This window comes from Agelaius phoeniceus, chromosome 2 (genome assembly GCF_051311805.1).
Source record: "Agelaius phoeniceus isolate bAgePho1 chromosome 2, bAgePho1.hap1, whole genome shotgun sequence".
Lineage (NCBI taxonomy): Eukaryota > Metazoa > Chordata > Aves > Passeriformes > Icteridae > Agelaius > Agelaius phoeniceus.
This window is the reverse complement of record NC_135266.1, coordinates 31,760,602-31,878,538: the sequence shown is the minus strand read 5'-3', so window position 1 is coordinate 31,878,538 and position 117,937 is coordinate 31,760,602. Positions and strand designations below refer to the sequence as shown.

Sequence of the window (117,937 nt, the reverse complement as noted above, 5' to 3'; positions counted from 1 at the left end):
ACACATGGAAGTGAGCACCATGCACACACACAGTAGAAGACACCCACTGCAAAAGGAGCATGTATTCTGAAAATACATATAGGCAAAAAGTTGGAAAGATAAATATTTTTTGCATTATCTTACCAACACAGCTAACTGACTTGACATATGTCCACAGAAAAGAAAAATGCAGAAACTAGATCTCAGTGTCTTGCTCATTAGACTATCAGACTTCCCTTTCGGTGCATCTCACTTGCAGGTTTCTTTCTTCCATCTAATTACCTTTCATGGGTATTTTGATATGCCATGACAAAAGCACTGTTTGCTTCTCAGGAAAATTAAGACTCCTGCTGGGAAAAGTGTCAGAACCAGAATCTTTACCCTGCACAGACAATGAACAGAGGAAGTCATACATGAAAGCAGATCTTTAGTGATTGGGTATGGGGGCAGGGAAGAGGATGATGCACTTAGCAGAGTTATCTCAAGGTTTCTGAAGATTAATAACAGGACACACTGCAGCAGTTGAACTTTTTACCTTCACTACATCATCCAGCACTCAGTAGCATCTTGCAATCCTCTCTAAAAAGCAGTTAGCAAAGCAACCCACAAGAGGCTGTGGGAAACCATTTCCTCCACATAAGTACATCTCTTCACTGAGACCACCTCCTCAAGCTACTGCTATAGCTGTGACCCACGTAAAATGTATATTTTATTACTCCCTAACAATCCAAAGCTACATAGACTGCAATGGGAAGAGACAACAAAGTTACAAGCTGTCAGTAACACACTGCATGCAGATCTCAGAGGGAAGTACTTCTGCAAATCCAGTGAAAATGCAAAAGACAACCTAAATGCCCATTTCCCCTTAATTGTCTTTTCTCACCAGATGAAACAACAAACTGCAGAGACTAAGATCAGAGAAATCAGCCAAAACAAGACAAGGACAACACATCTCATAGCAACAAAGATGTACTGACCAGATGAGAGACTGGCTTACAGACACTGCTGTGGCTCCTGCATCTACAGACAACCATACATTGCAAAGGCTTGCTTGGGTAAGGAGGACTCTCCAGATTGCTCTTGATGTCAGCACAGAGTCAGCTGATCTTTTGGCAATCAGCCTGCTCACATCTATCCACTTCTGCTCTCTTTTTCTCTCTAATGCTAACATCTGCCCATGTTTTGCATCCACAGAAAAGGTCAGCAAGTTCCTAATGACACATTAAATCTGATAATCAAGCAAGACACCATTTGCAATTACTGTGTGCCCACTCTCATTCCCCTGATATTCAGAACTCAGTTTTTTCCTAAAAAAATCCCAACATAGGGCAAGTGCAGAAGAATCCGTAATCTCAAATCTTACATACATGCCATAAATTCAGTTTGGATAACAGAGAAAGTATGTCAGAACACACCCAGCCTCCCCAGGCTTCCAAGAACATTAAAATTTTTTCTATCAATACAGCCACAAATTCCTTGTTCCAAATAATCTTTATTTTTCTATACAATGCACAACTACCCCTCTGTCGCAAACCAGCCTGCTGATTTTCTGCACTCATACAATCACTTCAATTGAATATTGACCTGCGAATCCTAAGAAAAGAGACACCCAAACAACCCAGGCATAAACTCATTTTTAGGCAAGCCTGACTTAAACATCACAGTTCTTCACATTGTCTAACAAAATTCTATACTCTGATGGATATTCTCTAAATCCACTCATTTTTCTCATTCAATATACTCTAAACATTTTCAAACTGAAGTTCTTCCTGTTGTCTCCACAATGCAGGACTTGTAGATCTCATGCTGGTGACCTGTGACTGGTAGATTCTTCAAATGACTCAGAAAGAACAATTGTCAGTGCTGGAGAAAGTGGATGCAAAGACTTACTGTTTTCCCAGCACCATCTGCTGCACTGGGGAAAACAAATCAAAACCCTGCAAGACTGAATGCAAAGCTGGACATTTTTGATGATTATTCCTGCAGTATTTGTTATAAAACTTACTCCTCATTTCCACAAAGAAAGAGCAGCTGTAATGAGATTTCTGTGGTTCTACAACAGATTTCTAATGCTTTGTGCTGTCTTCCCAACTTATCTGTATTCTTTTGCAAGTTAACCAATCCCTATTTTCAGCAGAGAAATCATCTTTTGATAGGTTCCTAATTAGTAAGGCCATGAAAAGTAACTGCCTATCTAGATATGTTTATGGGCCTCATTCTCTTATTCCTATTTTTGTCATTCTTTGCCTCCATTGCAAAAAAAAAAAAAAAACAAAGTCCTGCTCTTACTACAGTGTAATACAGCACTTCACAAAATGCTAAGAGGGTTCCCAAATGTAAGTTGATCAGAAAAAAAAAATTAAAAGCCATGGAGTTAAACCATTTTTCTTCCTTCTCAAAATTCTTTATTCCTTCTTTCAAAAGAAGAAATGATTAAAAATATTAGAACACAATCCAATCATAAATAGTCATCTGCAAGCTCACAACTTTGAAGTCATTATGTATTTGTGGTACACAGGAAATTATTCTCCAGATTAATGCCACCAAATAATCAATGAGACCACTGAAAGACTAAGGTAATGTGCACATTGAGTTGTGCATCCAGCAGGGAGCCCAAGGTGGAAAATCTTATTAAAAGTGTTGATAATGGAAGTGTTTCATGACTAATTTAAATTTTGACATTCAGAACTTAATTGATTTGAGATCATTTGGGATTTTTCCTAAAATTAGGTCACAGAAAAAGCTCACTAAAAGTAGCACTGTGGTGTTCCTAATGGGATTTCTAAAAATCTTTATGTCAAAGGCTACATGTCTTATTCTAAGAACAGTCAATTCCAAATCAGCAAACCTACAGAGACAGTAAAAGTAGGCAAGTAATAATCATTTTAAAAAATAATTGATTCAGAACCTTCCTATTAAATGAACCATTTTCTTTTCTGGCAGAAAAGAACATAAAAATACAGATCCCAAAGAGACCCACCAGTTATGACATCTTTTTCCATGTATCTGTTGGAAGAGCAGGTGATATATCAGTGCTGTGATGGGTTTCTGCTTTTCTTTTTAATGAGCTTCATTTGTTTATGTATAATCCATAAGCATGCATTAATATATTGCTGTATGTTTAGAATATTTTCACTTTCTATTAGAGTTGAAGGTCTCTGGCATGGGATGGCTTGGTGACTAAGGAGAGACCAGAGATTACAGGTGTTTGCATCAGAGTGTTTTGGGAAAAGACCAAGTCCTTGAATTTTATTTTAACATACAACTTCTTGTTTATAGTTAAACTGCACCAATCTAAACTAGTAAGATTACTGGCATCATCTTTTTATATTACAAAGACAATAAAACAAGTATTTTCTATCAACCTGCTCTCTCCCATTTCCACCTTCTTCTAATTCTGTACTTCAGCTCTTTGGAATTGATGGCTGCTCCTGCACTTGCCTGATGATGGTCACAGCCCACAGGTCCTGCCACTCTGAACCCCTGGGAGCTGCAGCTGTCCTTTCCAGCCTGGCTGGGCCACAGAACCAAGGCTTCCTTCGCACAGAGATTAGTTTGGTGAAAAGGACAGCTCTGTTGGCATGATTTTGCATCTGAGACAACTGAGGATACAGAAAAAAGCGTGCACCTGGAGATGAGGTCACATTATGCTCATTACTTGTTCTCTAGATTACCTCAAAGCTTTTAACCCAAACCAGAGGAAGGCTGGTTTTCCTCCCCCCAGCTCATTTTAGGTGTTTCTAGGGGGCAAGGTGTGGGACTGGATGGCTGTGTCTTGTTTTGGTTTTTTTCAAATGGAAGAATGAAGCAGATTGAGTCTGAGGCTCAGAGGTACAAGTTTCTAGGGCCCACCTCACTGAGCTGGTAATGATTTTATTCATTACTTGCCTGACATTTTGTAAAAAGTCTTGGGAACTGAATCTTAAGCTCTAATTAGTGCATTTAATATTGGACGAGTTTTCTTGAGGGTATTATTAAGTAATTCTGGAAAAATGCTTAGTTTTGGAAGGAAAATATCCATTTATCTCCCATCCACATCTTGTGAAGTTGACTCTAGTCAATGCAGAACACTTCAAAGAACTATTTAATAAATGACAGTCACATTCCTAGAAAGGTGCACTCCAAACTACATTCACTTTTGCAAGTTGAGGATTTCAAAAACTCATTAAATCATTTTAGAGACAAAGAAGACAAACAGAAAAAAAACCTGGCTATAAACACAAAACCACCAGTACATGTCAGCAAGAGCCAAAAAGACAGGCAGCATGAAAATACTTCATCAATTGCTATATTCCAAAATAGCATTAATTCTCTGTTAATTTCTCTTGGGAAAAACAATTCTAATAACCCTCTATGCAAGGCCTTCTGAAACAGACTACAGTAAATTAACATTTGCTGATTATATGAAAGGTGAACAGAGACAGCAAGCTGAGCAAAGAGGAAGAACTACATGATCCACACCCATAACGGTGGAAGGACTCTTAAAATACACAGGCAGTGATTCAATGTTACACCCTTAGTTAAGGTGGAAAAGGAAACAGAAGCATTAAAATGAAAGACAAGTAAAAGCTATCCTCACATTAAACCAGTTTCAAAAGTATGGGTGTATTTTTTTTTTTTTTTACAGTGGGTCTAAAATAGGGTAAGATTTAAGCAGCACCTGTTTTGGCCAGAGTTTCTATATAATCTGCCTATTTTAGGAATTCATATAATAGACTGAAACCACACAAATACTGGCTAAACACTGTTTTAAAAGAACTTGACACTTTGTCAAGTTTATATAAATAAGCTAAAAATTTATTTTTATAGACTATAATAGGTAGCCAACATAAGTCTTTTTCTTCTACAAAAATAGAGTATATTTCTTCAACCTGCTCTCTCCCCCCAAGAGAGAAACTGAAGCAATCAGCATGAAACTGGCAGCAATCAGCACCTATATAAGAAAGTGAAAAGGAAATAATAATTTTTACTTGCATAGAAAAGAAATCCACAGAAGAAAGCAAGATATTTTTGGTATCTTACTTCTGATTTTTTAGTTTGTTTGCTTTTAAGAGAAGTCTTTACAGGTCTATTACTACAATGTACAAACTCCTGTAATTTAGGTACTAAAAAGATGAAATAATTAGAGTCAAGTTTTTCATTGAAAAATGTCCCATTAAGGGGAAAAAAAAAAGGAAAAGAAAAAGTGGGAACTTAAAACACCTCATTAAAGAAACAAAGTTATTTATTCCTCCTACAGATGCAGCTTGCTAAACATATAAAGTATGTAAAGGTATAAAGGAATATTTAAGTACAGAAGCTGAAAAGTCATGCCTTAAAATTCTGCAATGCCTCTAGTCACTTCAATAGGTTGAAAATAACTACAATTCATGCTACCCCTTATAGGCTATGGGAGGATGAATAGACTGTGTTAACAAGAATGCCCAGGAGAGTCAGAAAATACACTGTATTCTCTACTTTCTCAGCAAGAAGACAGGCAGAGTATAATTCAGAGCACCTAAGGTAGGCAGGAGCTATGTTGCTAACTTAGATTCTGTCAGGAATTGTCTCCATCAAGGCAATTGCTTCCCTCTAAAACCACAGAGGGAACGAAGTCTGGTGGTGTTAATATGCCCCAATCAGGCCTACAATCAAATAAAAAATTCTGCAGAAGATCTACAGAAATGCTGCAGTGGATTAAGTCAAATAGCTATCCAGTAGAAGCAGAGCTCAAAATAGAACATAGATGGGAAGAATCTCTGATGTGATTTTGTACAAGATAATATAAGAAACCGAGGAAGTGTCAGAGCAGGGGAATGAAGACTCAGCAAGGCAAAGATCAATGTTACCATCAACAGGATACACACCAACCTGAGAGCAGTTCTTAGCATATGGTGTTGAAAGGAGAGAAGTCAATAGCACTGTGGTGGCTCACTAATCAGCCAAACTGGTTTAGAGAGCAGGAAATGGAAAAGTGATGGCAATAGTGCACAGCAAGTCATCTTAGGGAAAAGTGTGGCAGGGCAGGAAAAACAGCACAGTTAACTCTGATGGAGAAAGATGCAAAGAGGTGGATTCAGGACAGGAGGAACTCAGGCAGAGATGGGCACACATTTCCCCAGGCAAGAGTGACCTGACTGATTGACAGGCTGCTCAGAATAGAGAGAGATGCTTGGGGAAGCTGTGACAGTAAAGGAGAGAGAGGAGACAAAAGGACCTGGGAAGAGATCATCAGGAAAGCTTCACAGAAGCATTATTTGGCAACAAAAACAATGTTTGCTAATTCTCTGTGGAAAAAGACCCAAACTTTTTCAGGTCTGTCTCTTGTTTTGAATTTAGGCAGAAGTTAACTATTTCAATTTAAGCTGTAGTTAACTATGCTCCTTGACAGCATCAAGGCCTCTTCCACTGACACAGCTGTATAGAAGCTGTAGAGAGCTTTTCACCATGAAGAGCTCTATAGGCTACAGTCTGGAAAAAGGTCCAATTACAATTTCTGATGAACATACCACTCCCTGAAAGTTTGGGCCTGACTGTCAGGAAACCAAGTGAGACACTAAACCAATAAAGCTTTATTTAGGCAGAGGCTTCAAAAGTAACTCCCTTCCTTGTTCAAGGGGACTAACCATTTACCATGTGAGGCAAGAACTTCTTACACCAAAGTAGTGCTACTTCACATGAAGTATTTAAGGTCTGCTTAGCCTCTTTAATGCAATAAAGGCAAAAATACTGAATAAAGGGAAAGAAATACCATGCAAGCTTGCAGTGCTTCAATGAGAAACTCCTGGCTGGGCGCTAAGCAATCCTCAAAGGTTTGGCTCCTGAAGCTGTAATATGGAGTTATGCAAGTCCCCCAGGGTTTCTGAGCATGCTGGAGCACAGTTACATAACCCACATGACAGGCTGAGCTTGGATGCTGTTTTGGACCACCCATCACTGAAACTCCTGGCCTTTTGGCTCATGACAGAAATACTCTTTAATGTCAGCACAGCTTTCTCCAAGTGCTGCTTTGCAGATTGGCACTAGTGCTATTTTTCAGACTTGTGTGGTACCAACAAAAAAGCCAACAAGAAGAAAAATATCAGTAACTCTAGAAGAACTGCTGTGCAGAGCCTCCACATGACATTCTACTGCGTGGGCTTCAGGCCTGGAAAGGTACTGTGGCAGGTGTGGCCTCTAATACTGCAGAAGCCACATAGAAAAGGAAAAAATTGTACTGCAAGTTCAACATTTCTATGATACTCCGTTATCAACACCCTGAAACCTATAACAAAGCCACCTGTAGCAGTTACCTTTTATTGTCCTCCTTAAGTCCACACACTAGTTTTTATACTTTGAGCAGCTAGTTAGTACAGGGTCTTCTTGAGGAGCTGCATGTCAAATACAGGTGGAAAGGATAACTAAGAGGATTGCTTTTTTACCTTTTGGAAGATGTGGTGGCTGCTTATCCTTTTTCCTCCAAAAACTGCTCTCATCAGTTCTCATCACTACCTCTGCTACTCATCAGTTTTCTCTAAGTACAAATACCACTGAAGGAAGGTGTTTAAAAGGTAGATACATAGCAATACAGGCAGCACTATGGTACTCCAGTCTTAGCCTAGTTTCTAGAAACTAAAGATATTAACAGCTGAACTACAGGACAAACTTGGCTTAAATGCAGCATGGTGGGGAATAACAGCACCAGCAGAATGAAATACTGTCTTTAGCTCACATAACACTCGGCATACCTCAATTTGTGTACCAAAGCAGACCAACCCTAATTTTTCAAAACAGCATAAAATTAATCCCAGCAAGACATGGGGGATAGCATCCGTAGTATTCAATTTGGGAGAGCAACTAAGAGTGGCTGGTGCAGAGCAGCATGTCTTCAAGCTAATCTCTAAACTGTTATCAAGTCCCAGAGTGCTCCTACTATCATCTGCAAGCATAAAAATGAGACAATTCAGGAAATCACCGTTAGTCCTTTTTCTCTTTCCTCAGTCTTTCAAGCCTGAGAGCTAACAACTCTAATAAGAAAGAAAAAGAAAAAAAAACCACAACAAAATAATTTTTCATGTAAGTAATTAGGCTGGTAGGTCTTATTTTAGACAGAGATTACCCAGTTAAACATCCAAAAAAATTTTCTATCTCCTAGGTATTTTTTATCCCATGGCCTGTTTGAACAAACACAATACAATCTATTTTTGCACTATACAATTGCCATGGGTGCTAAAGGATGAGACTTATACACTTGGGGCTAATTAAAGGTAATGTCAACACTTATGCACACATGCACCATAATCAAGCACTTACCTTTCTTTGCAGGTGAAAACACAAAATTAGTCAGCTAGTTTTTGTAGTAATTTTTCTCTATTTCCTCAAGTCTATCTGCTTTGTCACCCTTCAAATTCTTAAAACAGTGCTGCCACAAAATCACTCAGAGTGAATTATCTGCTTGAAAAATATCCCTATAGAAAGGTGTAATTTTTAAAGTAGGGACAGTTTTCTCCTGGCATTCTTCTAAGCGACATAAAATTTGTAACTCTTGCAACTATTGTATCTAAACAACATAAAAGAAGTAACTCTTGTATTTATGAGAAATCCTTTAATATACTTCTAAAAAATGTCACTTAGAACATGAAGCTACAAAGATAATAAAACTTGAATCTCTTTAGGATAAGTTCAGCAAATACTTTAAGAGGACAGTACAGAGATACAGGCCTACCCATCTTACTGCACATACTCATCCACATCTGGCTCAATGCTGCATGGAAAGACTGAAAATCAAACCAAGGAAAGGCATGTTTTGCAAAGAAAATTAGGGCAAAAAACCACCTTAGGATGAAAATACTTCAAGAAGCATAAGGTAGACAAGATACACCCTCTGTTATTCTGCTGTCCCAAGGCTGGGGCCAAGTCAGAAATTTTAAAGCACCTATGGATGTACATAGTGTATCAGGAATTACAAACTCTGTGATATTTAATGTTTTCCTCAAATTCCCAATTGCTAACACTGCAAGACCAGGCTAAAGTCTCAGATCTGACTCTTAAAATTAAGTAACCATCACTGCAAATCTCTACTCTTTTGTTTTTTAGCAGAGGGAACTTTGAAGACCTGAACCACCAAAGTTCAAGTGCAAGAACACTATTACGATGACTTCCACCTCAGGGTTATTTGAAACCTCATCAATGTTTACAGCTAGCTTGAATAATGAGTTTTGATCACTGGCAAGGTAGCTGCACCCAATTACAGTCTGGAACACTGCAGGAATATTAAACCAGGTTCAAGTAGCAAAAAGAAGGATGCATGTTGGCACAAAAGACAAAAAAAAGTAAGCTGCTTCCCTCCAGATGGACTTTTCTCTCAAAAGAAAAGTCTCTCCAGTACTTTTCTCTCAAAAGAACAGTACCAATGTGAGACTTTCCTCTGAAAAGACAAAGGCATCTTCTGTCCATTGCTACATTACAGAGTACTCTCTACTCAATTATGCCTGCCCTATGCCTCTGTAGCCATACATCCACAAGCAAAGCAGCAAAGCCACTTCCCCTTCTCCCTCTAGTAACTCCTTTCAATTTGTATTTTAAAAATGCTCAAGGACAAAGTAGTTTTGCCTATGGTTATAGGTAATTTCTTTAACAGAAGTTATTTAAAACCCTGACTCCAGTCAGATAACTAACTTCCTGTTCTGCAAGTAACTTCACCAATGCCAGTGCAACTTACTCAGCACAAGAAAGACACCAAGGCTCCACTTCAAGCTGTTTTCAATATGTAGGACTGGGTGACAAACAGGAAGAAGTCAGTTTCCCAAGGCATGAGTTTTGTGCCTCTGAGCACAGGAAGAGCAGAAAGCCAGCACGTTATCCGTCATGAGTGTCTCAGATGTCTTGTGCAAACCTGTCCCCTTTAGAATTAAAACTGCTGGGAAGCACTGATCAATAAGTAAATGTAACTCTGAAATGCCTCACTTTGTGTAAGGCTGAAGTAATCCATCTGGCAGTGAATAAAAAAAAATCAGGGAATCTGTGGGGACATAACCACACGCAAAGGAGAGATCAGCAAAACCTAACACATCTGTGATCTACATTTCTGGGGGTTCTTCATAGGTATAAGCAGAAATGACAGCAAAACATCTCCTCTAAAATGTAAAGTACTTGAAAAACCCTTCTTAGCAACTACTTCCTTGTTTCATGCTTAATACAGAAAACCACTTTAAGTATTCTAGTGATACAATTAAAAGCACTAAGAAAACTGAAGTATTAAACTTTGCAGACACCTCAGGTTCCTCTGACTAAATCTGTTGCCTTCAAATTGCAATCCCCAAGTCCCAAATGAAATCTGTTGGTGCTTTAGACCTCACCTTGCCTCTAGCTCACAACTATTATCCCCATAACCCTACAGCAGAATGAACTAATAGATCATATAATCACCTCTTTGCTACAAGACATTCTAACATGCCTACTTGTAGAGGCCCCAGTAAGTCAGTTCAACCTAGACTGGTGTTAGTTACACCAGTAAAAACCCAGAAAAAACAATCTGAGCCAGCCATTCACTCCCATCCTACTTCCAACAGCAGGCTCATGTCTCTCAGCGTGCAGACAACTGGGCTGAAGCCCAGACAAATATAAGTGCACTTACAAAAGCCTTGACAAAAACACTAGTGCCGATGCAAACAAGCACATCCTGTTTCAGCTCATTTCCAACAGTTACTTAGAAAACTCTTAACTTTGCTTAAAGTATGTTTAATTACATTAATTAGTCATTTTTCAGTTCCAAAGGTTTGCAAAGTAGAAAGGAGACAGCAGTTAAAGCTGTGCTTTTCTATTCCTCAAAGAAGCAACAGGCAGACACCTGAACTCACACCTGTAAGAGCTAAAGCTTTCATGATTTGTTGATGAACCAGAACATGATATCATTCATTTAAAAGGAATTACTTCTTTCATCTAAAACTATTGGATACTATTAGAGCTAAGTAGTATTTCTGTTTTCTGTATATTGCTTACTACCTTTCCTCATGTCAGCTTGTCCTATTTCTCCTGCTACAAAAATGTACAGATGTTTTTTCTTTCTATGATTCTATGATCTATCTCCAGTCTGTATGACTTCCACAGAAATAAAGGTTTGGTCCAACACCCACTGATGTCAGAGGAAGAGACAAGTCAGACCATAAAGAGAGGAAAATAGCCAGAATGTAAAAGGTCTGTTCTGACAAATTTAGTCTCTGGCTTTCATGGTTTTTAATGACACCAAGTGCCAAGAACAAAGACTTCCTCAGCTGGAGTCCTGGCAGGTATCATAAGCAAAGATGATGGGTTTGTGTATTCTTCATTCTCAGTGTACTTACCATCATGAACTCTATTTGCACATTAAAATCTATTTATTCTCCTGCAACAGAACAGAACCTGAAATTAATTTTTTAAAGGGAAAAAAAACCCCAAACCTCAGAAAAATATTACATCTTTTCATCCTATTCTTCCATTACCTATAAAAGTTTCTGTTGACCATAGTTACCTGAATACACACCCTGTACAGACAAATTTAAGAGTTCCTGTGTATATGGAACTGAACTGCATATGTAAGTTTGCGTATTTGCAGATATTTCTCACTACAGATATGTAGACAAACACCTTTTTCTAAGCAGAAAACCATCTACACGTCTCACTAATCTCTCTGTGCCCATAGTCAAAAAAAAACAACTGTTCAAATAATTTTGTCTTTAAAATCTGTCATTAGGTCAAATTGAAAGAGGAAAGTGGCCAATATGTCAAAAAGAAAAAAACTCATATAATATTTTCATTGGCCTTTTCATTGTTTTTGGAGAGCTCCTGAATAACACACTATGTAAGAGACAGCTACCAATGGTATTCTATTTCTCTGAAATTAAAAACCAATTTCAAGGGTAGCAACAACTCTGTCCAGCAAAATAATTTACCATCATGAGTTGTTTCTCTTTTTAGACTTTGTTTTCCTTGAGCAATGAGTAAGCACTGATTTTAATTTCTCAAGCATTAAGAAAATTCTTCATCTCAAAGCCTACATTCACCCTGCCTGGGAAAGAACACATACTTTTTTCCAAAGCAACATCATTATTGATTGCACTGTAACAACCAACAACTGCATTACACCTCACATCTCTCTGGGTTCTGGCCACTCACCCCTTCTACCACTGATTCCTTGGAAAAAACCAATGAAAACAAAGGAAAGCAAAGCCTGCAGATTCTAAACCAAGAGGTGACTTGTACCAAAACATAAACGAAACCACCCCAAAACCCAAAGAGCTATTTGTGAAGTTTCTGCTTTTACTGTTTCTTGGGATATTCTAAAAGGACTGGAACCCTCAGCAGTCAACAGCCACATTTAGCTTTCTATGTCACCCTCCTGTGAGTCGTGTTGCATTTTTCCCCCACGATGCAAGTAGCCATAAATAGATGTGGGAATCCAAAAATATGAAATTAGTTTTGTGGGATTTGTTTTCTTTACTTAAAAAGGGATTATGGTTGAAAGAAAGAAAGAAAAAGTCACATCATACAGTACAATATATTTAATTACATTTAGAATTCTCTAGGGAAAAGAAAGATCTGAGCAAATTCACCATCTGAAACAAAACCCAGAGTTTTACAGCACACCAAAATAAAAACACACAGAAATACAGAACTTTCCCAAAGTCAAAGCACAGGATGTATGTTTCCTTTATGCAGCAGCAATCATTGTACACAACAGACATTACTGCCATGTCTGATTAGTAGATATCACAGCAGTCCAGATCCCAGCTACAAAGTACTATGGGGAACAAAAATACATGAGAAGTTTCTTCTCCTACATGTCTATAAACATAAAAATGGCTCTACCTAAGCTACACCACAGCAGGTCCCTTGTTGCCCTGCCCTGGCCCATTTGTGATGGTAAAAACTATCTTTTGCAATCACATCTAGATAACCACTGCTAATGACTCACAGAAGCACATTAGTAAAGTGGGATTTATGCCATCTTTTTTTTCAGTCAAGACTAATTTAAATGATTTGGCAGTACTGCAAACACAATTCAGCATCTCTGGCACTGTTTAGAAAACTGTGATCACAGCTTCACATGTATTAAGACAGGTGGTCATCTGCAAAATTTCATGCTGATGCATCCAAAGAACAAATATCCAGCCAGCCATTTGAACTATGGGTAAAAAGGATGGGTGGGAAAAGAAGATAAGATCCAACAGGGTATGATTAAGCAACTACCCTGTTTCTGAGAGGATAAAATTCCAGCATTAAAAATAGACACAGTGTAATGCCATCTCGAGTGTTGCCTTTTACATTAACAACAAATTAAAAACTAAGACTTCAACAAAATATAGAAGACAACTGGTTTTGATACAAAAATACCTTCTTACAATTATAATTATTATATAAAAATAATCATTTAATTATGTTATCAAACTGCAACAGTGTTTCTCCCCCACCCTCCTCTCTCCTTTTAACTTTGCCTGAAATCAGTTCTCCAATGACAGCAGCAAATCCACTTTGCTTCAGGCATTCTTCTGGCACCAAGAAATGGAAGCAGGGTATCAAGTTAATTAGGAGCATGATATTAAAAGCTGTGTTATCAGCAAATGGAAGGTGCAGACAGCAGCAGATTTTCTGTGACTCTTTATGGGAGAACTTGTCTCCACTTCCATCTGAAAGTCAACATCCAGTGCTCTGAATATGGAAATTCAGTTAAAGCCTGCAGGTCAAACAGCAAGAGATTTCAGATTCAAGCATTTATAAGAGAGAAGGTCCATCTCCAACAGGTAGACTACTGCTGCTACATGGGGCTATACCTTAATTTGTAAGATTTTCACATAGTTGTTAGCAAATCCTTTCCAGAGGAACAATAGGCCAGTCAGCCTGACAGTGCAAACAAATGACAGCATCTTATTTCCAAAGCCTTCCAATGTGTTCCATGTCCATCTCATCACCCACCATCATGCTTTCTAGTACAAATCATCTTCATGGGGACATCACAGATCTCCCACTCCAGTTTAATGCCCCTCCTGTACAGAAAGGAGACTGCTTCACTACTACTCATCTTACCACATTTACTCATTATGTCTGTCATTTCAAGGATTTCCACACTGATCATTACTGCCAGGAACACCCCTCTTGAGCCTAAACTCTGCCTTCATTTCCACCCCTGCTAGCACCCAATGCTGAGTGTTGCAGAGGAATTCAGTATCTGATAAATGCAAAGTCATACACACTCATCAGTACCAAAATATCACTTGCAAGCATGAATACCACAGGAGGTCTCTGGGAAGGGGCTTTTTTTAGCAATTCAACCACACAGACACAGAGTAACAGGTCTAAACAGCATATGGTAGAGTTTCTTTGTGTAAAAATCAGATGGAAAAGAGCAGGATGTGCCTGAAAGGTAACATGGAAAATGGCTTTAGCTGGGCTGCCAGAAAAAGACAAGAGTTATCAACTGTGCTGGTATTTTGGTAAATATAAGCACATTCTATATACACATAGAGGTGCCGTTCCTTTTTCTCCCAGAAAACTTCACTAAATCTTATTGAAGAATATTCAAATGAATTCCCAAAAACATGTAAAACAACCCAACAAAACTATGCAATGTAGGAAGGAAACATGTAGCTTTATCTTCATTTTCAACCTATCCACCCATTACCTTATTCACAGTGCCTGCTCTCAGCTGTGTTCAATACATCTTTTAGGAGAAACCAGGTCTACACCCTGGTTTTCCATCCACAGATTATTTCCAGCCACACCCAACACAACAGGAGAGCACAAATACATCCTGCACCATTCTATCATTCCTCCACTCTTGTCAGCAAGCAATAATTTCAGATAAATGCAAGACTCTATTAGAAAGTACCTCCACTAAACAAAGCAAACTAAAAAAAAAAAAAGAAAAAAATAAAGCTGTTCTCTAAGTTACCCACCTGCCCACTTTATTTAAACACTGTTAATCAAACCCTTCCTACACCACCTTGTAAAAGGGTACAACAGCTGTTCAAAGGCAAACAGGGAGGCAGGTGATGGGATGGGAAAGGGGACTGACTTCCATTTGCCACCATGGGAAGGCTTAGCATTTGGGAAGGTCAGCAAGCAGCTCTTCAGAGACAGAGGCTGACTAGAACCACCTCTGATGCTGCCCAGCCCCCAGGAGGATTGAATGTTTATTTCCTGTGGGATGTTACTCAACTTTGGTTCAGTAGGAAACAAAAAACTCTTTATATCCCATGTACCATGGTACTCAGAGCTACCTGACAGGAAGGACTACATGCCAACATTTTAGTAATGCATCAAACTCCCAGCTTCAAGACAAACTTCAGCCAAAAGTGTTTCACCTTGACAAACAGCCTAACAAAGCACCCTGTCAGAAGCAAAAAGCTGCTCATTTAGACCAAAAGAGTAGACAGTGGTATGTATCTTGCAGCTGATGGAAGCAGCAAAGATGAGATCCAGAATTTGATGTCAGTGTCTCATTGAAGACATAGTCAACTATCAACCATAGCTTTATTTTTTAGTCATCTTTCTTCCTCTCTGGAAATTAATTACATTTGCATACTTCCTTCTACCCACAGGATAGACTTAAAGAAGTTTTCATATTAGTAATCACTGTCACTAAAACCAAAGTAGCTGAGAATATTTTTGGATAACCATGTAAACTGAAATATTATTTTTATATGCATCAGCTAAAATTAATGGTTTTCTTTGATTTAGGTATCTATAGTAGTCAGCATGGGAACCTCATGCTTCACTTCTAAGTTTTCTTTCTTCCTTTCATGCTTTAGTGTGCTGGTTTTGAAAGTAGAACAAATTCTTATAATTTAAAAATTCTACACAGCCTCTGTACTGGACCTTCTAATTTGCACAGTACCTTGAAGTACTGAAATAAAGCATTATTTCAGTATTTTTAAAATTTATTGTGCAGAGAGCTGCTTCTCCTTTCATTTTCCTTCTGAGAAATGCAATTCTCCCAACTTCTAAACTTTTGTGTACTTTCACTTTCTGACTCCTAATTCTGTAAATTCCTAGTACCAAAATTCTCTCATAGTTCCCCTTCCTTATTTTTCTTTTTTTAATCTATTTTAGAGGGTTGTTTTGGTGATTTTTTTTTTTGCTTTTTCAAGTCTTCCTTCTTGCAGCTCTTTATGTTCTCCTGATCTTCAATCACAATACTAGAGTGTCTTCCATTATCTTCTTCCTAGCAATATCATCAAAATGACAAATTATATTTTCCCTATATTATCCATAAACTAACATTAAGGTCTTTTAAAGTCTGTGAGCCTAGAACTCATATATAATCCTGCCAAACTGTCACAGGCAGACCATGCCTCTCAACTTGTGCTCTCCAAGTACCCTTTCTGTTCAGGCATATATCTCTTGCCACCTTCACAGCTTCCCTGTTTCAACTGATCCAAATTCTTGTCTAATCCCAATGTGGAATCATAACTGTAGCAATGACAAAAAAGGGGTCACTGAAAAAAAAAAATCCCATTTTCCTTCTACTTATAGAAGTGACACTTTTCCCTTCTACTTACAGAAGTAACACTTTTATTTTCTTTTTTTTTTTCCAAGCTCTTGCAACATTTTAGGTAAACTGAAGCTCTCCTCCTTCCAGAACCACATAACATTACCCTTCCTAGATGAATGTGTCAAGGACTCTCTAACCAAAATGCTAAACAATAAACAAACAAACAAACAAACAAAAAAGGGAAAGAAAATAGATGGATTTTTAGCACTTCTTAGTTCCTCCAATCCTCAGATCTCACAGTTTAAATTATACCAGCTGTTCACAAGCTCTAATTTATAAATCTCAGCAGCAGGTCTCAGATGGAAAGTATCAGACCAAGGGGAGCACGGGACTGCCACAACATTGCTCCCTCCACGTAATTTTCCTTGGCACCACCCATGTGCTGGGAACCTTAGCCTCAGCAAAAGGTTGCATTTACTGCTCCACTTGGGGTTAGGGTTACCCTTAGGGTTATGGCTGAGATACAAAGCCTGCAGCTCCAGGAACAGTGGAATTACAAAAGGCATGCTAAGTGGAGCTCTCAATTAAAAATAGTAAAATAGCATGCTGTGTGTCACCTGAAATTCTGCTGTTCCTGAAACTCCTCTTGGCTGACTGTATTTTGCTGTGTTTTCTTTTTATAGAATATACAGTCTTCTGGTCATAAAGGATTGCTTGCTTCCAGCTTGAAAGCCTCTTGGCAACACAGAACTCTAACCTGCCATTCACATATTAAGAACAGAATATTTCAAAACACCATGACACAGCTATAACAAATTGAGAACTTGAGACAGAATCAACAAGGCTTTTTTCCATATCTATCTCTAGATCAAGTGAAGCTCTAAGTCCATAGCTCCTGCTGGATGTCTGTGTCTCTATCACTGCTACCACAGCCACTAGTATTTCTAGCAGAAATACAGTTCTTACTGATACTTCTTGGAAAGGGTAATTTCACTAAAATATACACTAGGTCAAACTAACAGGAACGTGTATGCTTGGGTAATCTGTTCTTGCCAAAAGAAACATATTGTAGAAAAGATTCAATCAGAGCATATGTAGTTTCCTCAAGTCTTACAAACTTTGTAAGATGAAGTGTGTCTATTACTAGAAATGAAACACTCTAAGTAATGCTGACAACTTAGATAGCAGTAGCCATACATTTTGGGTTAATGCTCAACAAATGTTTCCTCACGGTTGTTTGAGAAAAGGTACATTACTTGGAAAGAGAAAGGGTTTTGCTAGACATCAAAGCAAAGGTGCACTTCAACATTTCCACTATTCTTACCTAAAGGGGAAGAGAAGGAAAATGTCTGTTTACAGTGAAAGCAGTTCCTCCTTAACACAAGATTTCCCCTATTTTTCTAATGGCCAAGTCACTTAAATGGCATCACTAGTCCCACACTATTTTAAAAACCTCTTATATGCAATTGCATGTCAAACATTATACTGCCATGCCACTGAACAACAGCTGGGATACACAGGCTCCCATGAAGTGAATGAACAGTTTGTAAAGCACTTTCTAATTGTTCAGCACAAGAGGAGCAATCAGAAGGTGGGACCAGTAGCATCTGAGCCTGTAACTACGCCTGCTCAACACCACTTCTTAAATGACTATTCTTTTCACTTGCTTACATTTTTCCAAAGTGTGTGCCCAGAAATTTTTCATGCTGAGTGTTTGTCTCAGACTGGTTTTTAAAGAACAATCATCAGTTTCAGCTCAAACAGTTCAGTTGGTACCAAGAGTAAGGTCTAAAGAAAAAATATTTTGCATAATATGAAAAGAAACCAAAAACAACCAACTGTAAGTATTTCCTTTCTATTGTAATCCTTTAAAAAGTCACAGTAAACACAGATCCAGTAGAGGTTAATTCACAACTAAAATCTCCAAAGATGCCAAAATAATGAGCACTCTTGATTTCCACAGGTATCATAGCTGCACATGCACTGTCTTACAGGCACCCCAAGAGGTTCAGAAGACAGTGCCTCATAATAATCATTGAACATTTGGCTAAATATTGAACTTGGCCAACAGAACCTGTATTTCTACAACAAGCCTTCAGGGATAAGAAAGAAATATCAAATTCAAAAACACAGGTAAAAATGGCCAAACCAAAGGAGCAGAAAAAGTAACTGAAGAGCAATACTGGCAAGTTGTCAGAAGACCAGGACTGATGTTTGGAGCCAGAAATAAAATCAGAAACATTTTGGCTGAGAGGAATCTTTGCAGTAAAGAGCTGGGAAATTGCCAAAAATGAGCAGACCAAAGAGATGGGATAAGTAGCATAAGGAGAATAACCAAAGGGAGTAGTCTAAACTAGTGCAAGGAGGCTGGGAACCATCTCAGAATGGGAGAGATAATGGACACAGATTTCCAGGGAGAACCAGCAGAAAGAATAAAGTACCAACTAGCTTGGGTGTCCAACTCAAGACTCCCATGATTCAACATTGCAACTATGCAGCCTTTTACATAATATATGCAGTAATATATGGGAGGGGTTAGATGAAACTGAAACCAGATCTTACATCAGGCACACAAAATCTGAGAAATATTGTACTAACCAATGGCAAAAGGAAAATTTTCAGACTTGCCTTGCACCACACAGAAACTCTGAGGAGTGGTAGGGTTGTGTCACAGGCCTCTGGAAGGATGCAGCTCTCAATTAAAAAAACAATTTTGTCCTCCTCTTCCTTTAATCTCTTGCTTTGAAGGCTGTACAACTTCCAATTTCTGCAACAAATAAAGCTGTTACACTCACTGATAGTCACAGTGAGTTCATCCCCATCAGAACAGTTCATCCCCAGATTAGACCCCTCCCGTGCACTAAACACAGCAAGAGAAAAGTAGATCATCTAACTAAAGATTTAGCATCATTGGAATCTACAAGGCTAAACTGTGGCTACATAGATTGCTCTTTTAAGACAGCTCTTTTGACAGCAGTGTGGGTCATTTGCAGTATAAAATGCTCTATTCATGCCTCTGAACTGTCACGTTTATATGGAACAGCATTGCTTTCCATTATGGCAGGGAACCAGTTCCAAACACCTCTCCCAGTCTCAGGAATAATGATGGGTGGTCCACCCACACTTTGGGAGTAGAAGTTATGATCACTGCAAAACCTTGAGGACTGTGTTCATCCATGTTCATAGAAATATGTGACTGGACAACAAAGCAAGTTTGTGAGCCCACAGGGAGTTAAGTGTCACAGGCCAAAGGCTTCTAGCTGTGACACCATCTTTTAAACATACATATATAAAAAATATTTATAAGGCTTTTCTACTGAAATTAGTATCTACTGGTATCATATTAATTGTTGCTGTAACTGTCTGTGTGATACTGTACATTTCTGAACTTTAAAAAGTGACCCATAAAAGCTGTAAGCCAAGAGATAATTCTCTTGTGCAGATAATGTCTATTCTCAAAAACGGAAATGCTGAGAAATGTTCTACAGACTTCTGGACTTGGACAGGAAGACTTATGCCAGATTTTACATTTTACGTGTAGCATCTTCTACAAAACAACATGTGGGACCTTTTTAAAAAAAAATATGCAATGTACAGTAAGTTTTGATATTTACACAACTGTTATCAGAATTAACAGTGTACTAGCACTGAGCACTTTCTGGTAAAAAATATAACAGAAAAATGTCACTAAGAGCTCGGCAAGTAGCTCTGGTGACTGAACATATTACCACACTGCTGTTCAAGTTTACAGCCTCCCAAGCAAAGTCAATGGACCAGATCCAGTGAACACTCTTCAGAAATGTCAAGCCAACATTTTAAATCAAGCCACTGAACTTTGCACTGAAGTTGCTGAAGCGTAGGGACACATTTCGTTCCACCTGCCCTGCTGTGGGAGGCAGTAGTTTCCAGCCTAATGAAGGTAAAAAGTAGCTACATGATTGAAAGAATTGTTACTTGCAAGAGAAAATGTAGGTGGGTAAGGGGGAAAATTAAAAAAATTTAAATCTTTAGACATTTTTAGAGATCAATAGTTACTCTATTTATCACAACACAAACACCATCCCCACTCCCAGGTTGGTTTTTGAAAGAGCACTGTGAAAAATTAGAGGCTTAGCAAACTATGAAAAATTATTCTCTTAACACTGGTCATCACAGAGAAAATGTAGAGAAAGAGCTGGAAAAAGAACAGAAGAGACTCCAAGCAGGCCAAGTATTTTTAAAATACCTGATACAAAGTCATTTCATTCTGAAGTGTTATTGTAACTCTTAAAGACTGGACAATCATTTAAAAATTCTTCTTAAGTTTGAATCCAAGCTTCAGACTGCCAAGGGTTAGGACTTGAACCAAACACAAACAGGAATTATAGAAAGATCCAATGGCTAACCTTAGCAGTAAACCCAGCACTGCATTGCAATACAAATAGACTTAACAACAGAGAATGAGTGGAAGAACAAATTCTCATCAAATCTCTGTGTGTCCACTCCTAGCTGTAATTCCCACATTAGAGACTTGTTTTACTCATGGCAAGGAGAAAATCCAGGTATCAAATTCCTTCTAATCACATTTCATTTTGCTGGAAGGAACTTAGAGAAAACTCAGTGATACAACAGAGTAGAGCCAGGTAAAACAGTTTTTCAAGCACAGAGTTTAATCTGGGCTTCTTAGGCCTTGCATAGAAGGTGGGAACTGAGCATGTGCAGAGGCATTCACAGGAACTGGTTATAGTTGCAGGATTCTGCATGGTTTGCAACACTGCAGTAAGGGTACCTTAACAATAAACTGTCCCAAGGAATTGAAGTGTGCTGTTTCCAAAGATTTGCAACATCTGTACATACATGCTTCCTATAATTAGTCATACAGTAGGAAGAATAATTATTCTTCTAAAAGTTTAGATGCATGGTAACACATATTATTTTGTTAAGGAAGATTAAAATACCCGTGCCTGTGAGAGCTGATGGCCCCAACAGCTCTAAAACATCTTACCTAGCAATGGGAGTTAGCAGCACACAAACCTTGTAGCAGGCCTCTGTCTGCAGGTTCTCACTCAGAGTGACATAGCCCCACTTGCTTCCCATATGCTCAGATTCAGGATGCATTTGCCAGGGAAGCCCAGCCATAAAGCCCAGCCCCTGCTGTTGCATCCCCCCCAAGCACACCCCAGCTAGATACAGGTTTGGGATACGTCCAGATTTTTTTCAGAAATTACAGCTCCAAAGTGCTCCACTGGAAAATGCTACAAAACCTTGATGAGAAACATACTGGATGAATTTTTCCTATCTCTATCTGTCCTCCTTCCTGTACTGTCTTATCCTCTACACTCATTTCCCTTCACATCCCTCCTCTATATCCCCACTCCTTTTCTCCTATGCTATCCCTTTCACCTCACTTGGTTACCTCCTTCACAAGGAGGTAATCTGCTCTGTCTGCAGCAAACTGGAAGAACACAGCTGTATTTAGAGAGAAGCAACTCACACACAACAGGCTTCTCTGTCAGCACACCACAGCAGCAGATGCACAAACAAGATGCAGGCATTTGTGAGATATACAAGAACATTGAAGGGCACAAGTGGGCCAGGTCTAAATGTAACAGCTCAAGAATGTCAATGCTTTTTTGAAAATATCCTGCTGGTTTCATACAAGGTCTTAGCAGTATCTCACTGCTGTACATAATGAGTATTTTCAGTGAATACTGACACACATTTACAAACCTCTGTTGCAGAGAAATCTTTGGTCACATTCTACAAGCTGGACAGAAAGTCTTCCTCACCTAAGGTCAAGATCCCAACTTGCCTGGAAATTTGGGGGAAAACTACGTTACTCTCTCATATATCATCAAGATGGTTTTAGCTAAGTTAGGATGTACCTTGGTACTTCAATTTTCCAGTTCACTATTTATTGCATATTTGGTTAAATCATCATAAATTCAAGAATTTCACACTCAGTGGAAGTCCAGAAACAGCCCTCTTGGTGAGTGAATATACTTCACTGCAAGCTTCAAATACTGTTTTCAGGAAACGCTAATATATTTCTATAGTACTGGCACCTGCCTTTCCTCTGTGAGAGACCAAAGTGGCTGGATTGATGTGCTGACAGAAGCACAATGTCCACCTGTGTTGGCTCAGGCAATGTCATTAACTTCATGGAACAGGGAAAAGAGAGCAGTAATTGCCGGGAAAGCCTGGAGTGTTTGCCTTATCTCCTGGATACCTCCCTTACCGTGTACAACACAAACCACAAAGACTATGACCCTACCACTCCCCTGTGCAGTCAAGACATGCCCTCCTCTCAGTCATGCCCTGAATTGACAATGTTCCTGTCATTTTCTGTACTTCAATTGATTTGCTCCTCATTGTCGACCTGCTTTGTCTTGATTGTGACATGGTTTTGCCTCACGTGCCTCCAGCCTGTGGTGACACTTCCCACAGCAAGCAAAGCACTGCGGAGAACAGAACACAGGAAGCAAAGGAAGGAAGGCAGCGGTAGCAGGAGGTGCCTGTGAAGCAGAAAAGGGAAATGCCACCTTCTATCTGAGAGCCAGAAGAATCAACTTCATCTGTAGAAAAGAGCTTGCTGTATTAGATAAAGCAACAATAGGTGTGATTTAAATACTTTTGAGTCTATGCCTATCTGCCTGACAGATGTGCATGAAGTAGATACACCCTAAAGCTTTCTTCTTCCAAGGTCAACAACATTTTTCAGCAATGTTTCTGCAAAGGATGTCTGTTTGAGATTTAGGTAGATAATCCAACAATGGAGAGGAAATTCAGTTTATCAGACAAGAAACGGGAAGGGAAGTAGCAAGCAGAAGCAAAGAACGTGTAAGACAGAGCTCTGAGCTGTGCTGCCTGTACTATTTGATCTCCCATCTCTCTTCAAATACAACAGGTAGAGGTTTCAAATATTATGTCCGAGCCAGGCAAATGCTCTTCATATCCAGTCAAGAAATGGGTTTTTTTCCAACAGAGATATCTACAAAGGGGGTCCTAAACATATCATATTCTAACAGTGCATCTTACACACTAGCAATTGGGCAATTAAAATTTGCTGTAGCAGAGCACAGCCCAAAAGCCTGAATTAAATCTTAACAAGGAAACAAGAACCGAAAGGGGATCCTTGGCCTTCTCATTTTCTTTCCTAATTCTAATAAAATAATACATAGACTAAGGAACCAGAACATACAGGAAACAAAGCAGTTATTTCTCCTAGCAGTCAGGTCACAGAGAGAACCTCTATTTAATACAGCATCGGTACAATCAAACTGGACTTGAACAGATCTAAGAGATGATTAATGACATCCAACCCTCAATATATCTGAGACCTTAAGACTGAAAATTCTGCTACCTGAGAAGGGGTACAGCCTTTAGTCTCAACTGACAGCAAATTAGACAGATGTAAAATAAGCAAGTTTCTGCAGAGGTGTTATCATTGTCTTCAGTAAGGGAGCCCAACACCCTCTGAAGATCACATGGTTCTTTTGCCACACTTTGGCAGGGTTCTTTGTTTCTCCATGGCTCCCTGCAAGCTACCACCCACTACAGATTAAGTTAAAATTAGCTCATTAAAAATAAATTAAATCAGAAGCAAATGTATCTAGCAAAATATATACAGCCTGGATACAGATACTTAGATACTTGAAAACAGCACTGAAATCATGATTTGCTATCAACTTAGTACTGCAGCAGGGAACAGTGAGTAAAAGAGGTCACATCCACCTCAAAGTTTGAAAGTGCCAGAACTTCTAAATTTAAGAACACTGAATGTCAAGTTCCTGCCAAAAATACATATGCACCCCCCGCCATTTGCTCCCACCTAACATTTGCATAAGAGAGTCAGAGATACTTGTGAAAAAATTGGCAAGATACTGCATTCTCTGAGTTCCTAGAAGCAAGGCGGTCCACTGAATTAAGATCTTCAGAAGCAGGAAGAAAAACTTAATAAGCTTTTAATTAAGAGCTCTTGTGAAAAGCATTAGCAAACAGTAGTTCTGCAGTGAGAAACTGCAAAGTAATCTTATTTTCATCACAACAGGGTTTTCTAGAATTTGAGGGCAGAGACAAAGATGAGTCTCTGCCTCTTGTTGCTTAAGAAGTAACCCAGCAAGACCCTCCCAGCTGGGTCTCTACTGCCAGCCTGGACAAGCTCAACAGCAGAGGCTTCTGCAGAAGGATGATACTGGCCTGTGGAGGGAGGGCTTCTGTCAACACCGTGCTGGACCACGCAGGCAAAATCCCCTCTAGTGTCTCTGCAGTCCAAACTGGGCTCTGATCAGCATATATTGACTTTACTCATGGTATGGGGGGAATGTATGCCACTGGGCTAAAGCTTCAAGTTCATTCTTAGCGCTGCTCCGCGAAACCCACATAAGACGGATGATGGTGCATCAGTACTGCAAAGGCATTTCTACCATATTTCACAACCATATTCCAGCTCAATAAATAGGCAAAAATCTGAAATATGCACCAAACTAAACACACAATCTGCTTCCTTTTAAGGCTTCTCAACATGGAAAAGGAATCGTGAAGCCCGGCCTGTAATAAATTAGGGGAGGTTAAACATCATCCCTGTGTTCGCTGTCTCGCTCCCGCGTCCCCCCGGAGGCGGCGGCTGTTTACGCGCTGTCCCTTCCACACACGCTGTTTCCGCGCACCGCCGCAGCCCGGCACGGCTCGGGACGAGCCACAGCGAGGGCCGAGCGCGCACAGACAGAGTCGGCAGCGCTGCCCGTGACAGCGCCGGCGACCGAACCGGGCGGGCAGGGCCTCCCCAAGATGGGGGCTCGGCCATGCCTGCCCGGCGCGGGGCCGCCTTCCGCCGCAGCTGCACGACCCCGCCGCGCTCGGCGCTCGCCCCGCGCCTTCTCCCGCTGCCCCCCGCTCCGCGGCCGGCGCCCATCGCTCACCTCCGCACCGCGGCTCGCCGGGCACCGCCCCGCGGCAGCCACCAGCCCCGCGCCCCCAGCGGCTCCGGCGCCCGCCCGCTCTGACGGCGCCGGGAGAGGCGGCCCCGCCCCGGCCCTGGCCCGGCCCCCTGCGGCCTCAGCCGGGCCGGCATCGCCCGCCCGTCCCTCCTGGAACGGCAGCGCTTCGGGCTGCCCGCGCCGACTCCGGAGGATCCAAAAATATAGAAACTAGAATTGTCTTGTATCTTCATCTGCAGTTAAGCACCAGAGACAGAAGAAATTCTTCCTAATGTCCAAACTAAATTTCCCCATGCCCAGCTTATCACTACGTCCTTTTGTCTTGTCGCTGGTTGCCTGAGGGTAGAGGCGAACTCCCACCCAGCTACAGCCTCTTTTCAGGTGGCTGTAGAGAGCACTGAGGTCACCCCCGAGTTCCCTTTTCTGCAGGCTAAACAGCCCCAGCTCCCTCAGTTGCTCCTCACAGGACTTGTGCTCCACACCCTTCACCAGCTCCATTGCCCTTCTCTGGACGTGCTCCAGCACCTCACTGCTTTTCTTGAATTGAGGGGCCCAAAACTGGACATAGTACTCAAGGTGTGACCTCACCTGTGTAGAGTACAAGGGAAGAATTACTTCCATAATCTTGCTGCTCACACTGGTACATTTTAGCATGTTTCCACCATCCATCCATCCATCCATCCATCCATCCATCCATCCATCCATCCATCCATCCATCCATCCATCCATCCATCCATCCATCCATCCATCCATCCATCCCTCCCTCCCTCCCTCATTCTCCACAACTGAAGTTGTTTGATAGCTGTCTCACTCACATGCATGTGATGAAATTGCTGTGTAGCCTGAGACTGGGTTCCATTTCTTAACCAATTTCTGTATCCCACTATTATCAATGAGGGATTTATAGTGCTCAGGCAACATTAAGAGTCATTTGAAAGAATGTAGGAAGTGGTCAAAGTCCAGCTCTGGCTCATTCTGTTATTTTTACATGGTGCACAAAAGCCATGTGCTTTTGTGTAACACAGGTTACTAACAAGTTACCTTGTGGGAACTCCCAGGAGGGAGGTTAGGGGGAAAGACTCTGAAGTGGGGAATCAGTGAGCCATAGACACACTTGTCTGGATGCCTCCAGCCAGCTGGGCATGGCCTGCAGAGGACTGCTGCCAAGAACCAGCTGAGTCAGTCCCAATGCTGCTCCAGAGTAAGAATTTTAATTTGCCTGTTGCAGTTCCCTCATGCTGGAAGCTGCCAGCTGAAGTCCCCAGTATAATCTAAGCTGGGATAGAGAAGCTAGGAGAGGCAGATTGAATTTTTCATTTTTCTTTCTGCATGTCATTGGTGAAATGCCATGAAGGACTCCCTGCTTCAAAATCACATAGAATTTATAGAGAGGAGGTGTTTTTAATGCATAGTCAAACATGCATAATTTTTCACATTTACCCTTGCCCATCATTTAGCACAAAGCTAATGAACCCTGCCACATTTTTTAGCAAAGAGACAGAAAATAAGAGTTCTTCTGCATACCATGCAAACTTAAAGCCATCCTTGCATAAAAATATTAAATATACTTGGTGAAAACAAGCTGGAAAGCAAGTAGATCTTGTCACTAGCACCTTTCAAATTAAATACAGATCCTGACAAAAAAAAATAAATCAAGAGTTTATTTACAGCTGATGACATTATTAATCATCATCAACCAAAGTACTACCTTTGTAAACAGCAGACTTGGACAGCTCCCCACCAAGGACTCTGGAAGAACAAGGTTTACTATTGATATTCATTTAGTATTTGATTTTGTTCATTTGATACTATTGATATTCATTTAGTATTAGGGAATCAAAACAGCACTAAAACCCAAGGGACCAGAAGGGCCTCACATTGCACCAGTGTTGGAGGATGTGGAAAATCACCATGTTATTTGTGGGCAGAGCAGTCTGAATTACCCAGGGCAAAATACAAGAAAATCCAGCAAGCTAGGAATGGATATGCTTGAGAGGTTTTTCATTTATTTAATTTTTTGTTAGATTATGTTTTCCTAATCTATATGTAACAAAACCTCACAAATAGAGGGGAGTTGTATTTCAGCAGAGTACTTAGAGAGCTGCTCGGGGACCATTACCAGCTTTAAAATTATTTCACATTTTCTTCAAAGGTGTGTACATACATATAAACTCAATGCCAATTGTATTTGTGGACAACCCAACACCTGACAGTAGTGAACAAAAGAACTGGGCCATCACATACAAGTTCTGGAACAGATGACAAAGCATGCTGTTCAAAACTTCTATTATTCTTCAATGGCCACATGTCAGGTTATAAATCCAGGAAAAGAACAAAAAGCTACACCCTGGAAAAACAAGCCATACACTGGGAAAACATCAGAGTGAAAAACTACTGACTCTGAAAAAGGCATCAGGGTCAAAAGGGACAGGGAATTGAACACAAGATCTCAACACAGTGTGTTAAGTGACAAAATGTGACACTCATCTTGGAAGCACAATCAATAGTGTAAAAAGAAAGCAGGGGTTTTACCTGTACAGAGATCAATGAAAAAATCAGTAATAGAGGTTTATCTCCTTCCTAAAAGAAGATTGCAAATTTCCCCCCTGTGATGGGACTAAGGAAGACAGGTATAACACAAGTCACAAGTTTGGGAAGTCAATCCACGCATTTCATTGCATCTTTTTCTTTTTGATTTTTTAACTTTCAAATGCTTTACAGCAGGAAAGCATAAGATACTACTAAACTCTTTGAAGAGCCATCCTTTCTTCTTCTCCCAGAAGTAAAAACTGAAGTCAAATTCTAATCATAAGACAGACATGCTCTTTCTACAGAGGGATTACTGGCTATTGAAATATTCTATCAAGAGAAAACATAATCAGATTTTATGCCATTTTCAAGAGCTGATGCCTTTCTCTGGCATAAAAAGCTTCACAGAAAGTCAGACTAGATGAAAGGTGCCTTTCCTTAACTACTAATATAAAGCAGGAAGGGACCTGAATGTCCAGTCTCAGCTGATAAAGGGTTATATGGAGTTTTTGCCCACAAATTGAGCAACACAAATTTTTACATATCCAATAATCAATCCCCTCAATGCACTATTTACTCTCATCTTCCTCAGCATGCCAACAATCCAACAACTTGTAACAGATTTCTTCCCATTCGGAGCTCCAGAAATCATCCTGCTATGAACCTTAGTGAGGTACAGCTGCTACAGAACCAAAAGCTTGAGAAAACAGCTAATAAATACTAGACCTTTGTGACCTCAGAAAGACTTCAAAACTTTCCCCACTAAAAAAACCTCAAAAGTTCCTGTCACATCACAAATTGACTACGAAATGTTCATATTCCTCTTCCTTGCAGTGGTAATGAAAGATAACACAATACAATTTTACAGTAGCACAATTTATCATTAGAACTTATGAATTATGAGCAAATTTCTGCTTTGCTATTTTTCCATGGCTCCTTTTAAAGCAATAGTAGCAATATTGTAGATTTTTAAAATCCTGTTCTAGGTCACAGAGATTTATTTGTATCATTTCCTCTGTTACTAAAAAATTTTTAGGGAAATGATTCCATTCTATTTCACTGCAGCCCATTAGTACCTATAGGCTAGCCAAAAAAGAATATTGCATATGAAAGCTTCCATAAGGACATACCAATCTCAGCTTGATACAAAAATATATTTCCAATGTTCAGCTACTAAAATCCATCATTACTTGAAATATATCACCTTCTACTGACCTAATTAAGCAACTGTTAAAATGCTAACCTTTTTGCTTCTTCCATTTTCAGTGTTCAAGAACATTATAAATGAACCTTCAGGAAGTCCTGAAAATAAAGCATAGTCCACTTCAAGAAGCTGCTCTCTATGTTTACAGAATTTTCTCCGTACAGACTGTCAACCAAGTAATTGTGAAGTGTGCAACTTACAGAAATAGCCAGTCAATGATTTTCTGAAGATATCTGCAATAAAATCATGCCAGAGACAGAAAATTCAGCAGGCAGATTTGGAAAAAGAAAAATGAGAAAGGATCTTGAGGTTTCTGGCTATTATTCTGTCAACTACAACTTATGACTGGAATTAAGCTGTTGTGCTCTTCAGCTTTAGACAAGAAACATATTTACAATAAATACATATATTCTAAATGACCACATATCAAGGCAGCATAAAATTCATCATGTTAACAAAGCTGCTACAGTTCTGTATTTGTAAATTTTCTAACCACAGGCTTGAACAACAGATATTGCTTACCACCTACATTCTGTGGCTGCATTTTTAGATAATGACTTCATTTAATGCTGCTCTTATGAGTAGAAGGTGTCAATCTAGTTTGTTCCAGGCTTTCACTGAAAACATATAATTTTAAATGTTTTCTTTGAAAAAAAGCATCTCATCCAACCTGCTACTCCAGAAACTTGAAGAAGTGAAGAGAGACTAGACAACCAATTCTTTATGCCACCCAGTGAATAGTGAAGCCCTTTATAATATAAATGCACCCAGTCTGCGTGCAGAAAATATTTCAAAAGTGAGGGCTTCATAAAGATACTTTGTCTTTGCTTCTGAGAGGCACATCTTATATTCTAGACATGTGATACTCTTTAAACACCAACCCCTTTCTCTCACTTTTCAAGGTACATACACATGGGCCTTCGTTGAACAGACTCATATGCTTATCACTCTGTAGTGACTTGAAACAACAATTAACAGCCTAAAGAATTTTTAGAGTAAATGACCACAGCCTATTTTTTATCATCATAAACATGTGAGCAGTTCTGCAATGTGTGCTTACAGCTCTGTAAATAGAACCATGTTTGCAGGATTGGACCGCAGAGAGAACATTTAAGTTGCTGAAGCAGCATCTTGTAACACACACACGCCCTAACACTGACAGAGCCACAGCCAGGGACATCAGTCTCGGCAGCATTTAGCACCCTCTGACTCTCCATCATGGAAAATGAATGAGAGGAATGAGAGCAGCAGGGAGGTCCTTGCAAACTCTGTTCTTTACTTATTCAACACAAATTATTAGCACTGCTTATATTTGGGATTCTGAAGCTAGTATTAGCCTTTTGGCACCATGCCAACCATTGGGCCTCAACAACTCAATTTCAGAAATCCCCTCTTGCAAAATCTACCAAAGACTAGAAACATGCATTTGTTTTAGTAAAAGTCAGTAATGTAGCACAAGGCATGAAACAAAAACATCAATATATTTAAATAAAAACATTTTGTGCATTAGGGAAAAAGCTGTAATCAAATGCATAGGACTTAGGGCATTAATGAAATGAATTATTTTTCTCAAAGGAGCATTAATATCTCTCGAGTAGGTCAGTGCTCAAAGTCCCAAGACAATTATATAATTACTTATCTTTAGATAGAGTATTATGTTACACAATATTGGAATTGAATAAGTCTCTTGAGCAAATCAGTATTTTGATTCCTGTTACAGTATTTTCATACTGTCCTAGGTAGTTTAGTGAACCATTAGGAAGTTTTGACACTAACATTCTATTGGATCAAATAATACATGTGTTCTGTTAATTATTAAATCCATGAATATCCAATAGATTTCATTTTAACACTTGATCTCCACTGGATCAAGCTGATTACTAGAAACAACTATGTGTCTGTCTATGATGTAGCAATGTTATTGCTCCCTTCCAAAAGGAGTTGCTGCAGCACCAACAGGAGAGGCTTAGTGATTATGGCTGAGAAAGGAACAAAGATCACTTGAACAATCAACCTACAAACCCATGCATTAGGACATACCATGAAAGAGTCCTTGACTACCAAACTCACATACCATTCCCACTCCTCTCTCCAACTGACATTTAAATACCTGCCATCTGGCTTTATATTTATTTTTAGTACCTTTTTTGTTTTTCCCCATGGAAAAGGCTTGTGAGCAATACTTTGGAATTAGAGTGTTAAGATAAAAATACTCTTACAGACATAAATCATCATTTTAGTGCATGTAAAAAGATAATATGGTAAGTAGGCTGTGGAAAACAAAGGATGCTTACAGCACTTGAACAAATGAACTAGCTTCCACATGATCAACAGAACACAAAAATGTGAAATCAGAGTTAATTTAGGTAAAATAAAGTCCTACACACACAAGGAATACAAACATTCTCTGACTCACTACAGAACAGTTGCTTAAGACAGACAAAATGAAATAGTCAACATGTGCTCAATCACTGAAGTCATCAGTTTTAGAAACAAAAAGCATTGCATACATCTGTTCAGACTGAATGTGTATCAGACACTTGGCTATAAATTCAGCCAAGAAAAGAATTTACTATGGCTCTCTCCCCTCTCACTATTTCCTCATCTTGCTTCTAATCGGCTAGTCTGATTTGAGTTTCCACATGTAAGAGTTACAACACCATTTATTTCTTAAAGGTTTGACACTTAAAGAGGTGGGGACACACTGAAGGAAGAAAAAGGAAATGTTCCTCTGGAAAAGCAAGTCTTATACAGAACCAGTTAACATTTACCATAGTCATGGTTTAAGCACTATTTAATGCTTCTTACTCCCATAAATCCCACTTCCTTAGCAGTGTGGGACTGAAAAACAGCACCAATCCCATCTATTAGAGGTTTATTGGGTAGCAAATTTACTGGACAGGAAGCAGCTTGCACACACATTTTATAACCTTGGTCAACTCCTTGTCTCTGAAAATAGTTTTATTTTGAAAAACCCTCTGAGATACTCATCTACTAAGGAAACTCCTCCTCAACACATCAAGCGAACTCCCAGTTCCATACCTTGTATTATTTATAATAGTAAAAGATTATCAGAATTTACAGTAGAGTCACAAATGACAACTTTACTTCAAAACAGAATTACAACTTCTGCAGCTTTTTCTGGATTTCACATTTTTATTGCAAGTACATGACAGGTACTCATTTTGGCCAGAACTTGTAGCTTTATGCTTGCCTTCTTTTTAACATTTAAATGCACATCCAGGTCAATCTGTTGGGATACTCAGGAGTAGATACCTTCCATGAGAACACTGCAGAAAATGATGCAGCAGGTACCATCTTCTTATTTTAGTCTCTGTTTTGCGTAGAGAGCTGATGAACCCTGAATTTCCATGGCGAGGTCTCTTGATGAGGACTTCAGTATCCCTTCCTTCCTCTGAATCTTGCCCTGGTATCCAACTGAAAATTGAAGACAATATATTAAGAGCAGGTATTTTCCAAAAGAGATATTGTAGAGTGTCGGCACTTCGCAACATCAGAACAAAGGCCAGAATAAAGCAGAAGAAAACCAGTGATGTAGCCAACAAGCCACAGGGGATTCCAATGAAAGAGGCATTATATGATCTTAAACCTCACACAAAACTAAAATTATGTGTTAAGTGCCCTACGTGTTCTGAAATAAACAACAGAAATGATAGAACAGCACAGTAGGATGGCAAGGAACACATAAAAAACAAGGTAGAGTAATTCTGCTTAGATCAGTTTTGCAAATGTACTGATAAACTGGAGGAGGAAAATTCAGATCTGGTTGAAGTAAGAGTGACTACAAATGTCTGTGAGGAGAGGGGATAACTTAAATACACTAAGTTTCTGGAAAAAAACTAGAAATAAATCAGTAAAAACAGAAACAATATTCAGTTTGTAAATCTGCAAGTTTGTTCTTGGCAATTACAAAAAAAACATTTAATGACAGGCTAAAGAAGATGGTAAAGCTAAAATAAAAGCCACAGTGCATCACTTACAGAAGCTAAACTGCAAGTTTTTTTCCAATGCAGCAGAAAAACATACTTTGATCTAGGGAGAATTATTCTCAACTTAGTCAGTCTTGAATATGGCAGTGACAGATTGCAACTCAGCCATATTCTATTAGACTGAGGAGGTTTCTTTCACTACCATTAACTAACCTTCTCCCAGAATTCAGGACAGCAGCAAAATTTGTAAAGAGCTAGAGTCATGATGACACAGCTTGTCCAGTAACCAAGCAGCTTTCACTTTAAACCTTGGCCCTACTTCAACATCTCTGATAAGATTTTCTGTTTCTTTGAAAAGAAAACAGCATTGAGGCAAAACTCCTGATGATTTTAGCATACTGCAAATTATATCTGTATTTAGTATCTACCTAGGTTTTGGACAATCTTTAAATTTCATTATTATAACAAATAACAAGTTTGACTGAGCATGATTATTGAAATTTAAAGAATTAACAGGACAAGAAAAATGTCACTCATCAGCCTTAAAATTTGGGAGAGTTAAATAAAATCATTTAAGAGCCAAGCCTCTTCCTGCATGACTGGAGGCTTTTAGCTAGAAACTTAGTTTCATCAGGCTCCCTTAACAATCCACAGACAGAAAAATATAGACACATCACCTGGAGACACATATGTCACTACTGCAGTTTTATATAGACATTTCAGACTTCCAATATACAGCATCTTCCCACACACAGAAATAATAATTTGTAACTTCATGGATTAATACGGTTCATATAGAAGAGGTACAAAAGGTTGCTACAATGAATACAAAATGGAAGAGAAATTTAGAGTACCATTTCAGTTGTACACTCTTCATCAGATAAAAATAAAAATGAGCCCTGCACTTCTCATGTTTGGAAAGTTTTAATACCATCTTTACCACATCTTTAATATGTTTTAAATGTTATGGAAACACAAGCAAAAAAATCCTGGACAAGGAGCTCCTATCAAAATACAGAAAACTTTATCTAATTACATTTGGACTATACCATATGGAAATGACTTGTCATTTCCATATGAGATAGTTCATTATATTAAAAAATAAACTGTCATTTATCATGAATTCTAGTATTCCAAGAAAACTAATGACTCGACATGAATTCAATGCAAGATCCTACTTTAACAGTGAAAGTTTTACTTCACTTCATTTAAATGTTCACTATATAGATGTTTTTCAAAGATCTTACAGGTAAATGGTATCTTGCTGATATTTAAGCTTACAATTACCTGATCTACTAATATTTTTTAACCCAAAACTTTACTAAAAACAATAGTGAAAATACCTACATCACTACCTGTGACATTCTAAGCCTAACCCAATTTAAACACGTTTTTCCACTTTTTCCTACTCTACAGCTTCTTCTTCATGAGAACTGAGTACAACACCCATAGTTTAATCAGAATTCAAATGCAAGAGCCTGCTTAATGAAATTAATTACTGAAATAACAGTGTTTTTCTTAAAAAGAGAGGGAAAAGGACGGGAAACACCCAGGCCTGTAGCAGAAGACACACCGCACTTACCATTGATCTTTTGCACGCAAAGAATGTCACTTGCAAACTCCTACAGTGTCCTTCCCTCAAGCATTGTTTAGGGCTTTTGTTTTCCTAGTAGATGAAAAATGAAAGATTAAAAATCTGATTTCTACAGCTCATCAAAGAGACATCAAAACACTTGACAGAATTATAGAACAGAATCACCGAATATTCTGAGTTGGAAAGCACCCACAAGGATCATCCAGCCCAACTCTTAAGGGAAGGCCAATACAGGGATCGGACCCATGACCACGTTATTAGCACCACGCGCTGGCCGACTGAGTAATATGGGTTGGAAGGGGCCTTTGAGGATCATTTACTGTCAACTTCAGACTGGGGATTTCTCTTCGGTACGGTGACCTGTGCTCTCCTCTGGAGCTGTAATTCCCTAAACTGCTGGAAACAAGAGGTAAGAGGCCCAAGAAGGGCGACCTGCGGGTCTCTGGGCCGGAAGGGCAGCGGCGCTCACCTGCAAGACGCAGGGGCTCTCCAGCAGGCACTGCCGCAGGTCCTCCCTCACGCCGCTGCAGGCGCGCCCGTCCTCCTCCTTATCCTCGTAGTACTTGGGCATGGCGGCGAGCCCGGCGTTACGCCCCGCTACCACCCGCCCCACGGCCACCGCCGACCGCCGCCGCCATCCCGGGCGCTGCGGCCGCTTCCGGCGGGGGCAGGAAGGGACGGGGCGGCTCCGGGAAGGATCCCGAGCGCCTGCGCCGCGGACGGTGCCGGAAGGCTGCGGGAGGCGGCCGCGGTGGCGGTGCCGGGCGGGGCGGGGGTCGCGCCACGGGCCGGGGCAGCAGGTGAGACCCTCGGCGCGGGGCGGGGCTCGGGGGGCGCGGCGCTACCCGGCCCGAAGCTGAGCGCGGGCCCCGCTGAGGGGGGGCGGGTGTTCGTCAGCAGCGGCGGCCGGGCCGCTCCTATGCCATGGAATCGTACACTGTAAGGGCTGGAATAGACCGTAACGATTATATGGTTCCAACACCCCGCCGTGGGTTGGGATATCTCCCACTAGACCAGGTTGTTCTAAGCCCCATCCAACCTGGCTTTGAACGCTGGCAGGGTTGGGGCGTCCACAACCTCCATGGGCAGCCTGCGCCAGTGCCTCATCCCCTCCACAGTAAAGAATTTCTTCCTTGTACGTCACCTAAACTTCCCCAATTTCAGTTTGTGCTCGTTACTCCTTGTCCTGTCACTGCAGTTCCTGGTGAAGTGTCCCAGCTTCCCTGTTTTCCCCCTTCAGATATTGGGAGGTGCTAGGAGGTCTCCACACAACCTTCTTTTCTTCAGCTGAACTGCCCCAACTTTCTCGGCCTGTCTTCATAAGGGAGGTTCTCCAGCCCTCTTACCAACTCCACGGCCTCCTCTGGACTTGCTCCAACCAATGTCATTGTTCATGCCTGTGCTCAGTTTTAGTCACTTCAGCATTGCAGCCATGGCCTGTATCACGTTATTTTATTTGTACCCTATATTGCGTGCAAAATCAAGTACATCTTTTGAAATTCTTTCTTTAGCAAGATGCTGCCAACCACGCTGGTTAATTCTGGGAGCCAGGGCAATGGTGTGCTGAGCCGCAGAGATGCTGCGAGGCACACGGCCGGAGCAAAACGCTACAAGTACCTCCGGAGGCTCTTCCACTTCCGACAGATGGACTTCGAGTTTGCGCTTTGGCAGATGCTTTACCTGTTCACTTCACCACAGAGGGTTTACAGGAACTTTCACTACAGAAAACAGACAAAGGACCAATGGGCAAGAGATGATCCTGCTTTCCTTGTGCTGCTCAGTATCTGGCTCTGCGGTGAGTGCGGGAGAACAGACAGCATAAGGAAGAGGGAGGGAAAGTTTAGGGATGAATGTTTATTTTCCTTCTAATAACACACACACACAAAAGGACCAATCTGTATTGGATGATCTTTTAATCAAAGTAGAACAGAAGAAAAAGGACTAGCCTTTTTGAACTTAAGGTGGGAAGTAGAAATTGGAGTAGGCTTAAGTAGTACTCTGTAGTCTTGTACTACAATGTACAAGAGAGAGAGAGAGTACTCTAGTACTCTCCATTGCAACTCATTTTCTGTTACAATTTGAACTGCATAGTTCACTGTAACTTCACAGACACTAAGAAAACTCTATGCCACATGGCAGTGGTTTTGTTTAAAAATACTGAATATTTGGTTTACCAGAATATTATGGATAAAACATTGTTTTTACCATAAAGGCCCTGGTGAGATTCTGTATACTGCAGAATTAAGCTGTAACAAAGTGGCTAATATAAATGACTGAACTGCAAATTCAGTATTGTCTCAGTTGCCTTCTATTAAATAGTGTATTCCTGTTCATAATAGAAAAACTCTTTACTGAGATAGAATTACACATGTTGTTTGGGATAACAAGGAGCTTTTATAAAACAAAGAATGTCCTATTGTAGCATTGTCTGAATTTTTAAAAAATAGTTTGGATGGAACATTACAATTAGACCCAAGTACAGATGAGTGTTCATATTATGAATAAACTGCATTATATCTGTTTTTTCATGGAAAAAAACCTTACCTGTTGGACTGAAAATCTCGGGGGAAAAATAAAAAGGAAACTGGAGATTTCATAACAGAATACATTAAAAAAATCCATCCATTTAAGATCTCATGCTTTCATTTCCACAGCTGACTTTAATGATCTTTCTCTGCTTTCAGTGTCTACTGTAGGATTTGGATTTGTGTTGGACATGGGTTTTTTTGAAACAATAAAACTGCTACTTTGGGTTGTATTCATAGACTGCGTAGGCGTGGGGCTCCTGATTGCAACTCTGATGTGGTAAGTAGTGATTTCTGAAGCCAAGTTCAGTATTGCTGTTCAGACACAGAGAGTCCTCTACAGTTTGTGAGACACTTGGTTCTTTGTTTGGAGTAAACTTACACTCAAGTATTAACTATAGGTTTTATGCTGTTGTAGTAATTGTTTCAAAATGATACCTTAAAAAATAATATATATCTTTCTTTACTATTTCCTACAAGGTTAAATCGTCAGAAGGTCTGTATTTTGATGAACACTCCAGCTTTTTTTTCTTTCTTCTTGAGCTGGTTAATGTTCAGCAGTAATGCCAAATTAAAAAAAAAGGTGATTAAAAAAAGAAAAAGCTGTTAAATCAAAATAATGAATGAAGTCAAGTAGTGTGAGCCTGAGGATGATTCTGTTTAAGCAGGGCCATATACACTTGGCCCGTGCTTCTTGCTGAAGGTTGTAGCTACAGCCCCATCTGCTCAGTCTTGTGCTTGGCACCTTTTTGCTTTGTTGGTAGGTGCTGCCAGTTTTATCCTCTCCTGTCCAGAGACTTGCAGAAGTAGAGAGGCAGGAGCAGGTCATTTTACAATCCAGGCCTAATCAGCACCATAGATGGGTCCTACAGCAGTGAGGGAACCATGAAATGACATGAAGCCACTGTTTCTGTGCTGCAGCAAGGGCAGGACACCAAAAAAAAGAATATTTATTTTACAAGGAACTTAAGAAAGCAAGGGCATTCAAGAGTTTTTAGGGATGGAGTTGACTTCTTAAAGTGATGGTGTTTGGAAAAGGGATAAATCCTGACAGTGGCCTCAGGACTCCTGCTTGTTATTGCAAAATTGAGAATGAGGTACATAAAAGAAACATAGCTGATAGATGAAAGGTCCACTTGACCTATGCTCTGTCTGGGACAGCAACCCATAAATTGCTTGGGGAAGAGCTTATAGTAATGCTCCCTGCCCCCATCCTCCAGCAATTTGTGCTTCAGGATGCAGTCTCCTAAGCCAGGAAGACTTCAGCATCTGCTGATTTTGCTCTGTCTTTTAGTCAGCTTCCTGCAGGCCTCAATACCAGTCACCTGGCTCAGGTTTAGTTCAAGTCCCTTCTTCCAGTGCAAGCTCACCTTTTTTCCCCAAAAGCTCCTCCCATTCCTAATCAGTCTAAACTCCTTGCCTCACCTCTCCTCACTTGCATCCAGGCTGTGCCTCTTTGCAACCCTACCCTTGGCACAAAGAGTAGGTCAGAGAAAGCTTCCATGAAGTCTGGTCTCTTATTTCTGAGCATCTATTGACTTCTTGTTCCTCCTCTATATGGGGTAAATATTTTGATGTCAGCAGAACTTAAACTGAAGGAAAGAGCCTTGAGGCTCATTCAGTATCCTGTAATACTGGGCAGTGCACATTCCATTTGCACATCCTTTCAGTAATAATAGGCACATGTTATGAGCACTCTCCTGCCCTCCTCCTGTCTTTGCAGTGCATCAGTTCTGTAGAGATCAAATAAACCATCTCTGTGTGAGGTGTGCTGATCCTGTACAAGGACTTCACTGAAGTCATCTCCCAGTGTGTACAGAGAGAAGTGGCAGCTTGTGACTGATAAATTGTAGGACTGATCTCTTCTTTATAAAGAGATTTTGTTTCTGTATTACCCGCAGGGTATTTCAGCTGCCTGTAGCATGTAAAGGATATGATGATAGTTTTAACAAAATAATTTTAACAATAGTCTGGTCTGCATGATTCTTGCACGTTTTTATTCCCAGATAGCAGTAACTTTGTGGTGGAGAGTTGGGATCACGTATGACTTACTGCATCAAACCTATGTTTTGTCAGTCAGCTTTATAGATTCATATTAACAACAGTCTCAAATATCTTTTCATGTAGGTTCATTTCAAATAAGTACTTAGTGAAGCAGCAGAACAGAGATTATGATGTGGAGTGGGGATATGCCTTTGATGTACATCTGAATGCTTTCTACCCTCTTCTGGTCATTCTGCATTTTATCCAGCTGTTCTTCATCAACTGTAAGTTAAATACTTTGAGCTCTCTACTTCAAAATGGTGCACTATCAAAACAGCTGAGAGCAGTTATCTCTTCCAGATGTCATCATATCTGATTCTGTCATTGGGTATTTTGTTGGGAATACATTATGGCTGATTGCAATTGGCTATTACATCTACGTGACATTCCTAGGATACAGTGGTGAGTAACATCAACTTCTTTTCTATTTGTTTGACTAAAAAGAAGAGCATGCTTTCAGGCTATTAATTTGATCTTAGCATATTATTTGTAAAGCAGAGGCTTAGCTGCATTTTGAAGTAACTCTTTCTTTGTGTTAAATGAAGTATGATAGAAATGTACCGATCCATGTTTTCAGCTGGATGGACATCTTAACCAAAGAGTTTATATTCTCCACCTCACCAAATTCCCTTCTTGTATTAGACCTGTAGCACCACAACTTAGTTTTCTTGTTCCTCTGTAAATCCACTTGAAGATGTTTGCATTACATAAAAATTCTGTAATGAGTTTAAGACCATAGTTTTAGGTAAAACAGTTCCCCAAGGCATTTTGAGATAACTGTAGGGCTAGTAGGGCAGAGATGTCTGAGAAGGACAGCAGAGTAGAACTATTTTTTATTGCTACCTTGCCCCAAGGCTACTCTACAAGAAACACTTATTTTAAAGAGCACTACTTTATACTTGCTTCAATATTGCTTCTGTTTCAGCATTGCCCTTTTTGAAGAACACAGCTATTCTTTTGTATCCATTTGCACTTCTCATCATGCTCTATTTGATCTCATTAGCATGTGGATGGAACTTCACCAAGATGCTTTGTTCCTTTTATAAATACAGAGTGAAATAAAACCAGGACTTCATGTATCTAATGTTTATTTTGTTTCTACCTTAGCCATTTTGACAGTAAAGAAAAAATTAAGAACATTTTGTATGTAAATGGTTGTAAATTTCTCTTTATTGTAGATAATTGTGTAAAAAAGTTTGAAGTGTCCTTTTTTATTAAAATATTTACAACAGTAAACATGTTAGCAATTTTGTTCAAATACTTTCGCAGTACATTCCTAAAAACAAGTTACTTGTACATTTCTGTAGCTTAAATTTAACTGCAACAAGTCTATGTAGCGTAACTCTTACTGCAGATACTATGCACATACTGGCATAAGCTCTACATTATGAGGGGTTTAAGTGACACCAAAAAGCAGTTTTATTGAAGAGTAATATTGGAATACCTTGCCTTGGGACTGTGTGAAAGTACAGATCAATAGTGTTGCGATGGTAAAGCAACAACTGTGTCTAGATACAGATCTGTCCTCTCCTTGTATGAGAGATTGTGAGAACAGATTTACTTCAGTGACTACTTCAAATATACATGGACAATTCTGGCACACAGAAGAAACAGTGATGAAAGGCACAATTAACATGACCCATATCAGGTTTCCAAAGATAGCAGCAAGTTTTAAACCCAATCTCTAGCAGTCCAGTGGGTATTACTACGTCCACCATTCTGAGTGGCAGGTCAATCAATGAACATGGAAGGAAAGTACAAGTTGGTTTGGCTACAGGGGTGGGCTCATGGCAATGCCTGCAACTGTGAAGTCCACAAGGCAGAAGTAGAAACTGACCATCACAAACAATACCTTATGGAAAGTGAAAATGACAGCTTTCCAATGCAGTGTTCAGCATGAAACATGAGCACTGGGATTCAGGTTCCAAAACAACACAAGAGTAAACTGGTTACAGTAAGACAATTTCAATACTAGAATTTGATTTCTAAGGAAAAACTATAATTTATCTTAAAATACCAAATATGCTGGCAGTGCATCTTACAGTACTGTGTGTTTCAGCCACTGTTAAGGCTTGAAGAGATTCATGTTTCCCTCTCAGCAGATGCTGAGCAACGTTCTCCTTTAAACAAGGAAAGCAGTGAACTGCTGATCCATGGAAGGTGAAGGATTCCAGTCAGGATCTGCTCCCTTCCTGGCTAACAGCACAAGCTCCTGTCCTGCAGGCAGCTGCAGCCTATCTGTACACCTTTTCCCTAACAGGAATCCTACATCACTGATCATCCACTTCAGTTCAACAGTAAAATCACTTCATATTTAGTGCCCCGGGGTGCGATACCATTGAAGGACTCAGGGCCTGTATACCTTCCCTTTAGAGACATTAATGGTTTTCCCCTTGAAACAAGGCTTCCTCATTCTCAAAATAAAGCTACTTCAAATTCCAGCAGTTCACTGTTTACAGCAGAATTTAGTACAACCCTTTAGAGACCACTATGGTCAGAAAGGTGACACTCAGGAATAATTCACCAGGTCTCCATGGGCTGTGTGTTGTACATCAGCAATCAATGCTAGCCTGAAAACACCAGTTGTTTAATAGCTTTTCAGCCTTATGCTGGTGATTGTAAAGATGATTTAAAAACACGAGGACTTTGTTTTTTGCCCCCTTTCTAGCTAGAGTTACTTGTTCTAGCTTTTTCAGAATACATCCTTCCTAGTAACAAAAGTAGAACCTTGGGTTCATATATTTTAGGGGAGCAAGGCTTGAGAGGATTTCATTTTTCTTTTCCCCTATGAGACTGAAATAATACTTTCCAAGTTGGAGGAAAACTACAAACTACTATGATACTTCATCTGGAGCAAGTACTTCCAACAAAATACAGAGATTACTGAAATTATAATATATCTGGGAAAAAAAAACAAAAAACAAAACTGGTACACAGTTTCCAAATTTTTCCAAAGACTAATCACACTTCAGCTCATTCAAGGAACTGTGTTTCACACAGGCAAAGTATAAATTGCTTTGCTCTAAACTGACTCAAGGTATTTTAAAACTGCTTCAAAACAGTTAGACAAGCAGTGATAGCAGACAACAGGAGACTCCAGTCTTTTCTTGGTCCATGAATCACATCTATCTGAATTTTTCTAATCCATCTTTTAAGTACAAAAAAAAAAAAACCCATAGGAATTTTTTCCATCAATGAAAACACACGATTGAGATGCCTGCAAAAGCTCAAAGCCTTATACAGTGCTTTAGAAACACTCTAATTATCACATCCTGTTCACATTATTTACAAAGTGTTCAGTAGCATAACCCACTGAATGAGCAAAGCAAGATTATACTGGCAGTCTTGTGTTTTCTTGGTCCCAAGCAATCCTGATCAGCTCAAAAAAGCAAATGTTCACATCAGCCAGTCTGTTTGGTGTCCAGTATAAGAAGTTCATTTGCCCAGGTAACGAAGGTTTCTGGCTATGCCTTTGGTTTCACAATGCTTTTCTGGAGCTTTAACAGCATCAGAAGGAGCTAACAGGAGTATAGGATAGTGCAGGTTTTTTTCAAACACTTTCCATTATTGGATAACTCTAAGATTCAGCGGCCTCAAGGAGATTTTTAAGGTGACAACAAAAGTAACTTGAAATTGAATACATGTAGGGAAAAACTCCCTCAAAACACATGATAAATTTAAGATGCTGTTTAAGATCTCCTGTGATATTATTGTCCCTTACAATGGAAATGTGCAGGAAACACCTGCCCACTGGTGCAGACCCAGTCACAAACAGTACCCAAGCTAAAGGCTGATGAGCCAAACAGCCCAGGTGTTCTTACTTCACCATACTTCCAGGAAGGAGTCTTGCACCACTTTAGCCTGATTTGAAATTTAAAAGTACAAAGACAAAAATGGCTGTCTGCAGAAATAATCTACCTGATTACACCAGCTCTGAATTTACATGGATCTATGAGATATAATTTGTATTGATAATGTGGCACATTTTGTATTTGATAACGTGGCACATTTATCTAGAGAGCCTGTAAGCTCAGGAACATTGCAAGTATTGAAGCAGCCCAGAGTATTTTCTACTCCTGCTACAACAATGTAATAAAAATGCATCAATCTTTAGAAAGCAACCCACATTTTACCACACACTAGTTTAATTTGTTGTCTTGGATAAATTTCTTCTCAACATTTTTGAAAACTAAATCTACTACTAACCAGTCTTGCAATCAATGTGGTACGGGTTCTGTATATTTAAATATATTAGCAGTGATTCATCTTAACTGCTGTGAAATGTCAGGAACAGTGATGCTTTTAGAATAAGCACACAGGTTTCTTACATAAATAGTACCAGTAAACTTCCAGACTCATGGAAAAATGGAAAAGGTCACTGTCAACAAAAATAATTATATAAAGAAACTGCAATATCTAATGTATTTCTGCAGTCTGGATTGTAATAAATAACCCTAGTTTCAATAACTTGCATCATTCATTCACAGACACCGCTAAGAAGAAAACCTAAACACTTTCTCAGACATTTGCTAGCTGATGTGTGATTTAAAAAAAAGCTGTTGCATGTTGGTAATTTGATGGCAGGGCATTATACAGGTAACAAACAGGGCTGTAGCACCACAATAGGCTACAGTCACACGGGATTCAGAACCCAGTCACCCACATTCCCAAATCCAAGAATAAACTCCATTTATGTGACCAGACTATGCCCACAGCATCTCTGGGCAACACAAGCTTTCCAAGTAACATTTTATTTACACCACTTGATGCAATCAGGAAAAGTAAACAAGGTCCCCTTGGTGTCTAATTTTTCTTGAACTTACACCAGTCAGTCTAAACAGAAGGTCTTGCTCTGCGTACAAATCTTGTCTTCCCTGTGTTCCCAAACAACGTAGCTAAACCAAAATGACAACAGTCTGTAGAAATAGTTAAGTTCTTCAACTTGAATATTGCTGTATTGTCAAAGCTATGGCACAATTCTCCAACAAGGCAGAAGAGAAGACAGGTTGACATAATAATCCAGTGGTGCTTGCAGTGCTAGCAAGGCAGCTTTAGGCTCCTGCTCCTTACAAGCCTATAGCGAAAGAGAGCCCAAATCTATCAGCTGAACTTTAATAGGGAAGTACAAATTCAAGACCCCTGCTCTAGATCAGGGAACTGTGATCAGGGCACAGATGCACAAAACCTGTTGCAAAAGACAATAAATCCAACTTAAGTGATTCTATGATTCTGTGTTGGGGGTAGCAGAGTGTGGTTTTTTCCACAGAGAAAGCTGGCCAGCTTTTGAGATGTCAGTTCCAGGAGGCTGGTTCACAGCACAACTGACAACACCCAAGCCAGCGTGGATGCCTCCCTCCAATGTCAATCAGGCACTTTATTCCTATTAAAAGGGAGGAATTCCTGCCTCTCTTTTTCATGGCCGTTTCTGACTAACTGAAATCTTCCCATGCCTGAGTCCTTTCACAAAAGCACCTAAGCAGAAGGACTCTTAAGAAAAGCAGCAGCATTAGTACTGCAACAGTTCCACTCAGATTGTAACCCAGACCACGTTCTGTTCCTGACCGAATTTCTGATTCATTTAAGATCACTGTTGTTTCACTTGACACAAACAGGCAGGCTAGTAACTTGAGGCCAAATTCAGTTCCTACTATAAAGTTAGTGTGAGTTACCATACTGATCCATAAGGGAGTCAAACTAAGACCTTGTTCTTAAACAAAGGAAGAAAATAAACTGTAACTACTTGCTAATGTATCCAAAATAAACGCTGCAAAACAAAACTTTTTAAAAGGAGACCTCTGTAAATCAAATGTATCTACTGTTCATTCTTTTGATAAAAGGTAACCTCTTGTCACTCCAAAGCAAAGCTGGAGGATGATTTTCTTCAGTACAGAAAATGAATTTGTTCAGCCTAGGAAATGTTTACAAATATTTTTAGAAAGAACTGGTTTGGAGTAAAAAAATTCTTCTAAAATGCAATGGATTAAATCTAAAATTACTGCAGATTTAGTACATAATATGAAACAAGACATTTCAACATGCTTTTTATGTGGCTACAAACTGTACATAATGGAATTTCATAGCCCCAAAGAATAATGCTCTTCAGAACTCTGTTTATGCTTCTGAACATCATTCGGATTCTGTGTATAAAACTACATAATTTAGAAACTTAATCTTGGTTTTTTTTTTTTAACATGGCAGTATATTTGAAATATGATATTAATTTATGTTTGCATCTCCAAAGAAAAATGTAGAAAGATAACTTAAACTAGAGAATTCATAAAAAAACTATATCAATTTAAAATTTTACTGCATAAAAATATGTACTTTTCAAATTATTTTAATAAATTAAATATCCCTAGCATTTTTAATATATATCCCTGACAAGTCTATAAAAGAGGGTTCTTGTTATAGAAAATAAATGGAATTCCGAAAGTACCCCCTTCATAAAACTTATTTAACAATAATTATATTTTTTTTTCTTCAAGGAATGTAACAATATGTACAACTCTATATTACTATACTATCAAAATAGTACAGGTTAAGCGTAGCAGGGTTCTGCAACCATAAGGTGGTAAAGTCACATTACAGTGGAGGACAACCTGGGCCTCAGACGAACGTTATCAGTGTGGAGCATCAGTTTCTGGATGGATCAGATAAGAAGGGGTAAATACAATCTTCTCATCTACAGTAGATTTCACAAGAGGTAGAGTTCAAGTGAAAAAGAATGACATTTGGAATAAGGTGCATGCTCAGTATTTTCAATTTGTGACTTGCTAAGGATGTCAGATTTTATAGGAAGAATTTTCACGAATTCTTTCTTTTTCCTCTAAAGCAGATTTCCATGATCAGTTTGTAATCTTTTTAATATGAATCTGAAATAGAGAATCGGAAGAAATAAGTAATGGTTTAGTGTATTACATTTCTCAGTAATAAGAGGTAACTATTTTTAGTGTTAGCCAAAAATCTGAGCTTCAAAACAGAATGAAGATATCTCCCATTCACCGGTTATGTTTTTCAATGTTCTACCACCTCTTACCTCATTCAGAATTGCCCAAACGGCTGAATTTTGTATCACTGAAAGCCGGAATGATGAAATAGGATTTAGGCTGGGGTCAACTGTTCCTTCAGCTACACCGTTTTCAAACTTCCCTGCAAAAGTACATCATTAAGTCCTGTTCAATAAACTGAAGTACAAAAGCCAGAAAATGTATCTGCAGTATCACAATTCACAGTATCATTGTGACAGAACCACAGTGGAACCAGTATCATTCCCAAAGTAAAAGGCAGTGAGTGATTTTGACATCAGATCCAGTTTTGCAGCAGCAAAAAATACAGGGCACATCATCAGTGCACACAGGATTACACATAAGAATAAAATCTTTGAAACTGTCTAAAGGCATTAACACCTGAAACTTTGTGAAGATTTTGGCACAGGTACTCATTTAATATCACAGAACTAATATGATGCCTTTGGTATATGTGTTTTCAAATAGGATTAAGGACAAGGGATATCATTCATGCATAACATATTCCTATTCAAAGCATCTTCAATTATATTAGGATGAGTAAGAATTCAATTTAAAAGCCCAGTTAGACTTTACAGTTAAGCCACATAGACAACTGAAATTTATTATGACAAAAAAAGGTATAACAGGATTGCCCAAACTGTGTCCAGCAACTAATTAAAATCCATGTGTAAAATTTCTCTTCCTTGACAACATGTATCCAAGCACCTTCCCCAACAGCCATTTGGCTGTTGAAATGCCAATTTCCTCCTGTGATGAGACAACTGATTGTCTATAGGGTGGGTTCAAATCCAGGTCAAGCACACAACTCAAAAAAGCACTTGTGCAGTCACAGGACAGAGGAGGTGATCTTACAAAACCTGGAAATGCCTCTGTTATAATCCAGGTGATCAGTCCTGGCAGAAAAGTTGGATGTAGCTGCACTACAACTAAGATTCACAAGAGACCTCTGTTCAGTACATAAGTCTTTGAAAAGAATTAGTGGACACAACATTAAGTAAAGCCTATGGGGTCATATACCCAAAAATGAATGATAAAAACTCAGGTTTAGGTTTGTTTTGGTTTTTAATAAAGATGTCTATGAGAGTTGCAATAGTAAGAATACACATTTTTTTCTACTGTTACATACCTATCCTGAAGTAACCATCCTCTAAGCGTTTGTCTTTGGTTTCTTTGCTTAATACCAGTTCTTCACTCTAGAACAACAAAGCAAAAAGGAGATAATTTATTTTGACATATGACTTTGCCGGAGAAAGACAAATGTGTGTGCACTCTTCTTATATATTCAGCATTCATTTTTTCCAAATAATTAAGAACAAGCCTGGAATATAGTTCTTCATAGCCTTATAGATGCCCACATTAAAAAAAAAAAAAAAAAAAAAAAAAGAGCAGCAGTGTTACAGAACTGAACAACTCTTGGCTTCAAAGGAGAAAAATCAAGTACTCTAAGTGCCCCATGAAACTCACATGGTAACTGCCACGTGAACAGAATACTTAGCACATACTGGCATACACAGTAGGAGACAAGCAAAGGCAGGACCTGCCTTCTTTTTCTATGGCTTAACAAGAGCTTTCTTTCTTGGACAAATGAAAACTTACAGTTTATTTTTTGATCTAAGACTTTGGGTGAGATGGAAAGTGCGGGAAGCACCACAATTATCACTGCCTCACTATATGGATGGGGATCAGTAAATTTTATTTAATAAGCACAAAAAAATAATCATAGAACAGATCCTGAAAAACAGCTTGAAAATTACAACCATGATCCAATACTGAAAGACCCACTTTAAGAATTTCCCAGGAATTAGTTTAAAATGCTTGGCAAAACGGAGATTATATTGATCAGCTTATTTTTTTTTTTAATTCCTATTTGGAACTAAAGCTGCTGAAAAAGTGGTGGGAAGGTTTTTGGTTATTTATTTGGGGGGCAGGTGTTTTGGTTTTCTATGTTGTTGTTGGGGTATTTGGGGCAGGTTTTTTTTATATTGTCTTGAGGGGGTTTTTAGTATGCCCAGACAAATCCAGGCTGGGGGTACTCTGGTTTCTAAGGGTTTCTTGTTTTCCTGAATTCTACTAAAGGAAGATCAGGGTTAAAATATTTGAAGGAGTTTCTAGGTTTACTGAAGTCCAGGGTGGAGAAACAGGGCCCTGAGGAGCTGCTCTCCTCAGCTGACATTATTTTACTGACAATATTTTCTTCTGACACCAGTGGCTTAGGAACAGGCCAGATGCAGAATTTCCTGTTTACCTTTTCAACAAATTGCATCAATAGCAATAGAACCTCTGTAGCATTACTTCCATAAAGGATGCTCCAGTGAGGGACATTCCACAGCCAAGTAAACCCAAAAAAGAGATGCCTGATGCACATTTTTGCTTGTTATCTTGTGCATTGTTGTATCTTGGGCTCAGATGAAATGAGGGCTGTTGCTGTTTTTTGTGGCTGAATGTATTTCCACAGGTCTTGAGAAACAAACCCCTCAGATCTTATGATATAATATCCCACATGTCATGTTTTATAATTAGAAGCAAACTAACAATTTTCTTTTTAAGGTTGGGAATAGTAAGAACTTCCTATTTTTGTCTACTCTAAGGAAGGTAGACTAGGAAAATGGAGATGTGAACTCCTCCATGATTACTTACTTAAAAAAATAGATAAAAAGAAAGTTAAAAAAAATTCAACTTACAGCAATTTCAGCCCAGATTTCAAGATTCCTACACCAAGTATATGGGGGAATGCAGAGATACTTTGTCATTTTAATACTAAATAAAATACATTTGTCTGAAGTAACATCTTAATCCTCTCAGTCTTTGTGATATAAATAGTTAGCTGTAGTACCTAGTAGAGGAAAAAGAACCCATACCATCTGACTTCAAACAAGAATATACTTTAGATAATGCAGTACTCTCCTGTGGTAAAACTGGTTCATTTATGGAGAAAAAACATCAGAAATCAGGAGAAAGGTACACATTCTGTTTTAAGAATCTATATATTTCAGTATCTAGTGGGTTTGGATGTGTTTCAATCCCTGAACTAAGACTTTTTTACTAAGTCAAATAGCAGATTGACTTAGGTTTCCCATTTCCCAAAATACACAAGAGAGGGAAGACTGTTTATTTTTTTGTTTTAAATAGTAGCAATGAACTGGAAGAAAATGACCTTGTTCACCTTGAAATTACCAACAGCACTTGTATCAGACTGCACCCTGAATGAACATTTGAATAGTTACAATAGTCTTCTGTGAACATATCCAGTCAAGAGAAGGAAAAGTCTAAGAACATCAGAACATCAAGTTCATACAGTTAAAAGAAGCATTTATGTCTCCTCACTGTTAAAAAAAGTCAATAAAGAGGCTTTGCTTTTATCCTGTAATGGAGAAGATACAAATCAAAATATTTGTACCTGAAAAGGCAAAACTTCTACAGTTGTGTTTAGAAGGATGTCTCCTGGATGCTCTGGATTGCCACTGTGAAACAAGTACCTATAAATGAAAAGGAAAACAAAAGTCGACATACATCAGTCAGAATCAGCTGTGTTACTGTCTTTCATGTTAATTGTCACATACAGATGTTACAAGGATAAACATCATTTTTATACTGAGTCTACATCAGCTGGGGATAAGGTGCTTTCACATATCACTGTAATTGGAAGGGGTCAAGATTTTCAGTTGCTCAAGAGTAGCTGGGCAGTATTTTACACAGGAAGGGAGCTTGCATCATGTGTAATTTGTGCATTACACAAAGCTGTGGTCATTACTGCCTGGCACATACTGGTATCACCTCCTGAAGCACGAGCCCTGCCCTCCTTCTGCCTCTCCCTGTGCCCACAGGATGAACTCTGGAGATCCTTTCTGAAACAGTTCTGGGAACTTAGCCAAGTCAATATTTTGCCCTTTCTCCACCATGGTTCACTGCAAAATCTCATTGATTATTGTGCCAGGAATTCCCAACCCACATCCACACCCTTCATGTTAGCTGAATTCAAACTTCTATTCCAAAGGCAAATTTATTTAAGAAAAAAATATCCCAAACCAAAAAAAGCCTTGTTCTGACATGTATACACACACAAAAAAACCCTGTACCTTTTTAAACCTGTACAAAGTCCCCATTACTCTCACTCAGTTGTGCAATTAACTTTTTTTTTAATTGGACAGAGTAAATATGTTTGAAACATTACCTAAGCCATCCCTATCAGTATCAATCAGTGAAGTGTTCAAATTCTAGCTGCCTGCTGTGAACAGCTTTTGCAGTACTGCACATGTGTAGATTATGTTACAAAAGAGACAGTTAATTCCTCTTTCTTTATATGTGACAGGAACTTCATGTTATTCTGAATATGTATTATGTAAACCAGCAATAATATTTTTTTACCACTAGGTGGAATCAATGCTTGAAAATTGTTCACTACTTGCGATTTTTTCTAGTGGACTGGAGTTAATTCAGATTACTGTCATAAACAATTAGATCCTACACCTACTCAGATGCCACTTTTAGGAAGAATATTTTACTTTTATTAGGTTTAAATGAATATGTAAAAATCTATCAACACATTTCAAATCTTTCTTCAATTGGAACTTAGATCGTACTTACTGTTAATTTCTCTTCAACATTAAATATGTCACCAGCCAGAGACAAAATTAGTTCACAAATTATCACTTGATTAAAATTAAAAACATTATCTCAATTTGCAATTTATTAAGATGCAGTTAGAAATGTAAATTCCAGCTTGTCTTTATCCAATATATCTGAAGCCAGGCTGAATACCTGCCATTAATTCATACTTCATAGCTACAAGACAAGTAGAAAACAGTGCTCTGACCCCAGCCCAGAAATGTCTGTGACCCCAAAATGATAGAAGTATTTTAAGAAAATGCACACATATGTAGAACATCTGTTTTATCATGGCTCAGAAAAGGAGTAAAACCTCAAGTTAAACTTGTGATACAAGAAATCCACACTGATTTCTACTCCATTGGTTTCAGCAGAACTGCACAGTTGGACTGGAAAACAGAACTGGACTAAATAAGCCTCACTTCTGTGTCTCAAGAAAAATAATTTCCACACTGTACTTTATTGTTAGGTTAGTCAATTCCAAAGTATACAAGCTACCTAAAACCCACAGTTCTTCCAAAAGAAATCTTGTGACTTTTTCTAGACCTTAATTACATCCAAAAAAACCCAACAAGTAACAGTAATTATTTTCTAGGAAGATGCCTTCATTGGACATCTCAATAAAAGGAAAACTCTCTGGAAAGCTGACCAGAAAACCAAAAGTACATTCTGCTGTCTTTTGACCTAATAGATCTAACTAGTCATTCCTTAGTCAGTGAGATATCCTGAGCAGTACTGGCCATGTTTTCACTTGAAAACACTGAAAATTCAGAGGAGACTTAATTTAAAATGGAACTTGCTGTCTAAGGTATTGCCATCAAAGGCTCCACCCAAACCACAGACATGCTGCTTTTCCTTAGCACTTAGTTCTGAGAGGACACACCTAAAAATCCCCAAAGAAACTCCCTGTGATCTGGGATCACTGTGCTCTCAATGAACAGTGATTGGCTTCAGAGGTTTGGATGGTTTTTTTGGGGGAAGCAATAGCAGTGAAGGTTTTGTTTGTTTGTGAGGGGTTGTCATTTATTTATTTGGGTTTGTTTGCTTGTTTTTACAAACAACCCTGCAAGCACACAGCCACAGCCAACCATTTCTCCTACTGTGCCATCAGCTTTGAGACTGAGCTGCAGCTTCCCCTCCTCAGCAGTTGTCACTCCATTAGAGCAATGCACTCCTGGCACGGAGCCAGAACAATTTACAGCAGTAATTAATCAAACCTGATTTCCATGTAATCAAACCTGCTATTTCAGTATATTTTCTATAACTATCTGTTAATCCATATGCACACACAAATGTAACACATGCTCATGTCACATTTTAAATTATGTTTAGAAAGGAAGGGGTATTTTTATATCTGAGCCTTGCTTCAACACTTGACAGATAACACCTACTTAGACATTAGAAGTTACACAGATTGAAAACAGAAGCCTAAATACACATACACAGTTAATCCATATCTATAATATTTTGTTTAGAACTAAAATTTACCAATTATAAAATTTTATTTGAAATCAAATGTAATTGATGAACAAACAGATGTTCTACAGTTCCTAAAATAAGTGTCATTAGCTATTCTTTTGTAAAACTTGCTTTTCTGACATGGTAGAGTTTCCAATGGAGATTCTTTGGAAATGGGTTGAGAGAGTAAAACTAATTTCAAAATAAAGGTCAGTTAAACCTCCCTTTCAAAAACCCTTGAAATGGCTTTTAAGTAACCTATCTTTTCCTCCCCAAACCTTTTGGGTTTGCACTCTTTACTCTCCAAGACCTTTTTTACAAAGGTTGTTAATTGCTGTTATGCTAGCTATTCTCCCTCCCAGGTGGAGAGAAGACTCTTATGTCTCCTAACTAATGAACTAATTTATTCATCTGATATTTCTTAAGTAAAACAGACATTTCTAAAAACCACAGAGACATTTGCAGGACATGTAGGGTCCTCATTAAATCACTAATGTAGAGTAATCCAGCTGATACCCAGAGGATTACAAGGTTGTTTCCTTTTATTTAATTCCTACACCAGTAGTAAGATGTCTGGCCCAATCCTTTTTTTCTTTCAAGAGAAACACTGGTTTATAACTGGACTGAATGACCTTAAATGTCTTTTCCAACCTAAATGATTCTATGACTCTATGGTTCTCAGACTATGATAGGTATTTCTCAATACAGATAGTGAAGAACCTGGGAATAGCTTTGCTTTCAATTGCTTAATTATTTTGACACCTGTCCTGGGATTTATATATGACAGGCCATGTAAACAGTAAAAACATGTGCTTTTTTCCCCTAATTACTTAATATTTTTCTTAGGGTAGAATCACTAAGATTTCCTTGTCTACCTGCTGCTTAAACCTAACACCTTGTGAAGTATTCCTTCAAATAAAAATTCTGAAAGCAATGGATCTGTAAATACAGTAATCCCAACCAAACACAAATTCACCTAAAGTTAAAAAAAACAAACCCTACTACTGCCTTATGGAATATTACTTCACTACTTTCTTAATTACAAAATACAAACATGAACACAATTGAACATTTTTGATCAAAGTCATCAGAGAAAAGTAACTCTAACTTACAATTGCTAAGTATAGTACTAATGTATCTGAATCTAAGAGAATCTTTTCTGCTGGCAGTGTCTTTTTAAAGAGTCACAGGTCAAAGATAATAACCAGCTACTCTAGATATTCAAACACAGAGAAAACCTCCTCTCTACCAGAAATAATTAAATCTATGAACTCACATACATTCTGCTCATGACCTCAATGTGGTAGGAGAATAAGAGAAGGCTAAGTATTAATATTTCCTGTAGCATTAAGAAATACACAGAATTTCAAGAGCACTGAAGGTTTAAAGAACAAACGCAAACAGAAAAAAACAACGCCGATCACCAAACTAAATGGAGCAAAGTCAAAGCTGCAAAGAAAAACTTCTGTTTTCATACTCAATGACTTCAGTATTTACCTGGTTTGAGGGGTTGAGTTGTTGCCATGGATCTAGACACACATCTAAAATCAAGCCAAATAGAGGGGAACCCCCCCCAGCCAATAAGCTGAAACAAATATTCATACACACCCTAACACACAAAGGGAGGGGAAGGTAGAAGTGTGATTATCATTTGTACACTGACAAAAGATACCATTAGTCTGCCAATGCAGTTAACTATTTAGGGTACTTTACCAGCCCACACTCAGGTTCAGAACCCCTCCAATAGTGGGGTTCTGAAAGATTCTCACCTTTTGTAACATCCCCCATAAAATGGATTAATCAATATTACTAATCTGAACTGCTGATCTTAATATTCTTTTAATAGCTAAATTTTTTCATCACCTGTGCTTTCAAATAAAGCCCAAAACAACCATGCACACCACTACCCACCCTCTATCTTGCTTATAAAGAGATAAATCTCTCTTCTTTCTCTCACATCCAAGCATATTTATGCCCAAAAAATTATTATTCTATTACCCAATTTGATTTCTTTTAGGTGTTAAAAAAATGTTCTGTATTTTATTTAAATAAAGTGCCCATTATTTTTTCATCTATAGAAAGTGTTCTAATTACATGTTCTAATTAAAATAGAACTGAATACACAACAATTTTATTAGTAAATTATGGCAGTTTTATAAAAGGAAACAGTGTACAAAAATACTTTCAACAGCACAATTCACATCCACTGTCAATATATCTGGGTTTTGTTTTGAAGGAAACAAGAAGTTATTTGACCTGATACTAAGCCTGATTCTAAGAATATAAGAATGCAGGCCTTTGTGCTCTATAAACATCAGGAATCAAATCCTTTCCTTCACATATCCTCCCTGTTTCTTTTTAGCAATCTGATGTATTTTATATCCCATTTTCAGAAAAGGAAAATAGGTAGGAAGGCAGAGAGGAAATGTTTCCTTCCATGTTTGAACGAATTAACCATAGCAACATGCAGCCTTAGAGTTTTTAATTCTGCACAACATGAATTTCTGTAAAAGCAATATTCAGTCAGCAGTTTTTTGGCTTTCTACAGATGCCATCATCCACTGCAAGAGTCATTATTCACCAATTCTATCCAGCATTTTTGATCACTGGATGCAAATGTGGTAAAAGAAAACTAATCTACCTCCTTTGTGTCACTTTCTCAGAATCCTAATTAGGAAGTGTTATTCTACTGTCAATGGAAACCAGTATTAACCATGCACTATTTCCTCATGCAAAACACAAACAGAAGATGAATCATTTTTTTTCCTTCTCTCAAGCTCAATTTATTCTCCTATTCTTCATGCCTCTTACTAAGTCATTTGAAAAAAATTGCTTATACTTCCAAAAAAAAGTGCAGTTCCTCCAGTCTATATATATGCATCTGCAAATTACTCACAATAGGTAAGCAATGCAGTGGAAGCTTTTATATATTTATATATATACATATATATATTTGTTATAATTCCAAATTTGGAAAAAACTCCCCACAAACAAACAAAGAAGAAATGTCCTGGCCTCCCCAAACAACACAAAACAGAAAATACTCCCACCCTATTACCTTCTGTGCAAAATGCCTGGTAAGATTTCCACTTCCTCTGACAAAATGAGCCCATCTAAGTGTCTTTATATAAATTGGGCTGCATGGTTGAGAGCTGCAAGGGTTGAATTCCCCATTTTCACAGAAGTATTGACCCAGTGCACCAAAAGGGCTGAACTTTCTCATGTTTGGCAATGGACCACAAAGCAGCTTGGCTGAAGAGGTGATGGAAGGATTCTGGGGAGTGGTCTGAGTCTGTTTTATCCATCACATGCCTAAGAAACTAATTCTCTCACACCACTTCAAAACTCAATCTGAATCAATGAAACCTGTACCATTTCCTAACCCTCTTCACTTGTGCAGTATGTGTAGAAGGTATTTAGCTGTGTAAGAAAATCTCATTCTCTGATCTACTCTTCTACTGTTTCCCAGACAAGACTGTGACACTTTCTAAGGCTGCACTGTCTCTCTGGAGTGGGCTCACATCAACTGTAATAAAAATATCTGGCATTAAATTATTCTTAAATTTTTCATTTTGGAAGTTGTTAGGGGTTTTTTCTATTTTTTGGATAGGGTTTTTTTGTTTGCATTTTTTGCTGGGGGTGATTGATTGTTCTTTTACAAGGTTATTTCTGCTGAATTTTTAATCCAGTGAGATGTAGAAAGGCTTTGTTGGGGTTTTGAGTTTAGTATGTGCATGTGTATGTGGGTGTATGCACATAAACATTTTTACCCCTCCAGCTTGGCTGGGGAAGCACAGATAACTCCCTTCAGTTTTCCTAAACACAGGCATTTGCCACCATTTGAGATTGCACTTGGGTATGTGACCTCATCAAAGGCTGGAAAGATGCAATTATGACATCTCAGAGACTCCAGTCCTCCTGGAAATCACGTGAAGTATTTTAGAGTATCTCAAGTGGCATTAGACATCTAACATTTTGGCAACAGCAGTAAGCCTCCAAGATTTCTGACTAAGAACTATAAATCCAGGAACACTGCCAAGTACACAAATCTTGGATATTAGTACCATTAAGGAAGAAGCAGCATGTCCTTGGCTTAGGCAGCTCTTCTGTCTCTGATCCATACTTTGAGGTTTTTTTTCCCCTTTTCATATGAAGTCCTGGCCTCATTGTTATGGGCAGAATTCCATGCCCAGAGCAAACAGCATCAGTGCCTGGGAGCCTGCCTGCCAAATCCCTGCTGTCAGTGCATCCATTTGAGGATGTTCTACTCATTAGTACAGAAGCTTATGCAAACAGAAAAACCAAAGTTCTCAAATTCTCTTTTATGTACACTAAAAGTATTATCCCACCTGAAATGTACTGACAAACTCCAAAACATTTAAAATAATACAGAGATTTTCAAATATTTCCTATCAGCTGACATGACCATTACAAGCTTCATAAAATGGTGTTGCACTTTAATAGCATACATCTTTGGAATCAGAATTAAAGATTACTTCTAAATTATACACTCACTGTTTATGCAGTTACATGGTTCTTGAGCTAAAACTGGCCATAAAAGGTTTAATGTATTGGGCTGAAGGGGAGGTTCTACACTGAACAGTGATTATGAACAAAGAACAGCTTATACATCAGGCAAGTCACTACTGTACTCATCTAAAACCAAAACAATTTTGCAGGTCTCTAGGTTTTGAGTGGTTGGTACTGCAAAAGTAAATGATGAGGAAGTTCCATTTCCAGTTTTGGAAAGCTGTTACGAAGGTTTTTTTATGAAGTAATGCATTTGTTCTTGTACCTCTCTAGCCACAGGAGGACTTGCATCCCTGTAGGATGGATAATCTATTATATTTTGGATACATACAAAACTGACTGCTATGATACTTTCTTGGTAACTTTTTTGTACTTAAAAAAAATCATTTTATTTTTCACTGCTAGAGAACTTGTTTTAAAAGCTGCCTTTATTTTCCTTTACAAAATATCATGCACACGTCTGTCAGTTTTTATGTAGGTATTTTTCAGCACTGTCATAATAATTTCAAAGCAGACAAAATAATGTATAACTTTAGTTACCAGGAGTCCAACAAGAGACTATTCATACTCAATACATTGATTTTCTAGCTTAAATAGTCAAATATAGATTTTCTTGCATGACTATTAATTCTGTGTTGTGAGAAGATGCCAGGGAAAATATAAATGAGGTTAACATCATGTGTTCCCTGTGATCCCAGTGCCCAGAATATAGAAAATGAGATGAACAGTCTCAAATACTGCACATCCAGTGTCTATGCCAATATCAGAGTCAAATATCATCTACAAGGTGGTTTGTCAAGGTATAAAGATTCCACTTTAAAACTGAAATCCCAGCAAGTCAGCAAGTTGTACCTCATAAAGTCACTTTATTAATAGTCAGTGTCAAATGAGGATGACTACTCAGTAACTTGGTAAAAGGAGAGGCCAACCAGCTACAGGGCAACTATAGAGCTCAAAGCAGTGATGGGGGAAAAAGGAAGGAAAAAACCCAACACTACAAACAAAACCACATTACCCCTCCCCTAAAAAAAGTAACCAGCTAATCCTTTTAAAAATATTCTAAGTAACACTATGAAGCAGTACTGCAGAAGTGTCTGGAGCACAAGTCCTATGGCTGGAGCCAGGTGGGGGTCAGTCTCTTCTACCATGTCTCAGAGGAAAGGACAAGAGGAAATGGCCTTAAGGTGCATCAGGGGAGGCTCAGATTAGATACTAGAAATATTTTCTGCACTGAAAGAGCAGTCAGGCATTGAAATAATGTCCAGGGAGGTGATGGAGTCATCATCTCAAGAAGTTTCCAAGAGGCAACTGTGTGTGGCACTTAGAGATAGGGGTGCTGGGTTGATGGTTGGACTAAGATGACCTTGAAGGTCTCTTCTAACCTTGATGATTCTGTGAAGCAGTTACATACAAGAAACCTCTTAACCTTTAAAATGTGAGCGTCATATTTTAAAAATATAAAGCAAATGTATATATGTATACTAACTTGTCTTTTCCTGCAGCTTTTTTCTTTTAAAACAAAGGTCAGCATTTAAAATGCATTTATATTGAAGCAAACCTGAAGCCCTTTCTAAAAACATCCATTCTTAATTCCTACTGCAGAACAGCCATAAGTTATGCACTTTCAAGTGTTTTCTCAAAGTAATTAGTGCATATGTTCTTTGAAAACAACATCTGATTTGTGTCAATCACACCTATAGAGAGGACTCTGAAACTTAGTCAAAAAAGAAAAGGTTGTGTTGATGATGGACACCAGCATCACCTAAGTGCTGCAGCAGAATGTCTTTCTCAGATGTGTTTTGACTGGTTCATAAAGAAACTCTTAAATATAATTGTCAGATTTAATAAATAAATCTGTGCTTGGAACAGCAATGTACATGCAAAAACAGTAAAGTGGATTACAATAATTATGCAAAAAACCTGAGGGAACAGACATTCAATATTATTTATCTTTACAATGTAGGCTGTTTTGAGCATTTAGAGAACAGTCCATCCCTTTATTTAAACAACACAAAAGCAACCAACCAAAACCAAACATGTCTTCAACACTGTTATGCAATTCCTTTTTAAAAGGAACCTCCTTCAATCTACCTTCCTTCTCAAGGATTTTCTACTGAAAGAAATAAGTATATTTTCCTATTGCAAAGGATGAGACCCTAGATTACTATTAAGGAACTTCGGTGTTTTGGCTGGAGAACTTTTGCTTTGAAAGAACCTAGAAAGCTTCAGTACAAGAGCTGTCACTAAAGTAAGCATTAGAATGTTTCCATTTACATGTCCCTGATCTCCAGGTGTGGTTTAGAACAAGCACCATTTATTTGACTGCTTAATATTCAGCAGGAATCTGCCAGCCAGGTCTTGCATAAAATAGGAACAAATGCTACTTTCTGCTCAGTGAAGTGAGCTCAGTTCTCACTTTAAGTTAAGAGATCCTTGACAGTGTTATCCCTGACAATATTCTCAGATCTCAAAAATTAAATATTTAAAGACTTAATGAAAGCTAATTACTGAACTGCAGAAAACTCAAATTCAGTTCAGCAAAACATTTGGTGTGGAAAAATAAACTACAGGAACAAGTCAGTGCTCTGTCACTGTGCAATAGATGTGCTATTTATTCAGTCTGAGCTGTGGTCAGTATTTCCATTAAAAAACTTCTTCATCACAAATTTATTATGGCAGTTACTAAGCAGTTACCTCAAACTGACTTGGCAGACGAATTTTCCTTTAAATTCATAGAGCTCTTCTAATACTTAAAAGAGAAAAAGAAAAGAGAAAAAGCCTGTTGCATCTTTTCACAGACAGAAGATTGCTATCAAAAGTGTATTTTCTACTCTTAATTCCCACCATCAGATGCACTTCCCCACCAGGTAAGTCTTCCCAATGCTTGGTCCATTTTCCCTTTTCTGTGTTTCAATCTGCCAGTCACAGTTTTATTTTTGACTGCCTCAGTAAGCATCCTTGAAATATCAGGAAACTCCACCGCTCTATTAGGCCTGCACTTGCCAAATTCTGCAGCTGCTGCTCAAGTTACACAGACAAACAAGTCCCCAGTAATTTGAAATTACAACACCTGTAAATCTAACTAGTCACTGAGTTCAGAAAGGTAAAATACTGTATTTTTGAGGACACTGTGGCAATAGAAGCTAAAAGTTATAGTAAACTTTGAAATGGCTTACAATGATAGCTGAATAGGTAGTATCATTCAAAATTGTGAACTTCCTTTGAGGAAGCAACAGAATGCAAGATGTTTCTTCTAAAACTAAAATGCATTTCTTCAATAAAGAAAAATAACAGGACAAAACAAACAAGGAAAAACCAAAAACAACAACCCCCAAATCATACAACCAAACAAAAACCAAACCAAACCAACACAAAAATCCCCAAACAAACAAATCCTACAACCCAGTAAACCTCTACAAAAAAACACACACAACCACAAAACCCCCCAGAACAACAACAAAGAAAACCAAACAAAAAACTCTCAAAAAACCACCATCCCACCCAAAAAAAAAACCCAAAACGAACTCCCACAAACAAAAGAAACCCCAAACCAAACAAAACAAGACCCTGAAAAACCCCACTTCTTCCCCCAAAACAACAAAACATATAATCCTCTACAGCTAAGACTATTCTTTAATAGAGCAGGTGGACATAACTACCTTAGGCCTGGCTACAATTTTCCAGGGCACAACAATGACCATTATATTCCCTCCTTTTACACAGATAATTAGTACTTTCTCATTCCCCTAGCTCCCTTCAGCATTAAGGCAGCACATATTAAAAAATGTATTTTTTCAACTGTTGGCACAGAAAAAATGTTTTGCCTTTAATCTAAGGAGGTGTGGCAATTTTGCTCCTCCACACATGCACCTTGGACAGCCAACCAGGGGAGTCTTTCAAAGCATAGCAATCTCAAACAACATCTCAAACAACAACCTTGAGTTTCACAGGTCAGACTAGTTTGGAACAACATAGTCACAAGGCAACTACATAGTCACAAGGGAAAAATCTTCACTGTTGTGCTAAGCCAAGGTGAAGACTTAGCCTTTGATTATGTACCAAGGTACACAAGTTGGCTAATTGGATTCAGTTCAGGACAGCAAAAATGTCGCCTTCACAAGGAAAACATTCAGTCAAATTGATTCAAAGAAACTTTGTTCTACTAGGGTATAGGTATTGATCTAAAAAAAACCAACCACATAAGGTGTGTGAAGTAAGGAGAAAAGGAATCCACTAACATAGCAATAGTTAACTGGACATTAAATAAATGAAGTATTTTATAAATCTTGAATTACTATGCTGGCGAGACAGTAGCCAGCAAAGCAGCAAATGAGTCTCAAGAAAATGAAAGGATGACTAATTTCTACAGTGCTAATTACCCTTGATTACCCTTAATTCATCTCACCAGTAGTTGAAAAGAAGTCACCTTTAGTACCCCATCAAATCTCAGATATTTGTATTCTAAAAGCAAACACCTCCCTTTCTTTTTTGTTGCATTTTAATATTTTTTAAACAGGTCAACCTGGAATCTTAGCACAGTGAGTTGTTTCAAGCTCTAAAGCTACATCTTAAAAAATACTACCCTTCAGAGTCCCCAGCTTTCAGGTCTGGGGACATCCTTATATGCTCCAGCAAGATTTCTGATCTGGACAACCAAGGAACCAAGGCCACAGGGCGAAACACACTGTACCACAACCATGCCGTACAATTGCTCTGTAATTAGAAACAGACTAACCAACTACAAATAGGACTAAATTGGCTTCTTTTAAATTCTCTGCATCAGAGAAGCACTGGCTTTGCATTGCATTTTTCATAAAGGCTCTAGATTAAATGAAAAGGAAAATTTAAAAGCAAGACAAGATTTATCATGGTAAGAGAATTAGAGGGAAGACAGTAATGATCACTCTTTCAGCTGAACTCCAAATGTCCTATACCATTTCACTTTAGGTTACAATGACAGCCTCAAATTCTACTTTAAAGCATTCTTGGCACAAGAAACTTCATATATGAGACCAGCAGCAAGTAATCACTAACCTTTCTACATTGACTGGCTTGTCAAATTTAAAGAGTATATAATCTCCAGCAACTGGTGTGACAGCCCAGAAAAAATCTTCCCCTACGTAGGTTTTTTCTAGCGTGTGCCCCTGGTAGACTTTTAAAGATGTCGAAACCTCTGCAGGCGGATTCACGTGGATTTTGTGCAGTAAGGGTTTCAGGAAGTCTTTATCCTAATTGAAAGACAGACAAACATCATGCTGGTCAGACAACCTTGTTTATTATGTTCCTTTCCCAAGTGGTTACACTTAAAACAAACATTGGCATAAAATGGAAAATGAATGCATTACTCATTTTGGGTGCATCAGATCTTGTACTGCTCAGTAATATGGACATTGCATTAAAGTAAAAAAAAATAGAAAAAATATCCCAAAGCAAAAATCCACATAAATAAGCTGGACTGGAATTTCTACTTTATAGTAGTAACCAGTCTGTAACAGATTTAATTCCAGCTGGAGCAATATACATCATGCTTGAAAATGCAAGACAACCAGAAAAGGCTTTTTTTCTCCACAATGTTTTTTCATTTAATCAGCCTGCTCTGTAAAGGAAGGGAAATGTTTTCTACTAACTGTGAGTTTCTGGATCTTCCCTGCTAGAGAAGAGTGGAGGCCAACATGCTGGAAAAGAGAAGGCCTGAAGCGTATCCGTAGGTTAGATTTCTGTCGATCACAATGTTTCTGAAATGGTGGGGGGAAAAGGTAAGGGTGGGATAAAAAACAAAAACAAAACAACACATTAGTAAAAACCAACACAAGGTAAGAACCTAGGCCTAGTTAAGCAGTTTTCTTGTTTTCATTCCAGAAATCTACCAAGATTGCTGTGCAAATGTAATACTGTTCAAGGTCCTTGCACAGAACCTGTTTATTCAGCAAGGGAGTCTCTTGAGAAATGGAGGGCCAAAATATGAAGTTCATTCCCCATTTGTAACTTTCTCCAAGACTGCTAACCAAGCAGTGACATCCTGCAGAGCTTCTCCAGTGGTTACACGTATAAGTTTATTTTAGGTCTGTTACACATAGAATCTTACTAGACTTTTGCTTTTTATCCTACTGCACCCATCTCCAAAATCTGAAGCAATAACAGCTATGATACCCCTGAGAACTTCCCTCTAAAGTTCTTCTTGAGATAAAAATCTTGGCAGGAAGAAAGACTCTTCCAGAGCATGCAGTAACCATAATGTACACTATATGCTGCCTTTCAGCTCACAAAAATTAACTCGTTCATCATCATAAGAGCATTTTAGAAGCTTTATAATAAAAACAAACTTACAGCGTCTTTCTCAGGGTTACACACTTTCACCCAGAGGATATGGTCCAGGAGCCAATCAATAGGTTTCTCCTTATAAAACATAAATATGAACTCTACAATAAGAGTGATATCTGGAGACTGGAACATTTTACCTGTGGGTGACATTAAGAATAACTGGAGTTACTTTAGATTAGAGATAACATTTCCTTTGAAATAAATGAGATGGCAGATAAAATATTTGTGCTGAGACAAGAAATATTAGCGCTGAACAACTTGAAATTTCAATGTTATTCAAAGTTCCATACCTTTCAACTAAATAAAACAGCTATTCAAACAATAACTTGTCATATATCTTGGTGCTATCAAAATATTCAGTGTATATTCAATGTATACACTAAAAGTCTCCTAAAGAATAGAAATTGTCAGTTTTTAAAATTAAGAGAAAGAAGAGTTATGGATTGGCATCTATTGTTGCCCATGTCACGTGTAAGTTCAAGCACCTGAGACAAGGAGTACTGCAAGTGTTATCTGCCAAGTCACACAGTTTCAGCTTCTGCAGGTACAGAAAGCAGAGATGCAACACCTACCACTAACTTCAGAACCTCCCAGGCAGGAAATCAAAGGGAAAGAAGGAAGCTACCAGAACATACCCAGAGACAATGCAACTCAAAAAGAGACATCCCCCAGTAACTGGAGTTTTTTTCTGCAGTGCACAGGCCATCAGCAGGACTTCTGGGTGGCACTGCACAAAAGGATTCTTGGGAATCCTGCAGACTGTGAGGCTTAAAGGAGGCCTTTGCAAAAGAAGGAAACTTACTGCTGATGAAGAAAGTCTATCTAATATCAATATGAGCAATCACCTACATGGTTGTGGAACACACTCCTCTGGCAGTAGAGGTGTCTGAAGAGAAAGGTGGCCAATACACAGGGCTACTGTGTATCAATCTGAATGCAGCACTTGAAAAAGGAGCCTTGCATGAAAACACTGCTAGAGGAGCAACACAACTGGCAGTGGGGCAGTCCAAGGCTGAAGACAGACTTGTGCTTGCAGGGACAAGTGCTTGCAGGGAGGGCACTGAAGCATTGGAACAGGCTGCTGAGGGGAATGCTTAAGGCACCATCCCTGGAGGTATTTAAAAGATGTATAGATGTGGCACTTGGGGACATGATTTAGTGGCAGTGCTGAGTTAGTAGTTTGTCTCAATGATCTTTGAGGTCTTTTCCAACAAAAATGATTCTATGACCATTTGCCAGCTAAAATCCCAAAGGCAGCTCCAGATTTCAAGGAAGATTCAGAAAACATCACCAGGTTTGCAGATGAAGTCTGAAGTCTTTGCTAGGTTACAACAGAGAAGGCAAGGAAGAAAGACATCATGTAACCATGAATCTCTCAGGAAGACATCTGCTGAAGTGATTCAGTTCTGCAGATGTTGCTGAGATGTGGGCAGTGCTGGACTGAACAGGGATGGGCTATTGGGACATGTGTGCACCAATGGATCAGAGTCCAGCAGAAGCTCTTTTCCAAGGCAAGTCTTCTGTCTGTCTATCCACATTTCAGAGTCCTGTACAACACACTGACACACAGCACTCAGGCACGGGAAATGTTTTGTGGGTTTTTTCCACTTGTGAAGAGGCCTCCACAGACTTTCTAAATAACAAATTCCACAAGTGGTAGAGTTCCTAATATTTTCTCTACTCTTAGGAAAACCAGCTGGAGTAGACATTAAGAGGAGATCACTGGAAGAGCCTTGCCTCTTTCAGAAAGCAGGTCTGATGCAATCTCTTTTCTTTATGACTTGTGCAAAATTGGATCAGAACAAAACCAATGCAAGAATATTCAATGGAAACTCTGAGAGCAATCTGGAGGTGTCTGAGTTAGACTACACCATCATGCCATAACAACAAATATGGCAGAAACATCTGACTAAAGTACCAATTATTTCACCTGTTAGAATGATGCTATACTCATTATAGTAGACAATTTACACACTGGGGTGGAAAAGTAAATGTGATAAAACATTAACTGATTTGTCATTGCTATATCAATGTTATCCCTTAGAGAAACTTTTCACCCAGCCCTTTACAAAGCAAAATATTGTCATCACTTCTAAGCTGCTGCTGTAATGAGGTCCTCAAATAGGTATCTCCACATGAAAATACTCTGTAACTAAAATTTGAAACTTCCACTACACAAGGGACAACACTTACTAAGCTAGGGACAATTGCAAAGCTTTATTCTTAAAAGACATCAAAAAGATGTTATTATTTTTATTAGTACATTGTTTAACATTATTTGTGGAAGTAAATATTTAAAAATGGGTAGGAAACAATCATATGATTAGTTAAATGTTGTGTAAAATAGTCATGCAGAATAACAGCTTTCAGCTTGTCACACTTCCAACTAAACGGATCCCAATTTTCCTGGTGATTCATCTCTGCCTACTGCTTCCAATGGCATAGGGCAAGAGAGGAGAAAAATATTGCAAGCCCTGATAAAACACCAGCTAATAAATGGAACTATTGAGATGTTTCTGGGATTTTTATGGGACTGAAACCATCATTTCTAGGTGACAGCTGCTGAGGCAGTCTGTCAGTCACATCTGTTTCCATACAAAGTCCACCTTTCCATGTGTTGTCAGAGAGATGCACAATATGATGAGAGTCAGAAGACAGAAATATCCCCACATATTGCCCTAATCTCAATGCCTCTTCCAGGATCTGTACACAGCCATGATGCTCTAGAATACTTTTATTCTTCTACCCAAGGACAGAGCAGAAGAATCACAGTGACATTTTTTTCCTTTGACTAGCTCATCTTCTGAAGAACATAAGGATTACTGACTGTCTTGTCCTCACCCACAGACCATGTCACTGAGAGCTTGGCATGACAGTACAGGATCCTACAATTCAGTAAACTGAGAACAAGACTGAAGATATGAGTAGGAATTTACTCTTATCCCTAATTTAAGTTATCCTAATTTTACATAAAATAGCAACAGGATATCAATGTATTATTTACCTCCATATGGCAAACTTGTCTAGGCTCAGAGGCAGTTTCCTCTAGGCTGGCACTCTACTGTCCACCATGAGTCAACCACTCCAGACCCCAGAATTAGATTACTGGGGAGTAATCTAATCACCATGGTGATGTCACAGGGCACAGCAGGGAAAAACAAACAAGCAAACAAAACCCAACCAACCAACCACCCACAAAAAACCAAACCAACCAACCAAGCCACTCTGACACATCCAACTGCAGCTAGTCAGAATAAGAGAGGTGAGCCAGCTGTACCTGCACTGGCATCTTTAGACCAAGCAGCCTCTTTGCCTTACACTCACAGCACCATGGAAGTGTTCAACGGTGAACACAAAGTCTTCTCATGTTAATTGCTAATGAACACTGGAGCAAAGATGAACAGGAAACACCCTGATCCCAAGACAAGCCCTTGTCTTCCTTCCTTCAGTAACCAAGGACAGACATGCCCATACCACTATCTGAAATGCTGTCACCACCTTCCACACACAGCTTGGTCCCAGCCCCTCATCCCTCTGCATAAATCACCTCACTTATCTGTCATTTCTGTCTCAGGACACCACCTGCTCAGCAGTTCTGCCATGGATCCATGTCCCCTTTTTTCCATCAAAACAGTCTCCCTACGGCAGCCCAAAACCAGAGCTCTGCAGTGAAGTCTCTGGTTAAACCAGTGGCCTTCAAAGCTCTGGATCCCTGACTGGGCACACCTAGTCCTTGTAATGGAAACCAGCCCAGTACAACTCCTACTGCACAGATCCAACAGTCAGCCCCTCTGAATTCAAATCAACCAAGCCCTTGCCTAGTCTCTCCTAACCAAGAGCAGCAGCAGCACCAGCCTGGCTTCCCTAGGGCACAGCCACAGCCCAAGAACAAGCAGCAACATTTGCTGAGGTCCTTCTGTCCTGCAGCTCCCATGCAGCAGCACATGAGGAAAGTGCTGTGAGCCACAGAACCACTGAGACACCACCTACATCCAGCCTAGGGATTGCTCACTGGCCATCCCCAATATGCAGCCAGAAATCATCCAGCCAAAGAGACCAAAGCAAAGCACTGCAGTGAACACAGACTGCCTCTAACTGCAGACTCTGAGAAAGAACTGAAGCAATGGCTCATCCTGCACCCTGTAAATGCATTTGGTACAGTACATAGGAACAGTCATAAATCCAGGACACTCTGCTGACAAAACTTCAGAGCTTTTGGATTCTGGGCACATGCAACCTATCATTGTGAAGAAACTTCAAAATCTGAAAGAACTAAGAGACAAAGGTAAAAGTTTGCTCCATAAAACCCTAGAGATACAAAATGTAGACTTTGTCCAATTTATTTATCTATATTGATAAAAATGACAATCAGGACTGAAAAAAAAAACCCAAACCTGTGGAACACTTTCTGATGTACTGTGTCCTGACAAGACTTCTATTCATTTTTCAGTCCCTTTAAAGGCCATCCTTAGTGAATTATTCTGGCCATCTCAGTATTTTGCTGGCAAATACAAGGCACATACAAAATAAAACACTTTGTTTTCTAGTTCTCTGAACTGCCAATATCTAAATCATTTTAATTCTTCCACATAAGCATCACAAACATTGAATCTACACCAACAATAATTTTACACCTGCAAGCACATATTCTAGCCATAGCTGATGTTTTCAATGCTTTCCCTGGTAATGATATGCAAATTGCTGGCATTAAAACCAGAATCTCTTTGAAGTTATTTAAAGCTCAAATGTTTGACTTGTTCTACTCTTTCCCAAACTTCAACTATGTGCACAGCTTGAGCCAAACTGCAATCAGAACAACTTAAAATAATCAAAACAACAGGCCTTAAAACATCAGGACACAATAAGACTCAGAGGAAGTGCACAAGACAACCAAAAGGCCATTTCAGACCACTGCATGAAATGTTTGTGACAGCTGGCATTATAGGTACAGTGCAAGGATTGCAGTTCCTCTGGAAAACACTTCAGCTCACAGGCAGTTGGAAGACAAACCATTATTCCTCATAAAAAGCCAGTAGGACTTTCCTACACTATGTCACAGGTCTCACAGTGCAAACAAGAATCCAGAAGAGTAAAAGATACATCTCCTTCCCCAGAGCTTCTCAAGGAAACAGCATACATCTCACCCATTATTTATTAGATACTTGACAGCACTTAAGACTATGCTTTCAGGATTAAAAAAAACCAAAGGAAGCAACGTCTGTTCTGTGGCAGAGGTGACAGAATTCTATAATCCTGCTGTCAGCCTAAATAGCTACATTTGCCACTTCCTCGTGTAGCACATGCATAAATTAGATTTTCAGTTCAGAAATACACTATGACAAAAAATCCCACATTTTTACCTCGCAATCTTGCAAGCTAAACAAGGCTTCCAACAGCTAACAGTGAATCAACCACACCTCTCTTTTTGAGAGATTATTTCTAAATCAGTAGCATCTAGACAACAGTTGCCCAGAGAAGCTGTGGATAATCCATCCCTGGAAGTGTTCAAAGCCAGGCTGGACTAGGGACAGGTGTCCCTGCCCTTGGCAGGGGGGTTGGAACTGGATGACTTCAAGGTCCTTTCCACACCAGGTCATTCTATGATTCTGTGAATTCAGTGCTCTACCTTATTTCTTGGACATCTACACATAAAACTGATCCCCAGTTACAAACTAGTGTTGCTCTTCCCCAAGAAGATAGCTGCATTACCAAATTGCCACAGGATCAGTCTGCATCAAGATCCATAAAGGGACAGCAGAGATGAGAAAAATCTACATTACTTGCATAAAATTTCCAAGCAATATATGGTTATAGCACACCAATGTGTAGCAGAGCCAAAATTTTCAGTTGCTCCTATGAATACTAATTTTCCTCTCAAAGCTTAAAAACATAATAAGTAGCTATATTGGAAGAAGAAAAAAAATCTAATTTAATTTTCTAGGTAGAAAAGCAACGTTAAGATCTGTAACCATAGCTAAACACATCTGAAATTCTACTGATATCATGTAGTTAAAAAGAGGCAAACAAATATGATACAAGGAACAAAGAACAGGAATGCAAGCAGCAGGAGCTAACAACTAAATTTAACTACAGCTACTTTCAGAGCCCACACTGCCCAGTAGTATACAGTGTAGAAAAACAAGATATTTTTAAAGAGTTGTGCTTTTGATTAAGCCAAGTCTCAGTATTAAGAACTATCTACCTACCCCACCAGGCTTGTGCTCTCTACAACAGAGAATAGAAAGGGAGGGGTGGGGGGTGAAATCACAAATACTAAGCAAGTTAAGTGACCTGAAATACAACTGCATGGGGTAGACAGCACACATCCTAAAGTGTAAGTTGGTTTTATGCACATTTTGGTTTTATGCACATTTTGGTTTTTTTTTATGCACATTTGATGTGTCATTCTTGCAGAGTGGCAATTTGTAAGTGAGCACACTCTACTACTAAATCAGGCAAATGTAGAATAGATGTAAATTCTATACCCCAGGAACCCCATAGAGAATTTACACTTAAAGTGCAATTAGACTGGAGCTTAAACTCAAATTGTGGGCTTAGTCTGGGTAACTGCTTTACTGTTCAACAGTAGAAAAAAAATCTTATCAAATGCTGTATTCAAGCAGTCTCTGCTAACACATAACAGAACGTTGCAAGGAGTTCCCCAAGTAAGGAGAAGTTTATTTAGGGCAAGATGTCAGTAAACTACTTAACTTCTTATTTTTCCATGCTAGGCAGCATAATTTCCTATTTCTCCCACCTCTAAGGCCACAGAACTAATTCCATAATTATTTCATCAGCAGTGTACCTCTGATGGTAGCCCAAAGCAGTTCGGTGATGGCCAAGTGTATAAGGAGACTTCACTCTGCCCATTTCCTTTCCTCCTTCTGTTTCTGTAGGTTAAACTGGCAGGCAAGTCTACAAAGTCTACATTCTGTACCCTAACATAGCATGTAGGAGCGATAATTCCTGTTTTCCTTTCTACTCCAGGAACCTCTGAGACCCCCAAAGTCAGGAACTATTGCCCACCTGATGCTGAGCTGGAAACAGGACAGCACATATTCAAGTAGTGCCAACATGCTCAGTTCATGTACAACCATTATGGGTCACTGAGCTAAAAATGAAGCCATTCTCTAGCAAGTAGATCCAAAGGAAAGAGAATAACAAGAATTTCCAAGAGAATGACAGAACTCAGGGCTGCACTTTTGTCTGTTACACATAGGATTTTCTTTCTGAACTCAACTTACAGCCTTCATTTTGGAACCATTTGTGTTGGCCACAGGAATCTCAAAAGTCTGCCCCAGCTTTTGATTTTTCTTTGCATATCTCCACCTTGCTGCTTTTAAAAAGATCATGACACATCAGTAATGGAATAACCTTTTGATTTCTAAAAACTCTTCCAAACTTCTCTATCATAGCTTTTCTGTTTAGTATCTCTCCATGAAAAGATGTTACTGTAAGAGCAAAGAACCATAATTTCCAGAGCACCCTGACATCTGACCCACAGCCCAAGATCCTGCATTAACTCCTCTCACTGTTGCTCATTGCAAATGACAGACTCTGACTGCATCTTGGAAGGAACAGATTGTTGTAAATTCTCCTTCATGAAGTAGAAAGATGGAGATAAAACAGGTTTTGCAACAAACTGATGCCTCCTAAATCTTGGAAATTTTGGCACAAACAGCAATGAAGTTATTTTAGGTGGAGTTAATTTTCATGGTTTTTCTTTATTTCAGTCAGTTATGCGTTAAATACATTTCATTTTAACAGCAGCTAAATTCAAAATAAATCATGCCTTGCAGTTTGATTGTTAGTATTTTTATAAATTAATTTTTGGTTCTAAAAATGCCCTCTTTTACAACAGTTTGAGTTTGCCTCTGTCATACAAAAGTAGATGAAACAAATGAGGGGCAAAAGCAACAACCATGAGCTAAACCAGAGTTCCAAAAAAAGGCAATGAATTTCTACTTCTTGGTCTATTTCCAGCACAAAGAAGATAGCTTTGAAGTCAGATCACTATTAATTTGCAGTCTGAGTACAAATGTATTCTTTCAAACTACAAAAGTGAACATTTTCTTACCAATGAAACCCAGCTGAGAAAATTCTAGAATCATCCAATCTTCAGAAGCAAGCTGAAGTGCAAAATTTTTTATTGTGCTGAAATAATTCTGCTTGACAACAATGTCATCTTCAAGCTAGAGGAAGGTAGAAGCAATATCAACATTAAAAAAGCACTAGCAAAGCAATAGAAAAAAGTACAGCTAGGAAATACTGACTTATAATAGATTGCTAACACATAGCCATGTATTTCTAATGCTAGCACTGATATAAAACATAGATGCCATAGCCTGGAATAACTATTGTAGGGATCAGTCTGTCTGTTTGTGGAGAACTAATACAGAATCCTCGTGGAAAAGTAATACAAAACTAGTAAGAATCTACAAACATATCTCAACTTCTTACTTTAGAACACTACTTTTCCAGCTTCTTTCTTCAAAGGAAAAACATCCATGAAATAATGTTAGTCTAAGTGGCATCATCAGAACAAGTTTAATATCTGTATTATCTGTACACAAATGTGACTGCTTACTCACAAATGTAAGAGCACTGAAAGAGTTCCTCCTCTGAGACAGGAGGCTAAGAGACAATATCTGCAGTCCATAGCCACCTAGCCCAGGCTGCAGAACTGCCAACACGGGGTTCTACAATGCCTTTAATTCACAGCAAGTGCTGTAAGGCCATTGCTGCAGTAGAGATCCTGCCTCTCCTGTCCTTTCTCACAGTGCAGTCATGCCCTCCCCTCGTGCTGGCACCAATATTTGTGCAACTTCTCAGTGTCAAACCAGACTGTCACATGCTATTGGCTCTGCAGCTTCCCAGAGAGCTGAGACTCCAACAGCTCTCAGAGAGGAGTCAGCATAGCTTTGTGAAAACTAGATGAGATGTGTGGGACTTTACACCCCAAGGACACAGGCACAACATCTAAATAAAGATCATCAGTGCAGTTACTAAATCTGCAATACCTGTAGGTAAGACTTCTACTTCAAAGCAGAAACACATGATAGAAACAATTCTGAGCTAAAGGGAAGAACTACTTAACTCTGTTGTTAGAAACCTCTTTAAAAAAAAATTCCATGTCTACACACAACAGTCATATTAAAGTGACACTGCACTTTCAAAAGAAAATAAAAATAGATTTTAGCTTCATTCATTCCCACTAAAAACTATGCTGGCTTTTTTTTTTTTTTTTCCTAGGCAACTCAACAATAATTCATTTCAGGGACAAGGAAAAAACAGTTAAGCTGCTGTGATTCCTTCACTTTTTTTTTTGCTAGGCCTCTTAAGAGAAGTGACATAGGATAAATTACTTTCTACTTCAGAGACAGTGAGACAGTATCCTGCTCAAACTACTTTCCCATATACCATAACCACCATACTTAATGCCCTCTTTAAATGATGGGATCAAGTTCTCTGTTCTGTGTAGGTCCTTCTGATGTGTCCAACAACATAATTTCCAGAGACTCATTTGAAAACTTGTCTCAAAATAAAGAAGAAAAATTTACCTGAATATAATAAACCCCTTTTTTCTGGGCGTACATCATAAGAAAACAATAATCCAAGTTTTGTTTTGTTCTCCATCTGAAATTAAATTGAAAGCTTAAGGTTTATGAAAAACTGTTATTTCAATACAAGCTGGCAATATAAAGTAAATTTCATTATGAAGAATGACACATATTAATGAAATGTTAGGACAGCTGCTTTTGGCATTGTTCCCTCAGGAAATCCACTGTCTGGAAAAAAAAAAGGAACAAAGCTTTCACCTTATTCTTTAATACAGACATCAAACTGGTTTAATTTGAACCTGACTTTGTGACAACTACCTGACATTTCACTAAAAACACATGTGCATTTAAAATGGTAATTCAACAAGTACTACTGGGTTTTACCCTGTATTTCATGAAGAAAACCAGCAAATGAAAGAGTCCACATACAGGAATAAAACTATATTAAAAGTCTCAGTTTCTCCTCCCATATTTTAACACTAAATGGATTCAACCAAGCTTAGGCTCTGATCATGCACAGAGCAGCATGTAGCTAAGAATGAGATGGATTCATACAGCACTTTTAGCATCCCCACACTTGCAAGAATTACAGTAAGAAAACATTTCAAGAATTCACATCCCACTTGCCGTTTTATAAACAACCAAAGTGTGGGTGTGGGAGGAGATGGGAAAAGATCTGGGAGAATAAACCTACCTCACTCTCTCTTTTGAGTCTCCAAATGTTTCTTTCAAGTTTGTCAAGTCAGGATAGTATGTTGCAGGAGGGGCTATTACTTCCACCAAGCCAGAATTGATCTCTGTAGAAAACCTGTCAATGGAAACATCCTGAAGTCACACGGGAGATTCTGAGTCCTGCAGTTCCTGCTCCCTGTCTGTTGGAGCAGTTGCTGTGTCTGGGTATGAGGACTTGCTCAAATGAGCCACATAGAAGAACAGCAGTATAGAAAAAAGTATTGTTTTCCTTAGCATGTCCTTCAGAGCACTATCACCTTCTGCCAATCAGAATCAAACACATTCTAAACATTTTTTGTGCTTTTTCAGAAACTAGTGATTTTTTTCCTACAGTTCTCTTTGAACATAGCGAATACAAGGCCCTAACACAGATGTCACAAATTTCTGTTCATGTTTAAACAATCCCATCTGTTTATGGTGCATCAAATAATTTAATCCCACTTACTGTTTTACAGTTTAACTGACTGAATCACTGCCTCTTACTTTTTTTGTTCAAAAGTCCAAAGCTCCACAAAACAAAAAGGCATGATCTCTAATTTCCAGAAATCTTTATTTGCTTATTACAACCTGATTTATTTTATCATCAATAAACTAAGAAATCCCCAATTAAAACTACAACTTACTCTCTTTCCAGGCTTGCAACAACACTGTTAACATAATCAAGATCAGTCTGGGGAAAAAAAGCAAAAAAAAAAAATAGATTACTTGATAGTTCTAGAGTTACATGTCAAAAGAACGAAGTAAAATAAACATGGCAGTTGGCTGTCCTTGAAAACCACTTTCATTGTGTAAGATATTGGAGCAATAAAAGAAAACAACACACATGTAACTATGTCTTACCTCTAATATGAGAATTTTTTTGTAAACAGAGGGGAATAATTATCTCATACCTGCACTTAACAGAAAAGTGTTAAAAACTCACGCTCTTGATGACAAAATGATCACTGAGTCTTTGTGTAAGAAGAACTTGATATTATTACTATACAACAATCACAATAATATATAAGAAAATATTACCAAAGAAATCTTTCTGGAAAACAGAGCATTGAACACACACACACACACACTCCTCTCTCAAAAGTACACCTCCTAAGCTTTGCATTTAAAGCAAATGCCCTAACCAAAGAGAGCAGTGAGCCTGCTGCCTTTCTGACCAGGATTGCTTTTTTGCATCAGAGACTAAATCTGAGGGACAACTAATCCCATCAATCACTCAGTTCTCATAGATGCAACAATTCTAAAAATTACTCGTTGGTGAAAATAAAAATTGTGACATTCTGGAAAAGTCCAGATCATCTAAATTCCCAGCACTGGGCAATTATTCAACCTGGCTGTACACATGCATTCCAAGAAAAGGGAATTTGTGAACTCATAAATGTGACTGAAAACTCTGGTCTTTGTTACACTTACTAATCTAATGATTTGACATATTGTTTAAATTTTTGAAAAGAATAGTCTATAAATCAACCCAGATTCTGGCTCATGAGGATTCTGGAGAAAGAGTTGTCTTTGAAACACCAGAAACAAAGGAACAGTTCAAATTTTCTCTGAATGAATTTGTAACACAGGATATCATTAAAGGATTATACACAGATAATAAATCCCTCCCAAGCCTTTCTATAGAACTGTTAATCTTGTTTGATAAAGGTGCTCACCCTTTGATCTTAAAAAACCACCATTTCTATTTTTTAAAGATTTATTTTTATGAAATCAAACATAATGCCAGTGACGCACGCTTTTTAAAAAGGATAACAACAGCAGTGGATTTCTTCCAAAACCAGATTTTAAATACCACAAGAACGTGTGAGTAGAAAGTATTTCTTGTAATTTTGTCATAGGTATTTTCTTTTAAGTGCTATGCCTAGTGCTGGGCAGAAGTTTTAGTAAGCTGGTAAGGTGCTCACAATTTAAAACTCATCTTGCACTGTGTTCCACACAAGGAGACTCACAAGTCCATATGGATCTTTATACATCCCTGTTTAAATACTTCTACTGATTGTTTATACACATTTAATTAAGAGAATGCAGTTGGACATAAATTCTTCTGTTTTGTGTAACAGCTGCAAATCACAGTAACCTAGTGCCTACATAAAAATAATTTTAATATAACCATCTTTAACTGAAACATTTCTTTTTCTCTCTTTTCAAAACCTTTTAAATGTTAAAAATACAGAAATTGCAGTTCAATCATCATGTGAAAAAACAAAAAATTTGCATTTCAGTCGGCATGCCAAATTTCAATTACTCAGTCCATCATTAAGAACTCCAACACATGTAATACAGTCCATACTGAAATTGCATAGAAAATATAGGATTTATATATATCTACATACACACACTCAGCAGAAACACAGCTAGTTTCTATTCAGTTTTCCAGAGATTAAAATAAATGCCAAACTTCATGCCAACTGGAATCATATATTTGATCACAAGCCCATGCCTTAGTGCACATCTCCTTAGCAGGAACATAGTTTTGACCTATTTTCCAGACCACCATGAAGCCTTGCTATTGCTTGTAAAACCTTACACTCTTGTACAGAAAACAACATAATCAGGAAAAAAAAAGTCTGGAATAAGAGTTTTCTCCTACTTTCCTGTTTGCGTGCTTGACATGAAAGGCTGGCAGTTCCCCCAGTCAGAGCTGCAATCACAATAGGATCACATCAAAAAGATGCAGCCTGAAGTCTTCCAACCTCATATGGTTAATCTTGGCTGTCACAAAAAGTCAAGAAGGTCTGGTCTAGCTGCTACGGACACGAGATACAGAAAATACCACTGCTGGCTTAGTAGGCAACTTTTCCTTCTCAATCAGCAATCACTAAATCACTGTACTGCAAAAGCACATGACACTTTTAGAAAGAAAAAGAACACGTAGATGAGAAGAGTTGATGTCATTTTTCACATGATCAAATGCATTAAAACACTGTATTCTGCCATCATTTTAAAATAAGCAGTTGTATTTCTATCTACCAGCTCCATACAAGATTCAGAACCAGGATTTCAACACAAACATCTTTCTACATCAGAGCTTCAAGAGACAATTGAGTCCTCTCATTGCCCACTCTAACACTAAGTAGGATCTTCAAGACATGTCCCAAGAAGGTGGCACTTTGATGTTAATTCATACAACATCATGAAATGAGAATACACAGCAGATTTGATCAAGCTGTGACTACACCAAGGGCAGAGTCAAGTAGACAGAAGACTTTGCAGGGTAGCAATGGAAGGAAATCTGGAATAGCTAAATTAAATCAAAGGATCATTCAAGCAGTATCAGTAAATTCAATCAGAAGCTTAAAAGCAACAGATAAAAAATCCATTATTAATCAAAATCTATTTCTTATTTTTGAGGAATGAAGTATTTACTGCCTTGACAAATAAGATACAAGGTCCTCTTTATCAATCTGAAGGACACAAGACTGCTCATCTCCAATAATCCTAAACAGGACAAGACAAATCCAGATTTAAAAAAAGAAGCCATCAAGAAAGAAAAATGTGTAACTGTTCTTTAGGTTTTCAGCGAAAATCATCTGGTCAATTTTGGACTAAACCTGATGAACTTAAAATCTGTTTCATTGCATCAGTGCTGCTTGTAGCTATTGAAGTGAAGTGTTGCTGGTGACCATAACAATACAGCTATGAATGCTTTTGTCTATCAAATCCAAAGGCATTACTAAAACTATCATTTTTTCTTACTAACACTCCTAAGGCTGAAGATTAAAAGAAATCCCTAGGAATTCTAGACCCATAAAAAAGAAGCACAAATGAGTATTTTAAGAATAAATCCCTTTAAAGCAATTAAGTGCAGAATTGTGTTAGGCCCCAACCAAAGATAATTTCCAGCCACAAGGATACATCTTACCAATGAATCACATGAAGCCTTACAAAGAACTTTGTCCTGGTGAGTGGATCTCAGAGAACTTCATAATGAAAGGCATAGGTAGGGATGGTTATTTTAGTATCAGCAGTTCAAATCGTTTGGCCTGTTCTTTCTTCCTAGTCATATGAAATTACTGATCTTCAAGACAATGCAAAACACTTGAAGTAGGACACCTTTTTTTATTCACAGCAGACCAAGGACTGATTCCCATCAGCACCTTCCCTCCATCAAAGGCAGCCATGAAATGATACATAGCAAAGAATAAGAACAGGACAAGCACATACAACACCCCCTCCTGCTATCATCCACGCTCCAACTACTTTCAGTTCAGGTTACTTCCTGAGACAGTTCTGATGAACAGCTAGCCAAATTTCCTACAAAACCAAGATTTCTTCTTTTAAGAATCAACCCTTTCATACTGTTAAATTCATACCCTCAAGAATGACAGAAGGTAGACTGTTTCTAAAAATGTAAGAAAAACCATGGCATTTAAGACCAAAAATTTATTTACTGTCTTAAGTGGCAGATGCCTAGAAAAAAAATGCAATCATAGAATCTCTCAAGCTAAAAAGGACCCAAAAGGATCATCAAGACCAACACCCAGTTCCTCAAATGACTACCTAAAACTAAACTATTTGACTAAAGGCATCATCCAAATGCTTCTTGAGCTCTGACAACCATGGCACCATGACCACTTCCACTGGCAGACTATTCTCATGACTGACCACTCAGTGAAGAATCTTTTCCTGGTGTCCATTCTGAACTTCCCCTGATGCAGCTTCACACCATTTCCATGTGTCCTTCACTGGTCACCAGAGAAAGGACATCAGCATCTCCCTCTCCACTGACCACCTCGGGGAAGCTGCAGACTGTGATGAGGTCACCTCTCAGTCTTCTCTTCTAAGTTTAACAAACCAAGAGACCTCAGCTCCTCCAAAGTCTTGCCCTTGAGGCCTTTCACCATCTTGGAAATGTATCTAGACTAGATTATCTAGATTATCCAGATCTCAATTCTTAAATGAAATCTACTAGAAGCAAGACTTAACATTGTTCAAGAACATCTTTCAAGAACACCCTGAGAAACAAGCATGCTAATCTGCATAGTGTGGTCATTTCATTGCTTACTAATTACAATTTTGTTTGATCTTTCATCATCCCATAGAACAGGAGTGGGTAATTTTACCATGTATTTCCTATAATGACGAGCAATATAAAATTACAGCCTTCAGAAAAGGCAAACTACACGTCTATTTGCCTTGAAATAGTAAAAGTAAGTATCATTACCTATATACAAGGCATAACATTTTCATAGGAAAAACCAACCACTAATGTGGCATTTGGACCTAATTTGGGATATATATGCAGTGAAGACAAGGCCCTAAGGAATAAACATGCAGCAGTGGCTTCCAGTGGTTGCAGTAGTGTGTGTATATAAACAAATCCTGTGGGAAAAGGTAGTATCATCTTTTAGAGTTAAACGAATGCAGCTGAAAAATAATTATATTCAAGAATACTGTGTCTTGTTTCAAATCTGAAGCGGTGAGTTCAAGTTAAATACAGGGAAAGTGAGATCAAGTAGCAAGGCAAGAAACAGGAATGAGAATACTGTCATAACAACCAGCTAATGTTACATAAGCAAAATGCAGCCTGTGTCCTCCATGAGCTAATGACTTCATCTCTCCCTTAAATTCCCCCCTCCACCACATAGGCAAGACATTTCTTTCTGTCTCCAGTCATTTCTATGATTAACCCAATGCAGTTCAGGACAGGGTTTCATAATGCAAAAGCCTTTGGCAGCAATAGCAGGATTACAAGTATACTCTTGTAGCACTCCACTCTTGTTTCTCCCTACCCTTGTGCCCTGCCTGTCAGATCCTCAATCATGAGAGCAAATATCCATATGGATTGTGCTGTGAACCACAACAGCGTGTCAAAGAACAAGCTGAGTTTTTAAGAAGGCCAGCCAGAGCAAAAAGCATCACATTACAATGCAAGACCAGACATTCAGTTATGCTGGTGTCGTACAGCCACTACTAGTTTTGTGGAGTCTGAAAGAAAGCAGCACATACTGCCTTGCAGCATGGGAAACCTTCTGTTCTCCTTGGAGAAGCCATTGTTAAATGGTCTGGACAGTTTGCCTTCCAGAAGATAGGCAGTTGCTGTGTAGTCTAAAGTACCCTTCTCCAATTTGTACTCTTTATTTGGAGGACAGAAGAAATTTTTAGGTCAAGGCGGACCACTGTAGCAAAACTTGATAGTGTTGTCAAAAGATTCAGTGCCAACTCAGTGCCAATTCAGTCCACCACACAAGTATGAAGTCACCTGCTACAATGCTTCTGAAATAAGATTATTACTGCTACTTCCCACCTCACAAATACCCTAGATGTCACCAGAGAGATCAGACATCTCTGCAATCAATAGTGATGTTCCCTTACCAGAAGGATCAGGTAGTTATTGTGGCCTAGGTGCACCTCAGCAAGCATTTCAGAGAAGCTTTTCAGTCATACAAGTCTAGGGCTCGGGGAAAGAGCAAAATCCTGAATTTTATCTTTGTGCTGAGATAGCAAATTTATCTCAGGTACATTCAAGTTTTCAAATCCTGTCAAGGATCTTTTCCTAGATCTAAGAAAGATTTTTTTATCTGGTTTAATTCCTTATAGAAAATTTGCTAGTCACTGACATGAAAAGAGAAGCATAAAATCCTATGTTGGTGCCCAGTATCAGCAGTCCATACTCCTGTGTACCAAAGCTTAGGTGACAAAGGAGAGGGACTGCAAAAACAGCATAAATATCTCAAATTCTCACTGACAGGTAAAGCTACCTTTTCAGATACAAGAGCTGTCAGTGTATCAGGAAGGTGTGTTCATCCTTATCAACTCTGAGTGATGTCCAAAACAAAGATTCCCATCTGTGCAGGCCTTTAATATTATTTGGTGTAGATAATGTATCTTGACATAACAGCTTTGATTAGCTTTGATTTTTTTTAAGTGTATATACATTACACACATACACATATTTATGCACACACCAAGATCTATCAGACTCTTTCCAACTCCAGATGCACTGTCAGATCTTTCAGGGGCTGGGAATGCACTCTCCAGGGCAGTTCCAAGAAGAGGCAGCTCACAAACAATTCGCAGAAAGCAAGAACATTTCTGTAGCTGGGATGATGCTAATACATCCAGGTTGAGAGCAAGACAACCAAAATACTCTTTTGTTTTCTATCTAGAGAGCTGCTGATCAGCGAGAACTAAATTCAGGCCCAGAGCAAGAAGAGGTAAAAATACAGCCTTGTTTATTTTGTGGAGAATATTGCACATATTGCACTGCAGTGTCAATACCTACATAACAGGTTCAGCAAGGTTTGACCCAGTCTTTAATCTGCTAAGGCTTTGTTCATATCCATGCACAGGAAGGTTCCTTGCTGGGTGCTTGTGTCACACTGACCTAACCAGGACAGAAACTTTTCCAAAGAATTGATAAATAAGATTCTCCACAGAAGGAGCACAGAGAAAACACTACTCAAGATCAACATCTCTTAATTTAGCAGCCACTGTTTACATAAAGAGATAACACAATGATAGTAAAAGATAATCAAGATATGTAAATTTTTCCAGCTTAAGTGAAATGTACATACATGAAACAGAGTAAGATTTAAATCAGGAATATGTAAGAAAGTAAAACTTGTGGCCTAATGCTCCAAGAACAAATGGTTGGTCAAGTACTACCTAGTCAGATGTAATCAGCAGCACACAGAAATAGCAAAATGCTTTTGCATACCTGTAGTGGCTTCCAATTCTTCCTGAAATGATTTGTCCTTCTGATATTTTTGGTCAAATCAAGGGCTTATAGTCTTTCCAGCATGCACTGATTACTGTTTGTACAAAAGACTGTGCTAAGTGAAGTCTCTGATTAATGAAGTGGACTGACAATAATTTCTGATATATTTAGAACAAGTCTAAGATGCATTTTCTTCCTTGTAAATGAGACCTCCCCATAGAAAAAAAAAGAAATAACATTTTGTTTAGATACCAGGAAAGTATTCTAATTTCTCTCATATTCAGTTGTATGTGTATATGTATGTCTGTTGTTCCACTAGTTTAAAGTATTTCAAAACCATGTTTCCCATGTTAATTGCGAGCCCTAATGAATAAAAACACTAGACAACAATTTTAACTCTGAGTTCATGATTTCTTAAACCTAGAGTCTATGGCTTAATCTGAAAACAAGTTCTTGTACAAAGCAGGTTAATGAGATTTAAATAATTTGTTTTCAACTCATATGAACTAGGAACTAGCTACATAGTGAGGGGGAACAAAAAGATTTTGAAGTATTAAGGAATAATGAATCATACCTATTTATTAGTCATCCTAATGAATACCTGCAAATTATTCTGCCATAAAGTGATTTTAACAAATTGGAGAACACAGACATATGTCAGTAACTAGGACAATTGAATAGTTTACTGTCAAGCAATTCTAGTAATTATTTAAATTGGTGATTAGTTGTCACATCAGCTGAGATATTTCAGAGTTTCTTGAACTTCCAGTATGGAAATTTACTGTGTACAATTATATTACTGAGAAATATCCATACAGTAAATTAATATACAGATCTCTTTATTTAGCAACCATAATGCATCTATACTTACTAGCTCCTCTGTTTACACTGTTGATGCTGTTTGCAGAAGGCCATTAGCCTTCTAATCTGTTTTCTAGCAAAAAAAATGAAATGAAAAGAAATGAGTGAGATTGAACTACAAAAAACAGCAGTATTAGAAGAGTTTTGTAGTGTGCTTAGCACAGAGATTACAGTCCACGACTATGGCTCCCAGCAATGCTTCTTAAACACTGTAAATTTGATTTCTCAAATAAAGATAGCAAGTAAAATAATAAAATCCTTTTAAAATGCTATTGTTTTCTATAATTTTCTTCTAAAACCACTTTTGTAGCCTTGTGCTCCCTTTTTTGCTATTGCTACAAGCTATAGACAAGGCACAGATAGTAATTTTAAGCTTATTAGCAAAATTACATAACCTCACCCTATGACCATTTCTTGCTGTACTTAAACTGCACATATGTTGGAGCAGAGGCCATACCTTTTTTTAGAAACTTTTGACATAATTTTTAAAATAAGTATAGCTGGTCAAAGCTCTAATGTATTTTTAAATAAGCCTTTATTATTGCACGTCTTAATGACAGCAATAGTGCAATGCATTTCAGACCAGGATATGCCACAGATAAGAGGGGACAGACAAGGCTGTTTTAAAAGACACGGCCCTTCTTTTTATCTAAGGAGAAACAGAAGTCTACCAGAGGAGTAGACCTTCCTTCAAACAGCCAGAGAAAATGCTTATTAAACCTGCAGTTTTCCTCTTGCAGAAGGAAACTGAAATATACAGAATAACTCAGAAAAAGCACAGCATAATTCAGGATGAAGTATTTAATGCACCATATTAATCATGTCGAGAGTTCCCTGTAGCAACTGCAAAGCAACTATAAGATACTGAGCTTAAGAAAATAATAACATTGTCCAAGAATAAAGAAGGAAAGAGAATAAATTGGATGGAGTAAAGAAAAAGAAATGCAAATCTAGCGAGTGGTTACAAGAAAATATAAACCTTGGTTCTTCAGATGTTCCCATACATTCCCGATTTGCCGTGCCCAAAACAGGCACCTGAATAAGCACACAGAACTGCTCTCAAAGTGCAATAAAGAAGTAAAACACAGGGGGTAACTGCTGTGTAACCACACAACTCTCCATGGCCACAAGAGCAGCAGCTCCCCTGCTGAAATGTTCAGTTCACTGGTAGTCACTTCTGTAAAAACACTCCCAAGGTGAGAGTGCTCCACAGCACCTCAAAGGAAGGAAGTTTCCAGCTATGGAAAACCCAGGTACAGCAATATGGCTTGTCTAAGGCAGCACAAGATGGGGCATTGGGGACACTTCACTCCTATTCCAAATTTTGCAGAAGACACAGAATCCAATGATGACAGACAGACCTCATAGCTCAGACTTCCTTAAGCAAAACAAAAGAAATTTCAGTTTTAAACCTTGAAAATAAGCCACATTCACAGGCAATAAAATTTCTCCAACTAATACAGTGAAGAAAAACACAGCATTCCAGTAATTCTGAAAGAATTCTGTTCCCTAATACTCTCAACCAAGAAATGTTTTAAAAGAATTTTTTTTCCCAGAAAAACTGTATCTGTCCAGACAGACAGTTTTTGACTGGCTGTCAAGAAAGAGAAAATAGAGCAGTTTGCATTAGAAAATACTAAGAAACAATTCTCAGATAAAAGCAAAATATTTACAATGAAAGTTTTAAAATATGTTGATAATAAAAGTATTAAAATGACTGATTTTCTACTGATTCATCCCTGAATGGACACCAGCTCACTAAATTAAACCATTTCCAGTTATAATTGGGGATTTGAATTTTCATCTGTGGGACTTATAAAAGCCTGTTTCAGCAGAGCACTACAGTTGGATGGATGAAGGTCAAACATAAATATAAATTTCCCAGTGTCCAATTTAGACTTCTGAGAAAGGCATAAAGAACAAAATAGGTACATGCAATTCCCAGCATCTAACAGAATTATTTCTGAAAGTACTCTATCATTTTCCTAAATTTGATTTCCACTAAATCAGAGCCAAAGTGAACAAACAGTCCAACTGAACACTGAATTAATCCATTAAAAAGGTCTGGGCTTCAAACATCCACATTGTCCAGAAAATTAATTCAATAACAATCTGTGCCTCACATCTCCAACTGCAGCACTCGTTTGACAGAGGACTAAGCAGCAGCACAAAGAAAATGGAAGGAATCCTCCCCTACAACAGAGTTCCTTAGTCATTACTCTTATGTTGAAGGAATAATACATCTTTGCCACTAAATATAAACATAAGATTTGCAAAATAACCACTCCACTGAATCCATGTCCACCATTCCCCTGATAAACAGAAAAAGCTGGGCTCCTCAGGATTGTATCTCAGAAACCCAAGACTGACACTTTCCTTTTCCTGGAAGGAGAGAGTCATCTGTCTGCATCTTGAAGAAAAAGCAGATCCTCATCAATTCCTGAAAGGAGTGTTACTTGTGATTAAAGGCAGGTTAGAAATTTTATTAAAAAATGTAAGCGATTTTACCTCTCCTATAAAGACAACCATAACACAATCCAGTTTTTCTTCAGGGGACAGCTTATCAATAAGGGAGTGGAGAGTTTCTGTCAGGTAAGACTTGACTTTTCTTTTCACTGTAGGTATTCCCATTACAATGGAAACTGAAATCAAACAAACCAGAGAGGTACTTTCAGTAATTGCATACACAAGATAGAAAACAAAAATCTTGCAATAAGGCATTGCTTAATAAATGCAAAGGTTTAAAAGGTGGAGATTGCAGTAATTAAAAATAGTTTTAAAATATGCCACCCAGCATCAGGAGCATGACTAACAGTTAACACCAATTCTCAGAACAAACACAGAAGACAAAAAAACCCCAGTCCTAGACATGTCAGACTATTGTGTAGGTGTGATGGGCTGATGCTGACTGGACACTAGGTACCCACCAAAGCTGCTCTATCACTCACCTCCTCAGCTGGACAGGGAAGAGAAAATGTAACAAAAGGCTCATGGGTAGAAATAAGGGCAGGGAGAGACCCCTCCTTACTGTCACAGTCAAAGCAGATTTAAGGAAGTTAATTTATTACTGAGCAAATGAACAGAGGGTAATGAGAAATAAACCCAAATCCTAAAACACCTTTCCCTCCCCCTTCCCTTCTTCCTGGGCTCAATTTCACACCTGATTCCTCTACCTCCTCCCTCCCAGGAGCACAGGGGCATGGGGAATGGAGGCTGGAATTCAGTTAATCACACATGATCTCCACCACTTTTTCCTCCTCAGTAGAAGGATTCCTCAGACTCTTTCCCTGATCCAGCATGGGGTCCCTACTATGGCAGATGGTTCTCCATTAACATCTCCAATGGAAGTTCTTTCTCCAAGCTGCAGTTCTTCATAAACTGCTCCAGCATGGGTCCCTTCCATGGGCTGCAGTCCTTCAGGAACAGGCTCCTCCACTGTGGGTTCTCCACAGGGTTACAAGTCCTGCCAGTAAGCCTGCTCCAGCGTGGGCTCCTCTCTCCATGGGTCCACAGGTCCTGCCAAGGAGCCTGCTCCTGTGTGGGCTTCCCATGGGGTCACAGCTTCCTTTGGGCATCCTCCTGCCATGACATGGGGTCCTCCAGAGGCTGCAGGTGGATCTCTGCTCCATGGGCTACAGGGACACAGCTGCCTCTCCATGCTCTTCACCACAGGCTGCAGGGCACTCTGCCCTGCAGCACCTCCTCCCCTCCTTCTGCACTGACCTTGCAGGTTCTCACTCCTCTCTCCAGCTGCAATTGCCCTTGAGCAGTTTTTCCCCCTCTCTTCAATCTGTTATTCCAGTGGTGCTGATCTGGCTATTGGTTCCACTGGAGACAGGGAGAGCAGCTGTCCCCTCTTAGAGAAGTACCCCTGTATCCTCCCTGTTACCAAAATGTTGTCACACAAATCCCAATTTGGGAAATTATCAACAACCTTGGTGTTATTCAGACAAGGTGCACCAAGAGTGATTAAATTCCCTAACTGAAGTTTAAAAATAAAACTAATACAACCATTCTTCCAAACTCAAGTATTTAACTTCTCAGAAGTTATCTTTTAAAATAATACTGCTGAAAGCCTCTATTAATTTCCTTGCACCTGGTTTTGGTTCTTCTAAATAAACAAGTCCAGGACAACAGAACTGCATGGAAGTTCCTCAACGAAATTTCTTTTCTCTGATAAAAGCACTACAAATGCAAAGCAATACATCCTCAGCTACAAAGTCATTAACACCATGTTTCAGCAGGTCGTTTGAGTCCTGTGTTGCTTAACTTTTCCATAGTTTTTCTTCTGCACTGTACCCAGGGGCTGGTTAGCTTCTGGGAACACTGCAGACAGCAGCAGGAATGCACTGAAAGGATAAAGCAGACTTCATCAAGTCCTAAAACCCTCAATTTCCTCCCTCTGTTTAATTAAATAAATCTGATTCCAATTCCTATTTTTCAATTCCAAATTTCTGCCATATATTCCCAGGAGGACATAATACAGACTTCACTTAAAACAATAACGAATGATTAGATTTTTCCTCCCTGAACAACAACATTGAAATAAAAGGTATTTATAGTCAGAAAAATAAACCTGTGGCCTAAGCCCACACATTTGTCATACAGGCATACCTTCTGTTAAAAGAAGGAGCAATCAAACTCACTGAAGTAATGAAAAAACACAAGCCAGGATTAACTACAACACTGTCCAGATTTTATTGATGCAATTATATCTGGTTATCTTAGTTCTCTCAACTTTTAATTTATATATTGAAATATACTGTTCAGAACAAGAGAAACATCAATGCTAAAATAATTATAACCATGCATGGTTGCCCTGCAAATCTGAAAAGCCAAAGGGATATACCCATTAGCAGTTCAGAATCTGAAATGCTTGAGCTTTGTTTCCCTTTAGCTACAAAAATATTCATCCAACTAAATACTTCTTAATGTGTACCTTAACATGGCATGGGGTGTGACTGAGATTATTCAGAAAAGAGCACAGCTGAAACCAATCTCCTTTCATCTCAGATTCAGTGTGAATTTAAAGGATTTCAATATCACACAAGTTAAATGAGATGTCCTTCATCTACCAAGAAATGCAGTCAATTCTTTCCCTAAAACTAGAAGGTCCTCCAGGCATAAAACATGAAATAACCATCATATCAGCATACCTCCTGTCCTTCCAAGGCCAACCTGCACAGAAGGTTGAAGGCTTCCTTCATTTTTCAACAAATGAGGCAAATGGTAATAGATATTTGGCACTTGAAGAGATTTTTTACTTGTTAGCTCTTTTAACAGCTTCAGCGTCTCATCTGCAAACATACATGAAATCAGAAATGCAGAAAACAAATTATATGAAATTTTAAGCAATAGTAAACAGTATAAAATTCCAAGCTTGGTTCTAATTGAAAGCCAGAATAAATTATGCACTTCTCTGAGTCATCCTATTTTGTCTACAAAGAAGGCTTTTCTTATTTCATTTTTTTGATAAACAATGGCCAAGACTATTTTGCACCTATAATCTTGTTACAGATACAGTTAATATTTATTTGATCACATAAGATGTAGTGTGAATTTACAGAAGTAAAGAATGCTCCATTTTTCTGGGGGGGTTGGTGATTTTGTGGGGTTTTTCCCCAGTTAATCAAATGGGATGCTTATTTCCCAAAATAATTTTTCACTGTTGCTTACAGAGGTCATCACCATCCAGCAAACACTACTGCAAATAATTTTTCAGAGCAATGAATACATATTGGAATATATTGCACATAGACATACAAAATAAAATAGCATTAAACGTACAGTTGATATTTTGAGTATTCCTAAAAAAAAGAGCAAACTTAATTTAGTCCATTAGCATAGAATTGTCAGATTCCATTAGAATTATTCTTGCTCTTTCTACTGTAGCTGCCTTTCAGTATGTCCAGGTGGCTCTCAAAGTTGCAAATAACAGTTTTTAAAATTACCCTGCTGAGTGTGTTGATTTTCTTGCATCAAGTGTGAAAACAACTCATTTCAAATGAAAAATATGATGGCATATGGATCTTTGAAAACTTATGGGCTTTATAATATCAAGTTAAGCAAAAAACTGTAGTCAAGGTTTCTTGAGATAAAATTGAGAAGCAAGAAAAAGAAAGCCATAAGTGTAATTCCTCTCAGAGTCTTAGCACAGCTTCTACAAAGATAGGTGGGATTTGTTGTGGATTTTGGTTCTGTATGTTTGGGGATTTTTAAAGCATTTATTTTTAGGTGAAGCTAAATTCCTGACCACATCAAACCTCACAAAAAGCTTTGTAAATAGATGCCATAAGTAGGTATGTCTATCTTGATAGACTCCAATACAGGAACATTTTACTTTTCCTGCTAACATTTCTTTAACTTCAACTGCAAAGCCTGGACTAAATTCTGTCCAAGTATGACAGCTCTTGTCTGAATGAATAAGGGTCTACACAAAACAATCTGGAATTCTTTCAGCTTCAAAGAGAGCAAAGAGTATTATGTATACTTAAGTGTATTAAGCTTAATAAAAACCTATCTAATCCTATGTTCTGAGCACAAAAGCTCAGTAATTCAGATGGCTTCCCATTATGGCTCTACATGAAAAAAGTGCATGTCCATCCCAGCTGGGATCCAGACATGGTAGAATGTTAAATGAATTAGTACTTTCAGCTGCATCAGAAGAGAATAACTCCTTATAAACATATTGCCTAAAAGCAAGCTAAGTCAACTTTAGAAACAAATGTGGCAATAACTTAATCCTAAATCCAGAATCAAAATTATTTGACCTCCTCCACACACATTTTTATTTTAAAAGCAAAACCACACACATAAAATAGAAAGACAAGATTTATAGACCATGCTAAATGTAACCTTTATCTGTGCAATTCCTGGAGATCCAGGGAACTACTGAGATCAGGCCATTAGTGTCAGACAGCAATTCATGAGTGGCATCAACATTGGAGGCTATAATTATAACCATTTCCCAACAAAAAAAAAACTATTGAAAATTGTAAATCACAGCACAAAGGCAAGTAGACAACAAATTCAAAAAAATCTTGTTCCAGGCTTTTGAATTGCAAAACTCTTCGAGTTTCAACTCCTTATAGACCAACTCCTTAAGACCAATACAGTGAAATTTCTGCAACCTACCAAGTCAGACCTCTTGACAGAAAATTTGTACTTATTTGTTATTCATTTTCCATCCACAAAAATCAGAGCAACAAAACAGTAACAGTGTGATTTCAGAAGTCAACATCAATAGTCTGGTGAATATTGCCGTGTTTTTCTCTAATATTGCCAAACAGCCTTTTGTAAATCTGACTATCAGTCTCCAAAATGGGTAAAAACTTATGGAAGATTTTACCAGTTTAATCACTAGTTATTGAAAAGGCCATTTCCTGTACTTCTTACAAATCATTAGCAATACTTTAGTCTATATGATTTAACATTTTCCAGTTGACTTTTAAGCTTATTTTAACTGCTGGAAGTTCATCAATTTCTTCTGTTTGCTCACTTTTTCCCTTTGACTTTATTTAAAAAGTGATGTAAATTAATCATCAAAATATATTCAACCTAATAGATAAGTAACCAGAAGTTCCAAACTTTGGGAGCTATGTATGGAGTAAGTAATTCTTATGACTTTAGGGACTGAATAAGGGTGAGTGAATCATTAAGGACAACAACTGGAAAAAACAAACCAAAACACCCACATCAGATACAACTTTATTCACACTGCTGAACAGTTTCATTAACCTCTCTTGGGAGCAATTTCTTATTCTAGAGTAATAACAAGAAACATTGGCATTGCAGAGTTATAAAAAAATATTTTGGAGCACGTACCTGAAAAATTATTCATGGCATTCTTACTGCCGTTGGTCTCTGCCACGGCCCTCCTGAACTGCTCCAGGATGGCGTTGAGCTCGGAGGAGCGCTGCAGCGTGCGGTGCTCGGCGATGCGCAGGCGCTCCTTCAACGCGTGGAACTCCCGCTGATAGGCAATCAACTTTTCTGGGGAGAAAAGCCACGACCCAGGTTATTTGTGGAAACCAACACCTACTGACAGACCTGACCAGCAGCTAATGCTGCTCACCTGGGCAGCACCTGGAATGCTCCCAGGAAGGCAGAGCCCGGTATGGCCCCACCTGAGGAGCTGGGTGCCAGCACTCAACGCAAGAGGTGGATGGTGGATACTGCTGCCTATTACCTGTTTCCAACAAGCACCTCCTGTTATTACCTGTTTCCAACAAGCACCTCCTGTGGAAGAGCCAGCTGGATTAACATTCAGGCAGTGCAGTCAGACTCACACATCACAGCTGGCTCAGCAAGAGAGGCAAGAAGGGTCTTTCTGCAGGAGTTAATTCCAGCAAGATTTATTGCATGGAAGCCAAAGGGAATGCAGGTGAAAAACGAGGGCTACCATGGGCTCTGGACAGCTTCAGAATGGGAAGGGATGGGGGCAGAGCTAAGGGCAGGGCAAAGGGGATTGGTCTCCAGGGGTAGCAGCCACCAGGGGTACCCAACCAGTGAGGAAACAGGGAAGGGAGAAACCAGGGTAGGTTGTAAAATATGGGCAGAGGTCCATGAGGGAGTCTCATCAGTCCCACAGGAGGAATGAACTCTATGGTAAGTCTTTCCAAGGCAAAGCCCTTGGGAATTGGCTGATGGGAGGGAGTTCATGGGATGCTACAATAGGCAATCAACTTTTCTGGGGAGAAAACCACAATCCAGGTTATTTGTGGAAACAAACACCTGCTGACAGATCCAACTGGCATCAAACACCGCTCAGCTTGGCAGCACCTGGAATGCTCCCAGGAAGGCCCCACCTGGGCAGCTGGGTGCCAGCACCCACCCGGCACAGCGAGGGGACAGCTGCACACACCAGGATGGGGACAGGCATGGAGGGGGATGCCCCTCACCACAGCCACAGAGCAGGGACACCCTGAGCACCCAGCACAAGGCAGTTCTGAACCATTTCTTGGAACAGATGCCCACAAACCATTTCTTTTAAGAAGCCACACTGCAGTGGCCTCTTACAAAAGCCCAGGTTACATCTTGTGAAAGACCTCTCTGAATACTTTGTAAGGATGAGTGGAACTTGATAGTACTTCAGATATATCAATTTTAAACCCAAGTCTTAACTTAATATTATGGTCAGTGCCTGAGAACTGAAGAACAAATTTTTTTACCAAAATTCTGTTGATGTTGATACATTCACATACTCTTGAAAGGGGACCAAAAGGGAAACATCAAAACTGATTTGCTGATATATTCCCTTTTCCCTTGACACCCACTAAAGTAAGTGGGCCTAGATTTTGTACCATTCCTTCTTCCCATTGGTAATTTCTTCAAATCTTCTGCTCACTATCATCACTATCACCCTCCTTCAACCAATATGCAGATACTGACTAGAGTATTTTAAGTGAATTTGTAACTCAATCAATATTCCAGCCACTCAGCTGACATCCACAGACATGTCTCTCTTGTTGTTTACCTATCCATTCCCAGACTTTTCATATTGCAATGGCAGGGAAGCAGAAGTTTAGCAAACAATTTGAAACCCTTCCTGTCGTTATATTACATAACACACAGGGCAAAAAAGGAATTAGAGTCAACTTCCCTTGTTAATAAGGCTGCTTTTCCTCCAAATTCTTTCAATTTACATTTATTTTCCTCCTTTTTTTGGTAGTTGGGATGTACTGCTCCAATTATATTTAGAAAACTTAAGTAAAATGCCCTCTGTTCTGAAGATGGAAAAATAAAAACATGGTTCACTATCTCTTAAAAACATCTCCTTTGCCAGCTTTATTTTGCTTCTTTCGTTAAAACCAAATGATTATTGCTTTTGTGCCAACAAACCCAGAACACAGCTGCTGGCCCACACCACAGTGCTAGGCACACTATACACTGCTGACTGAATCCAGGCTGCTCTTTGAAATAGGAATTGATGCTTTAGTCAGCAGCACTTAGAAGACTGGGAAAATTTTTTGAAGTTTCTGGCATGAAGGCCATTCTTATTTGCCAATGATAACTAACAAAGTAGTTCAGTTCTGATGCTTCCAGTGAACTGTACTGGTATTGCATTCATGGTACTGGAGACCTCAAAAGCATTAATTCCTTTGAGAAATACTAGACAAGTATTTGTTGCTTCAACCAGACATATCTAGGTTAAGGAGGCTGCTCTAAAAGATACACAAACTCTGGGCACCTAACCTTCACAAATATACAGTGATTTTTTCAATTAGGCACAATATTATTCAGTGAAATGTAACGAAAAAATCCTAAGATTAAAAATACAATAAAATTTTTAAGTCTACTACCCTATGAATATTTTCCTAGCTATTTATGTAAAATTAAAGAAAAAATAATTCTTTATTTATGTGAACTTACACGACCTAAAACATTTATATCTCTAACACTAGTAGAGCACTTTACATGTTTTTGGAGATTAATGTGTAATTTGGCATTTTGGTACTTGTTTTATAATATGGCTGCCTGTACTTTTAAACTAAACAAATTAAGTTTAAATGCCTAACACTCATATCTTTAGCATACTTTCAGCCCTTCAAAGATCAACTGCTCAGATACTTATTACTTATAAACAAAAAACCACAATATATTTGATCTCATACTGAAAGGCACTTGCAAATGAGAAAATACTTCTTTGACTTTTCCAGTACCACCATTAGCAGTGACCACATGTCCCAGGCTTTAGAAAAGCATCCCTTAAGCCATCAGCATTTTATAAATATTCTAATTTGACTTTTTAGAGTTCCTGACTAAGCACGTGAGAATGAATCTACAAGATTAAATTTAAGAATCTATTTTTATTTAAAGTTTGACTGAGCTCAAGTTTGGTAGAGAAAGTCCTATTTAACTAATTTGGTATCATTCTGTGTTAAAATCACCCTCCTCATGGATGAAGGCAAGATGAAGGAAAGGCAGTGGTTGGTGCAGTCTCACCTGGAGTGCTGTGCGCAGTTCTGGCCCCGCAGTTTAAAAAGGATGTGGAGCTCTCTGAATGCACCCAGAGGAGGGGAACACAGCTGGAAGGTCTGTCCTGGGGGAGTGCCTGGGGACTTTGGGTAGGTCTAGTTTGGAGAAAAGGAGGTTGGAGGGGTGACCTCATTGGTCTGTGCAGATTCCTGAGAGGGGGAATTGGAGAGGGATGTGTTGAGCTCTTCTCCCTGGTATTTAGTGATAGGAACATGGGAATGGCCCTAAGCTATGCCAAGGGATGTTCAGATTGGGCATTAGAAAGCATTTCTGTTCCGAGACATTGGTAAAACACTGGAACAGGTTTCCTGGTGAGCATAAAGTATTTAGGAGGCATCTGGACAATGCACTTAATAATATGCTTTGGCTTTTGCTGAGTCCTGAAGTGGTCAGGCAGTTGGACTGAATGATTGATGGTAAGTCCCATCCCATTCTATGACAAGCTGACTTGTAAGCATTGTATATACAAAACAGTCAATAGCACACCTGATATTTTCAAAATACATTTGACCATTTAGTGTTTCATTGTTCAGAGATTTCTTCAAAACCAAAAGAAATTGAATTGATTTCTTGTCCAGAAGTATGAAAACACTTTTTTGGATTGCTATTACAGTAAAAAGGAGAGTAGTGAGCCTAAAACCACAGAGAACACAGAGTGATCACCACCAGCAAAAAAAGCTTCTTTTTCTACAGGATTATGGATTCTGTTCTTATTCTCATCCTGAAATGTAGAGTTATTTAAGAAAACAGAAGAAGGAATTCAGACAGTAAGTTATTGGCCTTACAACACTGATGGAAGAACCCCAAACATATCTGTCTGTTCTCTGACAAACAAAACATCCCTCTAACAGCAGCTGTAGCCAATATTGAAGACATCTGGTCTCCAATAATTTCAGCATACATATTTTTATTTAAGAATAATGTACTATTTTACACTGAAATGAGAAGCTTTTCCACACTTTTCTCTGGAAGCCAGAAAGATCAAATAAAATAAATATCTTGTTAAGAAATTACTTGAGAAATGAAAGCATTAATTCTTCATAGTTTTTCTCTTAAATCTAGTTGGTCCAGAAAAACTCCAGAAGCTAAAGACTAAATATTTTAGCTGGCCAGATGCTGTGCAGTCCTTCCAACACTACGTCAACTGAATCAGTACTTTGTCAACTTTTTTCCTTTGTTGCAATACATTCTCTTAAATATGCAGAACTTAGAATTTAGACAAGCTCACTTGAAAGCGGATGCAGTCTTTTGAAAAGTGAAAATTCAAATAAAACTCGGGTGGTTTGCCAGTTTTTAACCAGAGATGAAATCTCAGCTCTCAGCTTCCTCTGGGTTATTTACAATTCTTCTACTACATAACTGTTAAAAAAAAAATTATTCCAAAAAGACACCACTAACCCAAAATTACAAACTCAGTCCACTCTCCTCTTAGCCATACACAATATTGACTACATATATTGCTAAAGAGTTGTCTAAATTTGAAGAAAAATTCGAAGTTTTAAAACATGGAGTTTCTAACATCTTAGCATGCATATAATTTCTTACTTTGAGCTTTTGTACTTCTTGAAAAATCTGTTCATGTACTTTCACCCCTGCTTTTTGTAACAGCAAAGAGTTTTCCCTTGAGATAAAAAGGGACATTCAAGTAAAGGAATAAGAAAATAGGCTGTAGTTTGAATTTAGAAAAGCATTTTGCAGAGAATTTCAGCTCAACTGAAATAGCATAAATCTGAATTCCAGGTAAATTACCAACACTGTCGGAACACCTACTGAATTCTAATTCCATATTAAATATCGACTGAACAACAAAACAGAAAACATACTGTGGAAACTCAATCAAAGCAATTTTAAGGCTACAGAGTCTCAAAGCCAATAAAAATCATCAACAGCTTAGTTTTTGGTTCATGTTACTTTTTTAGCCAAGTTAGATTTTTTAATGCCCCAAGCCTGTCAGTGTTTAAGAGGCATTTGGACAATGACCTTAATAACGTGCTTTAGCATCTGGTCAGCCCTGAGGTGGTCAGGCAGCTGTACTAGATGACCACTGTAGTTCCCTTCCAATTGAAACAATCTATTCTATTCTAACATGAAAACTTTATGAAGGAACTATTTGAGTGTACTTGTAAACTGAGTGGAGTGCACACTTGTAAAAGGAAACAGAATTGCCTGAAAACCCTTTCACAACGCAAGAACGTTTCGGCGATTCTCAGTATTGCCATTATTCCTCAAGGAAAGCCTTGACTGTCTGCTAAAACTACAGTCTACAACACAAAAAGCAGCATGAAAGCTTTGCAAGCTGTTATTTATCTTATCAATCAAGCAGGTTCCCAAACACGTTAAATCACAGGCCATTTTCACAACTGAAAATTGAACACATCAAATTAAGATTGTTGAACTAAGGTGGCTGCATTCACATAAATAAATAATTAAATAAATAAAAGACAAGCTATAATTTACTCAAAAGCTCTGTTTTAGTATGGCTGGTTCTACCAAAGGCAGATGCATCAGACAAGATCAGGAAAAGCTTTATGACCTTCCCATATCACAAGCAGGCAGCTGAGCTTTCCTTCAAACTCCAAACCAGCTAAACACCAAAAGTGATGGATCTGCTACACAGACAAAAAGGTAATCAGCAATAGACTTGGCACTCAAAAAAGACAGCAAGCCAAGCACAGAGGGCTTACCTTTGCCAATTAATTGTAGGCCTGATTTATATTTTTTACCCTTGCCCAACTGAACCATAGAAACCTCACCCCCTTCTTTCATTAAAGAACAACAGGACACACAGACAAAAGGCTCTGGTTGGCAACAAAGCATTGTACACAAATACTCAATAAGTAAAACACCTAGAGAAGGAACAGATACCAGACACAACAGGACTTTTCCTCTATCCAAGTGGGGAGACTTTAAATCATGATTCAAATCAACAATGTATCACACATTTGCCAATGTATCACTACATTCGCCAATGTAGCAGTTTATGGCCCACCCTAATGACAACCCTTTCAGCTTTTACAAGTTAAAGGTTCTGCAGCAAAAGCCTCATTTTTCTGTACACCCTATTGAAGAGTTATTAAAATGCCATTAAATAAATGTTTGAATCTGTGAGAACACACTGTAGTTAGTGCTAATTCAGGTATTTCTGTGATTAGTTATTCTACAACTCATTTACTCCCATTATAAAAGCCCTACAGTAGTTACCATCATGCCATGGGTCAGAGGCTCTAACAAGCTTCATGTATTAATTCATTACACTCCCATCAGGGATGTTGATCAGTTTACAGGTTGATAGAGAGTAGAGCTCTTAACTGGCAGCAAGTTCCACAGTGAGCTGCATACAGAGACAGTGGTGAGGCAAGAGGAGGTTACTCCTCAGTGAATTAGGGATTTGTCAATGTGCCAGCCAATTCAATCTGGCACAGCTCTTACAGGAACATTCCTTTGTTTGAGTTACATGAGGTATAAAAATCAAGTTGTGCACTTCCCATAAAATCAGTTCAGATGTTGTATGTGATCCATGATGTTGTAGTACCAAGTAAATCAGTATCCAGTAAGTCATGATGATAACTGCATGGACCTGCACTTCATTCCCACAGATGTAAGCAACAAGAATTTTTTAGATGATGCTTGGTTCATAATAACCAAGTACCTTACAAGCCATCACATTTGTAGTACTAGTGATAAAATAATCATCATTTAAAAAGCAGATATCCTTTTAAATCAAAATCCTGCTATACTACCATGTGACAGACTAAATTATATCCACTGTCCGCCAAAAAAAGTGAATTTTTCTAATATATAAAATAAAATTCTTACCATGCTAACACTTAAGTAATTCTAAACTTCATCTTAAAACTGACACTCTTTTTGACAAAGGCTACACTTTCTCTTTAGCACCCGTTTTGCAAAATATAACTGCAAATACAATTACCCAATATTGTGATACGAAATTTTGTTCCTACTGCCCTGTACAGTCATCCAGTATCCACAATAAAGATGCACAGACAAAATAAACATATACAAAATATCCTGGCATTTACTGGGACAGCATGCACAGTGCTTCCATTGCCCTTTGGAAGTGACTCCAGAGCTCAGAAGTCATTCACAAGGCGCAGACGAGGCACCGCCTTCTCAAATGTCCGACCAAGGGGAGGCAAGCAGAGGAACTGTCAAACCAATCACACAGGCACTGACAAAAAGCTATGTCCACACAAGAGATATTAAAGATGTTCCAGAATCCTCCTGTGACATTTAGACTTACAAAAACAGCAAAACACTGTAGCAAGCGGAGCTAATTATCAAGTGTCAAAACCTGCACATAGGCACAAATCATATTTAGAAATCAGCAATGTCAAACAGTGAAGCGTAAAGAAGGTGTTAACAAAATTTGTCCCCAAAGTTTAAACCTCAAGCGTGCTCGCAAATCAGATTTTGACTTGTCTCAAAACTGGCTAAAAGCTGATACATGGTGTCCTTGAAATGTTACAATGTATTACCATGGATGACTATGCAACAAAAGCTAATTAGCTTCCCTGCTCTTAAAGTGAAATTAAAACCTTTTATAAACAAGCTATGATGAGTTATAAAATCCAAAGCAGTAAAGCAATCAACCATGCAAATACAAATAAAGCAGTATACTGTAAAGGCTAACAACAAGACATGCTATAAATAAAAGTTCTTAAAGAAAACTGCTCAAGGTCAAATTTTATCAGTCCTCTTTCAACATTTGATTCTGTAGGCCCTTTTAGTTACAGAGTTTGTATCTCTGCCTATTCATGAAGCTATCTTATTATTTTGAAGGGATTAGAGGATATGCAAATTTTTTGTGAGTATAATACTCTGTGAAATTAAAGACAGAAAAATATGGGAGATGATTCACAAAAAAATGCATCCTACTAATCATGACAAAACATTTTCTGCATCAGGAAACAAACAAACAAAATCAAGATGCAGGAAAACAACATGGGCAGGTCACTTCTTTATCCCTAATCTTATTATTCAAATTGATAGGTCATTTCAGCAATTCACTAGTTCAATCTACCAAAACAATCCATCAGAATACTCTTTATTACCCTTGTTTTCCACATAGAAATGTACTTATCAGGACTGCAAGTATTTTAAAAAGTACTCATTCAAGTAGCTTTCATTGCGAAGAACAACATGTTTTGGAGGGAAGGTTCTGCAGGTTTTCCTAACTTTGGTAAAAAAACAACTCAATAATTCTAATTACTTCATTTCTCATTGCAATTTTTTCACATTTTGCACTTCAAGGATCTCTATAAACAAATAATGTTTTTTGTTCTCTCCAATTTTAGTGCACTAGCACAAGCCTGAAGTGCTTGCTTTGAAACTTTCAGGGCCTGATCCAATCTCAGTCTAGATACTTTTGTTTAAACATTCCATTGCAGCAGGAGCTGAAGTTGTTTTCTCTAAAATTTTTAAGCAATCTGAATATGATCCTTTGTCATATCAACTGGTAAAACCTTTCTACTTTGAACTGTAAATTTCAGAATCAATTTTCTTGTAAACAGTTCTTTGATCTGAGAATTTGCTTTCCCTCCATTTTTTCAATCTTTAATATAAATACACTAAAAATTATGTAGCTTACCAATGAAAATAGAAGCATGAAATAGTACATCATGTTTGTTTGTTTGATTTTTTTTCTAAAAAGCCACAAAATTCAACATTTTTCTAGAGAAAAAAAAAGTCCTAAGAAATTAAAAAGCCAAAGAAGCCAAACTAGAATTGTGACAACTGATGAATGATTTACTTAAGGAGTATCTTCATAGCTGGACAGAACAGCCAGGAACAGTTTTAAATATCTCCAGATGCAATTGCACACCTCTGCTTCTAGATATAATTTATTCAATAAAGGAAGGTCGCAATTAAGAAGATTTACAAATTAATTATAAAATCCAGTACGACACCACATTCAAACCTCCCCTGATGAGGGCTGACAGCAAGTCTGAATGTTCCTTTGGACACAAGGTATAAAAATAATAATACATCAGAAAATCCAGACACCCACAAATAAGGAGGTCAAGTCAACAGAAGCATATGCTCCTCTGTCTGTGCATTTGCTTCGGACAATAAGGATAATTAAACACATGATTTGTTTGAGAAGAGTTATTGGCAGCACTTGAGCTGAAGGTCTTCTTTTAAAGCAGAGAAAAGCAAGCCACAGTGATGGGGAAAAAGCAAACAAACAAACAACAACAACAAAAACAACCCCAACCAATCAACCAACAAAAAAAAACCCAAAAACAACCAACCAAAAACTCCCCAATCTCCCTCCCTAAAAAAAAAAACCCAAACAAAAAACAAAAGAACTCCAAAAAAGAAATCGCACAATCACACATTTGCAAACTATTTGTCCTGATCTGACTGTTAACTTTACTAGGATTCACACTTCTCTGACTAGTAAACAACACTGCCCAACACTCTAAGGATGAATATAAACCTCAGGGCTTTTTAGGTTCCAGCTACTTGGTTCTTATTTTATTCCCAGTGCTAAGTAAAGCCACCTCTACTGGCATTTCTTCTTTAAGGGGACAGTGATATAAAAACATCACTGAAATCATGTGCTAAATCTGTCCCACAATAAGCAATCAGTATTTTACACATCTCTGTCCCTGAACAGAAACACTAAGGGATGTGTTCATACATCCCTTCATACATTCTATTCCCAAGAAGGAAAGCAGAACAACAAAAATCATTGCAACTTCTGCTGTAGACATTCTTTGTACAAAGAGTTCCGTTTAAGAAATTGATAAAAGAAAAGCTCAGCTGAGTACACAAAGCAATGAATTCATGTAACCTGGACAGTAACTCTTTACACTGAAGAAAATTACCTTCAAGTAACTGTCACTAAAACATCCCACTTTGACATTTCTAACATGTCTTGCACAAGATTTAAAGCATACAGCAGTGTAAAAGAAACTAGGAAACCTTCAACAACATCACAGTATTACCTCAAAAACATAATTTACAGTGACAGCTTTTTACAAAGATCATCATGTCACAATTATTTTTTCAAACTAACTGCCAAATAAAAAGGAAGATTGTAACTATACTGCTCAAGCAAGCACAAAGCTCCAGTTTAAGCAAACATTACAACCATAACACTGAAGCACACTTAAGATACAGGACAGGTCAATAGCTAGCCTGCATTCTTGGGAAAACTGAAGGACTGAAGCATATTAGGTGAAAGAAAGCATTTCTATTGGTTTTTTAACATACTAAAATAAAACAATCCCTTCTACATTTCTGCAGAACCATGTGTATTAAGCATACATGTTGCATTAATTTATTATGTTTCCTTCCATCATTTAGGTTTGATGTATGTATATACATACATTTTATTGCTACCAATGAACAGGAGCATCTTTCAAAAACCACATAGCAGCTAATTACACTCATTCCCAACAGAACATTTTAAAGAAGCCACAACCATTGATCTGATCTGAGCAGTATGTGGCTTTAGAATCAGCATCTCTGCATGGTATCATAATTCAACATTAAAAATAACAACAAAACCTAACCTTGATGGGTTAGGGTACACATTTCTTTCACATCTGTTAAAAGTGCACAAGAGTGCAACCCTCCACCTGAAATACTTAGAAATTTGCTGACCATGTAAACAAATGTAATTACCCCATAGGTAATCTGACCTCTTAGAGTCAGTTTGACTGCAAGTCATCTGTGACATCTCATGTTTCTCCTCAGATATCAGACAATAATACTTTAAGCTACCTTCTACAAACAAGCACATAGACCTATATTAAGATATCATGCTATCTAGTGGCCTCAAATTCCTGGGGAGCTCTTTTGTGGTGTTTTTCTTTTTATTTTAAAGAAAACTATTTCTCTGCATACCATATTTTATAACCTACTGAACTTCTAATTCCATTTACTAACACAGCATTCTCTGCTGTAGCAGAATTTATGGAAGTAGGGGGTTTGATTCTCCTTGTTACTGACTTGGTAAGTTAAAACTGGAAATGGGATTTGAAAGAGCAAACAAGTTTCCATAAAATTACCAATTTGGTAATCACTCAAGCTTCTTCTAATCCTCTAACCCTCACCTCTTGCAAACAGCCAGACTTGTGCAAGACATTTGACACTGTCCTGCACAACATCCCTGTCTCCAAACTGCAGAGATGTGGATTTGATAGATGAATCACTCAGTAGGTAAGGAATGAGCTGGATGGCTGCAGTCAGAGTTGCAGGCAATGTCTCAATGTCCACGTGGAGACCAGTGACGTGTGGCACCCTCAGGGGTGAGCATGGGGACTGGCACTTTTTAACATCTCTGTTGGTGACAAGGGCAGTGAGACTGACTGTACCTTCAGCAAGTTTGCCAACACCACCAAGCTGTGTGGTATCTGATGTCCTGGGAGGAAAGGATGCCATCCAGAGGGATCTGGACAGCCTTGAGACATGGAACCAAGGGAACCTCATGAACTACAAGGCCAAGTGAAAGGTCCTGCTTCTGGGTAAGGGTAATCCCAAGTTCAAGCACAGGCTGGGTGGAGAATGGATTGAGAGCAGCTCTACAGAGAAGGACTTGGGGCTGTTGGTTGACAAGAAGTTCAACAGGACTCATCAATGAGCACGTGCAGTCCCCAAAGCCAGCTGTGTCCTGGCCTGCACCAAAAGCAGTGTGGCCAGCAGGGTGAGGGAGGTGAGCCTGCCCCTCTTCTCTGCTCTCATGTGACCCCAGCAGCAGTGCTGCATCCAGCTCTGGGGTCCCCAGCCCAGGAAAGACACAGATGTATTGGAGACAGTCCAGAGAAGGGTCACAAAGATGGTCAGAGGAGCACCTCTCCTATGAACACAAGGCCGAGAAGTTGGGGGTTGTTCAGCCTGGAAGGGAAACCTTACAACACTTCCTACATAAAGGGAGCCAACAAGAGAGCTGGGGAGGGACCACTTACAATGGCATGGAGTGACAGGAAAGGGGAAATGGCCTCAAACTGAAAAAAAAAAAAAAGGTAGGTTTATATTAGATGCAAGGTAGAACTGCTTTACTATGAGGGTGTGAAGCACTGGAACAAGCTGCCTAGAGCAGTTGTGGATGCCCCATCTCATTAAATGTTTAAGGCCAGGCTGGATAGGGTGTTATTTGCACCATGCTCTGATCAACTGAGCTGATCTCAGTTGCCCCATAAACAGGAAAATGATGAAACAGTAACAAAGATGCTTGCACAAGATTAGAGAAGGCTTCTACTGCTGAGCTTCTAGTTAGCCTTGACTAAGGCCATTAGAATGTGTGTGCCACAAAGTACAAGAAGGTGAAATTTTAAATCTTTTTGGTGACAAGCAGAGTGCCCAAAATACTCAGTGAAGAAATTTTGTATTTTGGTTAAAATTTTCCAAATCACTGTGCTGATTACGTATTTTAAATTATTTTTCCGCTATAGTACTCTTCAACAGTATTACTGAACATTATGATGCTATAACACTGAGAAATATGGCACCATTTGTATTGCAAATGGGTTAACATTTCTGAATAGAATTATAATTTTTATATTGATCCTTTCTGCAACAAGGAAACAAGGAGTTTCTAGAAGAACTAGCACAGCATAGTAATTACTCCCACAGAAGAAGAGATCCAAGAAGCATCATCTTCATAAAGATTACCTGAAAAGAAAAGTTCTTATTTTCCTTACAGGAAGGACTTTGTGTTTTGTTAAAGATTAGTACCTAAAAAATTTTGCATTGCCAAAATTGGATGGAAAATTCAGTTTTTAAATTTGAAAGATGCAAATTAATAAAGCCATAGAAAGTATTAAGTGTCCTGTTCCTTTCATACCATTATTGTGGTATATGAATCAATTTGCTATAAAGCTTTTTTTTTGAGAATGAAGGGCAGAGTCAACTGCATCAGCCACACACTCTGCAGTTCCACCTAAACAACACAAATGGCAACACTCCCCTTTGGTATAAAAACCTAACCTAACAACAAACTCCTACATCCAATTTCCTTTGAAAAATGCATCTATAATGTCTCAATAAAAAACAAAGCCAAGTAGCCTTTAATGCCTTTTTCTTCTATGGCAGATTTAACAATAACAACAGCATGGACAAGAAGTTAGGATGTACCACAACACCAGGTATAGATAAAAACAAAAAGCTGAAGCCTAGGTTTTTGCCAGGCTTGGAGAGCTATTCTCCACTAATTAAAAAAATTACTAAGTACAAAAATAAGAAAAGACTGTGAACACTACCTCAAGCATTTGTCTTACAGTTTGAAGGACTGAACCAGCAGTATCATGAAAAATCCAAACCTAAGGCATGCAATTTACATGTAAATGCCTGCTTGAGTTTTAAATAAGCCATTTCTCTCACCTGGCACTCTGGTAAGTTTGTGTGCCTAGAGAGTGCACAAGACTTTGAGGCAGGGAGGGTACCCCCAAACTCAAACAGAGCATTCACACAAGCTTTACAGATTTGATTTCCAGCAGTTTCCACCCCTCCTCACTTACAGGAGGTTCTGTCAGAGCAGCCCCTGCTCTTTCCCAAGACTCTGTTCCACAGCAAGACCCATTGTTCCTCTGCCCCAGCCCTCGAAACCAGCATTCAGGCCAAGCACACACCAGCCCTAGTGCTGTTCCCCATGTGTGCCTTCCCATACATAACAGACCTTCCACCCCTGACCAGCACCAGCCTCTAACCCCCAACAGCAGCAGTGCTGCAGCAGCTCTGCACCCACACAGTCAGCAGAACGTGAGCAGTGGCAGCATGGAGCATTCCTCCAAACTCAGTGGAATACAATGTTAATTTTTATTCTGCAGTAAATTTGAACCAAGCCAGACTAAAACAGTATTATGTATTATGAAGGAGTGACAGAGGGAAAAAGAGGATACAGCAGCATGTTTTAAATGTAATTTTTGAAAAAAAGCCATTCTACATTCATTACCCAAGATATTAGGTTATCTTATGATTGCACCTAAAACAACTTAAAGCCCTTAACTAAACATTCTGTGAATGTCCTAACATCAATTGTTGTCCTGCATAAGAATAAACTCTCAGTTTCACCCAATTCAAACCTTTGATCACTTTAATCTACATGTAGCTAAAATACCACAAAACCCAATTCAATTAATTGCCGGATCCCAAAACACAACAAGAGAAGTCTTCAATTCAGTTACAGCTTGTTCCAAGTTAAACACTTTCCTCAAACTGAGTTAAATACAGTTAGGTCTAAAGCAACATACTACAAGTACAGAGTAAAGCATTAGTCCCTTTTTCAGGGTCTTTGTGTAACATAAAATAGCATTCTATACAACTCAGTAAAGCAATGTGGAGGAGGAGAACAAGGGAAAATGAGCCCTGACCCGAGGGAGTCTATCTATGAGAAAGCAGTTGCTCTACCAGCACGTGTGTACACATGTGAATTCCAGAAAGGTCTCCCCCATTTCTTCCAGAGCCCCTCTCATCAACAGAGAGTGCAAACAACCTTTGGGCAAAGCAAAAATGTTTAACCCTGATGCTTCCACACAAACTCTACAACACATGCACCTCCACACATCCTCCAGATTGTGACTCACAGCACATACACCAACCAACTGTGCAGTAAGTGAGTGGCTGACCCCTCTCAGACATCCCAAGCACATGGACTTGAGCACTACTGTGCAATTGCTGCTCAGCAACTACTTATCACAAATATGCACTTACAGAAAGCTTCCCAAAGGTGTCACTTACTGTGCACACTCAGTCTGTGTGTACACAATTGGAGTTTCTGGTCATGCAGGAACCTCATCAGCAACAGGATGCCTGTGCAGCAGCACCCACCCATCCAGGCTGCAGGCTCTGCATCTGAAGGGATTTTTGCCCAGGCAAAATTTCCATGAAGAAATTCAAGTCTTGTCCGGGACGACCCATGTTTATGTGTCTCAAAAACCTTGTCCAAAAATTATCACATTAATATGCTCACATATTCTTGAACATTCAGGACTCAAGATTTTTGAGGGTTAAGATGCTGAATATTCTCAGCATAGTTAACTTAGAGTCCAATGTGGCAAGGAAACAAAGTGTGCAGCAAAGTGGAACACAGTAGAACACAGAAAAAGCAGCTACTTCTGATAACCTGAAAGCTTCCAAACACTTTAACATGATCTGTTTCTACTACAGAAGTGTCAGTAACTCAGTGAGTCTCTGTACAAGATGCTCTTACTTTCAATCATTCCTTTCCCTCCTCTCAGAAACATATACATACAAGGCAGGAACTACAGCAAGAAAACCCAGCTTCCTAAACTAAGAAGATATTAATGATTGATCTACAGCCAAATGTCTAACATAGTAACACATTAGAAGAAAATTCATCTAGCAAAAATAACTGCTCAGAGGAGTGAGTACTACTACCTCAAAATTACCAGCACTATTTTAAGAGCTGAAACTTTTAGAAATTCTTAATAGCCTGGGCACAAAACTCAAGTTATTGCGGAAGTCTGGTTATTGTTTCCACACACGCTAGCGGGCTGAGGTTCTGACACTCCTTGTTTCTTTGTGCCTTGACAACTGTGTTGAACAAACTGTTTCTGAGAACACATTCTTTCTAACTTGTCCTCCTTGCAAGCAACTCAGGATCAAAGCTTCATCATGCTCACACATTGCTGCAAATTAACAACAACCTTCTAAGTCAAATGTAATCCCATCACATTTGTTTTATTCAAATCTCTCTCTAACAGTAGCTCTACAGTTTCTCTCCAGGGGCTATGCAACCAAGTATGAGGGCTGTTTATTGGCACAAGTACTTCACTAGTAATTTGTAATGGTAAAAAAGATTGAGTTCAGCCCACCTCTGAACTGTCTGAGGAAATTTACACATCCATGGCATTGATATGTAAGACCACAATGGATCTGCAGGCGACTATAGCAAAATTTATGCTTGATAGGCACTGAAAACTTTTAAGTTATTTTTGAGCATTATATAGTAAAATTACATATTGTCACAAGTGAAAAGGAGGGGTTCTGTTGCTTACAGTTAGATGGATGGGTGGCACATCTGTGGGAAGCATCCACAGGAATAGGCAGAAATCTGCATGAAAGCTGAGGAGACAACCAGAAAAACAGCTGGAAGCACAGCTCTAAAATGCTGCAGAGCAATTGCTTTTTAGGCAGAGACTAGCTGGAATAAAGCCTTTCACTGTGAGCAAGGAAACTGCTTTCTATTCACTTTCTGCCATGCTCAGGAAAACAAAATATAGTGCATTATAAACAAAACTAAATTATAGACTTACCAGTGTATCATCTTTAAAAAAATCAGCTTTCAGGATTCTAGTCCTAAAGATTGTATCAATAAAGAAAAAAGCTTTTTTGTCATCCCAGCAGCAAATAAAGTCATAACTACACAGCAGGAAAAAGGTTACTGAGTAAGATACTACTCCAAACTGTGAGAGCAGGGGGGAGGGGGGAAAGGGAAAATCACACTTGAAAACAAGTCATTTTTTGATGCTTTTCTAACACAGTATGTTCATGGCTCCTAGCTATAGAAGTGGTTGTTTATTGTTAATAACAGTAAGAGACTAAAAATAAACAAATAAAGGAATCTGATAAATACAAGCAAATATTTAATGTATTTTAAGGGATCAAATTATATTATAAGAAATGGCAACTCTCACATATCTCATGCAAACATCAATATTATTTAGTAATGAAACACACTGTCATGTTGCTCTTGGCATAAGGAAAGATAAACCTGGTGAATGCCAAGAATAACTAATATAATTTAGGTTAGAAGGGACTTCTGGGGGTCATCTAGTCCAATCCCCTGCTCAAAATTAATTTCACCACAATTGCTACTTCAAAGGTGGAGCATTCCTGCCAGCTGTAGGTCTTCCCTAGCTAAGATTTATTTTGGAAGTGTCATACTGACTTGAAAAATCAGTATAATTCACTCTTTTTGTGCTAGCCCAAATCTTAATTGGTACCAGTTATGGTATCATTTATTTGTCATTACTGATTTAACTATTCTTGAAACTGCCAACATAAAAATTCTTCACCAACAACTCCTCCCCAATAATCTACTCTAATATGTAACTATTCTTGCCACTACAAAAACTGTCCACTATCAAACCTTCCTCTCCCATTCAATTTCAGTCCCTTAGATCCTGTTATTCACTATGGCCACAAACAATAGATGATGTCTTTTTTTTCTTTCTTTCTTTTTTGACAAGAAATTCTTGGCAAGAACTTTTAAAATATTTGAAAATTATCTTCCTGTCTCTCACCTCACCCCTCTCCTTTAAGGTAAGGAATGTCAAGACACTGACCCTTCCCTTACAGAGCAGACTTTCTGGATCTTTGATCACTTGTTGCTTCTTTGAACCCCACCTAATGAATCTATTTTCTTTCCAGTGCACCATCCCAAAGCAGACACAGTACAAAGCAGAGCAAAAAGATTTCCTGTATCTTACAGAGCAGTAGACTTCATACGTATTTCCTTAAACCTCTTTTTTCCTCAATTCCTATTGTTTTCTGCAATAATGTCATGAGTCATATGTAGCATGACTGTCATTCCTACCTATAATGCCAACATAAAACTTCTTCCCAATTCTTCACGTACACATTTGATTTTCTTTTTCTTTACAGCACCCCATGTTTTGACTGGGGCACTCACCCATCTTCAACCCACCATTTACCCCCCTTCCTGACTCAGTCTCCAAGTTAATAAAATTTAAATTTCAATCTCTTAATCAATTTAAGTTAATAAATTTTAAGTTTCAATCTCTTTGTCTACCTTTGTTGCTCCTCTATTGTGGTGTTGTTTGAAATCCAGTAAGAATTCTCTGCCTCTAATCATCTAGATTCATTAAGGAAAATATCAAATGCCATCAAAAAGGACAGATCATTGCAAAGCCCCTTTTACTCACTTAAAAATATTACAGTAAGTTATGAGCAATTGTCAGATGCAACTGTCTTTTCTAGCTTGGCTAAATTACAACCATGATAGTCTCAATAGTCTCTAGATGTGAGCAGCAACCAGGATTTTGGATGACTTGTTACCAAAAATTGGTAAAAACAAAACTCCTTAACACTAATGTAGCATTAAGAAACAGGCATTCTTTATTTGGCTGGATGCAAGAGGGGGTATCTCATGGAAGCACAGAAGACTCAGGCTGAAGAAGAATTACAAGAAGCTACACTGAGCAGAAGTATGAGCTTTCCCCACCTCTAACACTAGGCTGTAATCAAGAGCAGTACCTCAAGATGTTGGCTAAACCAGATCCCATTAAATACTCTGGTAGTAACCAAGTTTTATAATCCCATGAACAGACGAGCTAACCCAGCTAGCAGTTTCCAAAAAATGCCAGGAGCAAGGCAGTGCTGCAGAACCCCTTTGGTAGCAATCCTTTTCACTGCAGTTCTCCAAAAATCACTGCTGCCAGAGGAGTTCTCCTGCAGCAGTCATAAGACAGACACAAAGATGCTGCAGACCTAAACACTGTCCCACCTGAACAGCTATACAGCTCTTCTGTACTATTCACCCAGAACAGGGTGTTCACTACCAGTAACCAAACCTACATTCCTGATTAGCTTCAATGAAATACAACTATTTTTAGTATCAGTAAACTATAGGCCAATTTCTTGTTGAAAACAAGCTTGAAATTTATTTTAGATAAAGAACAGAACAACATTCATGTTCTAGTGTTAAAAAGAAAAAGGAAATTCTTATTTCCTTCAATTTCAGCTCCTGGAGGATATGCAACAGAATTTCCAAAGGAAACCAACATTTTCCTTCTATTTAACAGAAATTAAAGAGCCCCCTCTTCTCCAAACTGGCATAAATTTTTATAGCACCTTCCACTTTAGCATCCCAGCCCATCCCTTCCCCTGCCTTCACTCCTCCTAGTTTGTAATCCATTTAACTTCTTTGGTTGGTTGGTCTTAACTCACACATCAGTGGGAAATGAGTGTCTAACACTGAAGATCAGAACACACAGCCAGAGGATTGTAGCAGCATTTACCTGCACAACAGCTTCTCCTAGGATCCATGTAGAAACTAAGGTCAGTTATAGCTGCAAAATACATTTATCTCTCAGAATTTTCACCTTTTCTTAATGAGAATATTTCATAACTACTGCCAAGGGGGAAGATAGATGGATAGATGGATTCTGTCCTCCTTGCCTTGTTTCCTCTGTGGTTCTTGCTGTAGGACTCTTCTTCCTCTGGGGATAAATATTGCTCCTTCTTACTCCAAAATTAGCCACCCCTGGCTGAGGTTTTTTGTTTTTGTCACAGCTAGGTTTTGTTATCCTTGCTAAGTTTAGATGTTTTTGAACACTTACGACTATTGTGGCTGAGAACCAGCACTGCAATTCTAATTTTGCAAAAACAGACAGAGAAGAGAGAAGATGACATTTTTATTATAAAGTCTAGGCCGTTTTCTCTCCAAATGAGAGAAAACTTCATGCTTAACAGAAAACACATTCAACCTTCATTACTTGAGCATGAGTGACTGTTCAGTGAACCAGGAAGCTAGATAAATATCTCAAAACTTTTCCTGGAGGTCTTCACTTGGGAATTTGTATTGGTGTACCAAAATAAGCCATCCCCATGTAGTGAGGAAATCCTTCAGTTATGACAACACCCCTGCATGAATTGAAAACCAGAAGTTCTTCAATCAATTCTTCATCATTAAAGAAGAATGATTAAATACACTAATGGTTTCAGGGTGCTGTGACAACCACATAGTTTAACCAATTCTGAAGGACTAAATTGCATCAGATTTTCACAATAGATACTGCAGTACCTGTTCTCAACACTTCAAGCAGCCAAACATCTCCTAGAAGTGATGCAAGACACTGCCAACAACTGTCTTTGATCGAGAATAAAAGTTACATACTTTAAATGAAAAAATACTTGAATTCTGTCCTACCATGCCTGCACTAATTCAGTGAAGTTATTTACCTTCCTTCCCAATTTTCACAGCCATCAGGAAGTTTGTTGATCCAAGTAGGGGAGGTTGTTTAGCATGATGGAGCATAGGGCTCTTCCTGGAACATTATGTACTCAGACCAATAGTCACATTAAAGAACAAAGCATTAAAGTTACACATTTTACATAGCACACAACTGCTTTGATGTAAATTTTGTGATTGGTCTAATAGGTATGCAATACTGCTCTGTACTGGTTAGATTTTAAGAGCAGTGCCTTCAGGGTAAAAAACCCACCACATTTCTAGAGCTCACAAATGAGGTGCTGAAGACCAGTGACCCTGAGCAGGTCAGTAGTACCAGAAAACACAATTCAGTCAGAAGAAATCTATTAATCATAAAGTTATTCCTTGCATAAGAGCTTGGTTTTAGGAGGAATTCAAGGACATCCTAACTGAACTAACACTTCACTGAATGTGAAGTGACTGCAGATCATTTAGTGTTTCTTCTGCACACCACAGTAATGAGCATTTTTTAAGATTCCATTTCCAACATGTACTTCATTCATGCTAACCATAGCACATTTTAAACCCTAGAAAGTAGTCTTTCAACTGATTTGCAAAATCTCCCAGGAGAGGTCTTTCCCAGGTGCATTCAGGACTTGTACTTCTTCCTTACAACACCAGTGCTTCTGCACATTGAATGAAGTCCAGAAAGCAACAAAGACCTTGGACTCATTTTGAAGACTCTCTCTCCAATGACCAAAGATATTTCAGTCAACCTTCTTCAAACACAGTTATTTTAAAAGCAAAATCATATAATTGGCCATTTCATGCAAATAGCAATATATGACTTGTGAAATGTTATTCACATAATCAAACCTCAGGTTAAGATACAGCCATGCTCTTTCCAACAATGAATATTTCCTTCAGCTCCTGACAACTTCTCAGCATATCTTAAAGTTTGTAAAGCATTGTTCTGCTGAGACAAACTTTAGTTCTTTAAAAGTCTTTATCACTTAGAAGTATCTAAATTCTATCCTGTATAGACTAAGTCTACATACATTTACTAGAGGAAGGTATGATCTACAAAATATCAGATCATCCCAGACTAATTGGTATTCTACAAATGATGCTGCATTTTAAGTGACAAGCATCCAAGATCTTAGTTTCTAAATTAAAATTAATCACTTGAAAACTGATTAGGGTAGTTAAAAAAAAGCATTATGCTTCTGCTTTAAAAAGCAGAATTTGTTTTAGTTATCGTTGAGCAATTTGAGGGGGGTAGCTTTGTCTTTAGGAAAGTGCAAAACAGCATTTTCTTTCTAACTGTAGATTTAACTTGCAGTCCAAAGATTGACAAATACCTACAGGAATCTAAATGTAATGAAAAACAAAATATGATCATCAAAGAATGTGACACCCCACAGCCTTTCAGTGAATGGGAACAGCAAGCTATGTTTGTTTCTAACTTAGCCACTCAAAAATTTGTAATGAAAGTGTTACAAATGAATTAAAATACCATCCCACGAGGCTATAAAATCACATTGGACTGGAAAAAAATAACTTTAGCAAATATTTATTGTCAGTTTCTGAAACCTTTCCATTGTGCATTGATTGAAAATGTGGTACTGAATTAACTCAAATCTGTTTTGATTTTGAATAACCTGTGAAAAAATTAAAAAACAATGTTCTATGTATGAGCATCTCTTGAACAATATTATTTAGACTTTATTTTCATGACTGTGACTTATGATTAATTAACAAATTACTGATGTCCTGTTACACTGATTTTTATTTCACAAACTATCATAATGCTCAACAGCAAGATCTTGAAGAAGATAAATGCAGAACTTTTATACCAGCATTAAGAAAGTATTGATTTTAAGCACTCAGATGGAAAACCAAAGTATAAAAAAAAAAAAGTCTAACTAACAAAAGCTTAAATTGTTGCAAAATGCCATATATTGTATATTCTCCATATAGCAGGTTTTTGTTGATTTAGCAGAGACTTTTCTTTGTGTCATGCTTTGACAAAAGAGAACAAGACTTGCAAGTCATATATTAGGTAAGAAAGAAAAAAACATATGGAAGAACTTCGTAGAAACATCTTTGCTGAAGCGAGAACGAAACTCTTACAAGGTTCTTAAGCAAGAAATTAGTAAAAATGTAACTACTGAATAGGCTATTAGTCAAAATGAAGAAAGTACTACCTTCCAGTGCTATTCAGACACCCTTTTCTTGTCTTAGCCACATCTAAGCTTTTATTGTCTAATTAAAAATCTCTATATATTACCATAACCTTGAGAACCTGACATTTTTCCTGCTGCTTGCATTCAGAAGGGTAGCCTACCAACCAACTGCTACAGCAGAGATCACAAAGCATCTGCTTCTTCCACAAGTGTCCAACAGAAAAAAAAACCAGCATGCCACAGAACTCACCTACTTCTTTTTTACTTTAATAGTTGGCCATGCTACAACAGACAGTATTCCTGGAAAACCTCAGCTTCCTCTAATTGGACTTGAGGCACAACTGAAAATAATATTTTCTGCAGAACAATCAGAACAAACTGAAATCACTGAAGATGATTATTAGTTTTAAAATTACTTGATCTTTGAAGGACACAGTCTCCTATTTTTCAAGAGATCAGATGTTTATAATATAAAAAAACCAATCCTTTCTTCTTCTAGAAAACATTGCTGAACAAGTTTATTTGCTTTACTGAAGGACAAAACCAAATCACCTTACTTTCAAAAACAATCCCAACCCTCAGAAAAACTGGATTTTTCAGGGTTCACAGGGAGTGCAGTAAGATCAAAGATATATGAACAGATAAAAGTCTACTATACAAGACAGTTACTTAAGTATTTTATAAAATTGCTTGTTATTTTAACAGATGCATTTCCTATTACCTAGTGGATTTCATAATTGTATTTCACTTCTCACATGGTACTTTAACAAAAAGTACTTTAATTTTTTTTTTCAAAGACAGCAAGAAAAGTCTTCCAACAGTGTTGATTGGCAGTTTGCCACTGCCATCAGTAAATCACCAGGGAAGACAGAAAGCAGAACCAAAAATAACATTCTCTAGTTGGGTCCATTGACCATATGTTACACACACAAAAAAAAATAAACCACCAACCAAAAACAAACATATGTTTATCCAACAACCATAAACCAAGAAACAAAAAAATAATAAAATCGAACCACAACTCCTCAGCCTGGACCAACCCATTCCTCCAAGAGCAGCACTTGCTTTTGCTAAGGTATCTTTCTCTTTTTTTCCCCCTTTTTAAATGAGGACCACTCAAAGTTAATTTTCCTGAACTTATTAGCAAGTGTTTATTTCTCACCAAGGCAGTACTTTCTATAGGAGAGCTAGTGAACAAGCAATTTACAGATTGCCACCATACAGCAGCAGCAGCAGCACACAGAAATGCAGCCACATGAAGGTGATTAGGTTTTGGAGCTTTTTCCTTACCTTTCCCATTTTGCCATGCAGTATACCAGGACAAACTGAGGAAAGTAGTGATGAAAACTAACACGGTGGCCACAGTTCCATTTCGGAGCCTCATCTCATTTCAGCATCACACTTGCTTATGTTCTGCTAGTGGTGAGGACCGATCACTTGGGCTTGCTGCAATGAAGTCAGCTCCAGTACTCCAGCACAGCTGGACAGCAACAACACGAAATGTAGCTCTCACATATCAGATTTATCATAAATCAATCCATTCCAAACTGCTGGATGCTTTCTCATAGCTCTCATCAATCCAGCTTCTCTTTATTCTTCTAGTCCTGTTTAAAGGAAACAAAATTTTAACAGATTATGCCAAAAATACTTACAAGAGTCCACCTGAAATACACTACATCTTCTGTGTCTTAGGTGTGCCACCCTCTCACTGCCTCAGTCTTGGCTCAGAGAACAGAACTTGTTAGATTAATGCGTGCCTTTTCTAAGACTATTTGCATCTGGGGGAGCTGTATTTCACAGGAATTTGGTCACTGAAGGACAAACACACACATCACCAACATTACAATTTGATTCTCAACTGAAGGGAAAGTCATGTGTCACCTGGCAGGTGTCAAACTGATACAACAGCTGCTTCCAGGATGCCGTAACTTTTAGGAGGCCCCAGTCCTAAGACCTCAATTCAACAAAACCCCTCTGAAATCAGTAGGTCTCATGTAACTGCAGGAGCAGAACTGTCTCCAGTGAGTTGAGAGACCAGAGACCTCATCTTTGCTCAGTGCAAGAGGATTTGATCCACCCACAACAATTTTTTCCCTATCTCAGCTGCAGCTAAAGCACAGACTACAGCCCCACCTGCAGAGACTGCTCAATCCATACCAACTGGCATCAACTCAGAACCCCTCAAAAAGCCATGGTTTGCTCCTCTATACCACACAGGCAAGTTACCTACAGTTCAGTTTTATCCCTCAGGAAAGTTCCATACCCTGGTATTAGAAAATCATCAACTGGCCAAACCCAGCCAGTTGTGTTAATCACACTGTCCTAAGCAGGACAAAGAGAGTATAGGGCAATAAATAAACTGACTTTAAAAGAGAGGGGAAAGGTTTGCAAAGTATTAAATCATCTCTACAGTAGTCAAACATTAGCAGTCAACATTCTTTAAAGTCATTGCCAAGTTTTTTCCCCCACTATAAACTATATCTGATGCAAGTATGTTACTCAGCAATAAATAACTTGCTCTGCATTTTCTTTGGAAGCAGTCTCTGTCACCTTCTTGCCTTGCTGCATTTAGAACAACAGAGGAAAAAACACTCTTTATTATTATGGTACCAAGAGATTCCAGTCCAATTTGAACTATTCTTCCCAAGCTTGTATCACAGCACATATTACCTCTACCAAAGGGCCCACAAAGCAAGGCATAACAAACAAGCATGGTTAACAAAAGAACGGAAACGATCAATAAAGTTGCAGAACTACATGCTCTTGTGTTCAAACCTCAGCCATATCATCTCAGTTACTGGAAGTGTTTACCTTTGGACCACAGTTACCTCACCTATAATGCCAGTAACGTGCTCTATTTGAGGAACTTCATGCACAGATAGGTTTCTGGCTTTAAACATTAACTCAGAAAGCCCACAGTACTTATGAGGAAGGGAACAAATGCAAGTACATGAGAAGCAGATACAGTGGATGATAAAATTCACGAGAAGCAAAATAATGAACAGGAATAGAATGAACTGCAAAACACCTTACGATATGAGAAACCCAAGCTCAACACAATGATAAAGACAACTGAGACACCTATAAAAAGCTAACACAGAGAGCACAGAATGCCAGGAAATATCATCAGTACCAGAATGGGAGATGGACACAATTAAAGCCAGAAGTATCAGCAATGATAATTGTCTAGATAAACTTTAATAGCAAGGAGAGGCAAAGATCCCAAGTCCTAAAGTTTTATAAGGACTGTCTATGTGAATTTAGGAAGTTCATGTGATTTCCAAACTTCCAGATAAGCGACTAGGATACTAAGACTAACAGTTCAACTCAGGAGAAGCATCTCAGAAGCAAGGATGTTGTTACCCTGTTTCAGTATCCTGAAACTGTAACTTAGCTTCCCCACTATTTCAGAGCGATCTCCCTGGAGCAGCTCAGGTGTGCACAAAGGACCAGGCTGCAAGCTAGAGGGATTATCCCAGGGAAGGCAACTGGCAGCTGGTCCAATGTGCAAACAAGAGAGGGCAACCAGGCAAGTAAAAAAATTATCTGATAATGCAAGGAACCTTCTGCCTTTCCAGAAAGCACAGACATAATTTTTGCGTTTGCTGCAACGAAACCAAGATGCTGCGATCAGGGCCTCTCATTGTGCTATCTGAATCCTCAAAAATAGAGTCAGAAAAAATTCAGAAAACAAAGAAGTAAAAGGAATAGTAGCAACCTGATTCAACTAGCAGTCAGTATGCACAACATTGTGTCAAATCAATAACTATCATGAGTTTGAGTTGGCTGGTTCTGCTTTCATCCTTCTCTTTGGGTGTTGTAACCACTCCTCTTAGCACAGGCACCAGCAGCTCAGCTACAGCTCAGCCGTACTTAGATGATTATTTAAGCATTTCACTATATCAAACTGCATACATCAAGGCAATGCATAAACCAGACATGTTCCAGCTTTTAAAAATGTATATAGCTAAACCAGCAGAAACACATGTGTAGTTGCCCATAAATTATTTAAGTCCCAGGTGGTCACTTTAGGTTTGTTCAATAATTTACAGCAGAATCTAAACAAATTTGGCTGAGGGGTAATCCAGTTTGAGATGACAGTATGATAGGGTATAACTAGACAGATGAAGACTATGAAATTTGCCAGTGCCGTTATGACCTAAACCTTTCCCACTGCAGACTAAAAGGAATGACCCAGCTGGATGCTGAAGGCCAAGGGTGCTGAAGGTGCCAGCACCTCTCGGATGCTGAGCAGAACCCTACCGAATCACGTCTTAAATAAACCAAGAAGTTTCTGCTTGTATCCAGACACGCTCAAAATACATACAAAGCATATTCCCAACTGCAAACCATAAAAACTGATACACTCCAGTGAGCCTGCAAAGGCTCTTCACATAGCTGCTGAAGGGCTGGATGGTGCGGGATCACAGCACGAAGCGTGCCAGACTTCCGAGAGGATGAGCCAGACCCCATCCTGCCGGGAGGGTGCGAAATCTCCTACCGCTGTAGCGCTGCTGCACTGAGAAGGCTGCTCTTGAAGGCACGGAAAAGCAGCCCGAGAGGAAACGGCAGCTAAAAGGCGAAGGCGGCGGGGACCTGCTAAACAGGGGTTTTTCCGCCGTGTTTCCACTGACACGCTCCCCCGCAGCCCGCCGCCGCCACCGCCGCCCTGGCATCCCGCAGCCCTCAAAGGCGGGGAAGAGGGACCGGCTGCCTCCGTGGAACCCGTCCGAGTTAGTCAGGACCTTCCCCGCTGCCCCTCCGCCCCGGTCGCAGCTATCTCGTCGGGAAAGCGAAACATCGGGGGGGTGACGGGCACCGGGAGCCGCCAGCTCTGCCGGGCGGCAGAGGGCGAGAGCTGACGGGGACGGAGGGAGGGAGGGAGGCGGGGAGAGAGAGCGCCGGTCCGGGGAGCTGCGCGGCGCCCGGGGCATCGCGGCGAGGCTGCGGGGGAAGGAACAGACACAGGAAACTGCAAACTCTGCCGAACGCCCCTGCGGTCGCAGCGCGCGGCGAGGAGTAAAAAGGGTGGGAAGCGGGGTATCCCCAGGCACCCCAGCAGGAGAGGGAGAGGGCGCAGCGCCGCTCTGCCCCGGAGCTCCGCGGGCACCCTCGAGCAGCGGGCCAAGGGAGAGGGCGGCAGCAAGTCCTGCGGAGGAGCGGCCGGCGCGCCCCGCACCGCCACGCAGGTGCACGGAGCGCAGAGGAGAGCGGGCGGGCAGATGGCGGAGCAGGACGGCCCCCAGCCTCCCTCCGGCGACACCGCAGAGACCCGCGGGGAGGGGAAGCGCCTCCGCCGTGCTGCCGCTCCAGAGGGTGAGGAGAGCCGTCCATCCCCGGACCCTCCCCGGAGCCGAGCCGGCGGTCCGCAGGGGCGCGGGGTGCGCAGGGGCAGCGGGACGCGCCGACCGCCGCTGCCGTGCTCACCTGTGCGCGGCGCTCCGGCACGGCGGACCCGCGGGGGCTGTGCGGGCTCCGCGGGGGCTGTGCGGGCTCCGCCGGGGCTCTCGCTCCCCTTCCCCGCCCGCCCCCCGCGTCAGCGGCGCGCCCAGCCCCGGCGACCGCCCCCCGCCCCGAGCGCCATGGAGCGCGCGGAGCCCCGCCCCGCCCACCCGCCGACATCGCGGGCAGCCAATGGGCGCCGCCCCGGCTGGCACCACTCATTGGCTGGGCCGCCTGTCACTCTCTTCGGCCGCGGCTATAAATGGCGCTGTCTCGCAAAGCCTCCCTCAGCGGCTGCGGCGGGAGCCGAGAGCGGGGGTGGTGTTTTGGAGTGCCGCTTTCGGCAGCGTGTTCCCTTTTTTGGAGCCGCGCTTGGGGGTTTGTGGCTTTGGGAGAGACCCAGGAAAGGCTTAGCTGCGCCAGCGCTTGGGTGCTCATTGCCCCCTGGCGACGTGCACTCTGAACTTGGCTCAGGGCTGAGCCCCTAGCCTACTACGTGGGTGTTTCTCCGTCTGCCTGTCAGT

General features: G+C 39.0%; 4 protein-coding genes across 4 annotated transcripts; 1 reads left to right on the top strand and 3 right to left on the bottom strand.

Moving 5' to 3' along the window:
* Positions 1-12,461: 12,461 nt before the first annotated feature.
* LOC143693326 (uncharacterized) lies at positions 12,462-25,571 on the bottom strand. Its single transcript, XM_077173446.1, has 3 exons — positions 25,306-25,571; positions 19,004-19,172; positions 12,462-13,648 (listed from the first exon to the last, which is right to left on the bottom strand). The coding sequence occupies exons 1-3, from the start codon at positions 25,554-25,556 to the stop codon at positions 13,574-13,576; spliced, it is 495 nt and encodes a 164-aa protein (XP_077029561.1). The 5' UTR covers positions 25,557-25,571; the 3' UTR covers positions 12,462-13,573.
* Positions 25,572-31,701: 6,130 nt separating this feature from the next.
* Positions 31,702-35,202, bottom strand: COA5 (cytochrome c oxidase assembly factor 5). The gene is made up of 3 exons (XM_054652250.2): positions 35,070-35,202; positions 34,589-34,672; positions 31,702-32,494 (listed from the first exon to the last, which is right to left on the bottom strand). Exons 1-3 carry the CDS (start codon positions 35,169-35,171, stop codon positions 32,453-32,455), a joined length of 228 nt encoding a protein of 75 aa, XP_054508225.1. The 5' UTR covers positions 35,172-35,202; the 3' UTR covers positions 31,702-32,452.
* Positions 35,203-35,274: 72 nt separating this feature from the next.
* UNC50 (unc-50 inner nuclear membrane RNA binding protein) lies at positions 35,275-40,404 on the top strand. The gene is made up of 6 exons (XM_054652228.2): positions 35,275-35,400; positions 36,112-36,395; positions 37,285-37,405; positions 39,253-39,392; positions 39,469-39,570; positions 40,094-40,404. The coding sequence occupies exons 2-6, from the start codon at positions 36,116-36,118 to the stop codon at positions 40,228-40,230; spliced, it is 780 nt and encodes a 259-aa protein (XP_054508203.1). The 5' UTR covers positions 35,275-35,400; positions 36,112-36,115; the 3' UTR covers positions 40,231-40,404.
* Positions 40,321-117,535, bottom strand: MGAT4A (alpha-1,3-mannosyl-glycoprotein 4-beta-N-acetylglucosaminyltransferase A). Its single transcript, XM_054652216.2, has 16 exons — positions 117,399-117,535; positions 113,262-113,575; positions 89,748-89,915; positions 87,080-87,220; positions 84,432-84,565; positions 74,026-74,072; positions 73,365-73,478; positions 72,671-72,746; positions 71,188-71,302; positions 63,117-63,247; positions 62,417-62,524; positions 61,824-62,017; positions 49,594-49,672; positions 47,323-47,389; positions 46,205-46,317; positions 40,321-46,040 (listed from the first exon to the last, which is right to left on the bottom strand). Exons 2-16 carry the CDS (start codon positions 113,353-113,355, stop codon positions 46,014-46,016), a joined length of 1,608 nt encoding a protein of 535 aa, XP_054508191.1. The 5' UTR covers positions 113,356-113,575; positions 117,399-117,535; the 3' UTR covers positions 40,321-46,013.
* Positions 117,536-117,937: the final 402 nt, after the last annotated feature.

Bases quoted from the DNA above. Each gene is read 5' to 3' on its own strand.
- LOC143693326 (XM_077173446.1), bottom strand. From the start codon at position 25,556: ATGAAGATACAAGACAATTCTAGTTTCTATATTTTTGGATCCTCCGGA. The intron at 19,173-25,305 runs GTGAGCGATGGG...TATTTGTTGCAG, and splicing joins CGGCGAGCCGCGGTGCGGAG to AAATTGGAAGTTGTACAGCC. The intron at 13,649-19,003 runs GTTAGTACAATA...TTTGACCTGCAG, and splicing joins AAATTTTCCTTTTGCCATTG to GCTTTAACTGAATTTCCATA.
- COA5 (XM_054652250.2), bottom strand. From the start codon at position 35,171: ATGCCCAAGTACTACGAGGATAAGGAGGAGGACGGGCGCGCCTGCAGC. The intron at 34,673-35,069 runs GTGAGCGCCGCT...TTCATCTACTAG, and splicing joins AGAGCCCCTGCGTCTTGCAG to GAAAACAAAAGCCCTAAACA. The intron at 32,495-34,588 runs GTAAGTGCGGTG...TTCAATTTTCAG, and splicing joins TTGCGTGCAAAAGATCAATG to TTGGATACCAGGGCAAGATT.
- UNC50 (XM_054652228.2), top strand. From the start codon at position 36,116: ATGCTGCCAACCACGCTGGTTAATTCTGGGAGCCAGGGCAATGGTGTG. The intron at 39,393-39,468 runs GTAAGTTAAATA...TATCTCTTCCAG, and splicing joins CCAGCTGTTCTTCATCAACT to ATGTCATCATATCTGATTCT. The intron at 39,571-40,093 runs GTGAGTAACATC...CTTCTGTTTCAG, and splicing joins GACATTCCTAGGATACAGTG to CATTGCCCTTTTTGAAGAAC.
- MGAT4A (XM_054652216.2), bottom strand. From the start codon at position 113,355: ATGAGGCTCCGAAATGGAACTGTGGCCACCGTGTTAGTTTTCATCACT. The intron at 72,747-73,364 runs GTAGGTTTATTC...ATTTAATTTCAG, and splicing joins GACTCAAAAGAGAGAGTGAG to ATGGAGAACAAAACAAAACT. The intron at 47,390-49,593 runs GTACAAATATTT...TTGTTGTTCTAG, and splicing joins TAGAAGTTTTGCCTTTTCAG to AGTGAAGAACTGGTATTAAG.